The sequence below is a fragment of the Porites lutea genome, chromosome 8, assembly GCF_958299795.1.
Source record: "Porites lutea chromosome 8, jaPorLute2.1, whole genome shotgun sequence".
Lineage (NCBI taxonomy): Eukaryota > Metazoa > Cnidaria > Anthozoa > Scleractinia > Poritidae > Porites > Porites lutea.
In genome coordinates this window covers 26,955,928-27,074,424 of record NC_133208.1, presented here as the reverse complement: position 1 = coordinate 27,074,424, position 118,497 = coordinate 26,955,928, and the positions used below count along the sequence as shown (strand labels likewise).

The 118,497-nt window shown below is 38.7% G+C and overlaps 10 protein-coding genes and 1 long non-coding RNA gene across 15 annotated transcripts in view; 4 read left to right on the top strand and 7 right to left on the bottom strand.

The window, feature by feature from the left end:
- Window positions 1-3,958, top strand: part of LOC140946378 (uncharacterized) — a 9,191-nt gene extending 5,233 nt beyond the window's left edge. Inside the window, exons 4-7 of the mRNA XM_073395483.1 lie at window positions 1-262; window positions 1,058-1,307; window positions 1,741-2,530; window positions 2,888-3,958. The exon at window positions 1-262 is cut by the window's left edge and continues 475 nt beyond it. Coding sequence (XP_073251584.1) covers window positions 1-262; window positions 1,058-1,307; window positions 1,741-2,530; window positions 2,888-3,714 — 2,129 coding nt within the window. The 3' untranslated portion in view covers window positions 3,715-3,958. The remainder of the gene's footprint in view (window positions 263-1,057; window positions 1,308-1,740; window positions 2,531-2,887) is intronic.
- A 4,507-nt stretch (window positions 3,959-8,465) lies between these two features.
- Window positions 8,466-19,772, bottom strand: LOC140945453 (uncharacterized). Its single transcript, XM_073394477.1, has 7 exons — window positions 19,464-19,772; window positions 17,206-17,343; window positions 16,197-16,330; window positions 14,150-14,240; window positions 13,436-13,541; window positions 12,881-12,936; window positions 8,466-12,218 (listed from the first exon to the last, which is right to left on the bottom strand). Exons 1-7 carry the CDS (start codon window positions 19,645-19,647, stop codon window positions 8,515-8,517), a joined length of 4,413 nt encoding a protein of 1,470 aa, XP_073250578.1. The 5' UTR covers window positions 19,648-19,772; the 3' UTR covers window positions 8,466-8,514.
- Window positions 19,773-20,318: 546 nt separating this feature from the next.
- On the top strand, window positions 20,319-25,290 carry LOC140945452 (copper chaperone for superoxide dismutase-like). Its single transcript, XM_073394476.1, has 8 exons — window positions 20,319-20,391; window positions 21,121-21,252; window positions 21,948-22,027; window positions 22,230-22,336; window positions 22,877-22,937; window positions 23,527-23,604; window positions 24,827-24,930; window positions 25,158-25,290. Exons 1-8 carry the CDS (start codon window positions 20,319-20,321, stop codon window positions 25,288-25,290), a joined length of 768 nt encoding a protein of 255 aa, XP_073250577.1.
- A 4,038-nt stretch (window positions 25,291-29,328) lies between these two features.
- Window positions 29,329-30,483, bottom strand: LOC140945451 (trace amine-associated receptor 8a-like). The gene has a single exon (XM_073394475.1). The coding sequence runs from the start codon at window positions 30,481-30,483 to the stop codon at window positions 29,329-29,331; it is 1,155 nt and encodes a 384-aa protein (XP_073250576.1).
- Window positions 30,484-31,970: 1,487 nt separating this feature from the next.
- LOC140946494 (U11/U12 small nuclear ribonucleoprotein 25 kDa protein-like) lies at window positions 31,971-35,543 on the bottom strand. The gene is made up of 4 exons (XM_073395623.1): window positions 35,307-35,543; window positions 34,870-34,975; window positions 33,382-33,456; window positions 31,971-32,487 (listed from the first exon to the last, which is right to left on the bottom strand). Exons 1-4 carry the CDS (start codon window positions 35,530-35,532, stop codon window positions 32,430-32,432), a joined length of 465 nt encoding a protein of 154 aa, XP_073251724.1. The 5' UTR covers window positions 35,533-35,543; the 3' UTR covers window positions 31,971-32,429.
- Window positions 35,544-35,609: 66 nt separating this feature from the next.
- On the top strand, window positions 35,610-45,573 carry LOC140947124 (FK506-binding protein 2-like). Of its 2 annotated transcripts, none has more exons than XM_073396212.1 (6): window positions 35,610-35,795; window positions 38,255-38,317; window positions 39,152-39,245; window positions 40,529-40,562; window positions 40,963-41,033; window positions 45,256-45,573. In XM_073396212.1, exons 1-6 carry the CDS (start codon window positions 35,688-35,690, stop codon window positions 45,435-45,437), a joined length of 552 nt encoding a protein of 183 aa, XP_073252313.1. In that variant the 5' UTR covers window positions 35,610-35,687; the 3' UTR covers window positions 45,438-45,573. The 2 variants fall into 2 exon arrangements, with proteins under 2 accessions (XP_073252313.1, XP_073252312.1); XM_073396211.1 differs by lacking the exon at window positions 45,256-45,573 and adding an exon at window positions 42,032-43,032.
- Window positions 45,437-70,751, bottom strand: LOC140947118 (diacylglycerol kinase theta-like). Its single transcript, XM_073396201.1, has 27 exons — window positions 70,385-70,751; window positions 66,500-66,579; window positions 66,071-66,173; window positions 65,579-65,667; window positions 64,757-64,888; window positions 62,732-62,879; window positions 61,447-61,530; window positions 60,833-60,930; window positions 60,022-60,094; window positions 59,393-59,481; window positions 58,866-58,915; window positions 58,186-58,276; window positions 57,317-57,368; window positions 56,110-56,171; window positions 55,148-55,295; window positions 54,968-55,009; window positions 54,664-54,779; window positions 53,946-54,097; window positions 52,791-52,939; window positions 51,474-51,780; window positions 50,615-50,705; window positions 49,665-49,726; window positions 48,910-48,952; window positions 48,126-48,194; window positions 47,220-47,273; window positions 46,969-47,067; window positions 45,437-46,218 (listed from the first exon to the last, which is right to left on the bottom strand). Exons 1-27 carry the CDS (start codon window positions 70,572-70,574, stop codon window positions 46,108-46,110), a joined length of 2,784 nt encoding a protein of 927 aa, XP_073252302.1. The 5' UTR covers window positions 70,575-70,751; the 3' UTR covers window positions 45,437-46,107.
- A 7,797-nt stretch (window positions 70,752-78,548) lies between these two features.
- On the bottom strand, window positions 78,549-97,737 carry LOC140945868 (mRNA-capping enzyme-like). 4 transcript variants are annotated; one of them, XM_073394916.1, is made up of 18 exons: window positions 97,527-97,737; window positions 95,554-95,663; window positions 95,149-95,252; window positions 94,154-94,242; window positions 91,962-92,037; window positions 90,853-90,883; window positions 90,393-90,608; window positions 89,678-89,778; window positions 88,817-88,918; window positions 85,460-85,595; window positions 84,860-84,931; window positions 84,322-84,402; window positions 83,443-83,526; window positions 82,361-82,429; window positions 81,630-81,730; window positions 81,295-81,361; window positions 80,294-80,423; window positions 78,562-79,608 (listed from the first exon to the last, which is right to left on the bottom strand). In XM_073394916.1, the coding sequence occupies exons 1-18, from the start codon at window positions 97,579-97,581 to the stop codon at window positions 79,484-79,486; spliced, it is 1,749 nt and encodes a 582-aa protein (XP_073251017.1). In that variant the 5' UTR covers window positions 97,582-97,737; the 3' UTR covers window positions 78,562-79,483. The 4 variants fall into 4 exon arrangements, with proteins under 4 accessions (XP_073251018.1, XP_073251019.1, XP_073251017.1 ...); XM_073394917.1 differs by lacking the exon at window positions 83,443-83,526 and having other exon boundaries at window positions 78,549-79,608; XM_073394918.1 differs by lacking the exon at window positions 95,554-95,663 and having other exon boundaries at window positions 78,558-79,608; window positions 97,527-97,703.
- On the top strand, window positions 85,870-87,291 carry LOC140945870 (uncharacterized). Its single transcript, XR_012166767.1, has 2 exons — window positions 85,870-86,159; window positions 86,838-87,291. It is a non-coding gene; the product is annotated as an uncharacterized lncRNA (long non-coding RNA).
- A 1,344-nt stretch (window positions 97,738-99,081) lies between the features above and the next one.
- LOC140945869 (sodium/bile acid cotransporter 7-A-like) lies at window positions 99,082-101,601 on the bottom strand. Its single transcript, XM_073394923.1, has one exon. It carries the CDS (start codon window positions 101,538-101,540, stop codon window positions 100,521-100,523), a length of 1,020 nt encoding a protein of 339 aa, XP_073251024.1. The 5' UTR covers window positions 101,541-101,601; the 3' UTR covers window positions 99,082-100,520.
- Window positions 101,602-103,054: 1,453 nt separating this feature from the next.
- LOC140946163 (methylated-DNA--protein-cysteine methyltransferase-like) lies at window positions 103,055-103,854 on the bottom strand. Its single transcript, XM_073395245.1, has one exon. The coding sequence runs from the start codon at window positions 103,809-103,811 to the stop codon at window positions 103,272-103,274; it is 540 nt and encodes a 179-aa protein (XP_073251346.1). The 5' UTR covers window positions 103,812-103,854; the 3' UTR covers window positions 103,055-103,271.
- Window positions 103,855-118,497: the final 14,643 nt, after the last annotated feature.

Here is a 118,497-nt window from a genome sequence, read left to right as displayed (position 1 = left end):
AATGGGCGGATCTGCCTTACTGTCGCCCTCCAGTGTTTATTGTAGGAACACATGCAGATAAACCACATGAAGACATAACAAAGATGGAATTACAGATTCAAAGAGAAATATCAGGAATGAACTGCGAGCGTCACGTGATCCGTCCTTTCTTTTCAGTCGACAATACCCAAGGTTCATCTGATGAGGGAGTTGCTGCACTTCAGAAACGAATGATTGAGGTTTTAAAACAAGAACCATACATGGGAGAGGAGGTACCAATTCGGTAAGTCAGTCTCCAACGCTTAATTAATTAATGGTTCATTTATTTATGATTATTTAAAATAAATAGGTAACAAGTTATAATTCGCCAGAATTTCTGAATGTAGCGATTTGACTGACAACATTTACCCTTCCAGCAGCGGTTACTTTCCTGCATGGCTTTTGTCTTGTGCGGAGTCGTTTGTGTTGCTGTTATTCGCGTAGTTGGCTTGTTTACTTCCCCAGGAGAATTTGGAGGTGTCTAAGGCGCATGCTCAATGAAAACCACAGATGGCTCGCTGCAGAGGTTTCTCTCGAGGGCGTAGACAAGCCAACTATGCGAATGATAGCAACGCTAACGACACCTTTAAAAATCCCAGGTAGATGGTTAACATTTAGACGCTATATATCAGGATGGTGGCCAAATAAAAATTTGATTATCGATAATGGCGAAAACACAGACGGACGCATCCTCGGAGACCCAGGGGCGGTCAGTCGGGCCGGGAGAAAAGGCGTGACAAAAGTTTTCAAGTACAAGCGGAAAAGCCCGTGGGTACCGACTCTCACTGGACCATGAAAACTTTTGTCACGCCTTTTCTCCCGGCCCGACTGACCGCCCCTGGGTCTCCGAGGATGAGACGGACGCCGAAGAGAAAGATTTTCATTTCTGTCACAGAGCTGTTTCTTGGCATTAAAAACAGGTATTAACAATTTTTCATTTTCACAGCTTAGCCAGAAAGAACATTTTTTTCAATAGACCAAGTTCATCCTGTCAGGAAAATAAAAAGCAAGAAGAGAAGTTTTGATATTTATTTTTCAGGTGGTTCAACTTCGAAAAAGTTGTCCAAGCTCTGGTTTCTGAGAGAGTGTACTTTCTGAACCTCGATCAGCTTCGGACAATAATTGAGAAAGTGTGTTTCATCGAAGAAGAGAATGAGGCTGCCACAATGTTGAATTTCTATCATGATCTCGGCATGATTGTTAAACACCGCAACACAGTTGTACTGCGGGCTCAATGGCTTATTGACGTTTTCAAACAACTCATAACAGTTCGCTCTTTCAGTGACATGGTAAGAGACAAACACGTCAGTTTCATAATAACAGCTAAAGCTGCTTAAACCGTAAATTGCTTTGCGAGGCTTAGATCGCAATGAGCTTATTAGAGGTCTGATATTTGTTCCATACACCATATCTGATCTGAATCACTATCACTAACATGTTTCAAACCGAGGTTTGATGTTCGCAACCTTCAACCTTTAGTACATTGACACTATGACTCATTTTAATCTGATAGGTAAGATAAATTAGCACAATTATTCATTCTACAGCCCTGCCTGCCTCGATAATTTCAAAATTCAAAATTCCAATTCCAATTCGACCAGGAATCAGGTAGACGAAGAACCACTTGGTGGATGTGCTACCTGTTAATCGTTATTATTTTTTTTATTTATTTTTGTCTTTCTTTCTTTATTTAATTGCGAGTCTTCCATTTTGGTCTTCAAGGAGCCGAGAAATTCCAGGTTGTGGAAAGAAATGGAGACGACGGGTGTCCTTGACATGGAGCTGGTTGATCAAGTGTTCTCCAAGTGTTGCCAGCAGCAAGGCCTGATCAAGGAGGATCTCCTGAACATGATGGAGCAGTTCGGATTGATCGTCAAATTTGCCACCTCGCCAACAAATGAAATGTATTTTGTACCCTGTCAACTGAAGACGCCACCTGACGCCCTTTGTGAAATGGAGCCATCACCGTCAGATCCATGTCCATTGTACCTGCATTTTCTGGGGGGTTTTGTTCCTCACGGCTTCTTCTGGCAGCTTGTGTCACGATTCACCAGATGGTGCTCTAGAAATGGATTCGGGCAGCCACCGAGATTTTTCCATGCGGCAGCGCTTTTCTTCATTAAGAGTAAGTTCACTTATCACCTGGCTCTTCTGTGCAAGAAAAGATTCATCAAGATCGCCTTGAAACCAACACAGTCCGTCCGTGGACCATCATTTCCCGAAGCAAACGAAGTAGCAATTCTTGTGCGAACGTTTCTGGAGGGGACAATGCAAAACCTTAGACGTGAGCTCCCTTGGTTGAACAACCTGACGTGGGACCTTCGTGTTGCATGTCCTGGCTGTCAGCAAGTGGAAGACACTTGTTCTAGGCACGTTGACGACTCCTGTGATGACGAGAATTGTCTGTGTCTTCTTAGAATTCTTGAAGGAGGACAACTCAGCCACTGTCCAAAGAGATTTTGTGCTGAAGTACCAACGGTCACTGGAGTGGAGAAGTGGTTTGCAGTCAAAGGTGAGATCACGTGATGTCAAATGAGCGAGAAGGGGACACGCGCGTCCCCCCTCGCAAGCCCCGTTCTCTCTTGCGCCCATTTTACTTACAAGCGCCTGCTACGCGGACTACAGTTGAAAGAATAGGGCCAATCAGTCTCTAGTTCAGTAATGGAATCAAGAGTGGCAAAACTGTTCTCTATATTAGTCGCTTATAAAACGTTAAGATATAAAACAACCTGGTGTACTCAATATTCATTTTTTATTTTCATTATATCAACTTAAAAGTCTGTTGTACTAGATAGCCTGTGTACAGCTACCCCTTAACCTCAAGAAAAAATCGGCTTAACTAGACTTTTGTGTCGTTTTTTTTGCGCAGCATTGCGTCCAGGCTATCACCCTGGTACGGACGATGTTTACAACATGACAGGTCGCCCAAGAGGAATAACGCTGATCATTAATAACGCGTCTTTTACCCTTCATCCTAAACATGGACAACAGTCACCTCGTCACGGGTCCGAAGAAGATGTTCGTCAAGTTGAAGAGCTATTTATTGCCCTCGGTTTTGAGATACAAAGGAGACAGAACCTTTCAAGACTACAGCTCTTAGACGAACTTGATGATGTTGCCTGCCAGGATCACAGTGCTTATGATTGTTTTGTGTTGTGGCTCATGAGCCATGGCAGGAGTGGTGAGGTGTTCTGTTCTGACGGTAACACAATACCTATTCAGACTCTTCATGATATGTTCAGCAATAGCGATACGCTAAGCGGTAAGCCAAAGCTGTTTTTCATCCAGGCGTGCAGAGGTGACGGAGAAGACGAGGGGGTGTCTGTTTCCGCTGATACCGGTATTTCATCTTACGAACAGCTTAGTCCCAACCAAGTTGATTCACCCATTGATGCCGTGAAGAAACCTGCACCCAGAGTCCCCACACATGCAGATTTTCTGTACGCATTTTCTACAGTCGATGAGCATGTATCGTACAGACATGAGGCTCTAGGAAGCTACTATGTTCGCGGCCTAGTTGAGGCATTCCGTGAACGAGCGGTTTATGACCACCTTCTCGATATTTTAACAGTAGTCAACCAGAAAGTCAGTAACATGGAAGCTAACATGCCATCGGTGAGGAACAAGAATGAAATCAAAATCTTTAAACAAATGCCTGAAGTTAAACATACCCTGCGGAAAAAAGTTTGTTTTTAGGTCATTGATCATTATTCAGTGTTTAAGGCCAGAATATTTTCGGCTTTTTAACTTCAGGCCAGTTCAGTCGTAAAACGTGCAACCCGGAAGAAGGCTTGGAGAACAGCAGTCGTCAGTGCGTAATTTTTTCGCGGCAATTTAAATTGTTTTAAACCTAAGATTGACACTATGCGCTTTAAAAACTTTTTTATTAATCGTTTAGTTTTTAAATATGAATTAGCTATGTAATATTCTAGATATATATACCGGTATATATTTTTTAAGGTGTTTCGATACAGTTTTTCAAAGGCCATACCGATATTTTTCAATCGCCTTAAAAGTAGTTTTTTCCTTGTCCGATCGCTATAAAATTTTCACCAGTTATTGGCTATGGATTGAAATTTGTGAAAATGTAGTTTTAAGTAAAATCGATATTACTATGACAACAATAAACAAAAAACTTTGAAATTGATAAAAGCCGAATTTTGTGTGATCTAGACCTGCTACTGAAAATCCAACACTATAGGAACTTAAAGTTTGGTGTTTAGCAAACAATCTCCGTAAGAAGTAAAAAATTCTGTATGTTTGAATTCGAATAAAACTAAAATATATTTCAAACCTTAAATTTTCAATAGCCGTGATAGGTTATGTAATAAAAACGTTATAAATGACTCAAATTATTTTTACGTAGCGTACGAATGATGCTTAATATAAAGTTTTGATGCTAGGAAATTTTGGTGTACTCTCTTCACATAATCTTCATAATGTATATAAAAATGTCCGAAACTTTCATTAAGATTGATTCACTGTAACACCTTGAAATTTCAAGACAAACCTATCCGACGAACCGGTCAAAAATCTGCGCTCCAACATTCACGATTTTGACGTTATGGTAAGTTTTCCAAATTAATGCGGACAATACATATATCCATGACTAGTACATTTCAGTGTGAGTATTGCCAATATTTTACATTCAAAAGATGCGATAAATTCAAACTAAGATGTACTAGTCATGGAGGTATGTATAGTGCGCATTATTCTGGAAAAATTAGCATAACGTCAAAACAGTGAATGTTGTAACGCAGATTTTTGACCGGTTGGTAGGACAGGTTTGTCTTGAAATTTCAAGGTGTTGCAGTGAATCAATCTTAATGAGACTTTCGGACATCTTTATATACATTATGAAGATTATGTGAATAGATTTGAAAAAAATTCGTTCGAGTCGTTTCGGAGATATACAAGAAAGCGCTAAAAGTCCAAATTCTGAATGAAGTTGCACTTATACAGATGGTGAGAAAATGGGTTAGTTTTCAAGATCGCATGAACGAAAGTACACCAAAATTTCCTAGTATTAAAACATGATATTAAGCATCATTCGTACGCTACGTAAGAATAATTTGAGTCATTTATAACGTTTTTATTACATAACCTATCACGGCTATTGAAAATTTAAGGTTTGAAATATATTTTAGTTTTATTCGAATTCAAACATACAGAATTTTTTACTTCTTACGGAGATTGTTTGCTAAACACCAAACTTTAAGTTCCTAGAGTTGGACTTTCAGCAGCAGGTCTAGATCACACAAAATTCGGCTTTTATCAATTTCAAAGTTTTTTGTTTACTGTTGTCATAGTAATATCGATTTTACTTAAAACTACATTTTCACAAATTTCAATCCATAGCCAATTACTGGTGAAAATTTTATAGCGATCGGACAAGGTAAAAACTACTTTTAAGGCGATTGAAAAATATCGGTATGGCCTTTGAAAAACTGTATCGAAACACCTTAATTCTTACTTTTTAACTTTTTAAAATTTCTTACACTTACTTGTAACAAAAGATATGTATTTTTATCTCTTGATGAATAAAGACTTTATGATTATAGTGGTATATATAGTGGTGTCAGTTTATCGATTAGTTTAAATTTGAAACTCGCCCCAGTTCCCTTCGCAACTCCAAAATGGCAATGTTGTGGTTCAATTTTATCCTTGGATTAAATTTCAATTTCTTTTGTTTCAAACTCATTATCATATATTACCATTCCCCAAAACAAAAGGAAATAAAATTTAAACCAAGGATAAATTTGAACCACAAGATATGGTATAAGATCAAGTCTTCGTTTATGGCGAATGCTAGTTGCTTTGTTATAAACAAAACATAACTTCAGAGACGCCTGTAATAACGTAATTGATTTATTTTAAACATCAACCGTAATATAGCGATAACACAGACTTCTATCACACAGGCAAAGGAAATATTGATGTATCAACAAGGGTGGAAGAAAACAATGTAATATTTCATTTTCAAGAAAAACATTCCTAAATTAAATAATAAAAAAACGCAATACTAAAACAGTCTTTTTTTCTGTTTTCCAGTGCATTTGATTCTTACTTGATGGAAACCATGCTACAGAATAAACATTAACCATAAAAACCCAGTAATTGAGAATATCTAACAATGCAAATACTTCTATGGCTAATCGTAGCTCATGTAATGACTGTTTCGGTGGGGCTTAATGTGACAGGTTTAAACGAAAGCTACTATAGTGCTTTTCTGTAGTACTATACTGTTTATTATAATGTACAAGCTTAGTTCAACGATTTGACTTTTTGGGTATGTGCATGAAATCCTACAGTTTGACCATTTATCGGTGGATGCGATTATAAAGCGCGATTTCAAAGACTGCTTAATTTTTCACGATTTGATAAAAATATAATTTCTCATTTAACTGCCTCCCTATTCAAAAGCAACAATCACTTCCAAGTAGTTGCGCTCGCACAAAGGCGCAGATCAACAAAACAGAAACGCAACCAGTTTAAATGGTTAACTCAACTACACTAAACAGTTTGTCCTCCAATGAAAAGTAGGGACCTTAAGAAACCATGAAGGCGACGGGAACGAGGACGTCAAAAACAATAAGTTTGATACGCAATACAACAAGTCTGAAAGTGCACAACGCTTGTCTTTCAATTTCTGTCCCGACCTTATATAACTTCGACGTGAAATGAACAAAATTTAAGTTCCCTTGAAAACGTGAACAGCAAGGTGATAAATTGTAGTGTACCTTTCTGAGCTCGGACGCGTTTCTTTCTTTTCCGCCCACGTTTAATTTCTCAGCAACCGTAAACTACCGCTTATAAGCCCCCACAGCAATAGACCCCATCGGCTTAAGCCCTGTGGACACCTTATGAAGTTTACAGAACGTAGTATTCTTTATTGCTTCTACACTACACTTGGATGAAATTCCTAAGCTTCTCGACATTTCTGCTCAGGATATGTTCATGAAGGTGTAGGTCTCTTCAATTTGTGAGGAAAAAAAGTAGAGCGTGAGTAAGAATCGAACCCGGAGCGTAGTGTCTGCAATCCATCACCTATACCACTACGCCACTGAGGATTTGCAGGCGAGCATTGGTTTTATTTGAAGCTATATAGCAATAATCTTAACCTAAATAGAAGCTAACCGTTTGGAGTCAGTGCTAAACCCTAATCACTATCATCAGTGCTTGATCCTAATCAGTATTGTCGCTTAACCCTTATCACTATAGTCAGTGCTCGAAACCGAAGCGATAAGAAATACTAGGTTGTGTAAACTTCATAAGGTGTCCAAGAGGGTTGAGGCAGACTAATGCTCATCTACCTGTAAACGACAAAAAATACATCCGGTTGTAAGCCCCCTTCTAGCCTGTGCTGAAATGAATTCGATTTATAACGACGTTTTGAGGCTCGAGTAAAAGCGAGTAAATGTAAAAAGCACTTTGATCAACATTACTATGTAGATTGTTTTGAAACGCTTTTTTCAGTCGGGTTATTAGCTCCCCCCCCCCCCCCCCGTTTATAAGCCCTCCTAAAACCCCTCACGAAGTTGTATAAGCCCAGGCCTTATAAACGGAAGTTTACGGTATTAAAAGACTGAAAGATCTGGAATAATCGAGAAAAAGATTGACCGACGGCGAGTCAGTTCTTCAGTGACGTTTTCACTCGCGTCGCCGTTGTCACACTAGGGACTTTACGATCCGACGACGCGACGGCAACGAGAACGTCAAAAACATCAATAGGTTTAGCAGGCAAAACAACTTTGCACGTGCATCTCACTTTTCTGTACATTTCTTTGCCGTTTTTGCACGACTACGACGTGATATTACCTAATTTTACTTTTTAAGGAGGACGTAAACAAGCGACGACGAAACTTTACTCTCTTTCTAAAACTGAATATTGTTCTTAGAAATTCAACTCCGGGAGGGTTCGCCTACGTTTGAAAAAGTGAGTTGGAATAATCGCGACAAAGACCGAAAGAACGCACATTCATTTTTGAAGCGACGTTTTCGCTGCCGTCGCGTCGTCGGATCGTTAAGTCCCTATTGCAAGGTCCCTAACGTCACCCTGTAACAACCTGACTACTTTTACAACACAACGTAGGTACAAAAGTTGTTCTCGTAGACAATCCGCGACTGATATAATCTCCATTCGTTTCCTAAGGGTACAGTTTAAACCTTCAACTCTCACAGTCAGTTAAAGTGACATGAAAGGAAAATCTCACGTTTAAGTCTATGAGTGAAGTCCGATGAAAGCAACTGTGCGGTACTTTTCTGTGGCACCTCTTGTTTGCTGGCGCGGTAATTGAGTCTGTGGATGAAATCATAAAGTGTGACCACTCAAATGAAAGCAACTTAGCCGTACCTCACTGTGGTACTGTTTGCTAAGCTGTACAAGGCTGCCTATTCAATTGAACCCCAACAAAAGTACTTTCCATTAGTTACGTCGGTACTCTCAAAACATTGGCATTGAAAAGGCTAAGTAACTTTTTAGTACAAGACTTTCCTCTATCCTCTGTTGTTATTCGGGTCTATTTTAGCATCCGTTTCTGCTTTCACTGCACTTGGAGGATGTTTTGGTGGTCTGTTTTTCTCGCCGTATGGCCTCCTCCTTCTGTTATTAATTCTTTTCCTCGAGTTTCTCTTGTCATAGACCGGTGTTGACTCTGTGCCAAGAGTTCTTTCTTTTGTATGCCTTTGTGATCTGCCTTCTAACAGCCTACTAGCATCACGTTCATCCATTCTCAAAGATTCCGTCCTTTGGCCTCGGCTACACGAGGACTGGGTATTGTCATCAGCGGTAGCACGGGAATTACCATACGTCGATTCATGTTCAGCGGGTTCATTTGAGAACCTTACAGTTTTGGGACTGCGAGTTGTTTTAGTCTTTTTACCGTACGTTACAGCGGATTCACTTCTATTTTGATCAAGTGTTTTTGGTGGTAATGACTCTCTAACTGAAGCTGGATCAGAAACGAACGTGATATCACCTGAACCTCCACCAGCATTTTGGCCAGAAACTGGTTGGGAAATTGCAGGTTTGTTCCTCCTACTAAGGTTTCCTTTGATCCGCTGGGGCTTTGGAGATGGACATTTGGGTTTTACTGATTCACTACTAGGCCTATAATCACCGTTGTTTTGTGATTGATCTTGCAAAGTTCTTTGACACGCGGTCTTTTCTTCCAAGCCGCTTCCCACTTTCTGTACAAAAATGGTGTCGCTTACAAAATCTACACCACCAGTGTCCACGCAGCTCCCATCAGGTGAAAGCCGTTTTTCCATAGCCACTATACTCTCATCTCGGGACAAGATAGTGATCTGCTTATGGACAGAGTCCACTTTATCTTGAGGCAGAGGCTGGCTCGAATACTCCTTTGATTGTTTTGAATAACCCGAGTCTTTAGTATTGTCCACGTATTTATCATTATCGTTAGCCATCTCCTTGACACCTGAGTTCAAGACCTGAGCAACATCACAGCCTTCGTTTGCCACTAACAGTGAGTTCTCAAACTCAGGTTCCAATTGTCCAGAAAACGATTCTTCACGCAGGGTGGAGTAGTCGCACAATGGACGAAAGGAATCGCTCGCAGGTAAAGTGATTATTTCGAACGGACTACCGCTGGAGGTAGACAACGATAACTCAGAACCAGATTCGTCTTTCTCCTCACCCATTGTTGGGCTTGCAAACTCAGGGGTTGGGGACGCGTGGGCCAGAATATGTTGAGGTTGCGTACTTTCAGCGTCAAACAGCAAACTTGCCGATTCTTGAGCTTGCTGGCTGGGATTGCCGTAGAATGGAACAGGAGGGTACGTATAACCAGAGGGTCCTTGCAAAACCTGGTAAACCTGTGGTCGAAACTGCGATGGCTGCACAGCTGCTGAAGGAAATCCAGTAACCTGCTGGACTGCACCAGGCATCATCACTTGATTTCTGTACTGGTGGTATGGTGGCAGGAATATCTGTGACTGGGACTGCAAAACGTGGGGTGAAACCATTGGTCGAATCTGATTGGGGTAGCCAAATGATGGGAAATAAGGCTTGAAAAGAGGAAGGGCCTGTTGTGGTTGATAAAATGTTCCATACGGGTTAGCATAAGGTGGAAAAGATCCATGAGGATAATTCACACCTGCAGCATAAGGCATCGGATGTACTCCTTCATTCATGCTCTCGACCCACGCCGTTTGATGAGGATACTGTTGCACTGTGTCGGGTGTAAACCCTCGCTCCGCACCGAGTGGAGGTTGACGTGAAAATGTATCCACTGAAGACTCGTCACTTGTACTACTGGTATCTGATGAAAGTTCAGCCTGTAGATCACGACGATTTTCGTCTACTTCATCTGTATTAATGTCCTGACAAGCAAATCCTTCACTCATCACAAATCGTCCAGACGATACATGGTCTAAGGAATCGTCCGACAGAGAAGCAAGTGGCGTTTGTTCCAGCTCTTTGTACGGACCACTTTTGCAGCCATTCTCCCCAGTCACCGACTCTGGGTGATTTGCCTCAATCTCCACTTGGAGTGCTTGAACTTGGACAGTAGCAACGGTCACACTGAGATCATTCCTTTCAACTTGGTTTCTGGTTTCCTCTATGGCAAACACGGCCTCGTTACCATTTGAAGTGGTCTTATCAGTAATGTCGCTTTTGTCGTCGCCGCATACCCCGGCCTCTTCACTGGAGCCTTTAGAACAATTCCTTTCGCTTGATACTATTGTTTTAAATTCAGGTTCCATCTGGCTATGATTACCGTCACAGCCTGAAGCCAGTACAAGAGTCTCCTCACACTTAGAACTCTGATCTTGCTCCATATCAACCACTTCAGTATGCTGGGGAATACTGTCAAGATGGGCTGAGTCTTCATGGCGAGTTGAGAGAGTTCCGCGAGGTGATGGTGGAGAAGTTGAATTAGATTCACACAGAATCGTAGTTTCCATTTGTACAGGTTTCACAGCAACAGTTGACGGTCCTGAGCATACGGAGGATGCATCCCGGCTTCTAACATTGTCAGCAACACTAGTTTCTTCGAGCTCGCCTTGCCTATCCGAATTAGTGTCACGTAATTCATTTGTGAGAGAATCACAAACTTCAATGTCGTCAACCGGAACTAGAATAGCGATGTCGCCTACAAAAATACGGGTGAAATTTTGTCCGTCCCTTTTTTCGGAGCCATCATTGTCAAGGCTGGAGACGACTGTCGGATGTGACTCTTCATCCAACTTCACAGTTGAATCTTGATCTGAGGATGGACTCAGATCACAAGATGGGCCTTGGGATTTCTGTTTGATCTCGGCTACTGCTTCAAAATCATTTGAAGAAATGTCACTAACAATTGGTTTAGTCTTCTTATCACCTGGTGTTTCCTGAGGTCTACCTTTTGATTTTGTTTTCTTCCCCTTCATTAACTCCTTTGTGCTTTCCTTGGACAAGTCTACTGTCTCTCGCTTAGCCCTGGGGTCCCTTTTGTTACTTTTTACAGGTTTGTTTAATGTCCCACGCCTCTTTTCCCTCGACTTCGTCCTTGACTTTGGAGTAGATGACCTTGTTCTAACTTCAGCTTCTGCGACATTACTTTGAGGCTTCTTGCCAATGCTATCAGATTTTCGACACTCACTTGCTTCAGAAGGGGAATGTGTAACCTTGGAACCAGTATTTGCAGATGGCTTTTGCCGCCTTTCTTTCGGACTCAGTTCCTTCGTCGTTTTTGCAACTGAAGTGGATGAAAAATCTTCATCCATAAGGCTCAGAGGAGTGGAGGTAGTACATTTCAGAGTAAAGTTCTGACGCTTTGCAGTAGCTGCTGCTCTTTCCCAGTCTTCGCCACCCCCCGCAGCCTGGTCACACGATTTAGATTCAGGCCGACTTTCTTCAGTAGCCAACTTTACTTGCTGTACACATTCCGAGTTCTTTTGCTGCACGGAATGATCTCCACTACTTTGATCTTCTGTCGACTCGTCTGCAATAGTTTTCTCTTCATGCAGCTTTGAATATGGTTTAGCTCCCTGGTTGTGAAATCCTTTCCCGCTAAAGTGCAAGGCCATGACTTTAGCCACTTTGCGTTCAATTCCATAACTTTTCATAGTTTCAAAAAAATCTAAGAAGGAGCAGCACTCTTCAAAGATTGTTCTCAGAGAGTTATATGTAACCCCCTCTTTCAGCAACTTCTTGATCGCCATGTTCTTGCTACATGCATCCAGCTTACAAAAATTTTCTAAGGCAGAACAAAAGGGGCGAGAAGATTAAAAAGCGAAGTTATGAATATATGAAAATCATATATGTGAAATGCGGGGTGAAGAATTACATGAAAGTAGATCATCGCAGTTATAGAAGCAACTTTTGCAGTTGCGAAAAGAAAGCCTGAAAAAAAATTCAGGCTTGTACAGGATTCAAACCCTTGACCTCTGCGATACACAAACTGCGATACACCGGTGCGCTGCACCGGTATAGCAGAGGTCAAGGGTTCGAATCCCGTACAAGCCTTTCTTTTCGCAACTGCAAAAGGTTGCATCTATAACTGCGATGATCTACTTCCATATAAAGATTAAAAAGTGTTAAAAAATTATGAATAAAATGAAAAATCAATTGAAACTTATACAGTATTGTTACAACTGATAACATAAGGCAGCCCCACGAAGATCTGAGAACGAATGGTGTAATTGGTTAGCGAAAAAGTAAATAAATGACTCAGACAATGCCACTACCTCTGGGAGCAGTACCCACAAAGCAATTTGTTGTTGTGACGTGTCGCCTGAACTGCAAAGAGTGCTCTGCTGCCGCGATGTGTTGCTGCAACTTGTGAATCAGTGTGTTCCGACCGTTATGACAACAATTCATGCACAAAAATTTAAACACCTGATCTGCATGATCACTAACCTTCTAAAATTGCTTGCTGCTGTTTCAAGCCACTCTGCGAAATGTAATACTCTAATCTACAATTGAAAACAAAAGGGAAATCATGTACCTTAGTACATAGTGACATTTGATTTTCAAACAAACACAACAAGAAATCAATAATTTGTCTTTATACAAAAGTCGACATGAAAAATAGCACAGTGGCACCAGAATGTTCAATAGATTGTAACAAAATGGAGATTTTCCACCAAAGAAAACCTCCTTGTCTTGGTTTCTGTTACTTGTCAATAGTTTGACTCCTTGAAGTGCTTGACATTTATCCAACCTCCCCATGAGCAGACACCTGCAGCTGTAAGACTTGTCATGACGAGGATATGTACCCATACACACGGATGTACAGAAGATTATCTAAACTTCAAGATCAAAATAAAACCCTTGATGATCAGCTATTGGGTGGGTTCACCCTCTAGTCTAGGTTTCAGAATTTCGGTCATGGATAGCTCACTTGCTGAAGAATTTGAATCAAAAATATTTGAAGAAAAAAAATTTAAAAGGTCTTATCTAAATGGCACAAACCTGTCTTTTGTTGATGAGTACTTCATATTATGTAGCAGTTTCTTTAATGGTGTGTGGGTAAAAATATCCACCATTGCATCCACATCACCCATAGCTCTATGTCTGTCTACAATAGCAAAATACAATGGTTATATTAAAAACATGACAAAAGTTAAGATTAGGCTATTACCCACTTCCTAACAATATAATTGTGGGCGGCAAGAGATGACCGCAATCCTAATCTCCAGGTTGTTATTACGCATGCATCACATGTATGTAGACAGGATTCATTTGGGCTTCCACTAAGAATCAATGGAATGCAAAGAATGCAATTTGATCACACACACTTGGACCTTCTATCACTAGTAATCTGATCATGCGTGTTTTGACTATCCATCAGGTGAAACTTACGGAAAACACACAGCGTTGGAGCAAAAGCAAATTGACTTTGATCGTTGTTGCCTGCACTCTGTAACCTTTGGTTATTACTAGTATAGAATAATATTGTTGCTAGTGGTTGCATCACAATGATAGAGTCTCAACTTTCTTGGCAGTAAGCAAATAGGCCCTTTGCCTCCATTTTAATGTTTTTATGTAAGAATCTACTGACTGTACATGTATATGCTCAAATTAACATTTACATTGTATTTAATTTGTCTAGTCGAGAGGGGGATGCAATTATTCAACGAAAAAAAATCAACCATTAGGTAAAAAACACATTGTACGAGCTATTACCTTTGAAACGTTTTCCTGGAAAAAATTTTCTGAACAGTCCATCAAGTGAAAGTTTGGTGCGATTTAATAACTTTTCTCCACTCTCTTTCAACTACAAGTAAAGAAATCATAAAAGAATTAACTATTAGTCAGGTGCACCTTCATTAACTTTGATACAGATCTTGACTAATTGTTTCATTTTGCCTGTGCCATAAAATACTCCCATTGTACATATCTCCTGCTCATGCATGTCTCATCTAAGTATATAGATTTACTGTAGCCTGGCCTAAAAGTGAAACTCTCTTTAATATTTACAGTTTACTCAAGCAAAATATAAAATTGTGTAATGCTAAGTGACGAAAGCAATGGCAAAAAATATCATTAGGTCTAATTTGCAGAAAAAAACAACTTTGCATGTGGAAGCATTCTTTTTTGTACATTTGCCATTGTTTTGCATGACTACAAAGTGACACTTCCAGTTCCTAGTTACCCGTTTTATGGAGGAAATGTCATATGTGTACTGTTTGCTTTTTTTTTCACTGCCACTCATTTTCATCTAGGTAGCCACTAGCATTTCTCATCTTCTCACTGCCACTATAAAATTTCCATGTTTTTCTTCCAATGAAATTGGTCTCCTTTGTTTTTACATTGTATCTCACTGCTCTAGCTCTTTCGTGTTATTCACCACAGCATAGACATTAAAATTTAGTTGAAAGAAAGACCCGGCTTTATTGTTGTTTTTTTTCTCTCTAAAAGCCCAGGGTGGACATGTGATTTACTGCTGAAACGTGCGGGTGCTTGAAATGTGAAATTTCACCTCAGCTTACATGAAGGAGTGGATGTATGTAGGATTTTCTCAGAAACAAAATTTCTTGGATGTATAGCCAACCAAATTTTCTTACCCATGGTGCTTCATGCTTTGTGCGAGCTCCGCTAATATATAACAATTTGAGTGATCAACCCATTTCAGATCTCCTGCCCATACGTGTATATTATCTAGTTCATTAATAATTTTGTGTGATCCACAAGTGATGAAACAAAACAAAAATTCAAATCACTTAATATATATTCCACCCAGCAGCCCTTACCCTGGATTAAATTCTGGTATGCACAGCTGTTATGCCAAAGATATGGGACCTGACTTATCTCAAATAAATATAGCAGTCATATGGTTACCACAAAAACATTCTTTGGACAAATGTAAAACTTCCCTGACCAATTGAATAAACAATTGCACATATTAATCTGATAAAGGACTCAACGCTCCCCTCACAGCCATCCCCTCCAGCCATTTATTTATGCTTTCAGCAAGACTGTACAGAGCACATGAATTGATAGTTCCTTAACATAATGTGCAAAAAGGATTGATTTTCTTGAAAACCTAACAGCAGTGTGTTGTTCGATTTTGTGAACAATACTCTACTAGACATACAACATAATTCATGTCCGTAAAATGTACAAATGTACAGTTGGCTCCCCATAACTCAAACCCTTGCTAACTCGAACCATGCTTTTAGCACATGGCAAGTTGGAAAAAAATTTCACTTTTTTCTGACTTCTTTCAAAGTATTAAATTTTCCCTGACTTGGAGACTTTGGAGAAATTTTTTCTACCCTGAACATTTACTAACCCACGGCAAGCAGTAGAGAAGAACCAAACTCTGTGTCAGTAAAAAAGTGAACAAGGGGAGGTAAAGGAGGAAAGGAAAAATATTGATGTTACAACTGAGTGAAGATTTTGGAAGGTGTTCATGTGGCTTGCATTTGGTAGGACATACGTAGGCAGACCCAGGATAACACGATTTTCATGTAGAATAACAGGGAAAGAGAGGTCCATGAATCTCTATTGGAACAGTTGGGAGAAAACCCGTGACATAGCCATCATTTGTGAAAAGTCACCTTAAGGCCATGCTTGCCTAATGAGATGACAATGATGATGATAATAATGATAATGATGATGATGATGATGATAAGGAATGCTTATTTGAGGGTTAATCAAAAAACAAGGTATACAGATAAATGTTTGCAACAATACATGTAATGTATTACAATATTCCAAGTTTACCAACCTCACTGCAGAATAACAAGCTATCTGCAAAATGAACATTGTGCTTTGAGAGAATGGTGTGATGTATTCCAGATCTCTCCATGTTACTCAACAAAATTAAAAAGTCAAACTGATATCCATGGTGTGCACATAAGACTGCAAGAAAATAATTTTTTATGAATTAAGAAAAAAAATATGTAAATTGGAAGTATTACAATAGACTTCTTTAACTACATATACATACATATGCACCTGAATAAGACAAAATTTAAAAGAAACCCTTCTCTTGCGTTTGATGTTTGTAATATCACAAAAGCAGGGGGAGCTACATGTACATTGTAAGGGCTGACATTAAGAGCCGGGGTATCGATAGTCTATGTTGGAAAGCAAATGGAACACAATCTTTTTCAGGTTGTTCCTTTGGAAAATTCAAGGAGTAACTGGATGTTTGCATTAAGTTTGTATCGTTTGCTTGGCCAGGATGTTGCAAACGGATATTCATTTTCTGCTTGTTAAACGCCATCTTTAAAACTAGTTAAGGGGTTCATTTCTTGAAAGTCCTGATAGGGACCCAGAAAGCTGATGTTGTTTACAATCAAGATTGAGGTTTCAAAAGCTTGGCAATTATTATAAAAATTTATTATTATTTCATAAACTATCAGTTAACAAGACAAAATGGCCTGGTTTGTTAGATAGGACTGACACTGTTATTCTTTAGATTTTGATTTGAATATTTGATTTTTCATGGGCCCAAGAAATTATCACGACTGTTGAGAATGAGCCCCTGGATCTTGTGACCATTTTTTAATCAATGAAACGGATTTAATTTGAGAAGATTTTAAAAGATTAAATGCAATTTCAGGATTAGATGCCCTAACTTTTGTTTACCCTTTGCCCAAACCGAGAACCAACCAGTTTGCCCATATAAATGGTAAACAAGTAACAAGTACACAAAGAACCTCCTAAAGGAAATGAAAAGACTTTGTTGATAATACTACTGTATATCACAGTCCTGTAAACTGGCATCTTACCTGGTACAAATGACTTGCCATGTTTCTTTTTTGCTAGTTTAACCATAGCATCAATCCAAAAAAGAAATTCGTTCAGTACATCTTGGAAAAAGGGCTGGTCCTTGAGGTCTTCTTTTGAAATAGCACATTCTTTTGTTGCTGTAACATTTTTAAAAATAACAAAAGACAAGTTCTTTTAATCAGTGCATACTGTTGTGAAAACTATACGGTAATAATGTAATAACTAATGTAATAGTAATAACTATACAATAATAACTATTATTAGTAACAGTAATAACTATACAATAATAATTTCATAATGTTGTATCTGAAGAGCACTAAACCACTTGTGTCGTATGAAACTATACAGTAATAAAATACCTATTCACACCTTCACTTGAAAAGACATTGTTCTTCTGGTACATAACTAAATAAAATAACATTAACCCTTTCATTCGAAATAGTGACCAACATCAATTTTCTTCCAACAATATTCATAGATTGTCAAAAGATTAGGTTATGAGAATTAATAAAATAATCACTTAAGAGAAAATGCTTTGATCTTTTATCAAATTTTCTAAACTCATTCTTTAAGGAAATATATCAAGATCAGTTTGGAGAATTTGTATGTGGATATTGGGGCTTAAAGGGTTAAAGAGATTTAGAATCACATTTACAGCAAACAGTGAATGTCAATTTGTACCATGTGACCAACATTTTCCCTTTACTTGCTATTCATTGTTTATTTTATCCCCACAAAAAATAATAATTAGTAGTTTCATGTCAGGTTCATATTTAAAAAATTTTTTTGGCAGTATTTACCTGCTATTCTCTTAATGTTTAGAGTAAGAAAAATATAACTTCCTAGCTGCTCAATAATGCTACTAATTTCATATACCAGGCAACTTTAAATATTATTGAAAGCCCTGAATTCCTACTTAGTTTCTTTCAATACAGAGATGTTACTAGCAAAGAACACTTTTATCAATGCATGAAGCTTTTTATAGTTTTAATGTATTTATGGCAAACAGCTTAGCTAGAAATAGGAACTCAACTATGTTAATTACTTGGGACATTTCCAGAAAAACTCTTTCAGCAACCAACCTATGCTTGGAAATACAGTAATTCAACAACTTTACAATATTGATTTGCAAGCTTAAAAAGAGAATTTGCTGTGTATATTGTTAAGTTAGTAGCTGTTTAGTAGAATATTAAGTAACAACAGTAAAAGATGCTTCCAGAACTTTCTTCAAAGTAACTTTCTATAAAGGAATATAATCCCCAGGAATCAACCTATTATAAAAGCTAAATATATGTGCAGGAATTTTAAATTGCAAATATGTTTTCAGCTTCTTGGTTCAAAATGAAAGCTGCCAGAGGCTTTTTGTCGTTACAAGGCAACTTTCACCAAATTACATTGTACTAGTATAATTCAATTAAAATTTATGATTGGCCGGGCATTTGACAGAAACAAACGACATTAATTTTTAAAAGAAATTTCGTTAATGGCTTTCATTGAAAGGGCATACCTTTAGATATCCTTTATACTCCATTCCACATAATTTGAAACTATAAGTCTAAGTCTTAAACAGTAAACTTTCTCATGTTTAGTTTTGAGTCACTACATTGATTGCATAACTTTCCTCAGTTTTAATCGATTTTGGAAGTTTTTAGGTTCAAAATTATCAAACGTATTTACCATTCCTTAATAATAATAAAAAAAAACCTGTCAGCGTCCTTCTAAACGATGTGAATTCAGCAACATGAAATTCACTCAGCGTGAACAAAACAGAACGTTTATAATAATTTACATGCCGGAAATGCCAACAAACCGCATGCAAGCGCATAGCGTCGTCAAACGTTCAGAAGAATTTTACGCAGTTTGGACGTTTAATGACGTTCTTTCTGCTGAACGACTCAGAATTCAGGACAAGATGGTATTTAGGACTAGATAAAAAGGAAGGAACAATAATTTGGCTCTTCGTTGCACTGTCTTCGCATGACTTCCGTTTCTGTACCACTGCCACGCTATACACACAATAACGAGGCCGTGTATAACTGATTTTAAGCTTACCGCCAGTACACTTTCGGTTTTTCCGAACATTAGAGCTTTTCCAAGCTTAAATAAACCCTTAGACGCCATTATTGCAGTAAGCAGTAGAAGGACAAAGCTCTTCCTCTTAAGCAATTGCACAGTATTAAAAACAGCCAAAAACTTGCTGACAGCGTAGATTTTCAACACCGCACAGCGATGAATTTTATCACGGGAGTTCACTTACCGAAAGCGCACAAGGGTTGATTTGTGTTAATCAGAGTTTGAAATGAACCTTTCACTACATCAGGGTGGCATCTGGCAGCAATTTCAATGATATCTCCACGGTAGACATTTCCGTAAGCAGCTTCGCTATCGTAAAATATAACCAACGGATGGAGTTTCGCTCCTTCCTTCGTCATTTCGGCCATGTTCCTTTTTCCCGGGCTTTTGTATCTGCCCTCTTCTTCAACACGAGGCAGACAACAACTCGACCCAGTCTGCCAAGTTATCTGTATTCCAAGATGGCGTCTTCGAACCACCTCACTACGACAAAGGTATCTTTCGTGTTTTGTTACGTTTCTTGATAGCTAGAATTTCCACTTACTGGAGATTTTAAGCTGTTTTAAAGGGAAAAATAGCAATCCGTACGATTTTCTCAGAATCGATTAAAGGCGAGCCTCTTGACTTGAGGCGTTCCAATTTTACCCGTACTACATCAAAAAGTGCTTGAGAGGTCAACTTTGTTCCGGGGTTTGTTGTAGCTTGCCTTCGATTCCACATCACTTCCCTTCACATGCACGTACACGTATCAAGGATTGACAGAATTAGCTACTTATAAGGGTGTCTTCTTTACGGTCTGATCTCACAGGAAAGATTAGAGGAAATTATATCTAGTACCAGTGCTGTGGGGAAAATTACATTGTGTCTGAAAAGGGGGTGGGGGCGGGGACGGTAGTTTGAAACTTCTTTTCCCTGACAAGGGTTATTATTATTTCTTATTAAGAAAAAGATTTAGGGCTCCTAAGCTCTTATTTAATTTATTTTCAACTCAACAATGATAAACAGTTTACGAATGTTATTTCTTATTTGGTTATTGTAGATGGAGTTTGCTGCACAAATGACATGTCAAAAATGTGTGGATGCAATAAGCAATTCCCTTCATGGAAAAGAAGGTATCAGCGAGTCTTATAGTGATGCTATGGTGTGTTTTACAAGCTTTAATAATTGACGCTAGCCAAAAGGTCCATGTACCTGAAATGGATTGTTCAGCTGAAGCCAATAATTGGCTGCGTATGTGCTTTACCCATGGTAGCAAAATTTCTGGATCACAACAATATTGGAGCTTAAGCAACAACTGACCGTGACAGCAACAAGAAAGTGTAGATTTCACGTCCATCACACTGTTTTGTCCATTTCTTAACCATTGTTGCACGACTGCAACATGAGGCTTCTTTATTTTACGCGCCCATTTTTTGGAGTGTGTGAACTTAGCACAAAAATTTCCTTTTTCTTTTCTTAACTTAGATATGGTCTATTGGATTCAACCACAGAAAATTTTGCCAGTATTTCAATATTTGAAAAATTAAATGAAATATTTATTTAAATAAGATGTATGTTTTCGGTTTGTTGTTATCCAGAAATTTTGCTACTGTGGCAATGTGACATAACTACTTCCCCCTTCTATTGAACATTATGCATGCAGCACTATTATCACTAATATGAACAGGCACAAGTCAGGTGATTTTATTGTTAAGAAGAAATAACAAGCATTGCTATTAAAATAATATTGTTACATGACACTTAAAAAACGAAATTTGACATTTTTCTTGAACAAGTTCTAAGTTTTGGTACTTGCGCTAACCTTGTAAATTATATGTATCCCATTTCAATTTCTTAACAAGGTATTGAGTCATTTACAGTAAACTTGGACAAGGAGCAAGTCATCGTGGAGACAACATTATCGACAGGCCAAGTCCAACAACTGATTGAAAACTCTGGAAGAATGGCCATTTTGCGTGGACTTGGAACTGCAGGTACTGGATTGCAGTTAAGGCTTTACAATGTGACTATTATAACCGGGGCCACTAAGAGATAGTTGACCTATCAGATTACAGGAAAGTAATAGTACATTTCAAGAAAGTTGGTTGTGGGCCAATCAATAGCTCGTAAAAAAAAGACTAAGTTACTGGAAGCACAAAATTTTATCGATAGCAAATATTTTTCAAGAAAGCAAAGTGTTTCACTAGACAATGTTTTTCTGTTTGAAACTTTACATGTGTTTGACACAAGCTATTATTTTGTCATATACCAGCAATGCTTTTGCTATCATTGCCGCGCTTTGCCATGTAGCATCACAACCTCAAGTCAAAAATTTAACTAATGTTTACATTTAATGCCTGCATCATTCACTAATGGACCTCTCAGGAAACATGAGCTTTTTTCAGCAGGTTCAAAAGGCCATGTCTGTAGGTTGCTATTGTTTAATTTTGATCCAATTTGTCTATTTTGATTATGATTGACAACTAACATAATGTATTGTTTTGTCCTGTTATCCTATGCATGAACTTTGCCTAGGTGTCCCTGGTTATAGTAGTCACACTGTAAAACCTATCAGAAATGTATTTGTTATGAGGCATGTGAAAAAATTATGTGAACAGTGAAATTAAGATTTTTTCATGCTGTCAATCAAACAATATTTCAGTTGATCATTTCTCTTAATTTTCTTTAGGCTCACAAGTGACAAACTTAGGGGCGGCAGTGGCTGAGATGAGAAGTGGGAGGGTGATGGGTGTGGCCAGGTTTGTGCAGGTGATGCATAAAAAACACCTAAATAATGTTTACTTTGACTTCTTTTTTTGTTTGTTTTCTTGTGGTGTTATCAGCTGTTAATGGAATTATTTCTCAACAAAATTAATTTTCTGTTCAGTACTTATTAAGCAAACTCTAAGGGAATTCTGTCAATGTTTGGCTAATACAAGTTTCACTGTTTTTATCCAATCAATGTTTTCAGGTATCCGAAGATTTGTGTGTCATAGATGGGACAATTGATGGTCTTAGTCCTGGTCTTCATGGACTAAACATTCATGAGTTGGGTGATTTATCTCAGGGATGTTCAAGGTTAGAGTTCTATAGCCTGAAAAAAGAGCCAACTTTTCGCCACGCCACCACTGGTTTCTTCCAAAATGATGTCGGAGGAAGGAGCGTAGAAATTCAGTACTGATGACATATCACTACCCAGATTTGGGTAGTGCTTCTGATTGATTGAAGCAATTTCTTGCAGGGCACGACCAATCAGAAGCACATACAATATGCTTTAATGTGGTTTTCAAAAACGGAAATGATTTTCTGAGCAATATTATTGATAATAAACGGAGTGAAAAAAAAAAAACATTTCTGTTTCCTTTAACAGCCCCCAATATCCCTTCAGACCAATATTATGCCCACAAAATTCTTTAGTCTGTCTACCATTATAATTAGTATACTTGAATGTACTCCTATACAGTCACGTATGCAGATGGAAAAACTGCACACTATTAAACAAGCCAAGACATCGGTTGAAGACAAATGCTGTTACATGTAGGCCTAAAACACATGAAAGCCCATACTCCTTAATTTTTGGTCAATGTTAATTTATATATTGGTATTCATTATTCCTAGCACTGGTGATCACTACAATCCCTGGAGTTGTAGACATGGAGCACCAGAGGACAGTGAGAGAGTATGTTGATTTTCAAAAATATTTTTACAAGAGTTGATGACATACATACACCTGTACATGCTGCAACCCATTTCCTGATGGAACATTTGCATGTTTAGAAAGTGCTCAGATCCAATATTTTTGTGTGGAGCAATAACTATTTTTGATGCATATAGTCTGATAGATGTAAATATTCAATTTTATCAGGTTATTTAGCATTTCATAGCAAATTATTGTACATTGTTAGGTACCTTTTTTTGTCTGTCATTCTAAAAGTTTGTATAAGCTTGGAAGCTCCCAACCCCCCACCCCCCCCCCCCTCCCGCCAAAAAAAACATGTAACTGCATGTACGGTATCCAGGCTAATAAAAGTGCCTTGTAAAGTAATGCTACTGAGGTTTCACCTGAATGGACATTAGATTTTGTTAACACGGACTCCATAATTCTCAACTTTACTTCCTCTAGCTTTAGAAAAAGGTACATTTACGTACATGCCCTGGATGTGTGGGTGTGTTTTATCAGCTAGATGATTGTGAAAGAATGGTGGGAGGATGATAATTTTAGAACAATCAACTAACAATTGAAAATAAATGGTTGTTAAATTTTGCAGCATGTTGGTGACCTTGGTAACATCTTAGCAGACAAGAATGGCAGAGCATCTTTCCGTCTGGAGGACAGATATGTGAAGGTAGTATTGTTTGTGTGTATCAATGCAGTGTTAAATAAAGGGAAAGGCTGAGCATAATATAGGGCACTTTTAAGACTCAGTGGGGTGAGGTGGAAAATATTTCCTCTAACCTTGTGTTTCACTCAGCTAATTAATATGACTGGTCTTTTGAGGACTCGCTATTACAAGTGTACCTGCACATCTTAAACTCTTTTACGCCTAATAGAAATTTGCCACAGTGACTCAACACACTTCATGAAAGGAGATGAAACAGGACTTACATCCCAATTGATATCAACCCCTCCATTACCCACCCAGCTCATGAAAGGTTGTACCACACCACTGGGGTCTATGCCCCCTACTCTTTACGAACCAAACAGCAGTGTGGGTTCTTTTACATCCTACAAGAATCAGAGCAGTGAAAGAGCTGTGAGATGGGGCCTACAGTTTTTCGTCCTTATCTGAAAAGACTAGAATGTCTAACCATTTGTAGATGTCACAACAAAGGCAGCACACTCTCCTCAGTTATTTTAAGACCCGAGTGTTGGTCTGGCCTGGGTTTGAGCCCGCAACCTCCCACTCGGCAGATGGGCACTTATCCAATTGAGCTAAACTGGCTGCAGAAAAAAACTTACAAAAAATTTCAAACTTCCATCTTTGTAAAATCGTAAGAAATAAATAGTACCTGTTCAAAAGTTCTGCCAAAGAAGTGTATTTACATACATGTACTAACATACATGTAACAAGTGTTGTTCCATGGTTAGAGGAAAGGCATATCTCAGCGGGCTTGTGTTTCTCGCTAATTTATTGAGCGGAGACAAGGTGGCTGAGTGGTGAGAGCGCTGGACTTGCAATTCAGAGGCCCCAAGCTCAAGTCCCACTCTGACCGCTAGCTGGATTTGTTTGCGGTAGTCTCGAGTTCAAACCCTCAGCCATGCTTGTAAATAGCCAGCTGGTTTGCCTCCGGCCAGTTGGATTCCTAGCCCTGTTAAGTTCATTTTGAATTATTTGTTTCAGGCATTTGCAGGCATTTGTTTCAGGAATTATTATTGATTAATTTACACACCTCGTGGTGGTTGGTCTCCGTCTAGATACAGTTTTACCATGAGATGCACTCCAGAACATAATCATTAAAATTCAACTCCATTTTGGCCTTTAGAGAATCTATATTATTATTCCATGATCTTTTTTTACATTGTATGTGTATATTATAATTTTTCTTACATTTTATCATCCTTGCCAGGTGTGGGATGTGATTGGTCGTTCACTTGTTGTACACAGTGGCGAAGATGATTTAGGCTATGGCAGTCATGCCCTGTCAAGAGTGAATGGAAATTCAGGCCCAGGGTAAGAGTAAAGAAACTAGCTGTTACAATCTATACTCACATTTAAACACAAATTAAAGCACATTCTTGGTGACATTGTAGGGTGATGCTTTATGGCAAATACAAGGGACAAACTGGTTTTGACTAACAATAAGCATTTTATTTCCTTAAATAGAGGATTTCTGGGAAGAATTCTTGATCATGTACTCATGTATTTATTTGTATTTATATGTATTTATGTTTTTTCAGATTAACTTGTGGAATTATTGCCAGGTCAGCTGGGCTGTTCCAGAACTCTAAAAAGTTCTGTGCATGCGATGGAAAAATTATTTGGGAGGATAAGCCTCTATCAACCCCAACAAGTCCACCCTCGCAGTTATGACGGCATTTCTCTTTCATCGCAACTTCAGTGGATTAAGAAAAACAAGGATTAAAAATAGTTGACCATCATCTGAACCTGCAGCAGTCACATTGTTGAGGAGTACAAGCAGTTGTGCAGCATACAGGAAAATCCTTTGACTCTGTCTATTGACTTATTTTGGACAATAAAATAATTTCTGTAACATGCTTTCACTCCAAAAGTGGCTGCATTCAAAATTTCCAAATTTCATGTTGTATATGCTAAAAAAATAACAGCAACGTGAAAGAACTGCTAGAGCGGTTTCTTTTGAATGGTCACACTGCAGGATTTTGTCCACAGACTCAAAAGTTAGAACTGAATTACACAACTCCATTATCAGTCTGGAGGTGTCAGTCACTCTAAACAATCGTTGCAATTTTATAATGACAGGACACTGCCTCTAAGAGAAATGTTGAGCCCATGAAACTCAAAAACATAAAAACTATTGTGGAATATAACTTAACTGCACGTAATAAATAGGGTTCCCCAAGGAACTACGAAGTTCCCCAAAGAACTACAAACATTCTCCAAGGAACAACAGTGACAGGTTTAAAGTGACAATGGAGGTAATAATAATAATATTCCGGAAAAACAGCAGATGTTAACGTTGTCATAATGTTTATTTAACTATCTTTTAAAGGGCTTTAAATGGCTAAATATTTTATCCACTAAATTTAGATTACAATGGCAATACTGTAACAAATAGCCTGCTAGCAAGCTCTCCTATTTGGACCAGCGAAGCGAGCCCCGCGAGAACGCGCGAGCGAGGGGCGTACTCGCGCGGCTCGCTTCGCTCGCCCGAAAAGGAGAGCTTGCTCGCAGGCTATGTAACAAACGGAAATGACAGTTAAGTTACGTAATAGAAATGTCAGTATAATGAAAATAGTATTGTCGTCTATGTGGAGGTGTATTTAATCTGTGGTTATGGATACTAGGGTCTCCATAGGCTGCTATAAGCCTGTCAAGATTAACCCTTAAGGTCCCAAGAGTGACCAACATCAATTTTCTCCTAACATCATCAGCAGATCATCAAGAGTAAAGGTTATGAGAATTACTAAATTGATTACCGAAGGGAGAATGCTTTGATCGTCAACCAAATTCTCTCAAATATTCTTAAAAGAAATGTATGAAGATCAGTCTGGAGAATTTGTATGTGGATCTTGGGGCTTAAAAGGTTAACACTTCTAGGCCCAAAGGTAGCCTGTTCCAGGCTCCAAGATAGTAGTGCAGTGGAATTGTGGTCGTTTCGCCCGAAAGTCGATTCCCCCGACGGCGTTCGCCAGGACAGTAGTCGATTCGCCCGATGACATAAAACACTCTACAACATGCACGGTGAGCATACCTTTCGAGATGTTATTTTAGTTAGGTTTGCACATGTAGAGTCACTGTCTTTCCATGGTTTTTCCCTTTTTTCAGGTTTTAAGAACGACAAATAAGCTTCGGCAAATTGACTTAGTCTGGGCGAACTGCTATCGGGCGAACCGACTATCACGCGAAACGACCTGATACCGTGCAGTGCAGTCAGGCTGTGAAAAGTGGTGCGACAAACACACTGTCACAACATCCCTACTATCTGAGATACTGGCAGAAGTTTTACCCATTTTCTATGAGATAACCATGGAGATGTGAATTCATTTTAATGACATCGTCCAATAAATTATTTATTTACTTTAACCAATCAGTTCTTTGTTCCCTTTGATTTATACTCCTTCATGCGGCTGACTCTCTGACCCTCCCATTCCTGCAAAGCATCGTGTCTCATCAAATGACGCATTAGTTTTGAGATACCAATGTCGCAGTCTCCAAAAACTCTGGAGGCCAGCTGTTGACCTCTTGCATCCTTTGAAGTACACACTTTATCCACATCTGTCTTCTGCCTACAGAAAATTAATGATCCTGTTCAGGGTTTTTGGTAGCATTTGGAAGTACCGGATGCAGAGGTTTAGCTGATGGACTTGCACCATTTATGCCTCAGGCGGGAACGTTGAGTCCCAGAGGTACTAACTAAAGACTGGACTCTCTAAAATGCGATTTCCCGCATTCCCTGGACCAGAATTGGTTAAACAGGAGGGTCTTATAGATAGTATTTAAATGTCCAGTCAAGTTACACATTTGACTTGTCAGAAAAATCAGTTTACTGAAGTGCTATCAGTGAGAATCTTGGTGATGCTTCTGGGCTGCGCTCAACTTTTGGATCTAAGAGGACCACCTCTACAGCGCTTTTTGATTAATGAATGAAAAAAAAGAAATGATTTTCAATTTTCAAAATACCGTAAAATTCAGAAAATAAGCCCCCCAAACCAGTAACGCAAAAAACCCTCCGTTAAATCGCCCCTCCAAATATAAGCCCCCCGGGGGCTTGTACTTGGAAAATTGCCCCCAAATACAAAGTAAAACAAAGCAAAAACGGTAAATTTACTTCCACCTATAAGGCTAGCCCAATCGATTTTGAGACGAAAATTTCCCTCCATAGATAAGCCTCTCCGAATATAAGCCCCTCCAAAAATAAGCCCCTTAAAAAGGGCCTTTGAAAAATATAAGCCCCGGGGCTTATTTTCGGAATTTTACGGGAAAATATTTGTGTGTGAACTAATGGACATCACATGTCAAACAGCCGGACGTGGTTTCCGGGGCCCGGCCTGAAACAAAACCCCTGTATGTTAAATTTCCAACATACATAACTATGTCTGACTAATCAAAAAGGGCAAAATTGAGAACACTAATACAAGAGTCTTCGGTGCATACATTCTTCTCCATGAGGAACCTGCGTGAACCCCTTAAGAATTCTGCAAGGGAGGGCAGGGAGATCTGAGTGCCATTAACTTCTACGGGCCCGAAATCAAATATTCAGATCAAACTCTAAGGAACAAAAGAGCAGTTCCTAGCAAAGAAACCAGTACATTTTTTTGGTTTCTGTTAGTTTTACTATTGAAACCTCGAACTTGAGTGTAAATGACAATAGTTTTTTCGGTTGGGACTTTCGAGGAACGGGCCTGTAAGGCATTATAACGGCAATATGTCGGCAGATCAGCTTATTAATAAAAATTCATCTTGAAATTAGTATAAAATGTAAAAAAACGTCACTTTTAAGCATTTCGTACTAGCTTACACCCACAGACTGAAAGTTTCCCAGCTCACTTTTTTACATGGCTCGCTTCATAAATTCGTTCACGCATTAGAAAGTCAGACTCATTAAATGTAATGAAAAGGCATGTAATGTAATTAGTAATGTTTTTGAGTAAGCGACACAAGTATTAGGGGCTCTTTCTGACTGAACACTTACGGCCTGTTTACATGGAGGTGGGGATTCAGGTGAGGTATCATGTGGCGGGTCACCCCACCTATCATGTAAACGTCATCAAATTAAAATCAGAGATTATATGGACAGGCGGGTTACCTCACCTATCTGGGGTCCCCCACCTTTATGTAAACAGGCCCTTAGAATGAAACTGTTGCTGTTATTTAATTTCTCTGGGCATAAGCCTGCATTTTGTTGAGGGAGGTGGAGGTGTGCCGCCGAGGCATTTATTTTGGAATGCCTTCTGACCCTGTTTAAGACAAGAGACCTTGTTTTATGAGCCTGATTCTCTTCACTTTGCAGAGAGAATTAAATACTTGTTCAAAATTGGGCATGGAGTTAGAATTTTTTCCGAAACGTTGTTGGCATCACAAATGTACACCGCTTAAGTATTGACTATAACAAAAAACTCCTCACACTTTTTTTAAGGAATACCGCTCAAAAAACACCCTGTTATGTCCAAGACGCTAAATAATGAGGTATAATGAAAAGCATTCGCTGTTATTGTACCTCAATGTTTTCGAGAATACTTGGCGCAATCATGAATCACGTAGAATCGCAGTCCACCATGGTCAATTTCAAAACCACACCTTGTTCAGCCGCGAGGCAGTACCCCGCGGGTACCGAAGCCTCGTTTATCGGGGGTTGATAAAGCTTTTATTTCTGTACTCATCAGAAGATACAGTGTTCAATATTCAGGAACATTTTTAGTTTCCATTAGTTTATTTGTCTTCCTCAGCATTTTCAGGAATTGGGGAGAGGCGACTCTCAAACTTCAGTCTAGTTAATGCCATCATTGAAACAAACATCGCGGATCTGTGCTGATCTTCACTTGCGTGGTCTGTTAAGGGTGCTTCCTGATGCATGGAATTTCTATCGGGGATGCAGCGAGGGAATCTGAGATTGTTCATAGCAATAAATTCATCATTGTGATCCCCTTGAAATTTCCACAGCCCAGACCGCCTCAACAAGTTTTTCACACCGAGTCGAAACTCTCTTTTTCGTACGGAATAGATGATCGGGTTACACAGCGAACTGATTAAGAAAACAGATGACGAGACAAGTATTGCCTCGGCTGGAACTTTCGTCCCGAATTTCCAAAACAAGCGAAAAAGGCGGACAATATACATGGGAAAAAAGCAAAGCCAAAACGCAACGACGATGATGATGATATCGACAGCTGCTTTCCGCTCTCTTACCCTCTTCGGAATTTCTTGCTGTTCGGGGTTGGAACCAGCAATTCCTCCAAGCTGCCGGTGACCTAAAGCTTCTACTTGATTCCTGGCTGTCTTGTACACCAACCAGTTTAAAAGGGCGATTATTAGAAATGGCCCGACTAATAACACCGAGGGGAAAACAGCTGCTAACGTTTTCACTCCACTAGAAGCACTTTGTGCGACATGTCCGAGATCACAGAAGATCAGTTCTGGGTCGTACTTGTAACCTTCAAACTGAAACAACACTACAACGAAGGGCAGAATCGGAAAAACCCACAGGAGAAATATCAACAACACTTTCCATTTGGTAATTGTGCCATCGTAAGTCAAAGGTGATTTGACGATCGCGTCGTATCGCTCGTAAGATATCGCCACCAGATGAAGAACAGTGTTAAGGTAAAAATATCTCGCTAAAAATGCATTGAGCTGGCACATTGTATCGCCGTATAACCAATTCTCGTACGCAAAACTAGCAATGCGGAATGAGTTGATAAAGATTAAACACAGAAAGTCTGACAGGGCGAGACTGGCCAACAAAATACACCGCATGACGTGAAATCTCTCTTCAAAGGCGATAGTTATCATTACCAGTAAATTACCAGGAATACCAACTATAGCGATTATAGCGTTAACTGCTGCAATCATCTGGAGGAATACCATGATGGCGTTGAAACTCAGTGTTTACTGTTAAAACTTGCTTTCCGCTGCTTCTTTGCAACAACTTGAAAAAAACTTTGTGAACAACTGTCAAGAACATGTGGGCTGACTAATAGTTACAAATACTTCGAAGAGATTTTGGGAGGAAATTATCAACCTGGGATTACCAATCAAATACTTTTGCCATGCTAAACGTCAGAATTGGCTTTAGAAAACCGTGTTAAATACGGAACATTGTTTATTAGTAATTTCCATACTCTGGAGGGCTGAAAGAACTCCTCCGCATTGAAAAATGAGGAAAAATTAATCGTTGATGTACAATCAAGAACAGCATCACAGTTTATAAAAACATCATGCCTAGCCCAGTTTGCTTGCCAAATTGGACGCAAATTTATAGTTAGATTAAAGCAACACAGGAAACTTTAAAAGCGGTAAAAGCTTCAGTCTTTGTTGTTTTTTAGTTTCCAGCTGGTCCCAATTAAAAAATAAAATAAAATAAAAAAGAACGACCAAAAACCCATCTTACGGAAATTACCACATATTACCTCAACGAAACATTGTTCTGTCTCGTTTAAGGTTCTGATTCTTAACAAAGCAAAAGCATTTCATTGGTTATCCAAGGCTCATAATTTCCTCCTAAAATTTCTTCAAGGTATCTGTAACTATTAGCGCCCACACCTCCTTGTCAGCGAGGTCGTTTTTACGTATCTTTAGCAGCAACAACGAAGTTAGTAAGTTTCAGAGATCAAGGGCCATTATGATAATTCAAATCACTGCGGCAGATCATGCACTTTTTATGGCCAAAACATAGCTAAGTCTTTAATCCGAAAAAACCAAGAAAGGATCATTTTGTAGAAACCAGAGACTACCCTGACTCCAGAGGCCCGTTCTGGAAATACCTAGCCAGTTCACAGACCTTCTATTTTCTCTTAAAAGTCCGCCGAGCCCGCGTCAGTGAAAATAAAAACCGGGGAGAATTAAGGTGGCTCGACCCAGTATTTTTGTAGGTACACCTTCCATCTTCGAATCTCCTGACTTAAACAAATTTATCTTTATTGTAAAACCATTATAACACATGTATTACACATAGACTAAACATTATTAAGATATTATTTTTTGGGCGATCGGAAAAAATACCGTAAAATTCCGAAAATAAGCCCCCATAACCGGTAACGCAAAAAACCCACTGTTAAATCGCCTCTCCAAATATAAGCCCCCCGAAAGTGTTTACCTTACTTAACCAGCGATCAGGCGTTCTTTTTTCGGGGACTACGCCTCCAAAACCAAAAGGGAAGAAGGACCACCTGATCGCAGGTTATATCTTACTCTGCAGCTAAGCGTTTAGCGTAGAAAACGCTTTTGAGAACAGGAAGACGTCGCAAATATCCTGTACGTTGAGGTTTTCTTATACTTTAATGAAAGCAATAACCTTTTAAATATTGATGATAGAAAGGCTACGACATGATGAGAGATGCTTTTCATCTTTTTCTGCTGGGCTGGACCCGGATTTCTGTCAGGCAAAGTCTCAACCGCCATATAAAAACACGTTAAAAAAAACCCATACTACTGATCTGAAAGACTGGGGGATGTAGATATCTCATGAGTTGGTCAAGGAAAAGATGACGTGCCCCTGACAATCGCCTCTCCTTTCCTTTAGCGCCTTGCTCTCGCGAGAATTCTCGCAACTCCCACACATGAAGAGCTTGCTTGCAGGGCTAAGGAACAGACTGTTCGAGACCCTCAGGAATTTGGTAAAATATATTGTCTTGTTCCTGCCATCTGGCAAAACTGAAAACTGCTCCCAAACTTGAACACTGTAACACGGCTGAAATTATTAACTCCAGGTCCTCTTTTCCTCCATACATGAAGTGCATAATGGCCGGTTTTGAGGTTTTTTAATGCTGGCCAATAACCTTGCTTTATCACTGCTGTAATCAAGCGCCATGTCTTCATTTTCTTCTCAGTCTCTTCACAAATGTCACCTCATCCTTGTTTTGAATGCCATAACTGTGGAATAAACAGAATGGAAATTTCAGGACAAGTGGCCTATGTTTCTCAGACGTCCTTAACCTTATGATGCGATCAACGCGTTGGTGTAACCATTCAAATGAAACCGCTTTAATAAGCAGTACTTTCACATGGTACTTTTTTTTAGTGTCTAGTTCTAACTTTCCCATGGTGTTATCATTCAAATAAAACCTCTTTAGCAGTACTTTCACACGGTACTATTTATTTAGTATGTAGTTCTAACTTTGGAGTCTGTGGATGAAATCCTATGATGTGACCATTCAAATGAAACCTCTTTGCCAGTACATTACTTTCACAGGGTACTGTTTGTCACTCAGCATTTTACAAAAAGAAATTTGGAATGTTTCTCAGTGTTTGCTTTGGCACTTCTGGGAGTGAAAGGGTTAAAATGACCACTGAGATAGGGTACAAGATTTGAATTGGGTTGCAGCTAAATATGGCCAGGTATAGGTGAGGGGTTGCCCCCGGGGGGGTACTGCCATATATGGGCTATATAGGTATGTGCCGCTGTGAAGGGTATGGTTTTCAAGCAGTTTACTCTAGGATAGGGTATATAAATCAGAGCGTTTGGCTCTAGAATAGGGTATCATTTTTCAGGAAACTGATCAGTTGGTTGAAGATTTTATCTAGACTAGGTACACATCTACTCTAGGATAGGGGGATTTGGGGAGGTTACTTTAGTATAGGGTAGCAAAATTCAGCTGAACTAGCTCTGGTAAAGGTTAAGGGTTCCAGGCTCCCAGCGGCACATCCCCACCCAGAAATTCCTAAAGTGCACCCCCCGGGGGGGGTTGCGAGGGTTCCGGCAGCCAGCCCCCGGAGTACAAGAGGCAATTCCATCACATTTTGCTAATCCTGATGCACCCAACTTACTGGGAAAGAGGTTTGTGATCCTCCATTAACTTCTGGCCTTCAAATGACAGCCAGTATGTCTTCCATACATGCTTCCTGGTGAAAAATAAAAATATTAGCTCTTTAAGCTCTAACAGTGATCAACTTGCTTTTATCATTTCTTATTATCATAAACTTTTTACACCCTTACAGTATCAGACATCTAAATTATCCTCGAACTATCAGAGCTTGAACAGTCTTTACATGTGCCTAACAAAATATATATGGCTAAGACAGGCTAAAAAAAACAGTTTAATAATTATTGTTTAACAATTTTATTAGTCGTTTGAGGAGACATGAATATCGGCGAATAGTCACCGAGACAAAGTCTCGGTGACTATTCGCCAATATTCACGTCGCCTGAGGTGACTAATCGTGTTAGTATAATATTTACATTGATGATTATTCCAGAAAATAAAATTATTGATCAATTTCTGACTCTGAAACATCAACAAATTTGGCTGCCATTTTGAAAATTGCTAGCCTTCAATGTTATAATCACCGTGTGGTGATTATAGCGGTATGAAGCGAAGCTCCTAGCCAATCATAGAGCTCTATTTTCGATAATCATCAATGTAATTATACTAATAGTTTATAGCCAGTGAGGTTAAGTAGGATATTATGCTCTGTTATTTTAAAGATGTAAGGCGTTTGCATTTGTGAGGAATGGCCTTTCACATATCATTTTACAGGAGACATACTCTGTTTTGACCTATGATAATTTTTGAATTGGTTTAGCCAGATAAATTTCTTTGCTATTTCTATCCATTCGGAATTGCTTTATGTGTGCTGGTGGAGTTTTACTAGTAATGAATATTTTTTTAATTGTTGGTGGGAAAATGCAAACACGAATCTGCCACTTTTAATATGTAAACAGTCAATTAAAATGTCACAAACTTACTTGATTTCAAAACAACTTTCAAACAAATTTTACCTTATAGTAATTTCATTACAACATTTGCGTGCTTTTTGATGGACAATCAGTCTGCTGTCACTTGTCGCGATGTGTCACAAGAAGCATCTATCTTATTACATACGTTTTCACATATGATGCACAGCAAACATATAGCAATAGGAAACAAACGTATTGAAAAAACAAGGCACACCAAGTGAAACAAACTATGAGAAATAATTGTCCTTGTAGCACATGGCATTAACGTTTATCCTCTGGACCATAGGTACATGTCCATGCCCCTTTTTTGTACAGACTATTCATTGCCAGTAAGTTCATGTCCCCTCAGAGAACTATTTTTTTGTGATATTGAAATTACTTAATTTTGCCTGGCATTGGCCCGGAATTTAAATAGTTTCTCCTTTCATTGCACTGCACAGGCAAAAACACCGCAACATAATTAAACACTGCATTCTTTGGGGATATTACACAAAAATACATTTTAATCCCACTGTACAACAGTACAACCCAATAAATGAAACAGAACCCATTGACAACAACATCAATTTACAACATACCAAGAAACAATGTTGGGGCCTCCTTCTCTTGACAGTTTCAGTGAAATGTGTCTTTGGACTGCCTTCTTCAAGTCATGCACAGTTGCATTTTGGATGACAACAACAGCTGAAAACAACATGTAACACATCTGTTTCATTTCATCTGTTATGTTTGTTTTTACTTACTTCTCTTTTAGGGCTCGAAAAAAACTTCAATAATTCCAGATTGTTCTTTGGGCAAGCAGCTCTCAACTTTTGTTTACCTGGAGCTACAACTTGCTTGTCTTTTAAGTTAGGGCCTCTTCACATGAGCCCCGTTGAATGGGTTGGCCCGGTTACTGGGAGAAATTTTGCCTTGCATATTATAGACTTTTTTTTACATTCTTCGTTCTTCAGGGCTTTTTAAAGATACGCTAATAAATGGCATGGCATTCTAACATTAATCCTCTGATCCTTACGTAGAACAGTGCTCATCTCGTCATGTTGTCGAACATTCACTACAATGGCGCGGCCATGTTCGAGCGCAATCTGCGAGTTAACCTCTTCAAGTGTAGGCTGGCTAGGCAGTCCAACAAGAAGAGGATCACTCATTATCTCCGCCAGCTTTTCGCTAAAGAGAGACATCACCTCTGGATGTGAAAGACCGTCATTTTTCTGCTTTTCATCTGTTCCTTCGGACGCCATAATTTTCAACATTATTCAAACCCAGACTCTCCTCGGTTTTTAGGGTCCAGTAATTAGCGGTTTTCCAACGCCTGCTTTCATTTGCTGATCGCTCTCCGAGGAGATAAAGATTTTAGCGCATCAGGCATATCTTGTTAATTAGAAAAATAACTACAATGGAGAGGATCTCCGTGTTTTCGCTCTGTAGCATTTTCCTTTTGATTAGCTACTGTGGATGCCCCAGTGGAGCGAAGAAAAAGAAAGATTTGGAAACCATTGTAGAGGTATAATCCAGTAATTATCAGCGCCGCTATTTTATTTATAGACAAAAACTTTGGGTCTTTATTCTTTTCCACGTCGCGACCTTCTTTGAAAGGCAAAAAGATCCCAGAAAAAATGTCCTGAAAAAAAGTAATTTAAAGCATTTTAAAGATCACTAAGCACACTATCACTATAATCTAGCCTGTGTAAAGAAGTCTCCTGTTTGCTATATATATATAGTAACTTGTTCCACGCAGGTTTTTTTATACTTGTAAAGTTTCGCCTTTATTAGGGTTTCTCTGATTCGCAAAAGTCGTCCTTTTCCAATTCCGCATCAATAGGTTTTCGACTATAATTGCGTTTGTTTGAAAAACGTCTTAGGTCGAATTCTAAGTATCATAATTTTGTAGAAGTTGTTTTGAACTGTTGCAGCTGACTATATCGTTACTTCTAATAAAAACCAAAGTTATTAACTTCAGTTCGCATAAATTGCATGGAAGGAATCAAGATAATCAAAGCATCTTTGACATCTTTTCCACTCAAGCATAACATTGAATAGTCAAAGATAAAGTATTCATGAACCTACAGCTGTATTTACCTATTTTTTTCATAACTTAAAATGGAAGCTTTTAGCATATAGTACTTCAACACAAAAATGCTTATAAAAGCTGCAACCCAAAAAATTTTTTACCACGTGCATTTTTAAAATCTGACTATTCGGTGGTAATCAATAAATTTTATTTAAAACACATTTTTAGAGATTCTTAGCAGGTACTCTTGATTGATGCAGAAAACTCATTAATTTATTTATCTCTGTTATTATCTAAAGTTATAGCCCAGTTTAATTTATCTCAGCTGTAACATAAATTTTAAGAACGTATTAGCAAAATGACTGGCCATGAGAAGAGTTTGTCCAGAAATGAATGCCTGTATCTCTGAGTCTTTTATATTTTTGAATATTTTTTTTCGAGTTAATTCTACTGTGAAAGAGTAAATTCTGTAATAGTCCAGTTTCAAGTTTGTTATGACCACTGAATTAAAGAAGTGAGGACTCATTTTTTACAGGCTTAGCCTCCAACTGAAGTAATATATTCACAAATTCCGACAAGAAAAAGACCTGTTTATTACTGTCTATTGTGTATATTTAAATTTTAAACACTTACTTTCCGGAATTTCTGAATATTTTACTTTATGTCGATGCTAACCCTGTATGATTGTGTCATTAATGTTTGTATTCAGCCAAAATTTCCAATTCAAAACTGGACTGTTATTAAACAATGACACTTTTTCATTATTGAAGACTTTTTTTAAAAAAAGCTGGATCACTTGAGGTTTCTGGGAAACTGCCCACCTACCCCTCCCTTAAGTCAACATTAACACTTGCTTCTCACTTAGGACAAAATGTGGGGTTAGGGGAGGGGCCAGGACGGAAGTTTCCCAGAAACCTAAATAGATCCAAAAAGCTCTGCAACTAAGTACCAGATAATATTCTTGAACACATTTTTTAATAATACATGTAATTGTTTGCTGTCCCAAAAATATGATAGGATAAGTTTAATTTTCTTTAACTTCTGCATTAGTTACATATATGAATAAGTGACTTGAGCTCTGAGATAGAACTAATAAAAGAATCTATCAAGTTTTTGAGTCATTTTCCAGCTTTTGATGTTTGAGTAATATTAAGAGATCAGGACCATAAGAGAGAGATTTTTAAGAAAATATTTTTTAATAAAAATAATTTTTTTTATTAACCCATCCGCTCCTGGAGATTTTGCCGAAAAACGCGTTTTGAAGCTAGTCGAGTGGTTTTCTGGTCACTGTCGTGCTATAAAGAGCTAAAACTTACCACAAACTGGTTTACAGGTCAAACACTTCACGGCCTTCTGATCCAGATGCAACATATCAGCTTGCAAAGTTCGGGCATGCGCAGAAAGCAAAATTTCGACGTAGTTTTTGGGTTTAAAAGTGACACACTCTCCTCCCTTCTTTTTTTGTTTTTCTTGCCTCATTTTTTTTTCTCTTGCTGAGCATTTAGTAGGCTTGATTTTGGTGGGAAGAGTTTTTAGGAAAGCTTTTAGGATCTTACGATTAGGCGAAAGGAAAAGTAGGTGGGTAATGGAACAAGATTTTCATGGAGATTTTCAGGTCAATGTCACGTGGTTTTTTGCTTGTTTCTCCGGTGTCCTTGACTGAATTGTGCTCATTCTGGTATGGTTTGAAAGATCTCTTCACTCTGCACAAGTTAGTGAAGAAAGTTGTCCTTGACCGTTAAAACTGATCACGTCACAATGGCTAGAAAGGACCTGGATCGACACGGGCGGTTACGGGCGGTTCAGGGGCGAATGGGTTAAATCCTCACATCAATAAATGATATTATGATAAATAAATCCATCTTTCTACAAGAAATATTCGAGAAAGTTTTTTTTCAGTGGTTTATGATCTTACTTTTAAAAGAAAAATGATTTTTTGGTTTATTTCCTAGTACAAACCAGCTACTTGTCAGGATAAAGCTGACAATGGGGATATTGTCTCTGTTCACTATACTGTAAGTACACTGGGTAATAAGTAATTAATTGTTCTGACCTTAACTGTATGGTGACCCTGTCCGAGTAGTACTAAAACTGGGTTGAGCTGTGTAGTTCTCTTGGATTTCTTTGAGGTAGACTGTTAGTAATAAACCCTTTTTCAGTCATCTGAGTGGAAGACTTGGCTAGACCAGAGAGGGAATGACCCATGCAAGACCATAGAACCCAATGACCCAACTGGTGCCACCTTATCCCCAGGTTTTCCATCCTCTTTCAGTATCATTTTCATTTGTTTTTCTTAATGGCTGACATTTTGTGATGCTACCACTGGTTTGAATTCCTGACAGTGTGCCATTACCTTGATCTGGGTATAAGTACTTCTGATTGGTTGAAAATTTGCTCAACCAATCAGAAGAAGTCTACCCAAATCTAAGGAGTGATGCGTCATTAGTGTGGAATTTCTGAGCTTGTTCCCCAGTTATCTTTCTTGGCGGAAAGTTAGTGTTTGTGTTGCAAAATGTTGGCTGTTTCCCTAGGCTAGCTATACTGTCTTTCTTGCTTAACAAGACAGGGTTGTCATTAAGAACCGGGGGCCGGGGATTTTCCCCGGCTACTAAGAGAGTGGCCCCCGGCTACTTTTATTGGAAAATAGAAGAAAAATGAAACCAAAAGAAATCCCTAGCCGTTTGATTCGCCGCCTACTTGTTGTGTTTACCCGGCAACTTGAAATCTTAGTGACAACCCTGCAAGAACTGATTTAACTCTAGCTATTTTGGGATGATCCCCATTGACTCTTTGATGATGCAGTTCCAAAAACTTCAAATAGAATAATCATTCCTTTTTAAATTTTTGAGGGAACTTTGGAAAATGGACAAATGTTTGATTCATCTCGTGCACAAGGAAGACAGCCACTTGAATTTCAGCTTGGCAAAGGAAAAGTCATAAAAGGTTAATTCAATTCTAAGTATATTTTAGAAGTGAAACTCTTAATTCTATGGTGATACAATTCTTATTACACTTGTTCAACCTCCATTAGCCAACTATTAAGCGGCCACCCTCAGTCAGTTTTTTAGAAGCCTGTAGTAACCCAAGTCATGAATTGATTGCAATAGCAAAAAATTGTAAATGAAAGCTCTATTGAGCAGACGTGCCCATTAATTGACCATATATGTCCACATTTTGGACATCCCTTGGAGAGTTCTTACATTGATTTCACATCTATTACATGGCCTTTAATCACTTGATATACATGGTTTTTATGACCTTATTTTTATAAATTATATGATGAAGAAAAAAACAGTCCAAGATGGACGAACACTGATTGTAGACCAGTAATGCTGCTCCCATCACATATTTGTTTCAAAATATAGTGATGTTTCTGTTAAAGTTTTTACCATTTCTGATGAGCCTATATTGAACAGCCAACCACCAATAAGTGGCCTCTTGCCAAACCCTATTGGCAGCCAGTTAATGGAGGTTTAATTAACTGTAGTTAGTTGTCATTAATTCAAATAGACCATTCTTTAGTACAAATCTCTGTGTAGATTAGGTTAATATTCAAAATAGGCAGCAAGTCAGTAAGTGCAAAAGGAAAAGAATGACAATTTTAAGCTCTATTAGATGAGGATTTTACATGTAACTGAAGGAACCTCTTTAATTAAGCCTACGCCCATATTTAGTGGTCGTTTACTTCCTTCTTTTAGTTAGTACAAGAAGAGATTGAAACACTTTGAGAGCTATTTGTCATGCGCTCTATACATGTATTTCACTTTAATTGTCACCATCTTTATTTCCTTAATCAGGTCTTAGGTTTGTCTCAGAAATTTTATGGCGGACTCGTTTTCAGTGGTCAGTTGGCGATTACCCATTGGTGTTCTAGCTGTTACCCTGCGAGCAGAGGTTTTTCTCTTGCATGGTGTTTATAAGTGTTTACGAAGTCAATCGTTCACGTCACTTGTCAGTTGTGTTGTTGACTTGTTTTATATGCTTCAGGAGAAGGTTTTTCCTGGAGCATATAAATCAAACCAACTATGTGACCGACAAGTGATTCAAATGACTTCATAAATGCTAAATGCCATGCAAGAGAGAAACTTCTGCTCGCAGGCTAGTGTTCTGTCTTAAAGGGGGATGAAAAAAGATGCTCCATGTATCATCTAAAGTGCATTTATTGTTATAGCTAAAATTAACAAGGAAAATAATTGTTTTTCATTGTTTTCCTCTTTGTTTAACAGGATGGGAGATGGGAATAAAAGGAATGTGTATAGGGTAAGGTTTTTTTTCCTTTAAAAGCTCATGTCACTTTCACTAAAAAGCTCAGTTTTGAGGTTTTGTATTAGTACAACATTTTCTGCATGACTGAGTCTCCCTGTTTAATAGTCCAGTTTCAAATTAAAATAATTACTGCTGAATACAAACATTAACAACACATTCATACAGGGTTAGCCTCAACATAAAGTAAAATATTCAGAAATTCCTGCAAGTAAGTGTTTGAAATTGTGAAAATACACAATATACAGAGTAATAAACAGGTCTTCTTCTCATTGGAATTTGTGAATATATTTACTTCAGATGGAAGCTAAAGCTTGCAAAAAATGCGTCTTTACTTCTTTAATCAGCGATCAAAGTGAACTTGAAACTGGACTTTTCTACTTTTTTTCATTTCTAGTGAGAAAAGGAAGTTGATTATTCCACCTCACCTTGGTTATGGATCACGGGGAGTTGAGAATGTCATTCCACGTGAGTATAAAACAGCAATACCTTTATTCGTGATTGTTATTTTATCATACCATACTCCCACGTACTATGACATCATTTTTGTTTGATTTTATCCTTTTAAAGCCCCAAGCAAATGCATGCAACATTGTTGGATTGCACAGTGAGCATCCGTTTGCACACCCTGTTGCAGGTTGTTGCATGTTGTTGCGCAAAGTTTGAAACCAGTCAAACTTTTAAGCCAACAACTCCTCAACATTCGTATTTGTTCCGTGATCGCTGAAGCATAGTGCAACAATGTTCACTTGGATCCGTTTGCACAGCCTTTCCAACATTATTGTTGGCGACACGCACGCGCATTACACATGGTCTCCAAAGTCTTATGGGCTGTATCCTTCCCATGATGCACTGCAGCTCCCAACATTGTTGGGAGTTGTTGCATCCATTTGCACAATGTTGGGAGCTGTTGCGTCTGTTTGCACTTAGCTGAACACACAACACTAAGCAATACCTTTTTGGCCTTCTGTCCTGAGCACTCTAAGACCTCTAAGTGAGTCCTAAAGCTGCAATTTTTAACCCTTAGGCAAAACCTCAAGGATCCCCTTCACTTTCATGTCGGAAACCCACCCCAACCTCCCCACCCCCCTCCTCTAACCCAAGACTTTTAAACCCCAGATTTCTCCAGATGGAAGGAAGTAAAGAGAAGCAAAGCTCTGGCCCTGGTTAATCAAATATGCCGGAAAGCCCTATCCAATGAATAAACAGCATGCAAAGAAAGTAGTGTCCAATAAGCCCAGGGCTAGTGGATTTCGCTATCGGGCTGGTGAATTCTGTTTTTAACTTGCCCGACGGGCAAGTGATGTTTTTTGAGGAATTCAATTAACAGAAGAACTGTGAAATCAATTCTGCTAGTCAAAAAGTTTTTGGGGCTAGTTGAAATGATGTCTGGGCTAGTAAATGCTAGCTTCATAATCCGACTTTGTAACAAATTAAGTATGTGTAACTTTGTTTTGCTTTCACAGCAAATTCAGTGCTAATATTCACCACAGAATTGATGTCAATCAGAAGAAAATCTCCATTTGATCCTAGTGTACTGATCCAGATAGGTTTCTGGCCCGTGCTTGCAGTCTTGGTTATGTATTATCTTTATAGAAAGGCAAAAAGAGAATCCAGCTCTTCCAAGCATGAAGTAAAGTCGAACAAAAAGAATAAAAAGAAATAAACAGCTGCAAATTTCTATTTATAAGGTATATAGAGATCGTTCGAACTGAGGAAAAGCGCAACCTGAACAGCGATAATGATTTCTGTATCTCCTAGTACATTCGCTGTGGTTAACGGTCAAGTCGCCCGAAAGTCATCTCGCCCGAGGTTATGTCGCTTTAAATAAGAGTTATATCGCCCGAAATGTTGTATTGAGTCGCTAGAAATGCCTTGTTGTGTCACCCGAAATTTTATCATGTTTAACAACATCCTAACATCGTTTTCGCGTTTGTTTCGTTTCATCGAATCTGAAAGAACGAGGTATATTACTCATTTGTATCTCTTGTTTCGTCTCAGTATCGCTTAAAACTTTCCGCGACAAAACTCAGCATTTCGGACCATGCACTTACTAAAAATTTCCGGCGGCATAACTTCGGACCAGATGACTTCAGTTTCGGGCGACTTGTCACTGACCTCGGTACAGCCTTCAACTGACTCATTTCGGAGGAAGAAAGTAAACAGTTTTGAACTGTCTAAATACAGTAGTAAAGATTTAACAATTTTAAACTTTCATTCATGAAAAAGAAAATTATCTCTAGACAATGCGATGACTTTAATATGGAATCATCGTACAAAGCGTTCTATTTGGCTGTCAAAATATCAGGGGCACCCAACGAGAATGTAGTTCAAAACCACTTAAACATAGAATTGTTAAACGTATTTTAGTATTTAAACGGTAGATATAGGCATATTTTTATCCCCTAAAAATTTTTCATCTGTTCGGATTTCTTAGCTGAAAGTCTAGTGATCCAAAAATTATAGGGATCAAAACTTAACCTTTCGAAAATTTCAGCCAGAAAAAAGGCTCCCGAAAATTCTAGGTGACCTTTTTAGGGTAAAAATCCGTCAAAAATAGGCAGTTATACCATTTTTTAGATGTTCGAAAATCCTAGGAGAGGCAGGCAAGCAATAAATTTTGCAACAAATGTTCCGAAAATTCTAGATCTCAAATCGTCTTCCGAACAGATATTTTTCCGAAAATTGTCGTTGGGTGCCCCTGAAATATTATTCTGGGTAGGTTTAAATTAGACTCGTAGTAAATCGCTCAAGAAAATTACTCAACAAAAATACCTGCGTGCATGGACAGGCAGTACACTTGAAGAACTGCAGTATCAAAACCTTTGCATAGCGACACAGACCAGCTGACAGACTCTTACGAAGGATCACTGGCTTCAGGGAGTTCTAACCTTATCCCGCCAAGACAACACTGACACGCGATAGAAGCTGCCCCTGCGAACATTTTTGGGGCTGCCAGAAAAGTGTTAGGACGGGGTTAGGTCGCGTTCTCCTGCGGTCCAACGCAGTACAATGAAACCTCGATAATGCGTCCATTTACCAGAATCTTTAGCAACCACGGTGGCGATTGCAAAGAGACCGTCCAAATAGCCTAGACACCTTGTTAGCTTGTATGTTTTTGTTTTCTCAAAACAAGTCACGTGATTTGCTCTTTGGAGGGATTCATTGGTAAAGAAACCGGTCGTTTCGATACGAACTCAAGCAGTGAAACTGCACAAAAATTCATTCACCTCAAGTGTACTGTAGTTCGCGTGAACAAGAAAACATTTTGGGTGAATTTTGTTCGTTCTTTTAAGCCAAGGACGTGAAACTACTGAATAAACTTGTATCGAAACGACCGGCAACCATTTGCAACGTGCACGTATAGCTGTCGCATTTGCCTGTTGGAATTTTTTTCTTGTTTTTAAGCTAAAAAACAATAAGAGTTAACGCGACGGCCACACTAGCATGTTGCAAATGAATCCACCCTTTGTCTTTTCGTAAATACATGTGCTATGCTAAATATATATGCTAAATATGCGCGTGAAAAAGACGACATGTGAACAAAAAACAGATTTCTAGAGTAATATCACATGACCAGGGGGCAATTTAGGCTCCGTTTAAATGGAAAAAAAATTCTCGGGAAGAAGGATCACCCTCTTAGCCGAGTCAATTTCAGTGACTGAGCATTTATATGTGAAAAATTTTTTATCCCTTTGCCCGAGATAACAGCGCTAAAACAGCGCAAGCGTATGCTCTGATTGAAGAGGTTAATCACCACGTTTACGTCAAACGGCAAACGCGAATTTGTACCACGTGACCAAGTTTCCTCTTTACTTGCCGTTTACTGTTCATTATTTCTACACAAATTAGTAGTTTCACGCAATTTTTTAGCGATAAGAATTGTTTTGAGCTGTTCTTATCGGCTCATTTTCCATTTTAAGAAATTCTCAACTTGAATCTGGCGTTTGCCGTTTGACCAAGCTGGCCCGGCCAGGAGTGTGACCCGTCTAGCCGGCCCAACTATTTTTGTCATTAAAACGGTTCGCCGCGGGTTATAAGAAACGTATGAAAAGTTGGCTCGGGTTGGTCGGTGATCTTTCCACCTGGGACAACTACTCCCCGTAAATACAGGGCCTTAGGCATTAAACTGGATTTGCGAATAGCCATCGCATTATCCCGATGATTTTTGTACTGTTTTCAAGCCTAAAAGCAATAAATTAATTCCAGTAGGCTAATGTGATGCCTACACGTGTATGCTGATAATAAATCCACCCTTCATTAAACTTTTAGTAGTGTAATATACAAGTGAAGCCATACAAAAAAGCATAACGTTACATATTGACCTTCGCTCGCTATTCGTTTCCGTGACTTGCCAAACTTGCAGCAGGAGAGAGCCTAAGCACTAGAGTGTTTTCAACACTCCAATCTAGTGATCCAAGGGTACATGAATTGTTGAACAAGGTTAAAAACAGCTTCTTTTTAGATTTCTTTCTCAAAAACAAATTTATTTACATTATTTGGTTATTATGATTTAAAGCCTCTGTATGCACAATTTAACACATACTTGTGTTCTTTAGTGTTTTATAGTACGTACACTGTGTATGTAACGAAGTACGTTCATTAAAAATATCGCATTATAATTCCTAAACGCTTGCAACAATTTTCGTGATATGCATATTGTTAAAGTTTTGGCCACTTTCGTTCCCAGGCCCTCTCTTGTTCCAGAGGAAGAAAAGAAAACTGGGGACATGTGGAATCTATCTTAGTGACGGTGTCCATTTGCAATATGACCATTTTAGTGAAGGAGTATTCGTGTCGGTAATGAGATATCCAACCTTAGTGAAGGTGCCCATTTTCTACAGAGGTGTTCATTTATCTCTGTTAAGATGAAAATAATTGTGTAAAGGTATCCATCTCGTTTCAAAGGTGTGCATCGTATTAAAGAAATGTCTGTCACCATCCTACTGTAGACAGTAATGAGATGTTCAACTAAGTAAAGGTGTCCATTCTGTATAGAGGTGTCCATTTTATGAAGGTGCCCATTTTCTTAAGAGGTGTCTATCTGTGGTATAGAGGTGTCCATTTTATCAAAGTTAAGACGTAGATTATAGGTAGAATGTGTCCATCTATTTCAAAACGTGTGCATTGTATTGAAGAGATCTCCGTAACTATTTTACTGAGGGGGAGTCCATGTTATTAGAAAGCCGTCCACATCCATCAGTTAGGAGGTGTCCACTAAAGCAAAGAGGGGGAAATCCTTTCTCATGACAGAAGATTCGGTTTCCACTGCTCTGCTTGAACCAGTTCTCCTTTAATAAAGATCCATTGACTTCTGGACCAAACGCGGGAAGCAGCTGGTAACCAAGCTCATTCTAACAGGGTTTCTCGCAAAAAGATGTAAAGTCAATGCATGCGTCTGAAGAAGCAATACGCAGTTCTGGTGAAAGATTTTCTAACTTTCGTATCGATCTAAACGGTACAAGTGAAGCCTTTATAAATTATAAGTCATTGCTTCTGCAATAACAATGTATGTCTGATGAGGAAAGCCTCTAAAGTTTGCTCAGTCATCGTAAAAAATTGTTCTTGCGCAAGCAGACGACGAGCGTCTGGGTGAGCTGAGTGGCTTTCTTGGATGTTTCACTTTCACTTTTTTCTTTGTTAACATCACGGCCTGCAAGAAAACACACCAGTCAGTACCACCTTTTTTAATTTATGACCAGTATTGAATTTCTCTACTCAACTGCCGAATAAAACATAGTGGTAAAAAGAAAAAAGTGGTGATCACCATCAATAAAACGCTCTGACGTTTTAATTCTTTCTCCTTAGTAGTATCAAAAATTAGTGCGGAGAATATGTATATTGGTATCAGGAATTTACAGAGTTAAGTCAGAGTATCACAAGCGATTCTTCTAGGCTCGATTACCAGCCGCTGTATGGGAAATTAGCACGCGCTCCTCCCCCGAGAAAAAGGCGGAAATCAAGCCTACGATTCTTCTGAATGCAAGACAAGAAGTAAATAAAAACCCGATCAAGTGAAGTCTGGCAAAAATTAAAATTACCATGGGATGATGCTTGAGTGGAACATAAAACGAAAAGTGGTCCTTGGGTCCCGGAGTGGGGGGGGGGGGGGGGTATACGGATATGTACCACCTAAGGGGTCATGTTTTGGGGACCGCTGTCCTGAAGCAGTTTTCTGGACGAAGGAGTAGAATATTCACAACATCACCAGTGATTTACATTTATTTGAATAGAAAACTTTTCCTTCGTTCAACGTGGTAAGCTCATAAAGTTTTGAGCAGGTGATTTAACGCACGCGAGGTTGGCTCAGCGATTTTTCAAAACAGTCAATTATTTTGAATACAAACTCCTTTTACGGGACTAGCCAGTGAAACACCTCCCCTCTCTGGTTAGGTATTTTTACCTGTGTGAGTATGGGTCTGACGATAACATGACCGGCACCCTGCATCCACGGTTCACCATCAACCTGTACGGGCATCTCAGATTTCAATTTGACGTTAATCTACAGTGAGAGCAATGTGCATGTAAAGTCAACAAAAGTTACATTGCTCTGGCTAACATAAATGTATTTATGTACTTATACAGTAATCTCCAATTATGAACATCAAACTAACATAACAGAAATATAACATTAGGAATTGCTTATTTCATTACCTGGGCTCCCTGTGCCAGTCGTATCCCTGTTCTTATTCCACTTTGAATCTGACCCTATATAAAAGAGATTTGTTGCATAAGCGAGTTTTGAGCTGTTGCCCATTTAAAGTTTTCCAGACCTTACTCAGACGCCTTTTATAAGAAGACACTTGACTAAAGCAGCCATTTGTGGTAAAAATGACAAGGAGATGGTAGAGAAAGAGCCACATCAGCGGTTTTCCCTAAAACCTGAAAATTACAACCCTCGCTAAATAAAGCCCTTACAACACATTCGGATGGCATTGTGCATAGTGCAGTGCGCCTATCTGAAAATGTTCTCGCCATAAACTGATAAAGAATAGACCCGTTCACGGTTTTTTCAAGTTTTGATAAAGACCAGTTAGGGAATATTAATTGACACTGATAGAAAGAGCGCCTTAAAATGCGGAAACTTACCAAGTTTAAAGGTGATACTTAAAAAGCGAGCGAAGATGTTGCTCCAAAATGCCGCGAAATTTAACGAACTTTGTATTTTGGGGCGCAAGAAGTTGAAAAGAGCGTAAAAGGAAAAACGAGCGGAGAGTGAGGAGAGAACAACTTTTTCGCGCTCGCCTTTTGTCTGACTTGTCTCTTCTAACTGAGAGCCTAGGACGGGCTGGCTCGACCAATACTTTTTGTCATGACGGTTGCCAAAACCGAGTACAACGAAAATAATAACCTAAACGCTTTAAAGTATAAGAGGAACAAACAGAATCTACTGGAAAGGTTTGAAACCGTTCAATAAACGTACCCCCTTATCCTGCTCGTTTGTTTAATAGCTACCCTGGCTCGTTTTATTTCTAGCCCACTATCTTCTTCTCTTAATCAAATGTTGACCAGATTTAACCAATAAGTGAAGGAGAAAATAATATAAAACATTTTTTTTACCAAATGCATGACTCCTTGAAGACCAACGACCTCAACGATACCATCGCAGTGACATGCTGGTGCATAGCCCTGTCAGAAAAATATTAACCGCACAAACAGATCAGGAGTAAAGTTATAACGATGTTTTGTGCGATACACGATCAGCGCTTTTATAAAAGCTTGGACTCTCCACAAGTCGAACATACACGTGCTCTCAGGCACGAAAAATGAACTGTTTTCAAAGGGAACTCTGGAAAAGTTGCCACATATTTTGTGATAAATCAACTAAAAGATATTAAGGCCGCCATATTTAAGGGTATGATATGAAAAAGTGAGCGGGTTGTGTGGCCTCAATAGTTTAAATCTCACGCAAGTGTTCACTAGACTATAATAGAAAGGAAGGCTGAACTTTTTTTGGGTTGTTATTCCCGCTAGAACAAAAAACCAACAAAACTCAGGCTATGTTTACAATATACCGATTAGCTATATATCCAGCTTACTATCCGAGATGAGGTTCTCCACATAAGAGATCTGCGCAACGCAGATTCGCTCCGTTACAGAAATTGCGCTGATATCACCTTTCTTATTTGTGAACAGAATCCCTATCCGGTATGATTCTCGTGTCGGCGCAAAAGCTATCTGGTACAGTGTCAACATAAAGCCTGGTAGTAGATCAAGACGACGTACTCCTTAAAAGCACGTTAAAAAAAGGAAGCTTGCAAAGTATAAATCGAAAGGTATGTCACTTCAGGTTTTCCTGGAACACTGGGGACGGGGGATACATAAGTCAAGGTAAATTACTCACATCATCTCTGTCAGGTCCCCACGCATCGGTACCTGCACCCCAGCTGTAAGAAATAAATGAATATACAGTAAATCCTCTATTAAGCTCCCCACCCCCTCCCCGGTCCCATTTATAACGAGCCCTTCCTTTTCAGGGGAAGAAAGTTAATATGCCCCCGCCCTCTTCGGATTCCGAAATTCGGAAGATTTTCACTTGTGGAATCAGAAATCTTTGGCTTTTGAATCCGAAATACAGTTCAAGGAATCTGGAATCCCACTTACGATTGGAATGTAATAAGTTCTAATGAAAAATACTGGAAACCAGTACCTGGAATCCGGAACCCAAGAAAGTCTCGGATACCCTTACATGAAGCAATCTGGAAAGTACTGCTCAGTAGCTTTCATTAGCCTGAGTTTCAGGCCTTCCTATGGCCTTCACCTCTCTCCCTTTTTCGCTTCCATCTTTCCCCTTTTCCCCAGAAACGCCTGATACTCAGGCTAAGCTTTCATTTGAACGTCCACCATTACGGATTTCATTCACAAACTCAAACGTTCATAGCCACCTTGCAGCATAACGACCAGTACTACAGGAAAATTTTAATGAATGTCACGTAAATAATCTTAATTTAGTATTTTGCCCTCAATTTCTAGAGCTGAATGATACGACATTCAACGTTCCTAGTAAAAAAAGGTTTCGCACAACAACAAACAAACGCAGTTACTAAAAACCACAATTAAGAGAATGTTCCACTTTCACTAAATTACAGCCGTACATACCTGCCAATGTTAAGAATTACTATGCCCTCTAGTGCTGGTAAATCAAGCTTTTTACCATCAACCTAAAAGGAAGATGTAATCACGTCCGTTCAGGATGACGTCATTGATTACATTTTTGCTCATTACCATACAAGTTAACCCATAAAAGATGTCGCCATATGTACAAATTAAACTCAAAAGTTGAAAGAGCTAATCAATTTGAGAAGTTGGTGCAATTTTTAGCTCTTTGCAATCATTAACAAAGGAAATATAGATCAAAAACTGCTAAATTGCTGGGTGGCAAAAACAGTTAATGAGCCCATACATTCTTTGTAACGTTCGCGTTTTTCAAAGAGAATTTCTACCAAACTATTCGGTAAATCGGCCTGAAATTTTCAGAGATAACTGAAATTGTTTAACTTATGCTCTTTGAACATTCAGAGATGTTATTTTATTAGCTTCATCAGATAATGATAAACATATGTTAATGAGACAAAAAGTGTAAGCAAGGATTCACGTATAGCTGACACACAGGCTACTTGTGGGTGGGAGGGGTGGGTGGGAGCGGGGTATCTTCAGTGATAAAAAGAGAGAAGGGTGCTGAAAAAGTAAAGCATGTACCCTGAAAATCTGGCAGTTGTAATTTGCCAGAAAGAAACAATAAATTGAGATTATGAACCACAACTCTGATAATTTAACACATGCACACTCCTCAACCGCCTGCATTATGCTCAAATGGTAATAAAAAAGTGCTTTGGGTAGTTTAGCTTCTTCGTTTTTTTGACCAGATAATGACCAGAAAATGACTTGACTAGCTTAACGATCACAGGAATTAATGATAAGGACAGCTATGTTGCATTTTCACGTTATTTTCACTTTCACTAACTCTTCTGTGAATAAGTGGTATAAAAATATTGGATTTAAGATATTAAAACTGCTACTATAAGCGTTATTAATTCGAAAAAATTCACCTCAATTTCAACTTCATTTACAAATGTCCTTGAATAACCTTTCACCATTTTCTTCAGTCCTGCTCTAAAGTAAACACCTTTGTTATGAAGCCTGAGTTGTAAGCAAAAGAAAGAAAATCAAATTCAAGTATTAACTAAAACTAAACAGGTTTGTGGTTAATTCCTTCTTAAACGTATACTCAAAGATCTTTAAGGTATTTGGAGCCGAAAATACAGACGTCCGAATCTCAAACCCCAAGCCTAAATCACGCTTTATACATCCAAAGTAGGTGCTTCTCAGTTCATTCGTGTCAAGCTTAACTATGAAGAAAGTATCCCTGGGGAAAGATAACCACCAGGCAGCCGTTCAATTAGTCTGCTACACAGCCGTTTTTAGTGTCGTCACGCAACGCTCCTCCCCACTGGGAGGAGCGTTGCGTGACGACACTAAAAACGGCTGTGTAGCAGACTACCGTTCAATTAGCCGCCTACGAATTGCTTATACCAGGCCAGATGAAATCTTTGTGAACAGCCCTGCACCTAGGAACAATAAACATGGACTTCATATGGTGTTCGTTTAATAAGGTTTTACCTCCTTCCCCTCCCCTCCCCTCCGCTCCGCTCCCCTCCCTTCCCCACTCCAATGTATATTTGCTACTTTGAGGTTGCACGTGACATAAAGTCGGCGTTTTGTTAAGTTGCACTATGGAATTGTTTTGTGAACACTATCGCTTCTTTCATTGGCTAATACGAAGTTGCAAAGGATCCTGGGTCAAAATTTCTTCCCAAAAAAAACAGTCTCATAGTGCAGTTCGACACAACCCCGACCCAGTCCCCAGGCTAACCGTTAAAATGGCCAAAGGGATCATAATCAACTTACCTACTATGGAATTTATCTGGTGCTTCTTCTCTCTGAAGGTGAAAATCCAAACAAAGTTCTGCACCAATTCCAATGCCAAAATAATTGTTCATGGTAAAAATACTAGGATCGTCATCTTTACAACCAATAGAGCCTATAGCACTGTCATTTGATAGCGTATCTGGAATAGCCTCGGCTACATCAAACATCACACACCATCTATCCAAACGATTTTCCTGTGCTTGGTCCACGGCCATAAGAAGTGACACTGGACTCTCACTGCCAGAATACCCTCCACCCCAATGAAGAACACGAGAGAGATCGTTACCTATTTTATAATTTAACAGGTAGATCATAGTTTAGCTAATATTTAGTTAACCCTTTAAGCCCCAGCATCAACATGCATCTTCTCCCCACTTTTATTCATACATTCCTTATGGTACTGCTTGAGATTTGTTCGAACATCACAGCATTTCATCTTTGCTGATTATTTCATTAATTATCATGACCTGTCTGTTTGATCAGGCAGTGTTATTGTTGGGAGAAATTAGATGTAGGTCACTATTGGGGCTTACAGGGTTAACAGAGATTTCCTTATCTAAAAGGGACTGTGTCAAGGCTGTTTAGAAGATTTTGTTACGTTAACTAAACGTAAACTTCATGATAAAAAAAATATCTCAGGCGTTAGGGCTCAAAGTCACATAAAAGGAGATAAACCTTAAAAACTGAGAGGTTGAACAGTTTTCTAAAACCCAAACTGCAGTCCGTTTAATCCAGTTCAATTTTGTCCAGCCGTACCTTCCTTTGTACTTGCCGTGTTGCTTAAATGTATTAATCAGTCATTTGTTATATTTCACTCAGTTTGATGGCCATTTTTAGATGTCTGAATTTGTTTTGCATCACTACCCTCTGTGATTGGCTGGTGCTTCTCGTGCCACTATCTCAACCAATCAGAACTAAAATCAAATCCTGTAAAGAATTGATCGTGCACGTCAGCTGCTACTGTATTTGGCCGGACAGTGCTTTAAGAACCTCGTTTGAAAACCGAGCTAGTAGTTCTCTTGCAGTGTTACATATTTCAGCCCCTGTAGAAGTGTATCGGGAGGAGGAATCGGCCTGAGTGATAACACAGTGCATTCCAATACAGCGATTCCAGAATTCATAATCTGCTTTGTGACTTCCATTGTTTTTCTCTAATTGTTACCTTGTGCGGACAAGAAAGGTTCTAAAATAGAAGCAGACTTTTCGCGGCCCAGAGAATAACTCAGGGTCTCATGGGCGGAAGAACGTCATCTTGATACGGCAAGCTATGTTGTGTGAACGCGACTTCGGACTCACCTGTTCCAAGTGGAAGAATCGCTGAGGCTGGCATCTTACACTTCAGCTCTTGAAGAACATCATCTAAACACGATAAAACCCATCCAACCGTTCCATCGCCACCGCATATTAAAATACGGAAATCTGGAATGGACCTAAAAGCATAGAACCTTAAGGGAAAAGGACACAAAATAGTTTTAGCTATTTATTAGAGAGAGTACGAACGGCTGTCATTTTGCCCTGGAAGTTTTTTCCCTTAATTCAGACTAGCCTGATTTTTGGAGCGGGCGAACGTTCAGATCTTGCCGCGTCTAGTCGCCATCTATGCTCTTGAATGCAGAGGGGGAGTGGGGAGAGTAGAAAATGCGACAAAGCCCACCCTGCAAGGGATGTCAGACACAGGTAAAGTGATAATTTCTCCGGGTTTGTAGGGAAGAGAGACTAGTAAGAGCCTAATAGAGTGTGTCTTTGCTAGTCCTTACGAAAATTCTGCATTGGCTGTAGGTTGTTTGTTTGGGTTACTTGCGTGCATTGGGACTGCTTTGGTACAAATCATGGCGATCAACTCATGTCTATTAAAATACAGGGTTCATACAGAAAATTGCAACCATTATTCAAGGACCACATTAGATTTTCAGGGACCACTTACTAGGGATATAATTTCCGGATGGTACAAAAATGCACATTCCCAGTCCATTCTAATAAGACTTTAAGGCTTTAACTGTTTGCTTCACCAACTTCTTTACATTTTTCAGTTCACTTGTCTTAAATTGATAGTTAATTATTGCATAAAACATTGAGCACTTTATGTAAATAACCTTTAAATTCTCTGAGCTATGATTTATATTCTGTCTAGTGTCTTGGACAACCAAAAAGCATCGAAAAACTCTTTCCAGGCTACTACATTCAAAGTCGAAGAAAATTCAAGGACTTTTCAAGGACTTGCACAGAACTTTAAGGACTTTTCAAGGAAAAATGGAATTCAAGGACTTTTCAAGGACTTCCCCTAAAATTCAAGGACTTTTCAAGACTGTGCGAACCCTGAAGTAAAAACGTCAGTTGTCTCTGTGAAGCAGCACGCGCGAGGGTGATGAGGAAAGGCTAAGGAGATTTTCATCCTTTCCACCATCCCCAGCTTCCTACTCAACAGAGATGACAATACGTCGCATCACTTACCCTGGTAATGGTCCTCCTTCTGATAGACTGTAGACTTGATACGGGTTAAGTAACCGTTGAAAAGCTGCTAGCATATCGGCCCCCTGTCCACCACCACTTTTTGTATTGACTAGTACTAACAGGGGCTGGCTATCAAGGGGGAACATTTCAGGCTGCAAGAAGAAAGAGAAAATTGATATTCACTTGCGAGTAACTTTGTTCACTCACACTCAACAATCAGCTGAACAATAGGAGCATTTCCCACCGAAATCCAAAACTTTTGACGAGCCATTCCCATGCTTAGTCCGCAAACATCTAGTCTATACTATGAAAACTGCCTACCACGTTGGCCGAGAGAAAAAAAATCTGCATGATGTGAGCTGTATTCTACCCAAGATCATAAACTTGGAGTAATCACTGATAAAAGTGTATTCGACATTACGCTCTTCCTATAAATACATTAGAAACTCTCGGGAAAGATAAAGTCGTTTCTGACAAGGAGAAGGTGAGAGATGGGGAAGGGTACAGGGTGGTAAATCACTGTTCACTGAATCTTAATTTTTCCTAGATCTGACGCACAGTAAACCAGGTAAAAGTAAGCAGATGAAGACCGCGTTCTCGTGAATCTAACTTCATTTTTAAATGATTCATTAAAATTAAAGCACGTAGAATTAACCTCAGATTGTATAAAATACTACTAAACATTAATAAACAAAGCAGCATTGGAATTGCTACTTACATGAATGTTTGGCAGGACTTTTATAAACAGTTCCTTACTATCCACCGTAGAGTTTGTTAATTTATGTACAGCATCTGCTGCTACATCAGCCGCGGGAAAAGATACAAATAACATGCCTATAAAGTAAAGAAAAACTTCATTGCGTTAAACAATGACTGGTGGATAGCTTCAGAATTAGTTCGTATGTCCTGAATGTAACGGGCTGTCCGCTTAATATTATAGATCTGCTTAATGCAGTTTTCAATGCATTTCAATTTCAATATGTTTTCTTTGCATCATGATAGAAAATGGCAGTAGGACTCACCATAACTTGCAAACACACTTTTCATTTTACAATACTGTACCGCTGCAAAAAATATAAAGATGATAACTTATAACACTCAGAGTGAAAGGATAACGGATCAAGACGGAAATTTAAAGATGAAAAGACAAGAATTTGGCTATCTGAGTCTCGCTACACTTACTTTAAATAGCGGACACTTACTTTCGCCCAATATATCACTTAAAAGGTCTTGATATTTGGTGGACTCTAATCCAGTAGGAAGACCTCCAACGCAAATACAAACATTTCCCAGGGGTTCCAGGTTTTGACGTAAATAAAATCTCGTCAGTTTCATTTTTCTTATAGATTTCTGTGCAGTGAGAAGAGATAAAGACTATATTACTATCAAATGAACATTTCAAGCGAACGAGTAAGGCGCCGGTTAAACCAGATGGCAAAATTCAGCAGGCCAAAAAAAATACTGTGGAATCCCGATTTTTTTAGCCACTCTTACTGGGAGAAGCTGAGGTTTGAAAAATCGGGGGTATAATTACAGTGTTTGACTGGTAAAGGGAAGTTATTTTTAGCTAGAATTATCCGGAATTTTGAAAAACCGACGGCTCGAGAAATAGGGATAGAGTGCGCTTGAATTTCTAAGCTTTTGCGAGACGCGGAATTTACGTGGCGGCCAAGAGAGCTGTCGTGAGGGTTAAAAAAATGACCTGTTTTGGGGGATTTTGCTATCGGAACAGTTGTATTAAAAAAAGTATTACTTTTATGTTTATGAGTTCCCCGAGAATGAATTCACGCTTTAGTAGGAAAACTCCATAACAACTGTTTCTGTTGGTTTCCGGCCGCCATGTTAGTGCCTATTCGGATGGGCATCCAACATGGCGTCTCCAAACAAAGCTCCATAAATTTGGGCAAATGAATTATCCGAATATCTTGCTTCTGAAAAATTGCACTACCCTGAATCTTGGTGAGGGACTTTGCATATTTACCTCCTTTCATTTCCCAGATTTTGGACTTAAACTGTCGAACGGTTTTGATTCTTATAGTTGATGGCGTTCAGTGAAAACCAGCAATAAGGGTACTTCACTCACAGACAAAAACATACTAAGCCATATTTAACTGCTAAACCACCGAGACTAAGGTCCACGACAGGAAGATAGAAATAAACATACCTTTCTTATATCCACCAGAGTTTTCCACGGACAGTCATTGTGGTCCATTCTTCGTTCTTGAACTTAAAAAGATAAAGAAAGAGACAACGTCATCCTCCCCAATGTTAGGGGCCTTAAGATCCGAGGCCGGCGACAGCAGCAAAAACGGGCCACGTCTCTTAAAAAGTAATTTTGCGTTCTTTCAATCTTCATCACGATTACTCCAACTCATTCAGTGTCAAATGTGGTGCATTTGCAAGTTGGTATTTCTAAATTTTTTCCAAAACCTGAACGTTTAATTTCTTAACTTCTTACAATGTTAGTCCCTTAGCGTGTTATTTTATGTTGAATAGAAGCTTTTTACATGATCAGGCCATAGCAAAAAATCTCTTAAAACGATAAAATACTCAAGGTTAAGACCATAACGAGATAACTGTAATCCCTAGCTGTTTTTGTTTTCGGTGTGTCTTCTCTGACAGAAGACTGACCTATGAAAATTATTTGGCGTTTTTCATTTATTTTCATTTAGTTTATTTCTTTATTTTTAACCGTTGAAAAGTCAGAATTTTAAGCCTACCAACGCTTGTATCTATCGTGGGTTTAGCTTGATTATTTGTAAAAGGTTTCACAACTGCAACAGCAAGAAAACGAATTTGTTATCAAACTTAGTGTTTAAAGACTAAAACTTTTATTAAAACGATTAAGAGCTTCTTCCTTACAGGAGTTAACTAGAACAAAATTATACATTAAATATTTTGAAATGTTGTTTGAGAATAACAAAACAAGTTGTAGCCAGAGCGAGAAAGATGATATACCCAGGCCCCTTGTACGTGTTTTTTTGTTTGGTTTTCCGTTAAAAATAAAGCAAAACGTCACGCTGGATAGGCACGTGGCAGTTGTATAGTAGCCCGGAAGCAGGGGAGTTGAGAGGATTCGCGCGAGAGCTGCACGCAAAAAGAGACGCGACTGCGTCCTCCAAACATCGCGGCTCCGCCGCTCGCTCGCGCGTTCTCTCGCAGCTCACTTCACTCGCCATAACAACCTCGTTCCCAGGTTCTCTCTCCTACTCGTCGAGTAGTGACGGGTAGGAGAGAACCCTGGAAACGAGGTTGTCGCCAAAAATGGAGAGCTTGCTTGCGGGCTAGTTGCATCCCCGGGGGTTGTATCGCGGCATGATAGAAAGCTGGTAATTTTACACTAGAAGGACAAAAAGACGAGCCTCTATTACCTCCATAATTCAAGTGAACTTCTGTCAGAGAAAAATCGTCCGGATTTGCGTCCTAATGAAAAATAAGAACAGTCATTTAGTCTCACCAGAAACTCATAAGGGGTTGAAAAGTGTAACTCGTAAGCAGCGCGAATTCACTTTTAAGTGACGAGTAAAATAACGTCACGTCGTTTACGAGGTTTGATTGGTCAGTTATCGGTCAGTTATCGGATTGGTCTTTTCTGCTCGTTCCAAATATGGCACTTGCAAAAATGAATATTCAAGAGCATCATACGGAGTTACACGCTTCAACCCCTTGTGAGTTTCTGGTCACACATGTCCAATACACACGAACTGAGTCCAGTTGTGTCTTGAAATGGAATTCGACCCGTCTAACGGAAATCCTATCGAGATACGTTAAACGGATGTGAACTCGATTACCAGAAGTCTGGTCGTAATAGCACAACCCTCCATTTAAAGGAACCCAAAATAATTGGGTACACTGCATGTCATATTGATAACCTGTTCCATTCATTCTACTGCAACTTGGGTGAAGAATGTCTGTTGTTATACCAGGGAGCTCGTTATATAGGGATTGTTACGGGTGCCTCATCCTAAGAGACTGTGCGACACCAAAAACAAAACAACATTCGCAACCCGGGAACACCAATCCAAAGCAAACAATGAGATCGACTGGGAGAGGGTCAAGATCCTTGACCAGGAGACGGTGGACATCATAACAAAATCCAAGGAGGCCATACATATCAGACGCCAGCATCCAATCCTAAATAGAGCTGGGGGTTATGAACTTCCCGCGATTTTCAATCATCTGTTGTCACGTGACTAATTCACGTGTAACAAGACCGAGCGTTCATTGCTAAACTTCATACCTTAAGTCCGAATTTCTCCAAAGCAATTTGAATAACATCAGTTACTCTTGTGATAGCAGTGACAGGGATCGTCTTAAACATGGCAGATACACTGTAAAAACAACATCAAACCGCGGTAAAAATGACGGAAGGCAAAAGCAAAACTGACCCTCCCTCTGACCTTACCTAGTCGCTATACGACGTCTAACCACGACTTCTCGGTCAATGCATTTCGGCGACGAATCTGAGACAAACGGCCCAGCAAACTCGCTCGGACCGAGCGACCCGAAATCCATAGGCCGCGCAGAATAATGAAGCCCAGGGACAAGGCAACCTCTGACCCAGACACCTCTCACTATGCCCAAAGAACAGCGGGTAAAATGACTGGCGCTTTGCTTGTTTCCAGTCATCCGCCACGTCTTGTGTGCGCGCGCGCGAGTCTCGAAGCGCTTACCGAAGAGATTGTGCCAGTCAACAAATCGTCCACAACTTTCGTGTTTCTTTTACACGAAAAGACGTGACAAGAAAAAAAACGTGATGTGTTGAAAAAAACGTTTCATAGACGTGACAAGAAAAAAAACTCCGCTTAAGTGGAACCAGGTAAAAATCTCCGGAAATCGCTTAGTTGCTATTAAAAGCAAGGTTGAACGTTAGAAATCGTCCTGTCATCACATTTTAGTTTGAGATTTCACCAAACTCACTTTATCATTCCAGGATAAACTCTTATGTACCCTTTTCTTCTATCAGCACTCTGAAAAAGAATTACACATAATTATTTTTTATCGATCCTAGGGGGTAGAGTATAGCCCAAGTTCGATAATCATAATTCTAAAAAGAATGGGAGGCTTTGGGGAAAAAATTTCAAATTTTTCAAGACTCCATTGTCTTGCAACTCACAGAAGAGATTGAGCACAAAGAAAACCAAATCAGATATAGAAATATGGCCAAAAACCATCGGAGTCATGTTAGAAAATTTTGTGGGCTATTCAACAGTTCAATAGGCCATTTCTGAGTTGCCCAAGTTTTTATTTTCATGCAAATAAGGCTCATTTTCAAAAAAAGTCTTGCGCTTACCGTAGCCTCGTTTTGGAAGAGAGAGCTTTTAGAACTCAAAAATGGCATATTTTTAATCAGTTCGAAAGCACAAAACATAACGTCATGTACAAGTCGAGGAATAATTGAAAACAGAGCCACAGAAAGAATTAGAATAAAAAATATCAAAATATACCTTCATTCTGAGAAAGATGAGTGGTTTTGGAGAATTATTTTCTGTGAACTGGTGAGGCTTCTCGTCAGGGTCTAGTGCTCGTTCATTCTCTTTTAGTGAAAAACAAACATAAAAAAATGATTAAAATGGCGTCAATAGATCAACTGGACAAACCCCACATCACCAGCACCCTCAAAAAGGTGTGGCCCTATTTTACTGCACGTGGCGAAGCGTAGCCAAACTGATATATTTTTGCGTTCTTTGATTCTTAATGGCCTGCGCCACAGACGAAGCTAAATTCTGGTTAAGCCCGTCTGCGAAACAGAACCAAAATCCTTGTTCTAGACCTCACCTACTTGGTTTTCCTTTGTCCTTAACAATCATTATTTCCACTTTATTCTGTAACGCACAAGCAGGAGTTAAACGAGTTCGTGGTTCTTAGGTGTTTTGTATAAAACAAATTTAACATAAATAACTTTTTCAAAAGGGCAAAACAGAAGGGTAAAGGGTTTGAAGCTGGGGTCAGATCCTGGCCAGTCGAAGTAAAATCCCCGCAGGATCCTTTTCACTAACAAATCTGGATCGGAATCCACGCCATATTAAACTGTTACTAGAAGAAGAATAGTTAAATTAAAGCATGTTATCAATACCTTGATCCAGGGCCCTTGCAAGGTAGTAATTTTTAGGGTCGTCTGTGATATGAAACTTTTTTAATGCTTCTTCCTGAAAGTTTCGTCAAGAAAAAAAATTATTACTGAATGCTGTAAAACACAGCAATGTGTGAAATACACGTCTTCAACAAAATCCTGCGTGGAAGGCACTTCAGTGAAGAGAAAGGAAAAGACGAGGCTATTAAAGACAACTTTGACTTTATTCTTCGATTAATAAATTCAATGAGTGATATAACTAATAATTACACCTCGTTATATCCAAAATACGCATGCCAGAGATTTTTGTTTGCTAAATCATGTGAAAATTAAGAGTGAAACTACAACAACGCAGAGCGCATCTTTTTTTAAAAAAACATGAATACAGTTTAATCTAGATATTCAAGAAAGGACCCCGGGAGCCATGGTACATTTCAAATACGCAGACACGTATTAGCGTACGTTAGTTATAACTAATATACATTAAAGCGGCGTCGACACCATGTGTGGGTTGATTTTGTTGTTGGTTCTCTCCTTTGTTCCGAGAGGTTTTTCTCCGGCTAATCCGCTTTTCCCCTTTCCTCAAAAACCAACATTTCCAAATTCCAATTCGATCCGTAAAGCACACGTGAGCACGGACACGTTTGAACGTGTGTTTAAGATTCCTGGGTGGTTCGTTGGTAAACAAATGACAATTTATACTACAATATTACTTTTGAGACAGTGGATGAATTCCTATGGTATGACCATTCAAATGAAAGCTACTGAGGACTATTTTCCTGTGGTGCTGTTATTTAATCTTTGCAATACTTACAAGAACATTGCTAGCCTGGGCAGTTCTTGGAATTTCGATGTTTTTGCAAAGTCTTGGATCTGCTACTTCACCATCATAAATCTTCAAAATAGTTTTATCTGTAAAAAGAGCATCAACCATAGAATCACTCGGTTGTGATGCAAAAGTCCTTGACCTTTTGTCTTATACTCACACTATTGAACACAATTCCGATCTCCAATATCTACATTTTGTACTGCAAAGTACTTTCAAAGTTAAAGATGGCAAATACAGAGTATCTCAGTATGAGAAATTTAACTGAAAACCTAGCCAAATTTATAGTCCAGGAATAATTACCTGGAGGCTGAGTTATCACAATTTTCACAAATGCACTGTCATGGAAGTTTTCCTTGAGCATAAAGTTAAGGAGGGTAATTTTGTTTTGCATAGGTAAACCAAAGACCTAGTACCCAGTCCCTGGGTACCAGAGGTTTTCACGCTCGTTTGCAGCTGGATGTTTCAGTGTTGGAGGCCGAGAGATCTTCAGCCAAAGGCCGAAGTCACAATCAGCGAAGAGGAAACCCTGCTCATGAACAGTCACCCAGGGAACCCATAGTAGAAACCTAGCTATCTTGAAATTATGGATTATTATCTACCAGAGTCACAGTTTAAGTTGCTGGTATTGTCTGTGTTCTGCATGGGATCATCAGGAACTATGCCATCATCTTCATCTGAATTTCCTGCCAAAATAATTAAACAACAAATTTCCAACATGTTACATGTAAAACTGACAAATTTGTAGGTAATGCATATATGCCAACTCTCCCGGATTATCCAGGAGTCTCCTGGATACAGCACCCATCTCCCACTCTCCCATACGGGTCACCAAATCTCCCGGAATAAATCGACTGGTGAGTATTTCTGTGCTTTACTTTGGACTTTAGCCTACTTTTTTTTTTCTGGGGAATTTTTGCAAGTATTTAGCACAAAGGCTATTTCGTCATTACAATGATGAATGCAAATTTTGATGGTATGTACCTCATGTAAGAGTTCATATAATGTTCTAAACCATTTCCCTGACAGTTGAGTCAATTTGTGGGGTGGGGTGGGGGTGGGGTTTGTGGACATTTGGGGAGGGGGTTAGTGCAAGAGATAGAGTCTCCAGATTTTAGATCTCCAGAGGTTGGTATCTCTGGTAATGTATAACTGTTAGTACTTTTTGCAACGTACAAATTATGATGATCTGTACCCATCATTCACAAGCAAAGTGATGGATTTAATTAATCAATCAATTTACATTACTGTCAAGCTACATTGTATGTCATGCATTGGTCTCAGGTCATAAAGGCCACTTTTACTTCCCCTACATTGGCATAATAATTCTTGATGGTAAAGGCTGTCTTTGCATAATTTACAATTTGTCAAAGGTGCTAGGAACATTGTTTCAAGTCAAAGGCAAAGCAAAGTTCTTCATTGTTAGACTGCAAAACAGTCGGCTTTTTTCTCAAAATCAGGGTAACAATGTTTGTTGAAAGTATTACATCTTTGACATGCAAAAAATAATAATTGACTTGCACTTTTGATTAACTGTACCATTTTTCCTGCTTTTTACGGTGTCAGTGTTACAATTTGTCACACAAATCGAAGGTGGCCAAAGTCAACTTTTCATTCCATATTAGTCCAATCTTTTCACCAAAAAATACTGATTTAGATACAAATCAAACAAAAATGAATCTTTTCTTTTTTACTTTCTTTATATCATGTACACTGTAGGTTTCAATTTAAGGATAGAGTTATCGAAGTGATTTAAAGAATTTCATAGTAGAACAGTTGATCTATCACATGCAGGTTCTACTTTGTACCTTCAATACCTTTTAATTAGTTCATAAATTTAAATATAATATATCATTGTGTTGTAAGTAAACAAAAAATGTAAACAACCTAATGTAGCAGTTCTACTTCGTTTCTGAGAACAGGAACTCCACAAAGTTAAATTTGGCATTGATACAGCATACGGAGGCAGCACAAGCTTGTGAAGATAACCAAATCCACATTCTTTAGGCAACATTAAATGACATGAGCTGTGAGCCTGTGTGAATATTAAACAGAAAAACATTAAAACTTATAGCTAGCCAGGGACTATATAAAACTACCCAAGATAGTTAAGTATCTTAACGAAATTCTTCAATTACTCTCAAGTGGCACCATTCCAAGGACCTATCACAGTGATGCCAACTCTCCCGCTTTTGGCGGGAGACTTACGCATTTTTGCCTCATCTCCCGCTCTCCCGCCTTGGTTCATAAATCTCCCGCTTTTTACGTCCACTATAATTATTGAATACTTAGTAAAAAATAAAACAGACATAGTTTGAGATTTAGCCCATTTTTAGCTCAAAACTTGAATTTTTCCTATTCGCAGTACGGTTTTTGGGGCATTTTTGCACGTCTTTAGTCATTGACAAAGATTTCGAATTTTGATAGTATGTACATCATGTAAGACGTCATATAATGTCCTAAGTCATTCCCATTGGGGGATGGGTCAAGTTTTTGGCAGGGGGTCGTTGAAATTCCGGGGGGGGGGGGGGGAGAAAAAAAGACAGTTTCCCGATTTTAGGTCTCCAGAGGTTGGCATCTCTGTTATCACCAGTAACAAAAGAAAGAGTAACGGCATCCCAAGAAAGTCCTTCACTTACACTATTTCCCAGTTGCCGACAACAACAGACCCGAGGCAGGGTTGTCACTAAGAGTCAAGTTGCCACGTAAATACAAAAAGTAGGCGAGGAATCAAACATCTAGGGATTTCTTTTGGTTCTATTTTTCTTCTATTTTCCAAATGAAAGTAGGCGGCAGCCACACTCAAAGTAGCCGGGGAAAATCCCCAGCCCCCGGCAGCCCTGACCTGGGACCACCGACTGCATTTTAATGAATCTCCATCCTATTCCCAGAGTAGTAATTAGAAGTGGAGCCATAGTGCTCAGGCACAAAGCACAGGTCACAAGAGCAAGTTAGAGTACAGGCCCCGGTTGTTCAAAAATCTATCTGGCCCAGGTTGCTCGAAGCATGGTTAGTGCTAACCAGCATTAAATACCATGGAAACCTATACATTTTGATACCTCTTAACCAACGGTTAGCGCTAACCAGGCTTCGAGCAACCGGCCCCTGGTGGATAAATCACTATCCACCAGATAGATATTAGGGAAACTAATTGCACTATCCTCTGGATAGAGATTTATCCGGTGGACAGCATTATCCTGCTTTCAAACAACTGGGGCCATGTCACCATGCTTCAGTAAATAAACAACAGTACAAGAGTTTTCTAGCCCTAATCACAATATAGAAAAGTGTTTATCTAGTCAGTTATTTAACAATAGAGCAGTAACCTCCACTTGTGACCTGTGACTTGTGTTTTAATGTACCTGCCAAATAGAGCCACTACCAGTGAACTTTCAAGTAATTTCAATACACTTAAATTCACTCTTAGATTCAAGGCTTGGGCAAATAAAACAGAAGATATCACCGTGAGGTTCAGGGATAAAATAATAAGAGCTGGCCCTTTCTTTGTTTTATTCCCACAAAACCAAGTATAAATTTATTATCCCCGAGACACTGGTCTCTTAAAACAATGCACTCCATTCAAATAACGCCTCTCCTTCACTACATCTTAAGAAAACATTTCAAAACAAGGGTACCATACGCTGGTGAAGCACATGCTACCACATCCGACAGATATGGGTGTTAATTGGTTCTCTCACTTGCTCCAACAGGTTTGTCACCTGGTTCTCCGTTTTTCTACTCTTGTTGAAAACTAAAACTTCCAAATTCCAATCTCAAACACAGGGTCATGTTTCAGCGAGTTCTTAAGAACTTTTAAGTGCTCCGCAGGTTTCACAATTTTACACAACAACTGTCATTAACATGACACCTGTCCCTTTCTCAAGAATAGTACCCAGGAAAGCAAAGACCCACCGACTGTCCACACCAGCTGCATTTCATACTTGCTGGACATTCAATGCTTCCACAAGTTCTTTTACAGTATGCACACTTTGCACTTGGAGATAGGTTTCCTTCTCGCCAGTGGTGAGATTGCTGAATTAACTTCTGTTGGAGTAAAGTAAAACAATAAGGGTGACACTAACCGATTCTTAACATTTTTATAATAGCAGTGAAAAACATTTTGGCAACTAAAATTGCCATGAAAGTCGCCAATTTGATGACCTGTGTTCAGCGATCACGTGCCAAGCTATTCCCAAGAAATTCCCGAAATTTTGTGAGATGCATTTTTCTAGTAGTAAGAGTTTATGGTCTTTTAAAGTTAAAGAGAGATAGAAATTTGCATTAAATATCATTTATGCTCTATTTTCTCAATAATTTTCTTATTTTCAGCTTGGTTTGTCTGGTTATTTTACACCTTGCGATGTCCCGTGCGCCTTCAAATTCGATTGCAATAGTTGGGCAGCCATTTTGATTCTTTCAAACGCTCATGTAGTGTTGCTCAAAGTGTCCCTTTTTTCTGGTGACCATTTTATAAGTTTAGGTCACCACAAGGTGACTTTGAAAAAATTAAGTAAAGCTTGGAGCACTGTAACAGGGGGGTAGCTCCTCAAAAATGAGAAAAACGCCTGATTACTGTAGGTTATGTTCCCCACAACATTAAAAAAGGTCTTCAGATTTTGCACCTGCACTTAACAATGTTTACTTAAGTGCAACACACATCCTTGAAATATGCATAGGAAAATACCATTAAAAGAAGAAAACATCACAGTGTATCACAACGTTTTAGCAAATTACCTTGGGAACGTGTGGAGAATACGAAGCACATTTCTTGCAGTCACTGACACTAAACTCCTTACAGTCTTCATGAGTAAAATAATCACAAACTAAAAAAATTCAGGATATTTTTAGTAAGTAATCTAGATCTCCAGCTTGAAAATTATCACTTATTATTTTGTACAATTTAATTACTATCCATGGTCAGGGCTGTCAGGGGTAAGATATACAATACAACTGTATATAACCAGTGATGATACTGTCTGATATAATAATATTAAGGGTGAAAATCTTTATGTTATGCTTGCTTCTTTACTTCATGAGATCTTTGCTGGTAATGCAGAGAGCAAGTGAAAATGCATAGAGGTTTTAAACATCCTTGCCACATGAATTGGCCATCAAAAAGATATGTCGAGATCATTTTTTATTTACATTCTGCAGGCACTGTGCGTAAGTAGAACAAGGTTACCTGTTTAAGGGGTTGTTTGTGCTTAAATTAATATCTTGACTAACCTTGACATCTAAATGCTGCATGTTCTTCAAGTCTTTTCCTACAAACGCAGCAGAATCGCCTTCGATAAAATGAAGGCCCACTCCAACTGTGTGCTACGGGTTCCTGTGGAATAAGTAACTATTAGTTGAGATTCTATGTCCTAAAGGGCCTTTCACTGAGGGATTTCCCTCCCCTCCCCACCATTGAACGGTGTGCTGCTATTCGAGCTACTGTGCCTGTAAGAAACTACTGCAGACTCCTCAACTTTGAATGTAGGGGAGAGGGAACTGGTGTGGATTGTTTTGTTCTCCAAAGTTTACCCCCTTTGAGGACAGTGTGTCAACAAATTTGTCTCCCATTGTAGGTATATATCTATCACTTTTAATAAAACTATCTCTCCTGAAATCGCATCACACCTCAACAAAAATAAAAAAAGTATCTTCACTAACCTTAACCAAAGATGTTGCAATGGAAATGCAAGGAGTTACAACAAGCTGCATGCAACGCTCATGACTCACAAAATTGCAAACTAAAAAAAGATCAAATAAGGAGATTTAAATTCTTAAGGATGCCAAGGATGGTTAGTACATGTATCAGAGGCTGTTTTTACACTAGAGCCATTACTCTTCCCAGTTGGCTCTAGTTGTTGTTCAGTTGGGTATAAATGTACCCCAGACAGATGTTGTATGTCTGTTTTATTTGCAGCTTTTGACATTAAAGTCTTCTTCTTCACGTCAACTGAATTTCAAAACCAATGCTCCAGTCTTTTTATTTAAGACCATATCTGGGCATTGAAACTGTTTACTGTCGTCTGTTGCAACACATGGCAAAGATGGACATGGATTAAAACTTTAAAAAGTTGGGCCAACCTTTTCAAGTTCTAAAGAGCCTGCAAAAATCACCAAAACATTTTATTATGGTTAATGCTCCCCAATGAAATTTGTTTCATAATCATCTTCACAACTCCACAGGAACATTAATTTCTATACATGTAAGTAAAGGCATAATGATTCCAGCACAGAATTGAACTAAAACAGCAAAAGCCTTGTGTCATAGCCCCTTTAAGGTCTCTAGCATAAAAACAGTGTATAACAGTGTGAACCTTAATGCTAACAGGCATCTTGTACAGATAGTATAGATTTATTATTATTATTTATGTAATTTTTATTTATTTTTAGAAAAACTTTTAAAGACATACCTATTAGTAAGGCGTTTTATTCTTTGAGTTAGGTTTTTTGATATTATATAACACATGATGTAATTCTTATTTATCATTTAGTTATTTTATTCTGTGTATTGTTGTATTAAATGAGCAGTTGATCATCTCGTCATGAAAACTGCGCAATAAAAATTCTTAATTATTATTATTATTATTATAGATTCACCTCTTCCCAAAGTCTTGTAAGTATTTTGTTTTGGGCCCAAACAAAGATAATGTTTTCAACTCTATTTTCTCAAAAACAGTCACAGGCAGTCTCAAAAGATTACTGCTGTATATGGCATACAGTGTTCTCACCAGGCCGCAGCCTTGCAGGATTCCTGCAACAAAACTGAAATGGCGCATTAAAACCAAGAAGATGCACCCATTAGGGTGCAGGGGCAACCTACGAGTCAAACGGACTTAAGTAGTTTTAATGGTCAACCTAACACTAAAGCATTCTGTTTGTTTGAATAAATAAATAACATGATATCAAATGAGTCAAAGTCTTTAATTTTGTTGCCTTTACTTTCATTGGTCCCACGCACGTCCCACTACATCGTAAACTCCTCCTCCGAATCGTAAACACCTCTTCCACCATATTGGATCAGGTAGGTACTTCATGTAACAGACAATTTGGAGTGTGGGCTCAGGTTCTTCGTACCGCGTGTTTTTTGTTGACGCGAGTAACTTTGTCCCCCTAATGTTCTTACAGGGCCCCTATTTCTCAGAAGAGGGGGCCCTGGGACTCCCCAAGGCAAAATCCTGGTGAGAACACTGGGCATATATAGATATGTGCCACTGTAAAGGGTATGGTTTTCAAGTACCCCTAGTCTGAGATAGGGTATAAAAATCAGAGAGCTTGGGTTTAGAATAAGGAATCTTTTTCCAGGAAACTGATCAATAATATTATTGGGTGACACCAATTTTAGCCTACATTTGGGAAATCAGGAATAGACACTTGTAAAAATGAAATCAGCAAATCCTACCCCGCAAATCAGTTTAATAGCAAAGAGAGCACCAACCTCAGTAATTTCTAAAAAATAGCAACACTAGGATAGGGAGAAATTTTGTGTGTTTTGTCTAGTTTTGTGTAGCAAAATTCAGCCCAACTAAGTATGGTATAGGTTTTAAGGGTTACCAGGTCCCTGCATTTCATCCAACCCTAGAAGTTAAAGTTTTTGCTTTGTTGCCATATGGCAACCAACTCTTTTGGTTTAGGGAGATCATTTTACAAATCAAGTCGCCAGCTCCAAAATTTTAGGCGCCATGGCAACCAAAATGGTCGCAACTTGGAGGATTGTCATCCCTGCCCAGACATTCCTAAAGTACCCCCCACCCTCCTCAGGGTCTCAAGAATGTTGATTTTAAGGACAAGCAAACAAATCACAAAAGCACAGACTAATCACTGTTGCTATTTGCCCTTTACTTTCCTTACCAGGCCTGATTGACTCTTTCCTTGTACAGTAGAACCTCAATATAACAAAGGGTGGAGGGACCAACAAAATTTGTTCACGTTGCCGAGGTTTCCTTATATCAAGGTTCTTTTTCATAAATTTTATTATTACTGGGGTAAAGAAAATTGTTCGCTATAGCGAGGACCTTGTTATATAGAGGTTCATTTAATATATCCAGGTCCCACTGTAACACGAAAAATCATTCAAGAAAGATTTCTGGTGTTCACAATTTTGATTTAAACATTAAGAACATTAATGACACACACCTATCCCCAGTTGACATTGGTACTCTCAGGGTTAGGGTAGTGCAGTAGCTCCCAAAATATCATTCAGGGCAGTCAGACATTATTCATTCTTTTATGGCAAGGACATTATTGATTCCAAAGATTCAGTAACCCTCTCTTTTCAAACATCTTGATGAAAAATTAGCATCTGTTACAGAAGGAGTCAAACTATAATTTTAGGCCATTTTTCAATTTTTTCAAACAAAGGGAAACAGATTCTCCACAGACTCAATTAAAAAATATAGCATCTTGTTTTCTGTCAGTAGTATATTCCTGTCAACTGTACACTAAGTAGGTAAGGCCAAGTTCAATTGTCAAACTTTTTGTGTACCGAACCTAATCCCTTCAATTAAGAACATGAAGAGATCTACGTTTGAATCAATTAAGTCTGACATGTCTTATTTGGGTCGACCCATGAATTAAGATTGAGTGGCCCACCTGGGAATTACAACTGTGGAGCAAATTTGTTTCAAACATCAAACTTCTCAAATGCCAAACCTACTACATAAATTACTATAATTAACCTTAATTTGGACAAAATAATAAAAATGATTATATTCTACCATTTGCATCTAATGTTTTAAAATTTGAAATAAAATGTTCAAAGAAACCTACAAACCCGTCATATTAAAATGAATCGGAAGGCTTCAAAATTTATGACGTAAGTAAAAAATTAAGGTTATATTTCATTTTGAATTTTCAATTGACAAGGAAAAAAATAAGATAACCTAAGGTAGCCTACAAAAAAGAGCCAAATTTATCAAAACAACTTTTTTATCTACATAAGACATAACCAAAGCTGTTAATATTTTAATGTCTGCATGAGAGCTTCACTTTATAAATAGGAATGAAACCAGTAGGCTACATGTATATCATAGCAGATGTTTTAGCGCAAACATTCAGAACATTGCGCATATCAGCATAAAACAATAATTCTTAATATCCGTGGGAAGTCTGAATTATTTTTGCATCTGCAAAACCATAACTTAAATCTCTTTGAACTTAATGAGGAGCCACTTAACTTCGAACAGACAAGTCGAACGGAAAATCGAACAGATACCATCAGATTGTCCACAAGTCACGAAACTTTTAAGAAGCACTGACAAACGAGAAAATAAATTTTTAGCGTACATTAACTGTAAGGCTTTAAAATAAGCAGATAAATTAAGCCAAGTGCCAAACCCATAGGCGATGTATGTTTGTGGCTAGGTCATCAAAATTATAAACTCGCCGTTTTTAAGAAAGAATAATCGAAGACGTCGTGCTTTTATTTTCGGCAGAGCACAAAATCGACATTTCCCATGAACTGTTTTTACTTATAAACCCAAAGACCGCAAACTTAAGAATTCATCCACGAGTTGATCTAAGACGTAAAACATTGTAGGGCTGTTTTACCTTCACATATAAGTCCTTGATTTGTCAAACCCCAGAGTAGATCAGTACAGTGGTGACAGTAGGTTGGACGAGTGAAGCTTTTCCTTCCAAATCGATGTCCGCTTTGCCCGTGTGCCGCAAAAGCTTCGTCCAGTTTTGAATCGGAGAGACATCGGGGCATACTATCCGCGTTTGCCTGCAAATGAGACATTTTACATAACGGTTTAATTCGCCGCTTCCATGTTTTAACGTGTTGTGTTGACAACAGCTGTAAAGTTATGAAGGTCTTCTTCGGTCATCATAAACAACTGTCAGAGTCTAGTCAGAGTGTTGAAGGAAACTGGTGTCGAAGCCTCGCGTGGGGACTGAAAACTAAGTCAGCAGCTTCGGAAAACTTCGGGCGATCTTCGGACCTCTCTCCTGGGTCTCCTAACTTTCGGTGTGTTTTTAGCGGATGCAAGAACAGCTCTCTTGATCTGACACCGGAAAATGATACAAGCTGCTGTGGCTAACCCAAGCGAAAAACATGTGAAAAATGTGAGATAAAAATCTCGAAAACAACAGCCAAGACAAAACAATAGATATTGAGCTTTTGGAACGATCAAGGAAAGAAACCGATGAACAGAAATACAGTAAGGAAAACTCAACGGCAATTTCTTTCAAATGCTTCGAAACCTGGGCTAATTATTTGTTCAGTCATCCTAGGCTTTTCGAGTTTACTAGGAGTTTTTTCGCATTTTTTTCCCGAAACTCCAAGATAATCGCTTGTCACACGTTTTCGTAGAGGTGATGACGTAGCACGGAAAACGTGAGATTTTCTGATACAAAGTACTACTTTCCGTCATCATTTTTGAGACCAAAAACTTAAGGAGTCCTTATCTATGAATAATGCCCAAAATGGGGAGAAAAACGTGAACATCCAAACTTCCAAGAACCGTAGGGTGATTAATAGGAAAACCCTGGAATTCTTAGGTCGCTCAAGTTCCAATTGCCAGCCTGTATGCCAGAACTGGCCGGCCGGACCATTGCCGGACGGCAATCGGCTTTTTTTCAAGGGTTTTTGCTGAAAAACCATCTCCTTCCTGCACACTAATTAGGATTTGACTGATCTGGCTGGATTAATAGTGAAATTCAAATTACGACGGGAAGAGTTTGGCCGGCCAGTTCTGCCAAATGAAAAGCGCCCTTAGATTAATGGTAACGGTCATGTAGAAGTTCAGTCGTCCTTTCTCGAGTTATAGATTACTAATTTCGAGACAATATTTACTTCTTTGAACGGACGTTCTTACAAAAAACAATCGCTTGTTGGATTCCTAGAAAAACAGACAAAAAGGTCTGCTAAAATACTAATAAATAATTTTGCTTCAAGTAAAATCAGAACGTATGAAATTCTATGTTAAAGAAAGAGATCGATATTTTTTTATCGCTTAACATACCATTACCAAAGAAGCCGGCTAAAAAAATATTCGCATTAATTTCAAATATATGAAACTGGTATAAGCAGAGTATATTTATCCACAACTTAAATAAGCTCCAGATACTAAAATGGGCGTATTATAGGATCTGATCACAGAAATCGTTATCTTTTAAATGGGATTTCAGTAGGAACTTTCGCGGAGCAATTTAAATTATTATTATTAATATTATTATTATTGTTATTATTATTATTATTATTATTATTATTATTATTATTATTATTATTATCATTATATTATCTTTGAGCGCTGAATCCAAGCACATCAATGCAGCAGATTTCACTTTACGCGGTTTGATTCAGTATATTTTTTTGTTGTTGTGCAAACGTTCCCGACCTGCGTCATTCAGTTTGAATAGTCGTCATTACTAATTATAACAACGACGACAACAACCTTTATTAATAAGCAGAGGATGTAACAGAAGCACTGCCCGCGGCTAGCAAGGCTATTCAAGGCGGGACAGTGCGTGCAAAATAAGAAACTAAGATTAAGGCTAGCTAAGGAAAGTTTACAGTTGACAAGTAAAAGAAATAAAAATCGATGGTTGAGGACTAGATATCAAGATAGAGCCGAAGAAAGAATCAACAAATGAATAACAACTTGTATTAAAAAGTAGAAATTAAACGAGACGCAATTTTGTAAGTAAGACAATCGTTTTACTGATTTTTAAAGAAACAGCATCAACATGATGTTTCCAGGCAAGGTTTTTATCAATCAAAATGCCAACATATTTAATATAATCCTTAGATTCAAGAGTAGTATATTCATTTTTCTCGTCGTCAAATAAACATATTTTAGGTTTATAATTAAGCCTTTCTGTTTAGGATGAAAGATTACAAAGTTGGATTTACTAATGTTAAGAGTTAGCTTACATGTTGACCAGTCGTAGAGTCAGTTGCACAATTCTGCATTGACTACAGTACTGTTTCAAGAACTCCAATTTTTTTGTACCAGTTGCACACAAAAGTAGCCGACTTTAAAAAAACAAGACCAAACAATGATGACTTTGTCGAAAATTTATACCAAAGTCAATTTCTTGCGAACGTGTTAAGGTATTTTTTAAGTTAATCTTCGTCCGCACGCGGCCATGGAACTTGCTCCTAGTGTTTACAGCTACTTCGAGAAAGGTTGTCGGAAAAAATGTGCACGCGACAATCCCGAAAGGTAATATGGGATATAATCAATACACTGTTCTTGACGACTGTAGCTGTCGAACCAACTTTTGTTGCTTTCCTTTAGCACTTTCAAACATATTTCCACGGCCTTTCGTACCAATTCTTTCAAATTTCTTTGAAGAACAGAGAACTTAAAACCACCCACAATGCCTTTCGGGATTGTCGCGTGCGCTTTCGAAAACCTCTCTCGAAATAGCTGTATACGAGAGCATTGCTTAGGCCCAGTTCAAGCGTCGTATTTCACATAATTTCAAATTTTATACTACTACATGAGAAATTTCTGCAGTTTGATTGGCTTAGAGCAGTGGTATTTCAGTTTAATAGGCCATTTGCACGATGACGTTATTTTACGACCAGAATCCTTTTCCTTTTTCCTTTCATATTTTAATTTGGTAATCCCAGTGAGGTTACGATAACAAAAGCCCTAATTTGCACAAGAAAGCAAAGCCCTGAAGGATTATTTGAAATACCTACATGTGAAAATTACAAACCTTTTGTGGGTGATAGTGATTCAGTACTATATAAAACAAATAATCATAACTATAACAAAATTGTCAAATCTGATTGGCTATCAACTGCCCTGATTTCAGACTTAATTGGACAGTTTAATAGGACAGTACGCGTCATGCCTAAGTAATTGCACAGTACGCGCCATCACGCGCGCGCTTAAATGGCTTTTTTTTTTCATTGCTAGCAGAAAAATCTTAGAATTTCTTGTGTTTTGATTTAAAAAGAGCCCTATATATCACAAATTTTGTTAAAGTTATGATTAATTGGTAACAGAACTTCGTGTCGTCCAATTCGGTCTGTAATCATACTCGTGATTAAACAAATCGGACTCCCGCTACGCGGTCGTCCGATTTTGTTAATCACTCGTATGATTACAGACCAAATTGGACTCCACTGAGTCCGGTTACCATTACTAATAGCATGATTTGTACGTGATATTTGGCATTATTACCACCTGTGATATTTCAAAATTGTCTCAAATTTCACTCACTTAACGGCTCGTGAAATTACGTAAAACAATTTTCAAATATCACTTGTGGCCCTTTATGCCAAATATCACTACAAATCATGCTATTACCTATACAAATACTGAAGTGTTATAAATCATCTTGTAATTTAGCTATAAATATATTACTGAACTTTTGCGGAGGCTTTTTCAACTTGGCGCGCAATTTTTTACCGCACGAAGTCTAACAGATTCAAAAGCTGAAGAAAGTTTTATGTTATGTGTTTTTCGTTGTTGTTGTTGTTTTGTTTTTTAATAAGCCTTTTTACCGATACGGCCGCCATATTGAATTAATTTGATTTAAGGAGTATTATGGGATGCCCAGGGGGGCACGAGCACGATCCGTTAAACTCGCTTAATATTAGAAATATGGTCTTTGTATAGGTAATAACATGATTAGTTGTGATATTTGGCATAATTATAAATAGCACGAGTGATATTTCGAAATTGTTATACGTAATTTCACGAGCCGTTAGGCGAGTGAAATTTGAGACAATTTTGAAATATCACTAGTGGTATTTATGCCAAATATCACGTACTCTGAGCCAATCAAATTGCGGAAATTTTTCATGTAGTAGTTTAACACTGTATATTTCTCGGGGAAAAAGGCGGTCATCATTACATCCAAACACTGCAGGAGGATCTTTTTTCGCCCCGAAAGGCGCACGTTAATACTAAGCGAATATATCAGAATGTGCTTATGCCCCCTGGGCATCCCACAATACTCCTTAAATCTTACTAATTCAATATGGCCGCCGTATCGGTAACTGAAAAGTCCAATGCTTAATACTCTTCTTGGGCAGGCGTCATCACCATTTCTGTCGTGTAAAAGTGAAAAAAAAAACCAAACAAACAAACAAACAGACAAACAATTTTTAACATATAAACAACAGACCGACGTACGGATTCGTTATTCCCCATCCCAAGACAAATTTTGCTTGAAGGTGAAAGCGGTTTTGGAATTTAGCGTGACACTTAAACGAAGACTGTTTCCAGACGTGATTCGTGAACTATGCTGTTTTGCGTAAACTAATTTTTTTGTAATTTGGCGAGCCGATTTTATTCTCGGCCAATTTCTTTAGGCAGAGATTGGCTCGATAATTAAGTCGTAGCCTGTAAATTGGCCATTTTAGGAGTAGACAAATTTTACTGTGTAAACCTGCAATGCAGCATTCAGGTCGTTTAAATACAGAAGTATCGCCCATACTCTAACATTTGAGCTCATTTGATAGAGATTTCAAGAAAAATGAGTTAGCTTTAGAGCGTTAACAGGTTAGCCGATAGGAAAGATTATTCCGGGAATTCAATTTTTCAATTTCATGCGAAATGTGTTTAGAAAAAATTCGTAACGCGTAAAAAGTCTCGATATTTTTACTTGAAAGTATTTTGCAAAAGAGAATTTGGGCCTTCATCTATCGCAGAGCACAATTTTGAGATTATTTTTGTGATACCTTTTAAAAAGCCAGACTCAGTTAAACTCAGAATACAAAAAAACAATTAGAAATTAAACTTCGGTAGTGATATACCGGTATGCCCGAAATAATCTACACAATAATTATATACCTAAAATTCCGCCGAAACTGTACTTCCTCTGTATACCCAAGCCTAAAGGAAACGCAGTGTACAGTTTAACCAAGGTCATTTGTTTTTGTACTTTATATCCGGGCCATTTGCAAAAATTTCTGTATACCGTATACCTATAAAAACACTGGCCCATCCTGACTGCTCGATTGATCAAGTTGGCAGACATTAAAATATACACTGAGTTCGTACCTGCTGTGATAAGTCGGATAAAGGACTGGATGAACGTGGGCTGAAAGTCGAGGAACACAGACACCTATTCTGAAGTGAATCTTATCTTAGTAAACTGAGCAATAACTACAATACTGTGATACCAAAACAAGGACGAGAACAATAATACTGCATTATGACTCTTACGTTACATGCTTCATGACTAACGTAATTTAAAAGTGGAAGCCAATCTATGAATGACGTCAGTTGTGCTGCGAAAACAACTAGTTCACTTAACAGTAAAGGAAATTTGGATCGGCATTTTAACTTCCGAATGCCCCTTGCTTAATTATCTTCTACAAATAGGGAAAATATATTTTTGGAGTTCCAAGTATGAATGAAGTACTTCCGAACATAGACAGTTTTACAGTTAGAGTAAACAGTAAGTAAGAAATAGAAAAATATATTTGCACTAAGAATAAGAGTTTACAAAAACTAACGGACAAGTGGACTTTGTAATCTAGTTTATTTTCTTCTTTTACAAAATTGAGTAAAGAGCGTATTCACATGACGTCACGGCGGCCATTTTGGTGTTCCAAAACAATGAAACGGTGGCCATATTGGTGTTCCAAATAAATCCTGTGAGAGTTGGACTCTTTTCTTACTTAGAAAACTTTCTTTTGTTCCAATAAATTTGCATAGATGCTGGCCACGTGAGTGAATACGCTCGATACCATGCAGTGGACTTTGAAAGTAATTTATAAACGGGTTCGATAAAATATGGTTTCAAGAATCTATTTATTTATTTATTATGTAAGTCTAAGATTCAATACTGAATGTAAAGGACTATCCTAAAAAATTATAATAATAATAAACAAATACACAAAATGTGAACGAATAAACGGCTCATCCTCGGTGTGAGAACTTGTTAAACTCACTAGTGACGTAAACCAAAGAAAACAAAGAAGTCAAAAACAATAAAACCTAGACAAACAAAAGGTACAAAACAAAGAAAAAGTTCACAAGTTCTTACACCGAGGTAAACCCGAATAAACCTTATAAATAGCTTCCTTAAAAGAACTCAAGTGATTTTGCCAATGCTACTTGTCTTAGTAATCTATTCTAGGCTTTGATAGATTGTGCTAGAATAATTTTTGGCATAATTTGTCATCATGCATGAGCATAATTATCACTTATTTTTTGAGAGAAAAGTACTACTCGCATAATTGGCACTTTTGGCAAGTTTTGCAGCACAAAGTTTTCATCATGCAACCAATTTTTTTACCCTGAGATCAGTGTTACAGTCAAATTTAAGTACAAAAATTTTTTTTTTTCTTCATGGGACCGAAGTGACCCAGGACCCTTTCCACCCATGCGCATAACTAGCTCGGTTACCTAAGATGGAGCCCACCTTCTGGTTGTTAATTTTTTGAGTGTTTAAAGTTGTCAGGCCATGAATTATGCACTCTTGAAGTTTCTAGATGTCAGTAGGGTAAATGTGTTTACCATGTACTTGTTTGTTGCATAGTCATTGACATATTTTTACCAAATTTAAAGTAAAGGTACTGAGAAGCATAATTTCTGCCTTGCTTTAATTAAATAAGCATAATTTACAAAAATTCGCATAATTATTAGCATATTTTAGGAATACACCAGCACTGTCAGTAGCATATTATGGTACTTTTACGAGTACAATCAGTATCAAAGCCTTATCTGTTCCATTCCTGCATGGATCTTGGAAACAATGAAAACTTATAAAGTTATTCAACTAATGAACTAATTAACAATATGCATGTTACAAAGCTTCAATAGCAGGTTAGACTCAGTCTCCAGCCTTAGGTGTTTCGATACGCCCGCGGGTATTCCCCAACCGTCGGGTAAGCAGTGAAAAAGCGATCGAAAAAAAAAGAAAAAGTGGGAAGGGAGCAGCGGAGAGCCTGCAAGCATCTTCTTACACACGTCAATCCGCCCACTACCTTTCCCCAGAAAACCGTTTCTCGTGTCAAAATGACAAATGTAAAAACATCAGAATGTACCGTGTAGAAGAGTTTCACACACTCGCTATGTTTTTCTTTGTCTCTGCGTGCGCGAAGCCAAGCGATTAGGGACTTTAAAATTGAACGACGCGACGGTAACGAGAACGTTACTCAAAAGTGAATTCGCGTTCTTTCAGTCTTTATCACGATTATTCCCAACCACTTGCTTTGTTAAATGTAGGCCAACCCTCCTGATTTGAATTCCAAGGGACCATATCAAAGTCCAGAAAGAGAAATAAAATTTCGTCATTGCTTGTTTACGTTCTCCATAAAACGCGAAATTATAGACATTTTCACGTCGTAGTAGTGCCAAAACGGCAAAGAAATGTACAAAAAAGTGCGATGTACGCGCGAAGTTATTGTTTTGCTTATGAAACCTTTTCTTACTTCTCGTTGCCGTCGCTTCGTTGGATCTTAAAGTCCCTATTGACACGGTTGACATAAACTGCAAAAATTGACCAGTCATAGGGTACACCGGAATGAGGTATTGAAAACAGTGCTTACGGGCTCCACTTATCCGTCTCTCCCCAGCTCCCTTTGCGGTTTTCGCGCGACTTTTCTCGAAGCGCTTTCCCTACAAGATAGGAGCCTGCAACAGGCTAATTGCTGCTTTGAGTACCAATAACTTTATTAACCTGATTGCACTGAGTCGTGTATTCTAATTATGCGTCTACAGTTAGTAGGCACCTTGTATGAAGATAATGATGACGACGATAACAGCAAAATAGTAAGTTTTGTGAGGAATTTATGGCCTGTGCCAAAGTCAGGATGATGACGATGATGATGATGATGTTGATGACTGCTAAACGCGGGTAAATTGCGGTACAAATTTTTCTGAAGAAGTCCACAAGTTTGAAATAAAAAGGTTACGCAGCCAGCTTTTAGAGTTGCGCTGCTTTCAATATTTAATAAACGATTATTAAATATGTACAGTAAATCTGATTATAAACCTAGTACATTTTAGCAAAACTAGTCGGAATCTAAAGACCTCCTTTCCAGAATCTCGGAAAACTGCACGATTTCGCGACCCCTTCGTTTGACACCGGTTTTTACATAAGATAACGTATCTTTCGCTGAACCACCGGGATGCATCCTCTAAATGTTTGAAAATGTGAAGCACCATAATCTTTGGCTTCTTACAATGCCACCATGTAACGGTGCAGTTCTGACCTGACCTTCACTGGGGCCATCATCGTTTTTGGTATCCAGTGGGCTGTATTCAGTTTTGCTAGAAGAAATCGTCAGATGAACTTCGAGAACGGACTAGTCTAACTTCGTTCCATTCCAAAGAAGATAAATTATCGGTAACTAGTCGTTTCCCTCCTTATCAGCTGAGAAAAACAAATCGTTGCGTCCCAGGAAGGCGAGAAACCCGTCAGTCAGACTTCTCCAACCTTCACCTACGTAAAATTGCTGGTTACCCAGATAAGGTCTTATCTTCTAGCATAAGTTTCCAATACATTTTGCAAATACAGTGTGTAACTTGCTTTCGGGCTACTGAGCTTGCTGTTGTTAAATATTCTTTATGTACAAGGTGTTACTCGAAGACGCTGCTCTGGGGTCCCTGTTACCCTTTGACTGATATTATTCAATGTGATCTAGGAGCCTTTCTCTTGACACGGGCTGCTAAATATTTTCCAAAACACCTAAAAGAGTACGAAATCCCCACTGTTCTTTAATAAGTTTATTTACACAGTGTTGCTCGAGGACGATGCTCTAGGGTCCCTGTGGCGGTTTGGCTGATAGCGGTACTTTTCAATGACTTGTAGGAGCCACTCTCTTGTCACGGGCTGCTGAATACTTTTACAAACACCTAGAAGAGAAAGAAATCCCCGCCATTCCGGGGTAGGTATTCAACAGAGCATTCGGCGTCCTTACGTAGTTGATATATGATGTAAACGGAAATTTACATTCAAACCTTGGAGGAATTCTTGACAAATGGTAAATAACAGGTGAAAATAAAATAATGGCCAAATTATTCGACTCATTATTTACATATCGATAAAAAGGAAAGCTGTCTTCGTTTAAGTTTGGCACTGAGGGTGCTAATTTCTATTTTTTTCGCAAAGGTTCTTGGGACGTTTTGGATGACTTCCTCTTTCCAGCCCCTTACACGAAAACGTAACCCAAACGGCCCGGACTAAATAGTCACTCTATGAATCACAGGAGAATGGGTTCAAGATTTCCACGCAAAGATTCCAGGGAACATTTGAGTGAACAGAATAAGAAGTGATTGGTTACCAGTTGCTTTTGGATACCACCAACCAATCAAAACTAATGCTTGCTCACCCAAACAATTCCAGAAATAGCTGCCATGAAAGCTTGTTCTCATTCTCCCCATACATTATGGAAGTGGCGATTTTTCTTCCATGTTATAGCCAGTAGTCTTTGCTGCTGTTGTTTTTATGTGTATTGCTGTCTACCTAATTAGCTTTAGTCTCTGTAGGGATCCTAGCAAAGGGTTGGTTCTGCGAAAATTTTCAACATAACAGACGTACTCATCGCTGTGTTGTAGCCGTTAGGAAAGCTTTTGTCTTCTCTCACTCTGAGGAATTTCCACTGTTTCGAAGTAGCATCCCAGGTACATTCAACAATTTTTTTGTTTAAGCTCTTCAGTTCCTTTGTTACCTTCAATAAAAACTTCAGCAAGTTATTACGTTTTAACCATGCATAGAATGTAATTAAAGTAGTCATTCCAGTATTCAAATTTACACAGAAAATAAAGTAAAAGGAAGGGTCTCTTTAAATATAAAGACAAGAAGAGCTCTTTTGCTCTTAACTATTGAACCTGTGGAAGAAATCTACTGGTGTGACCATTCAAACTTCCGAGTCTGTGGATGAAATCCTAAAGTGTTACAACTCAAATGAAAGCTACTGAGCAGTGCTTTCTTGTGGTGCTGTTAATTATGCCGTATAATGTGGTACTAACTTTTGAGACGGTGTGATCATTCAAATGAAAGATACTGTGCAGTAATTTCCAGTGGTACTGATTATTATGCTTTACAAGGTAGTTCTAATTTTCGACTCTGTAGATAAAATCCCATAGTGAGCTGTTCAAATGAGACCACTTCGGCTATACTTTTGCGTGTCACGTTTGCTTTTCTGTATTGCACGAACAGACCTTTTCATGGTGGTGTTCAACTTTTGACATGGACAAGTTACGGAAAATCCGTCGACACCAATGGAAAGAGCACCTAAATATTAGTAAAATTGCCAAGTTTGAAAGTGATTTGTTGAAAACTAACGGAAATATAGTTCCTCAAAGTCGCGAAATTTTGGTGCAAATTTGCCACCCAACATACAAACGTCTGTAAATTTGCGCAACTTTGCAGAGCTCTATCTTCGCTCGCTTGAGATGTATCACTTTCAAATTTGGTAAGTTTACTAATTTTATGGCGCTCTTTCCTGTGGTGTCGACAGATTTTCCCTAACTATTCCATGTCAAAAGTTGAAAAAACCGTGGAGGGGTCTACTGCAAAAATCTCGAAGTGAAACAAACCTTGATGGAAGCAAAAGGTCTGTCATATCCACCAACCATGAGTGTGCCAACCAATTCGGGGATACAACTGGAATAAAAAAGGAGATATTAAGTCACAATTACACTACCAGGGTCAGAACTGATTGGCGGATCTATTTTCTGATCACATGACTGAATTAAGCAATAACCTGCAAGGAAGCTGTCCCAGGGCTCCCCCAGGGTCGAAGAACAGCGCTAGATATATACCTCGACGCTTCGCGCCTCGTAATTTCCCACCACTGCTCACCTCCCTTTCGGCGGATAGTTTATAATGTGTTGATTTAAAACATTTTTGTGACCAGGTAGTTGTCCCTTACCCTTCCTGCTTGATTTTTCCTATGTTCAATATAAAGTCCACGGAGTTAAGCGTATGTGGTTTCCATTTCAACACTTCCTGACTCTGCCCAGGACCATATGGCTAGAATGAATAAAACCAGAGTTAACAGCTCAGAATCTTATTTCCTTACTAAGTTAATGGCTGACAGTTAACTAGAATAACTTTCTCCCGGAATATCATGCCATGGATTGTGAACAACAAAACGGATCTTTTGCCCTCTGTTTTACGAATTTTTTTTCAAAAATACAAACCTCAGATAAATGTACCGCTAAAGTTGCCCAAAGTGCACTTCAGCAACAACGACGATATCGGGCGACTTCGGAACAAGCCTATCCCGGTCAACAAACCTGAGTGAGTGACTCATTTGCATATCTCAACCTACAGCGATAACTTCGTCAACTACACTTCGGGTATTCACGAGTTAAAAAGAACTGTTCGAGTACCTTGCCATAACAATTACCTGTGGAGATCGTCTTGAGTCGAAATACACCAGCAGACCCTCAGGTTCAGTAAATAAATTGTTTTGTCAGTTTCTTGTTAATGAAACAATTAACAGCAATTAACCAATAGACTACGAGCAACCCCTCTTTTTTCTAAGCGAAACGCGCAAGACAAGAAAATTATGACCACGCGCGTGCACTCCCCTCACTAAATCTGAAGAAAAAGAGAGAACGCTCGCAGTCTAATTAACTGAGGCGTAATTGTTTGTACCTCTTCCGCTGGATTAAATATTAGGCCATCGTTTTCGTGGCTGAGTTTTGGGCTCCAGGCGTCTAAAATCTGTAAAAAAAGAAAGATAAATTTAAGTAAAAGTAACAGACTAGATGGAGGTTGATGCGGATTAAAACGATACCTACGACGAAGATGACGATGTTCACGTGATACCGGGTGGTTAGAGCGCTGGACTGGCCAATCTCGTTCCCAGAGCTTCGATCCTTTTGGTCAAGTCCCGCCCTGACCGCTAGCGTGGTAAATAGCCAGCTGGTATGCCTCTGGCCAGTTGGGATTCTTAACCCTGTTATGTTTGATTATATTTGAATTATTTAAGTGTTTCAGGCATTTGCTCGGCCCAACTAGTATTAGTGCTATAAATACTTCCGAAGGTAAATAACGGAATTATTATTTTACTTTATTTTTTTGTCGTGACGACGATGGTCAGATACTGGTGACGACGATGGTCAGATACTGGTGACGACGATGGTCAGATACTGGTGACGACGATTTTGACGATGACGTCGACGAAGATAATAATGACGATGATGCAAACCTGATAATGTGAATTCAGTAGTAACAGATTTTTCTTCCACAACTCACAACGGAAAACGACACAAGATCCAAAGAGGGGCCGGGCTTAACAATTGCTATTTCACGCATTTCCTATAAATTTTAGCTCTCAAAAAACAGCCATTTGACATTCACACTGTCCAATCTTTTAAGTATGCAAAATCGGGATAATTTTTTAATGGCCGACGAATCACGCGACCGCCGAATGCGCGAGCCGCTAGGGGGTTCTGAGGGTATTCTCTGCCAGAAAATTTTGAAATCCTGATGTTCTGAAACGTCATTTCTGGTGTTCTGAGAGGATGATTCCTCATGTGTAAAATGTATACTCTGTTATGTGTTAATTTCTTGTATCATAAGAATTCCTTTAAAAATATAAGAACATGTCAAAATCAGGATGTTTCCTTTCCCGATCGCATATGGGTAGGGATTCCGGATTTTTAAGCAAAATGGGGAGAATCCCGACAAGATAGGGATGGTTGGATAGTCTGGACGTTCAATTCTGTCCTTACCCATTCGGCCTTCTCCACATGAAAAAACTTTTTCGCTCTTATGCTAAAAGGCTCCTTTGACTTGTCAAAGAGTCCTTGCTGTGCCTAAATTGGAAAAAAGTTACATCATTCTCATGTGGGAGTCAAAAGAGGCGATAAGAGCTCATTTCCGAGTTACCTCCTTGATCAGAGCGTAGCTTGATACACAACTAATCATGTACAAAATGAGCTTTCAAAATTTGCGTATGAGCGAAAACATACATTAGGGAGCTTTAGCATCGACGACGGCAACGGTAGCGAAAACGTCACTTTTAAAATGAATTCCCGTTTTTCAAACACTGTTGCGTTTATTCCAATTTGCTGAAAATTGCAAATGTAGGCGAATTTCCCTGGGGTTGATTTCTTGAGGACCGCACTCAAGTTTAGAGAGAGAAAAAGAGATTCGTCGTCGCTTGTTTACGTCCGCCATAAAACTTGCAATTAGGCATTTTCACTTCGTAGTCGTGCAAAGACGGTAAAGAAATGTACAAAAAAGCGTGATGCACGTGCAAAGTTGTTGTTTGCGTAATAAACTTATTGCTTTTTTGACGTCCTCGTTGCCGTGGCCGTCGTCGTTGCTAAAGCTCGTCACGTGGTTTCTCAGGGAGCAAGCAAAGGATAAAAGCTGCCACTGCAAGAAATCACGGGCGAGTTTGTTTGTTCTAGACAACAGAAAATGAAGAACTTTTTACCTTGGTACTTTCATGCTAAATACATAGACAATTTTTAAAAAGAACAGAGCAGTTTTTTACGAAGCCACTTGAGAGAGGATAAAGCCTCTTGTCTGTTACTAGTACCTATGTTTTGTTGAGGGTTTCAAATCTTCCTTGAAAAACGCCCGACATAAAAAAACACACTTACCCCTATACTTCGAGCCATCTCGATCTCTTTTTCAATACACACCATTCGTATATCATGATTCTGCTTGCCAACCTCTTGGCCCTGTGTTACAAAAGTAAAAACATACTGCTCTTTCAGCACAGTAAATCCTCTATTAAGCCCCGGGTAGGCTTGTCTCTTTCAAGCACGTTTGACAGTGGGGCTTTATGGAGGATTTACGGTACTTTAAGTCGTGTATGGAAAAGGTTGTGTTTTTATTGCCAGTGGGTGCACACTCTAACAAAGTAACAAAAATCATCAACTCTGAATTCAGCAAACTTGTTGCAGTTCACTGAGATTTTAAGTCAGTGAATTGCAAGCTACAGAAACTTCAGCAATACTTTCACACGGTACTATTTATTTAGCATGTAGTTCTAACTTTTGAGTCTGTGGATGCAATCCTATGGTGTTACCATTCAAGTGAAACCTCTTCAGCAGTACTTTCCAACGGCACTATTTGTTCAGTCTTTACATCACAAAGTGAAATTAACTGTAAATTAAGAAAAACAATGACACCCACTTGAAATTGGATGATGTCATAAGCAAGGTAACGGGGGTGGATCTTTTCATTTTCTTTGTCAAGAACCATTTCCTGGGAAATCAAATATTAAAAAAGATTTAGTAACAAATCAGTCGACACAAAGCAAAAGCTCCCCATAAGTATTCCGGGATTTGCTCCGTCAGAAACATTCACTGCACATTCAAGGAAAGAATGTACCTTATTCACTCATATGATTTGTTATGTGATCAGATGTTGACTCAGGAGATTTGAACCTTTCTCTTGTTGGAAACAAAGAGTGCATGGCAGTAAAATAAATTCTAATTTAGAGGTAGATTGATGCCTTGAGTATAAGTACATAATCTTAATTTGTGCAACAAAACAATCCAAACGAATAAGGTCTATTACACTTTTTTTAGCAATTTTGTCATCAACCCGCCTCCAACACCGTCCCTGCCCAAATCGTGTACCTTATTTTCCCAATATAGCAAGTAATGTTACGTTTAGAAAATGAGCAACATTATTTTATTTTAAGACACAAGGTGTAGTTCATGGTCTGAACAGCTCAATATTAAATCTGTCCATTCTGATTTTTTTTTTCAACAGACAGGAGGGACTTACCCCATCTAGCAAAGTGTCAAAGACGTGTTCTCTTGGGAATTTGCGCTGTGGGAAATGAAACTGTGGTGCAGCAAAAACGTTGTTGTCTCTGTCGATAAGGTATATTTCTTTCTCTTTTAAAATAAGCATCATGTATCTAGAAAAAAAAAGGAGGTCAACAGAAATGAATTGCTGTGAGCATGGGAGCATAATGTTAAAAAAGGTAGCCTGTAAACAAGCTCTGTTGGAAATTGTGAGAGTCATAAGTCACCTACGGGCAACCTGCTAAAGACTAGGGTGGGGATCTTCCAGCATGTGTTCACACATGACCATTTCGCCCCTCACAATTTTTTTGTGTAATTTTACTCACACACTCACAAAAATTCAACGTTCCTTAAAGGATGTGAAACAATAACAAACCACAAACCATGGATAATAGAAAGACTGGATAGGAAACTTATGTCACGTGGGCTGATTTCTTATCGCCGATTGGTTGGTTCGTGCTCCAAGATGGCGTTGGATGGTTCCATCATAGTGGAGATTTGTGACGAAACGATGGCGAAAATGTGGCGCAAACCAGTCGAAATGTAGGGTTTCTATGCCTGCATGTCGTTCTTTTTCGGATTTTTTAGTGGTACTTTAATTTTTGATGGGTGTTTTTTCCTTCGTTTGTTGTCTTACGGCGATAGCGATCCTTCAAAGCCACACTTGAACCTTCAAGGTAAGCACTTCTTGTTGTTGTTTTGTGTTATTTGTCCTTGTCTTTGAGAAAACTGCGTCCCAAAGGTTGAACTTACCAGAGCCATATTTAGTACACTTGGCGACTGTTTTGGGACGCCTTTGTTATGAAGATTTCCTCTTGTTTCTATTCTTAACTACGATTGACAGATGTTTTAAGGATGGAATTGTGGCATAGGCATAGTTACAGACTGAATACTGTTATTTTTCAGCCATAAATTTCATTTGAAAATGGCTGAAACGCACTACGTTCGGAGCTGGCGCCTAGCAAGTGTACGCACACGGTGTGTAAAGTTCCAATCGACTGACAAGTTTGTGTTGAGAACTGTTTCGCTCAAGTAATATCCCAGATTAACCCTGCTCATTGTTCGTATTAAAAAAGCAGTATGTTAATTTCGCTCATCTTTTAATGTTGAAATAAAACTACTCTATTACATATCCAGTGAATACAATCGCCTCACCGCTCTCCTCGCAGCCTGTATTCGAAGGCACTGAAGAGACTCGAAAAAATTTTATACTTTTCCCTTACATAAACTATAAATAATTTTTGCATCAATGGGAAAACACCTACTGACATTTCTGTCTTCCGTTTAGGCTCCTAATTGTTGTTGTTATTTTTTAAACAGTGTTTTAGATTTCCTTTTGTTTTTCTTTCTTGTAGGATTTGCTGAACACACATAGTCAATAAAGACAGTAAAATTGTGGTCAAGTACTCTTCTGAGAGGGCACAAATCAATCAATCTTTCTGTATTAAACAGCAACAAAGTTGCTTTTGTCATGCATGAGAGCCAGAAGGTGGCATCTAAATTATTTATGATCAGAAACTTTATTTATCACTTCTGAAGTGTATTTGTTACTCTCTTGTGAGTGGGACAAATTAACTGTGTTTGAGGGTCAATGCTTGTATTAGCTACATAGTCATGTGTTTAAGTTGGTTAGTGTTTTTCCCTGAAACGGTCTATATCTGAATCACATTGTTTTTCAAACCAAAGATGGACTTGATTAGCACTATTATTGTATTCGGTTTTTTAGAGATCCAAAGCAACAATGTATCTGTAGATGCTAAACCTTACCAAGGTATATTCTAAATCAAATTAATAAAACATATACCTGTACTTGTTTGGGGTATGCATTTTGTTTTCAACAATATGATAATGTGACCAGACAGTCATATTTTTTCAATCCCTCATCCACTTACCTCAGACTAAACAAAAACCACATAACCCCTGATGTTACTGTTTGTTTTCTTTTTTTTTTTTCATATATATAAGAAGCTTCTATTTTTCTTTGGGAACAGTGTTTATGTTTATTTCAGAGGTGATGTACAGTATTCCCTATCCATATCATTAACACTACACAAAAACTTAAACTTTGTTTCATCCTAAAAAAGGTCAGTATTTCAGAGATAATACATTTCTAGGTTTTATTAAACCTTATGGAAGACAAGTGTTTCCCAATGAAAAAGAAGTGAAGGTTCTACTATTAACCGGGAGAGTTTGCTTCCCAGTTTGTATTCTAGTAGTTAACAGTTAACCGTTTTACATAACATTTTTAAAAGCGTTGCAGTTCGCTTTTTCAAAGACCTGACTGAAAAGTACCTTGGGTCACTGTACATTTATACCTGAAAATGACAAAACAACTTGCTTCACAATGAAAATTGATTTGAAAAAGTTTAGAAACGGCGTTTCCACGGTGGTCCGCAAGCCAATTTCCTTTCTCTGCTGTGAGCTTTTCCCCGCTTTTTTATATTTCTCAAATACGACTTCTTGTCACTGGTTGTCCGTAAATAAAATTGAAGGGAAAATTAAACTCTTGTTTGAGCTGGGTACTTTTACCGCTAATAAAATCATTTTGTCAAGGGTTGTTAACTTATAAAATTTGACACTCGCTGAGCTTGTTGATAAAAGCAGAAAATAAATTGTGAAAACCGTGATAAAAAGGGTTAAAATTATTTCCGGTTTTCATATGGTTTGAAGAAAATTAGGCTGTCCCTTTTTTATAGGTGTTTTTTAGCTGCATACATGTAAGTTTTCGCATACTTTTTATGTAGTTAGGCTTCCCGTTTGGTGCATATTAAAACTTATCGGGCGCTGGAGTCATTCGTCGCTTTCACAAGTTTCGTAATCATTTACTCTGTCTTTTGCCTCTACCAGTTTTGTACCCTCTAACTGTCTTCTCCAAGAGGAAGTCCTCTTCATCCTTTACTTCAAAACATGGCCAATATGTATAGTCGAAGACAGAGATAGTGAAATATGCGAGGAAACATAAGACGCGCAAAACGTCGAAAGAGGTTGAATGGCTCTCGATAATGTGACGTCACATTTTTCCACTATGTTGGAACCGATCGCGTTAGCCAGTTTCCTATCCAGTCTTTCTATTATCCATGCACAAACCAATCAAAGTCCCCTTCCATTTGAAACTAAAATTTGAAAATTTAGCAACAAAATGCATATTTTCCAGACATGCACACATAGTCTGTTCTCCATACATTACTATGGCAGTGACGAGGGGAAATAAAACAGTGTGTCTTTGATGATCATTTTTACAATTAGGAATTCTCAGGTTATAAGTTTGATTAACAAGTAGTATGATTATAAGGGGAAATTAAGCACCAGTCACATAAAAGAGCTTGAAACCCACCTCACTCCATCTGCTTTCCAACTAACTCTGTAAGGTTTCTCATGGAGTAGTTTAATGTTCTGTACATCCATTGACACAGGCTGGCTTCCAGGGAACCCACCACTATTAGAGAAATGAGCAATTATTATGGCAACCACGGTTACCATAAAATTAGGTTACAGGCCTACCAGCTCAATATAGCTGGTTGTAAGGAGAAATCACAGATTTATAAGAGTCCATTTTGACATTGCACATCTTTATTCTAGGTCAGATTTTATGCAAAAAAAGGAAAAAGTAAATTTCAGGTTAACAATTTCCAAAGTTAGAAAATAAACAAATACAACTGGTAACCATAATTTTTACAGACGAACCTGACTTGAAAATACTCACTTTTGTGTAGAAATAAAAAAAAATGATGAGTAAAGGTAAAGCTTAAAAAGAGGGGTACAAATTGGCGTTTGCATTTGCCATAAAAAGAATTAAAATCTCTCTATGACCAACTAATTTACTAAGTATCATTTTTCCATAAAGACAAATAAATGTGCAGATGACAGCCGTGAAGTACAGGCACCAATGCCAAGAGGAAGGAAAGTGCTTTTTTAATGCTTAAGCATACATAAAAGATGTCTGAAACATAATCCTCAAAATTTCTGGTCACAGATGCCCTTGAAGGTTCTTCCACAGCAGCTGACTGTTCAGTCTTCATGTAGCCTGTGAAGCAAACGTTTCTTGTTTTTTCTCCTAGCTCTATAGTCAGCGTCACTAGCTTGCTTCTAGATTGATATTCACAAAATAATTCTTTTCCCACGTGAAAAAATGTTTGGTGTGATTATCATATCATTCAAAAGCTTTGCCTGAAATTTAAAATAAGCAAATACATACCCTTCCCAGCCGCACATCTTCTGGCAGAGTTCCTGGATTTCTTCTCTTCTAGGTGACTTTACAACCCCTATTCCATCTATCTCATCCATAAACTTTGCTTCCTATTCACCAGAAAAAAAATTGGAATAATGAATAATAGCTGTCTAGAGAGTACATGTTTACAATTTTTCTTACATCTGTTGTGCACTTGCGATTTAATCGGCTTACTATATTATATAAGCATGAAATGAAACCTGTTCTGTCAAAGAAATTAATTAAGTGTGACTTCTTGCATGGAGAAAAGATTTTGGATGCACAAGGTGATATCTATCTAAAGTATCTCATGCATTAAAATATGCCTCACCTTCATGTCATATAGCACATCAATGACTAGCATTGAAGAGAAAATGAAGCATGACTTCTGGTTAAATAATTTTTTTTGAAACAACAGGTCACGCTTATTTTCTTGATGTAACAGGTCACACTTCACCTTCAAGGTTGGAACACACTATGTGACAAGTTGCAGCAACAAGTCATGGCGACAGATCACTCCGTGTGTACAGGTGGGACGACTAGTTGCAGCAACATGTGAACAATACACGAAAAAACACAACATGACTGCATGGTGTTGCAGTTTCTATGGAAACTGTAAACACAATATTGTTAAATGACTTGAGGCATTATAGAAATCTTGGCATATCAGAGAACACCCCTTTGACTTGTACACCCTCTTCACCTTTAACCTGGGATCTCTTCGTATTCGTTTCCTACTCCCATCTGGGCGGCTGCCATCCTCTGTCATCTCTCCATTCTGTTCTTCATTATCACTGCCTTCTTCTTCCTCTATGCACCAATCAGGCAGTTCAGGAGGTGCGATGGTCTCTGCTGGGTCACCATAGCGACTGACAAGCTCTTTCAGGTAATCAGCTTTGTAAATACCTGATGGACGGCACTAAAGAAACATAGAGTAGGCTTAGCATCATTGTGCGATAACAACAAAATTTTAGTTCTCACATCAAAGTATTGCATAGACCTGGCAAATGGTAGATAAAGAGCCACTGTTTGTGTGTGTGCTTATAATTTATTCATTGTTATTATCATGATTAAGTTACTAAGTGACATGTTAAGAAGATATTACAGACATACTCTGATATTGATTACTCTGGCTCAATGGGTTATAAGAATTAAACACAAACCTGTGCAAAGCACTGAACTGCTGCATCAACACTGTGAAGAAAAAAAAACAAAGCTTTATACATAAAATGCCTAACAATACACATTCTTTAGTGTGAGCTGCACCTTTTCTAATCCTCTACAGTGGAACGTTGATTTAACAAAGTGCCAGTGGACTGGAGCATTTCAGGACCTGAAAAATTACTGTAATTATACTATTATATGAGAAATTTCTGCAATTTGATTGGCTTAGAGCAGTGGTATTTCAGCTTAATTTGAAACACCTACACGTGAAAATTACAAACCTTTTGCAGGTGTTAGTATAACAAATAATACCATGCGTGATATTTCAAAATTGTCTCAAATTTCACTTGCCTAACGGCTCGTGAAATTTTGTATGTGGTATTTATGCCAAATATCACTACAAATCATGCTATTACCTACACTAACATTAAAGTACTGAGCCATACATAGCTACAGCTGTACAGCACTAGAAAACTCAAGAACAGGCAAACAAAACTGCTTAAAAGCATTTATCTTTTATCGCATGCTGACATTTTTTCTTTGTTATATCAAGGTATGTTTTACATTTGCATATGGATTGTGTTTGTTAAGACGAGGATTTTGCTAAATCAAGGTTCTGTTCCATACATTTTACTGTAATTTTGGCCAGACTGAATCTAAAATCATTCATTATACTGAGGACTTTGTTATATAAATGTTTGTTAAATCGAGGTTCTGCTGTACTTTCTTTGGTCTCTATAGCCTGTAGCTCTAGTTCTTATTAATTAGACTTAGGGGTTTGGTTAATTATCCCTTTCACTATTGTTTTGTAAAACGAGTGTAAACGTAACAAACTTCTGGTTAAGTCTGTCTGCAAAACATTGCCAGAAAGAAGGATATCAGTGCTGCTTCACAGACATTACTAACTGGGGTTTAGTTATGTCTGCGATGCAGGCAATACATGTAGCACTTTGCTAAAATACCAAAAAAAATTACTGTGTCCTTATTCAGGTTTATTTTGAAGTAGAAACATGGTAATCATCCCTGGCAAAACCATTAACAAGTTTGGCCTCACTAAAATTAAAGTAAATTCATTGATCTGCCCCTGTTAAACCAAAAAATCACTAACCTCCAGTCATCTTTCTCCACAAGATAAGCTATGATAAGGAAACCAGTCCTGTTGAATCCATGAGTGCAGTGGACACCTGATGTAAAAAGGATATAATTTATTTTTATCTCAGTGGGTATGCACTTTGGGATTTGTTAATTTTTCGGACCACATTCTGAAGGGATACATGTATAATAGCAAAATCAGAAATGCCAACTTTCCACGCTTGCAGCCAATGGCTGAATTGCAGAGGAACCAGAGAGCTGAGATCAGACATAAGGATGTAAAGGCGCACTATGCAGCTGCTTCAGTCCATGTTTGATCTCACCTCATCCACCCAGGCCAACGATGGCATAAGTCAGAGAGACAATGCCACTGGGGCCTACATCCCCTACCCTTTTCATTTTTATGCACACAGTGTCACAGGTTCTTTAACATCACCTTCCAGCTGATGTGCAAGGATGAAGGAGACAATAAGGCCAATGGCTTATTGTTACCGCCCAATGACACAATCATCTGAACTGGGAAAGGGTTTAAATCACAGTTGGCATGATCTCACCAGTGTTTTAAAGACCTTGGTTAGTGGTCTGGCTGGTGTTTGAACTCACAGCCTCCCACACAGCAGACAAGCACTCTTCCAACTGGGTTTACTGGGCAGTAGATGCTGCACTGCCAAGCCAGTTGAATTTCAATAAAATTACAGTGGTTGGGATAATTTAAGCCTCTCAGGTCACATTCTAAACATCTGAGTGGTGATGATGACAGTGATGATGACTGTGTAGCTCACAGCTACATTCCATTTACAGGGCGACCACATGAACCGAGGTCACCCAGACAAAAAAGGAAACAAATCTTGAAATTAGCCAATCACAAGTCAAGATCTAAACAATAAAATTGTGCATAATTTTGTACTCAGAGCAAGTTCAAAATACCTTGCGAACCATTTTTCTAAAGGATATACCATAACATATATGTTACAGGTCAAAATTAAATTTAGGTTAAATTTTTTAAGCAAAGTTGATTCTCAATTTCCTTTGTCTCCTAGCCCTAATTTATGAATAATTAGAGCTAAGAGACAAAGGAAATTGAGCGTCAACCTAGGTTAAAAAATTTAACCTGAATTTTAATTTTGACCTGTAACATATACGTAAGGAATCACGATGGCAGAATCAAAACCAGCAGTAAAGAAATTTTGAACAATCTGAACTAAAGACGATGGCTGCTCACCAGAGATGGTTTTTATTATTTAAAGGAATTTTGGGTTTTTCTGTTCCGTCAATCATCTAAGCAGACCCCCTAGGAAACCCATGTTTACTTCAGTGAACAAGTTAAAAAGGTCATGGTTTGTGATTGGTGGATTTCGATCCATTTTGTTTTTCTGCATTTCACTAGCGTCATTGCTTGTGATCACCAGTTTGGGCAATCACTGACTTGTTTGCTTTGAAGATTTTTTCTGATCTTTCTTATTCATGTCCCCCTTCGCCTCCACAAAAATTCCACTAACCATGGCGATTTTCTTCACTATTCTTGAGCAGTCTACATTCATTCTCAGTTTTCTGTTGTGGGCCAAGCTTGGTGAGTGCATATTGCAATTTGCATTACATGTAACCAGCCCCATATCTTTGTTGCAACCGCCCTCAAATCGCCGACACTGCCATTCACTCACTGAGCGCTGTTTGCCATGAAATGAGCGGCCATTGCCTTTAGTTTGGATTGTTCAAAATTTCTTTGCTGCTGACTTTGATTCCAGCAAACCCAGACGTTGCCAAAACATTTTCAGCTTGATTTACACAAATGTCACAATTCCTTTTTTATACATCCCTTAGAAAAATGGTTTGCAATGTATTTTGAACTGACTCTGAGTACAATCTTGTGCAATTTCATTGTTTAGATCTTGACTTGTGATTGGCTAATTCAAAATTTCTCTCAAATTTTTGTCTGAATGGCCTCAGTTCATGTATAGTTGCACTGTAAACCCTCAGGGACAAGAACCTTGGTTATTGTAAGCCTGAATAACAATCAGGCATTTTTCAAAGATTTTTAATTTGGATACTTGTGACAGTGAATTGATTTACAGTTACATGTGTATCATAGCCCTGTCATGTGGTATCTCTGTGAAGGTGGTATACCTGTGACTGTGGTACTCTTGTGGCAGTAGCACCCCTTTGGTTATGGACTCTACTCTTACTAAAACTATCCACATGATCACATACCTATAAGTCCTCCTGGATTTTGGTTGAAATATCTATCACACATGCTGATGAAAAGAGCCACCTGATCTCTTGTTGGAGTTTCTCCATGTCTGCAGTAAAGACCACAGAGAAGTAACAGCCATTAATATAAAGTACATCAAAGTAAAAAAGTAATTGGCCGTGAACAGTGACCTGACCTCAACATAAACTTTCTAACTGTTGGCTCTTGAGTGGATGTTTGACAAAGCCAAAGTCTAAACAATATTCAGTCTAGTTTTATTGGTACTTTTCGTGCTGGGGTCAAGAGGGCATAATTATACAGGCAGCTCAAACTGGAAGAAGATTTTTTACTTCAAATAACCAAAGACAATTAATCCTGAGGTTCACTGATTGTCTAAAACTGTGGTCTAAGTTACACATTGTTTAAATAACCATGGCCAAATACCTGTTTAAATAAAATGGCCAAATATCTATTTCATTCTTACATTTTATGGAAAAAACACATTCTCCTCATATTTTGAGTCATCAAATCCACATGCATAATACTTTGGAGTACAATGTGAGGAAATTAATTCTTGCCTTGCTCCTTTACCACTTTTGTAGTCATACAACTGAAAGTTTGCCTGTGGCATATGACTGAATTAATAATTATAAATAATTTTGAATAAAATCTGGCCATTATCTTTCATTTTGCTACAGATAAATAGTTTCCCCAGATATTAAAGGTTTTAGTAATAAGGATAGGACAGGAAAACTTTACGTACATACATCTACAAATATCTTATTTTCTATTCACCTATGCAGTAAATTTTGCAGAATACAGAACATCATATTTTGGTCACAAGTCATTTTCATGACGCTGGGATCACATTTGGGAGTAAGAACACAGAAAAAAGAGCCATCTTTTGTTTAATGTGTTGTGAAATCGATAATTCTATATTTTCAGCTTCTTGTGGATGCATGTGAGCCGTAAACTGCTAGAGAAATGACAAACACGGTGCTAATATTTTACCAACCCCTTGCAATTCATCTTGACATGATTGATTCCTGCCCTTTCCACCTCTGTTTTATCGTAGAAGCGTGTCGTATTTGTCAAGTCAATAATCAATCCTAACTTTACCTAAAAGAAAATAAAAAAATCATTCTGTTAGTCATCATCAATTTTGTTTTTTTTTTCTTTGCAGAAATGAGCAAAAATTCTGCTCATAAGGTGTCTCCTCACTGGTCACAGAAAACAATAACACAACATAGTTCATCGTTATTTTGGAATCCATTGATTTACGGTTAGAGTGGCAAAACTTGGCTTTTAGCGTTAGGAGAGCTGCCATGTGACCCCAAATTAAAGCCTTCTAAGCCCTTATAGCCTTAGTTTTTAAAAGTATGGTTAAAAATTGGTAAAAAAAAAATTGATCCACTCTCACCTTTAATGAATCAAGGTATGCGAACAACATTGGCAGCTGAAATCGATTTGCCTCAGGAATGTTGGCATCATAACGAGGTCCCAGTGGTGTTTTGAAGGCAAGAAATTTGTCTGAACAAAAAAAATCAGAAATCCATCTGTTTATTATATCACATATAAAGGGGGAAGCATTCTCTTATGTATAATTCAGGCAATAATTGCCATCAAAGAAACCTGGATTAGACTCGATTGGCTAACCCTTTAAACCCTAAGATCAAAATTTGAATTTTCAATTGTCGCCCCTATTCATTTCCTACAGAAGTAGTGGGGAGAACTTGATAAAATATCAAGCAAATTCATCTTGGGTGATCATGTCCGTAATTCTCATGACCACTCTGTTTTACAAAGCATTGATGGTACAAGGAGAAATTTGATGCTGATCACTCTTAGGGCTTAAAGGATTAAACCCCTGTACAGTGTTATTCACTAAATGACAAAAGGTTAGGGATAGGGTTATTCAGGTTGATCCAATGCCGTCCAATTCAGGTTTTGTCAATGGTTTATCATGCAGCCACTTCAATACACGCTGTATATCATAAGAAACCCTGAGACCCAAGAGCTAAATATTAAAAATACTAGATGAATTTTTAAATCATCAATAGTTTGTAATAAATTTAATAATTTTAATTCAAATCAGAACAGAGTCCACTAATCCTCTCTTCTTTAATTTTTCTCTTTTTATGACACATTTTAGCACTCTTTGCTGTCATCTGGCCTTCTGTTGTCTGCCTTATCACAAACATCAGAAATACAACCAGCATCCAACTTATTTCAAGCATCTTTTCTGCCTAGGGTTGTCAGTAAACTCATTTTTCATTTTGAGCACAACTATTGTTTACTTTATCAACTGAAAATAAAAAATTGTTTGAAGTATGGGTTATGCTGTGTCAAACGTTTTAGAACATTTTTTGGGCCTTTGATATATAGCATCAATATGTCTGTAGTCCAATGTTAACAACGGTGTTGAGAAGGTTTAAGTCTGTCTTAAAAATCTTCTGTAACATGAATGAATTACTAAGTACTACAATAAGCCGAAAAAAAGTGCCGTTTTGAGTTAAATGTGCTCCCCGCAAACCAGACAGGACTTAACTACAGCTGGCAGCCTATACTTTCCTGAAAAAGGTGATCCAAGGAAATAAGGGGTACTTTTTTTCTTCGGCAAATTTGTGGCCAAATTACTGAAAACCATAGAGAAAAAGATGAAAAAACAAACCAAAAGTGCGAGCAGAGTTGTGGGCAAGTTTGATTCCTGTGAACCTCAAGCAATAGGCTTGGCGAAACACGCGATGATTTTTTTGCTTGAGAATCACGTGACGAATCTCGCACATGTACAATAGAGAATTGAATGGTTGTTCGCAGAGGCTACTTTTCGCATGCCAGCTCATACCACAAAAAAGTAGCCTCTGCTTCCAGGGTAGCTTAATAGATGATTTACGGTATAAGACAGACATAAAAAAGGATGTAAAGAATAAAATTTAGAGAACAAGTAAAGGCATATTTTTTAGTGGCTTGGCAGCTTAGTGGCTCTTCAGTCAAGGTTATATGGTTTAGTGGCTCGACCGCTCGGTATATACCTCGAAAATTTACCCTGTATTCTGTAGTTAAGCCCAGTGATGTAAGTAAATGTAACATAGCCTAGCCTTGGCTTAATATTAAGTTCAACCATTAAAACATTATAATTAAAAAAATTAAGCTAAATACGTTTTAAGCTGATGTTTTAAAACTGACTTCCGTGGCATTATTTAAAACTTGGATAAAAGTCAAAATCGTTGTTCGTAAAGTTGAATGATAAATGAATGAGTAAATGAGTTTTTATTTGTATGATGAACCTCTTCAATTCTACTTGCATTAAACAATATGCTGAGTCTTAAAGACCTACAATCTGTACAGCAGTGGATGCTTTTTTGGGGTCGAGGTTGCATGAACACAGCTTACCGGCGATTATCTTGCTTTTTCTGGGACAATTAAGCCAGCGAGGTGGTACAGACATCTTAGACAAGATTTTTTTCTCATCTACGGTAGTTGCAGCAGAGTTTTCTTGAAATCAACGGGGGAAAAGCCCATTTTTTCTATGAAACGTTATCGGCTTCCGTCTTCCTGCATTCGGCAGCCATGTTTATTACCTCGTTCTGATGCAGAGCGACCCCTCACCGTTCCCCCCGCCGAGGCTGAATACCATATAGTCGCCTACCACATAAACCCTTCTTCAGCCACCGCGAATACTACAGCTACTACATTATACACTGTAGCTACTATGGCTATTAATATAATGCTATACTCTGGTATTCAGAGGATTTGTGTACTTACTAGAGCTATGGGGTCATGTATGATATGGCTTCAGCCATGAAGTACATATCTGGTCAGTTCCTGGTTATTCAGTCAGTCAAATCTCTATCTAGTGGTATTTCCCTAAAAAGATACTCATTTGCTGTATCTTTGCAAACAACAACCAAGGAAAAAATGACTGAAATATGGGCGGCTGCTATTTCACTCTACTAATCAGCCTCATAGTGACGTTCTTTAAGGGCTGTCATCACATGTACCTTCCAGTCGCAGATTCAGACCTTCAGATTTCTCCTGGTCCTCAGATAAGAGTCAGAAATCTCCCAGATAATCGCCAAAGTTTGCCAATTCTTGTAGAATGGACTTCCCGACAATGAAATTTTTTTCGAATACTTTGCGTTGTTTCAGCTATTTACTGTTAACATCGAACATTTCCTCACAAACTCCGGTATGCCATTGTAATATAAGGAATACTGTGATTGGTGGGAAGTAAACCAATTAGGTCAAATGTTACAATTCCCACAACATCTTTTTTGTGCATTTTTTTTCACAAATGACGTCATGTGCCCTGTGCATTATGACGTCATTTATAATCCCTTCCCCATCAATTCTCAATATTTGCAGTGGTGGGGGGCTGACAGCCCTGTACACTTGACCTGTTTTTGACTGTTGTAAAACTATTATGGTGTCTCAGAACAGATGAAACATGATGGTTTAAAAACCCCGGGCCCACCCACGGTACATGTAGTTATTATAGTTTGAACTCATCTGGGTACATAATAATGATTCCACTTTTTAACACCCCATTCTTTGGTTTGGCACAGAGTACATTTTTAACCCAGAAGTTTCCAGTGGTGTGCATTGTTTAAGTGGGTGGAACATGGTCACCTGTATTCTCTTTATGATTTTGCATTTCACTCCACCCTCAACATGATTTAGATATCCACCAAACTATTAGCTAAAACACTCGCTGACCAATGATGAAGGATTTTCTAGTGGAATAAAAAAGGCTGCTTTATCCTTTGATAAAGATATAAATAAAGAATGTGTAACTGAACTGATAAAATAATAATGACTGCCACTCACTGATACATAATTTATTTTCCACTTGCCCATTTTTGAATTTGCAAACTATTAGAACCTTTTAAGTTAGGAATTTATTACTGGCAATGATTTTGTTTTCCATCATCAATAACCAAAAAACATCTCTGAAGGACCCTGGTTTATTAACAAGTAAACATTTTACATATTAGTGTGAGCATGAGACACATATAGGTATTAAGTTTTACTAAAATGCTAGGAGCTTCCATCCATAGATAAAAAGCTATCAAAAATTATAAGGCAAAAATCTGAGCATAGAGTTTACCAAACTTCAGATTGAAAAAAAGGGAATTGTTATTGATTTAATTACTAATTTAAAGACTACATTTGTATCTTTTTCTAAGATGTTTTACAACCTGTTTTAAACTATTAGAATTTGAATAAGTAAGGTTTTGAAAAGATGAAGTGATCTTAAGATCAATTTGGTTTTTTTTGGTCTGCACCAATGGCACATGGCACAGAGTCCTGCGATATAATATTTCAAAGAGAAAAATAACCTTAAATAATATCTCTATGGAATGCCTCAAAAGTCAATAAATCTCTACACCTTCGAGGTCTTTAAAGTAAGAGCCACACCTTGGACATAAATCAAGTGCCCCAAGGGAAATAAGCTGTACAACTGTGGTTACTTCTGAATATTTTCAATAACTGAAAAATAAACTATTTTGATACACCCTGATTTACTAGGCACTTTTATGGCTCAATTTTATTATTTATTAATTTTAATTTTGTTTTCCCTTGTTTTAGACTCGTTATTGTTATTTACCATATCCCAAAACAGAGGAATCTAAATTAAAACTAAAGATAAAATTAGGCCACAGAGCATACACTTTGTAAATAACCTTAAATTAAAAAGTTCAAGTATATATTTTGTATGACTGCAAGCTGCATATCCACCACCACACATAGCACACCTAAAAGATGTATAAAATAATATTAAATGCATATAATATGTAGACCTGTTTATCACTCTCAGAGCTTGAAGATGGAAGTGGTACACAAACTAGGAATGACTGCATATCCAGGTTTCCACCTTTTTCAGGTATTAACTGCTTGAAAGTCACAGCATACTCTGTGTAGTATTTAGGAGGTATTCACATGATACTGGAATGACTTTCATTCTGGAACGAGTTCATTACATCTCCATTTATTTCTCTTCTTGTTTACATGATACCGAAACAACATTTTGTTCTGGTACAAGTCATTCCGGAATGAGTTCATTCTGGTTCTCACTCTGAATGAAATTCTTGTCCTTGTAAAAAAATTAAATTCGGGTATCATGTAAACTGAAAATGAACTTTGTTCCGGATTGAAAATTGAAAATTGTTTAGTCTGGAGTGAGTGGTGTATGTGTATCTGATCTGGAGCAAAAACCACACGTGCAATAATTTTTTTTTGATGCCTTTACTTGAGCTGTTTGATTTTATCATGTGAAAGCAGTTATGAACTTCACTCTGAAACGAAACTCATTCCAGAATGAAAGTCATTCCGGTACCATGTAAACAGCCTCTCAGTCTTGAGAAGTCCTGCTTTGAGTAGTAATGACTATATAGCTGCATTGACAGCTGCCTTTTCTTTCTGCTGTGCACTTAACATCCAGCCTTTCACCACAGGAACCAACAGGCCACCCAGCAAAATTTGCACAGGGTGATAAATCAGCAGAGGAATTGAGATCAATGAAAGGTACTTGTAGCCCGCAAAAACAATTTTTAGCATAGGAATGCCTAAAGTCAAAGATTTGTGTGTCGAAGCAAACATGATAGCAACTGTGTCCGCTGGGGTGAATGTTGATTCTTTCATGGTTGCCAAGGAAAACGTGAGGGCCAATAAACAACATTGTAATAAGACAATAATGACAATAACGGATAATAAATCTGTTGAATCAATGTCTCCAGTTTTCTGAGAAAATGTATCACAAAATGCTGTGTAGATTATCAACAGTAAAACACAGCTACTGATAGTTCCAAATGGAGGCTTGGTCTCTTCCATCCAGTCCTTTATGTACCTTCTTAAAAACTGCCCCACTAACAGAGGACATACCACGGTCATGGATAACTGGGCTACGATCAAAAGAAATGGAACTCCAGAAGAGGATCCTAGGAACACGAGCAGTAGAAAAGGGGTGACGAATATTCCGAGGAAACTTCCGAACGCGGAGTTGAAGATCGCTGCTGCCTCATTTCCACCAACAGCCTTTGTAAGTATCACGGCTGATGAGACTGGGGGAGGCATACATCCCACCACCAATAGTCCTTTCAATAGCCATTCATTCAAGCTCGTAAACTGCAAGATTCTCACTATTAGTGACATCAAACCAGGGACAAAGGCCAGCGTAAAACTCTGAACAAATACATGCAATCGCACATTGCTAAGGGCACTTTTTAACTCTTCTGTCTTCAATGACAAACCACTGTTCAAAAAGATAGTTGACACAGCCACGTACTTGACAGTAATTTCGGGCTTTAAAATCCCACCTTTAGCGCCAATGAACGGTGCAATTTTAGCTAAGCTAATCACCACAACGATCCCGATTAAAAACCAGTTCTTTTGCAGCCTAGCGAGCATATTTACTGTGATATTGCGGCTCACAACAATGTTCTACCGGCATCCGCCATTTTGAACAAATTTATGCAATGCCACGGACAATGCCACGTGCAACAGATACGTCATACATACTCGGAGGTGGCGAACATTGGGAATGCGGTCGGGTGGCAACAGAGAAGCGACTGCACTATTTTTTCTTTCCTTTTACAGACACATAGGCTGTGTACAGACATACATAGGCTGAATATATTCTCTCTTCAGGCTGCATAAGCATGTGACGCTAGTGCTGGGAATAACAAAAATAAAAATGACAGAAATCGGAGGGTTTGGTTTTAATATTCAGTCTCTGGTTCAAAGTCCAGTCAGTGTGAAAAGCAATCTCAACCCATTAAGCCCTTATATCCATACAAAAATTCTCCCAACTGATCTCCATACATTTCCTTGAAAAGGTAGTTGAGAGAATTTGATAAAAGATCAAAGCATTTTCCCTTTGGTGATCATGATTATTTTATAATTCTCACAACCTTTTCTCTTGATGATGTTTTGATATTGCTAGGAGAAATAATTATTGTTGTTAGTCACTTCTGGGACTTAAGGTTAATATACAGTGCTTGCTTTTGCAGCACAACATCACAAAGTTTATTTTGATCATTTGTATTGTACTTGAGCAATGTTTGCGCCATAAGTATCATAGACAATTTATGCTTACTGCAGGAGTATAAATGGAACACAATCAAAACACGATTTCTGCGATTAATCATCAAAGTGCCATATAGATCAAATTTCATGACCACTCTTGAATTTTTCATCAGTTGCTGAAAAAAAAAGCCGTTCTGGGGGACATGTAGTCTGCTACACAGCTGTTTTTAGTGTCATCAGGCAACACTCCTCCCACTGGCATTGCGTGACGACACTAAAAGCGGCTGTGTAGCAGACTAGGGGACATGCTGCAGTGTTCATTGCCGTTGTAGAGAGGTGGCCATTTTAGAGACGTTTAAACAAGAAGCAATGTATGGACTGTCTGCTGAGACAAAGAAACGTGGCCGTTGTGGATATGACATGTCCCTATCAGTATTTCACCATTGTATTTGCACTTGTCTTCCTCACTGTTGCAGTTTCAATAAATAATCTCAGTGTCATCTGTCCGCATTCACCTGTCTTATGTTGTTGCTTCAAATTCATGTTCCTTGTCAGGGTTACCCTTATAGGGCCTCATAGCCATGGTCAAAAGAAAGGGGACTGTTTCTGAACGCCTGGAACCTTGCCCTCACTATGCCCCTCTTGCTTGGTCTGCTTGAAGCTTTCATGTAATATATCAAGCTTGAGACGCAGTGTTTCATCACCAGATGAAACACCGAGAAGAGAGTTGAAAATACGAAGTGCAGCGGAGTATTTTTGACAAACTTTGAGGTGTTTCATCTGTTGATGAAACACTGTGTTGAATGCTTGATGTTACTTCTCAAACAAAATGATTTTAGAGGGAGAAATTAAGGATGCAAAAATGAGCAGTTTCTCATCTGATTTCAAAACACTCATTAACATTAATTTCCTTTGTATTTTCTTTATGAATCATTAATGAGCTTGAGAAGGTTGTGTGACGCAATCAATTTATGAGATAACAGCATACAGCATATAGCTTATAGGATGTATACAATAGCTAATAATTGAGTGTACATGTAGCGCTCCTAGTTCAACAAAACTGAACAATGGAAAACTTGATTTAAACCATGCTTTAACCACAAACAAATGTCATCAGTTTCCTTTAATAATAGCATTTTCATGCTGTAGGAGCCATTTTTTGGTAGCAACTCCATTGTACGAGCTGTAATTTCCAAGATCTCCTCCACTCTTCACAACCCTGTGGCACGGTATGATAATAGGGATTGGGTTTGTCTTCATGGCCATTCCGACTGCTCTAGCTCCCTTGGGATTTCCCGCCATATTGGCTAGTTCTCCGTACGTCACCGTGTCCCCAGCTTTCACGTGATCTTTAAGAATCTGCCACACTTTACGGCAAAATGGCTTGTTTTCGTAGCCTCGTGTATTGAGCGCTGGTAGTTTAACTTCCCCCAGAGAAGAAGAATTAGAAAAGTAGGCATCTAACCAAGCGATACAGTTCTCGATGTGTTGAGAGCTCGGCGAACCAGCATGCTCGCCTTTCATACTACCTTTTGGCGCGTTTTTCGTAGGAGCTGAAGTCGTTCCTAGAGGCTTGATGCTCGTTACGCCATCGTTATCAGCAGTGACCTCGTAAAGTCCAACCGGAGATTCGAAATATCCAACTTGCGTCATTTTGGAAGACACTAGCTTGGAGGTCTAACACATGCATGCGTGATCGTAATAACGCAAAGGGCACGCATGAGCGCGTTACCGAAAAACGTCACGCAAACATAGGCACGGACTGCGTCATCAGGACAGAGAGTGCCGAATAAACCAGCGCTGCGGCACTTTTTACTCCTTTTTCCTTCGTTTTTCTAAGGTACGGTATTAAAGACCAGTAACAAAAACGTGCACCTTGTTTTGCAACTTTGCTGCAAAACGAGACTCGTTGAACAAGATGCTGCTAGAATATTTGCATCGCATGCCATCAATCGCTGGAAAAACTAGATAGACATACGATCCACGGCGGACTCAAAATCCCTCACAATGATCACATTCTGGTTTAAAAGACAAATGGAGGAAAAAACAAATGAGGGGATATATTTTTGCATTAATTTCATAGTTTTCATAACATGTTTCGCACAAGAACTAAAAATCGCTAACAGTAATCGCTTTTGTGCCTTACTCTCCCAACTGAGGGTGCGACCCTGACGGACTAGGACTGAGCGAAGTACTAATTGACTGATAAATTGAAGGACCAACCACCTACTCAAGTTGCTAAGCGAGGGATCAACTGTCCAGAAGTGATAACAGACAATCTGATAGCCTGTATACAGACCCCCCCCCCCCCCCCATAACCTGAGAGCTCCCCAGAAATCTTAGAACTAAAAGTCTTAACTCGTTCACGAACAAAAACGGAAGAGTAGATGTGTCCGGATTTATGAGCTGATGCATATATACTCCCTCTATATTTTAATCATCTAGTTTTTGTTATGAATACTTCCAGATAAAAAGAAGTTATTTCAGATTTAAGTTACGAACTTAAACGATTTTAAGGCTACGCCTACGCTATACCCGATTTTTCTTGCAGCGGCATGAAAACCATATCGGATAGGCCTTCTGTTGACGCATGAAAACGGTGATTTCGGCGCGGTTTTGTGACGTAGCGAAGCAGCGTCCCGCCGATCTTGAAAGTGGGTGGTTACATATCAACCTCGTTCCCAGGATTCTCCCTCTTGCCTTCTCGAAGCAAGAAAGAGAACCCTGGGAACGAGGTTGGTTACACTGATATCGGAAAGGTTTCTGTGCCACAGTTTGGTGCAGTGTAATCACGTGTTCATACTATACTGGATAGCTTTTCATGTCAACATGAAAAACTCGCCGTTATAGTGTCGACATGGCCATGAAAATATTTTACCAGTCTCGCATATTACATGTAGCTGTAAAGCTGAATACCTTGACACTTGAATAAAGTTATTATTATCATTTACACTATTCTTATTGTTTTAATATAATTTATTATTATTAATATTATTACAGAAAGGCTATTATTACTTATCAAAAATAAAGCTATTTATCTAACTTGTGTTCAGGCTAATTTTTTTTGTTTCGCTATAAATGTTAAGTAGACTTAGTAAAAGACCACATAACACGAACAGAGAGTGGATGAAACGTTAGACTCTTTGCAATTCCAGGTCAAGGTAATTAAGGGCATGCACCGTTGCAAACTGTCTCCTTTAAATTTTCAACATCTGGCTGCAGTACTTTTAAAATGCAAAGAAAATAGTAAAATAGCTCTTTTACTGGCAACAAAACTCTTGTGCTAAATCTTTACGTTCTATGTCAGACAATGCTTTGTGCAAAACACGGTAAGTTGCAGCTGAGGCGTCCCTTCCTTTCCAAGCCAGCAGCAATTTGTAAGCTTTTTCAGAAAGTGCATCATTGTTTTTGTCGTGTTCTGTTATCTGTGCTTCATGGAACTTTAGCCGACGACCAAGCTTTTTCCACTTGTCACTGATTTTTTCTGACAGGCTTTCCAGTTCATCTGGTGTTGGACTGCCATCTTTGATTTTTCTGTGAAAAGAAAAATGATCGAGATACTGAGCGATCTCCCCATCTTCACCATCTTCAGACCGACGGAATAAGGCATGCACACGTAACATCAGCGGTCTCCCGGTTTATAGCGCGTGCCAAACGGATTTAAATACAGTACAATGCTTCCTAAAAAGATGCTTTAAGAGGCATTACTCTTTAAAACCGTTATAATATCCACGAGCCAAGTCTTGGAAAAATGTGATAGGAAACTCTTCAAGAAAATTAGCAGCGACAGTTCTCACCCGTTGTACCCTATTTTGCCCCAAACCAAAGCGTCCTCCTTAGATTAAGACGAAGTACTAGTCAGTTACCTAAGATAAACACTGAACGTTTCAAAAGTAGTTTTTTTAATAGCCTTAGTTTCAGATACGTTTCAGCACTATGAGAAATTCTTACTATACGCGCCTTAATTACTCTTTTTAAAAAACCATATAAACTCTTAAAAATATGTTTCATTTTTTTTGTTAAACTGTAAAATTCATCATGCATCTACTACTTGGAAGGAACTAATTCGAAAATCACCATGTTTGCCCATTTTCAGGAATATCACAGAAATCATGAAAAAAATTAAGAGTTTATACGGTTTTGGGGGACGCTGGCACAAAATTACAGACGTTTGTATGGATCTTTAACCCGGCATGTTTCAAGAGTCATAACTTGATCCCTGTTCCACCTTAGAGCACCAAACTTGGTGAAATAACCAATCTCAACATGACCTTTTATATGGTGGTGTCAGATTATCATTAGTTTAAATTTGAAACTCGTCCCAGTTCCCTACGCAACTCCGAAATGGCCGATTCCAGGACGAGAACGACTACGAGTACGAGATTAGCCTGAATTTCATCCGATTACTTCGAGTCGTTATTACTCCCTAAGTAACGTCTGAATCGACCGGCCGTTAATGCCGTCAAATGTTACTGAGGGAGTAGTAACGACTCGAAGTAATCGGATAAAATTCAAGTCAGTACGAGATTTAATTTAAAGTTTTTTTGCGTATTGTCAAAAAATAGACACCCCGGAATTCTTCATTGTACTTTTTTTCATCAGAAAAATTAGCACTTTTATCGTTATTGAAGGAGGAAAACACCTCTCCCGATTGCAAAATGCTAAAATTTCTAACATTTGATAACTTGTTCCCGCCACTACGACACTCACTAAAACTCGTAGTAAAATGACGACGGCCACCACGTATTCCCTCCCAAACGACGCTGGTTTACGCGCGAACACTATAGATGGTTTTCACTGTGACGTCATCAAATTGTAAAGTCAAAATAGCGAGGTTTTACGAATTCTTATTTACACTAGGTTGAAGATAAACAAAAAGTAAATCTTTGTACAAGTTTCCATTTCCGTAGCATGTTTCATGTCGAAAATACAGCAATTTGAACTTCCGAGTTTTCACAGTGCGTGTCACCAAAATGCGAATGCCGTCTCGTTCAAAAAAAGTCTCTCCTCTTGATTTTCAGCAGTATAACCACTTCAAGTATTAGAAGATATGTTTATGCGTACGTATGCTAGATCTCGAGTGAAAAGAAAGAGCTTTTATAGAAAAAGTGAACTCCAGATGTTTTTATTGATTTCCGGCGGCCATAGTGGTGCACCAAAACGGTGCACCAATATGGCGTCTCCATACAAAGCTCTACAAAGGTGCCTGAAACGTTTCGGCAAATAACTCAGAAACTGTGGGCCACAAAGACCTGCGACTTGTTTATATATTAGTCTTTTATAGCATGTCATATTCTTGGTTTCTTCCACTGGACGGTTTCCAATTTAATTTTTTGTTGCGTGACAGTGAAAACGATCTATACTGACAAAATCTCGTACTCGTAGTCGTTCTCGTCTCAGAATCTAAAGCTCTCTAATAAGAGATCTGGGAACGAGATTATAATTTATGCCTGACGATTTTTCCTCACGAACGCGAATCATCTCCCGTGGAGACCGTAGGGAGTTTTTTTCGTGTAGCAAGATGGGAAGTGTACTGTTAGAAGACACAGATAGAAAGGGAAAGTTCAAAAGAATACTCAGTTTTCTTTTTGTGGAAAAAGAAAAGCTTTCAGCAAGGAAAATTGACTTCAATGACTTCGACCAAGTTTTCTACAAGGCAGAGCGCTTATCCTGTTTTGAAATTCAACCAAGACAGCGAAGTTTGTAAAGAATTTTCAGGAAAGCTTTTTAGATAATGGCAAAAGAAATTATGCTTTCAAAAGGGAATTTTTGTATTTATAAATGTTCATAGAAGAATTCTTTCCCTCGAAATCAGTCTGCAGGATATATTTTTTTTTCTGAAAGAACCAATACCCCCCCCCCCCCCCCAAAAAAAAAGTCAAATTGTCGGCCCCTTATGAGCTAGCACCATAATATGGCTGGTAGTAATTGATGCACTTTAAGACTCTTTCACGGTTGGTGGACTTCGATGTCTCAACTGGACAGACTTTACAGACCGTCTAAACCGAAAATTGACTGGAAAGCTTCTAAAGACCCTCTTGAGAGCAGCGAGTAAATTTGAGATATCCCTTCCATTAAAGCTTACAATTTCTGATACTGCCGGAGTCACACAAAATAAAAGTGAGCTTTTGAATACCGCATTCCTATGTATTTGACATTATCCCGGCTGGTAGCTGCCTTAGAGATGTCCTTGTACAACGTTTTAGACTTGAATGATGTCAGTTTGGCGGCTTCAGTGCGCAAAAAGCGCGATGGAATTATTCAGTACAAATTGCGACAGCACAGTTTATTACTGAGCGCGATAGATAGTTCTAAATAATTGCGAGAGCCTTTGTATAACAACACGACACGACACGATTTATTACAAAATGCGACAGGTATTACACGGTGCGTTGAAACCCAAACGGCCAAACGACCACAATACATCGATTCCATATTTTGTGATTATCTCATAATCAGTCACAATTCCACGGAACTCCCTTGAAAAGTACTTATTTTCAACTAACGCTTCTAGTTTTACCACAGGTAGCCCAAGCTCGAAATATGATCATCGGCGTGGGAGACAGTCTCTTGCTCCCGTTGACATCATACCCGAGAAAGAAAACAACGGGAGCAAGAGACTGTCTTCCACCCCGAGTTTGAGTAATTTGAGTCTCAGGCCGTGTCGCTATCTTTGTGTTAAAGAAAGAATTGTGGGTAGGAAAAAAATAGGAAGTCGGGGGGGGGGGGAGTAAGATATTAATTCTGTCTACACCTACTTCTACACAAATCCCTAACCACAAAGCAAGCAAAAAAAGACTACATAAGCAAACAACACAGTAAACAAGCTATTAGACAGGGAAAGTTGAGAAAAATTACAAAATGTTTGCTAACCCGGTTTTCATAACTCCAGGTAAACATATATACCTTAAGTAGTCTTAGCTTTTTACAATATTTATTTCGCTCAATTTTATAAGTGATTATAAATAATTTTGTAAATACTTTTTTATCATTTCAGATATCCTGAGGTGATGTAATAAAGTTATCAAATCTTATCTATTCGCTAACGTTGCCGTCATCGGAGGTTCCACTGAATTTTTATTCAAACGGTACTTACCTTGTAATGACACTTCTGCTTTCGCCAACATAAGTATTGTCTTCAACTTCAGTTTCATCTTCAGGCTCTACTACAACCTCTTTTTTAGCGACTTTCACAGGTGACACTGTCTCAACCACTTCTTCCTCTTTGCCAGCTTTCGAAAGCATTCCAGTTTCAGCAGTTTGTTCGAACAAAGGCTTTTTCCTTTTTCCTTCCGGAACATAAGACGCAATGATAAGATAAATTAGGATAAACTTGAATATGTCTCTCTGTCTACGTATACAGCATACCAGAAAGCTTCAGTTTTTATGCCGACACAAAAAACTGTTCTGTTTTATTAAAATCGGAATTCAACATCAATGGAACAAATAGCCTGCGTGCCGATACACGTGTCCTATTTTCTCTGTTGCACGCGGAAAAGTAAAATAAATGCAGCGTTCACACTTGGTGCCAAAGTACGGTACTCGCTGGGCACTAATGTGAACAAACTCTTTTTTAAAGCATACCCACGCTAGAATTCGGGTACGGTTTCGATGCCCGGGTACAAGGCACAAAAGTGGGCACCGGGCCCCTGTGTGCATACGGCTTTATAATCATTGCAAAGCTCATGTTTTATTTTTAAAATTACGCCTGACAGGGGGGAAATGGAGTAACTATGTACACGGGTACTCACGGTGTGAACTAGACACCACTTTGGGCCGGTACGAAGGCAGTGATTCCTGGTCAATGTGGACAACCCCTGAGAAATGAAACAGAACGTTCGCATATCACGTAAAAGGCTACAAATTTTGCTTGATCGGATTACTTTGGGTTTTTCGCTGTCGATACCTTTTAAAGGTTTTAAATGCTATGGGGAGGGGGGGGGGGGGGGCTCCCGATTTCAAGTGACGGGGTTGATTGAAGGATTTTTGGGGGGTTGAAATTTTCGATTCCGGGATTTTTTTGGTTCGTATTTCATTTACGTGGGGATTTTTTGCATTTTCAAAACAATCTGAAGTTATTGATGAAACAGAAGAAGTTCTCGGGTGTCTCTTTTTTTTTTGGGGGGGGGGGGTTGATTTTTGTCCCCATTCGATCATTCTGTCACTTGAAATCTGGAGGAAACCCCCCCCCCCCCCCCCCCCGTGCCTGAGAACTGGGTGCCAAAAAAAGAGCTGCTACGTTTCCAATAACTCAACTTGGATTTGCTCATGTGAGGCAGTAAACCTAACTAAGTCAGCTACAGTGGTAATCAGACAGTTGTACGTTACGTCAGCCCAAAATTAGAAGCGGCTTTCATATCATGTGAAGAATTATGCAAATCTCGAAGGCTATTATCGACATAAAATCCGCCTCGATCTGCAAAATTCTTGACATCAAATTCCACCTCATTCAATAATCACTACCTTTTGGGTTCCGTCGCGTTTGGTAATAACCTGATCGATGTTCCTATATATAGAACTCCCTGACATCGTTATACATAAAAGTTGAAAAAAAAAATCTTTGAAAAGCTTCGAAGAATGAAATTTCTTAGGATAGAAATTTCTTACGATTGCGTTGTCATTGAAGGATATCGATCTAGGACTAAAAGGTCCTATGCAGGGAAATCCAAAGAGTGTGACAACAATTATCTCCAACTATTTGCGTCCACTCTGAATCAAGACTGCGAGTAATTCCTCGCGCTTATTTTCCTCAGGCAAAATGGAGACTATCGATAGTCTACTCAAAACCTTTGAGTGCGACAATGGGCCCTTTGCAAAATACAGTCAAATAATACAAAAAACACCTTGCTGGATGGCAAACGACGCAGTAGGATCCTTGAAAAGAAAGGATACTTGCTTTTTAAATCATGTAACCTGTTTGTTTTTCTTGACCCTCTGCGTCGTTTGCCATCCAGTTAGGTGTTTTTTGTACCATGTAATCTGCAAAGGGCCAATTGTGTACGCGAACAAAATGCATGCTGAAGTGAATCAATGATTGAGTGATGACTTTGTCAGTATTTTAAGAGGTGAGATTCATTAGAAGTGGCGCAGGCCACTGAACTGAAGCTTAATTTGTGGAACTATGTATTGGTGTAAGGTGAGGTGTAAAAACAAGTGAAATATTCCAGTAACGGGTAACTTGTTGTAGTACTCACCTGTCTCATTATAGTGGTGCCAGTCTTGAAAAACAAGGGGATCACTGAGGATATGAGCAGTAAGCGAGGCTGCCATTAAACTCGCGAACGATTTCCAACGATCAGTACCGGATTTTCTGCAATCCGCGTAGTCTGAAATTCCTTTAATAATAATCCAAGGAACGTCCAATGCGTGGGCTGCTGCATAAAGACCTATAACGGAATAAAGTCAATGACGTCGGTGAATAAATTACCAAGAGCAGAGCCAGGCAGGTCAACGTTCTAAGCGGCCGGTTGCTGAAAAATTCGACTCCACAGACGTGAAAGGAAGGATGGAGAATGCAATCCCTTAAGCTACGCTAAAACAGGCAACAAAAAGGTGGAACTTGTTTCGCAACGCTGCTGCTAAACGACTTGAAAAGCGATATTGTGCGTTTTACCACCCACAACAAATCAGGTTTTTTTGTTGCAGATAGAAGAGAGCAGATAGGTTTTATTCGTGGGTGGCAAAGCGTACAACACTGCTTTTTAACACGTTTAGCAGCAGCGGTTTTAAAACAAGTTGCACGTTTTTACTGCCCTTTTTACCGCAGTTTAATTAACAATTACTCCTCGAGCCCGAATGGGCTGTGAGTCAATAGCCCATGAGGCCGAACTAGTGCGGCCCATGGGCTATTGACTCAGAGGCCATGAGGACGAGAGGAATAACTGTTTTAGTAAAATCCAACTTTAGCTGGTCAAAAATATGGAGACAAAACAACTTAAGCTATTTATAAAGCTAGACTTTAATCCTTTTTTGCCGCCAAAAAGCCGGCGTTTTTCGCTACTAGTGGGCTATAACATATAGCCTAGTAGTAGCTCAACCAATCAGAACGCAGCATTAATAATAGACCACTAGTTGGATATTACTAATACCCATTATCTGAAGCATTGTCTCTCTGTGAAAGAGGTCACCAGGCTAAGTATCTGGGGAAGAAGATGAAACAACCGGCTAACAGGACCCTAGGTTTCCTTATAAGAAGTGAAAGAGAGTGATAAACAAAAAGTAAAATGTCTTTTTAAGGACACTCCCTTTCGTTACGGGTTTACGTTCATTTCTCTAATAAAGAAGGGACTGTTATTTCTATAGAATGCGGGATGGACTAAGCCAGCTATTAAGGTTTAGAAGTCGCAGAACAATGGTAGAATCTTATTTCAGTAATATGAGGGAGACCCTAGTATTAGTCCGGCTTGAAATACGCCTCGCAAACTCCCGCTATTCAGGCTATATAGTGTTTTGCCGACTCACCTAAACCTGCGGTCAATAGGCCAGGGTTATTAGCTATACGCTAAACAAGATAGTAGGTAAAACAGTTTTGTTTTCTGGATCATAGAATTAAGGGTATGAACCCAATAACAAAAGACGCGCGTCTTGAAGTCACTAACAGCTGACCTTTAGCGACTCCGGAGACTCTGATTTTGGATTCATAAATAAACACAGATTTACGTTTATAGTCTCTTTTTACGTAAACAACGATTTTAAGACATCCATATATTATCTCTCGCCGCACGCAAGGAAATCCTGGAAAATTCTGCTTATGGAATCCGGAATCCCACTGACGATTGGAATCTAGAATCCAAGTTCGACTGACAACATCAGTAGTTTGACATCAGTAGTTTGCTACTGGTGAAGAGTTACGACACGTAGATATATTTTTTTGGAAATACCATAATTTGCAGTCTATCCACTCTGAATTGCAAAGACTGGAAACCAGTACCTGGAATCTGGAATCCACGGCGTGGAATCCAGAATCCTAGACTGTCTTGGATTCCCCTTACATGGGGTGATATCTCGCTTTTCCAGTTAATTATTTAAGGTGTCATCATTAGTAGAAATAAGATTCGTAAAAGAAATCTTTACTCCACTTCCTGCAAAATTGCTTAAAACTGTCATAATTAGTGTGCATAACAGGCGTTAATTAGCCGAGCATAAGAAGGGAGACAATCAGTTCCGTGGTTGTCCCTTTCGTTTCGCGCTCGGCTAAGGAACGCCCGTTACGCAGGCTATCACCATCATCATCGTCATTATATGCTTACCTTGCCCTTCCAGTTCCATAGCAATTGCCTGTGGAAAGCGCTTGATGAGTGTCTCGCGGCATTCGTTGTTATCAATCACCCCTGGAACACTCAGAAAATCGCCACGGTGTATTTTCACCTCAAGTGCCTTGGGATCTTTTAAAGGTGCTTTCCAACCATCTCCAGCGTTAGGGATCAGCCTCAAAGGAAGGGATTTCAGCGGAACTTTGTCGCCGACTTCATCACTGGATGGAACACAGGTTATTAACATCTCTGAAATAGCCACGTCTCCAAGTTTGACTTCACTGGATTTTAAGCTGTGGCAAATACCCACTAGAAACACGGCTTTGGGCCTCAAGACTCTGACAGCCGCCGATACAGAGACTGCAGAGCCTCCTACAGTGATCGAACCCTTGTGGCACTTCATTACAGATATTTTGACCTTCATCCCAACTCTTTCCAGTTTCCCGAAGTATACGTAACCAAGGTCTTTGCAGTAACTTCTACAAAAACTGGAATTCAGACACGAAAGGCAGGCTAGAAATTCACATTCCTCTACCGTTAGTAACAAAATGTCAGTTGGAAGGCGGCCGTCGTCCCACGATACCCCTGTTTCAGGAAGATCCTTAGTCTTGAGCAGAGATAAAGTTACCTCTGGTGGGTTACTTGCAGGATCTGTGAGAAAAATAACGCTAATCAACTTGTGGAGTTATTATTAAAAATAGTAATAATAACAAGATAAAACCAAACAATCAAGAAAAAAAATAACTTTATGGGCATATACGTAAGAGCTAATTATTGTTGATATATCATTACAGAAAACAACTACTTCGTTTTTTTTAAAAGTTCTCTCTCCATGGATAATGCATGCTCTCTCTAAATTATCAAAATCAATCAATAGCTTTAAAAAAACTTTGTCTACATTTCCGTGTTACCATCGACTTCTTTTTAAGTAAGAGGTCTCTGACTGATCAAGACATGTGACTATACTGCAATGATCAAGGCGTCGTATCTATATAATTGCAGTACATCCAGTGGATGTTTTTGTTAGCCGCTTTTTACCAAGCCACATCAAGTCTCATATTTAAATAATGAGGCCACTGAGATGAGATGCTTTCGGAAACTGCTTGGCATCTCATACAGAGATCACATCACTAACGATGCAACCAGAGACACAATCAGGCAAGCCATTGGGCCCTATGATGATATCTTAACCACCGTAAGGAAACGCAAGTTAAAGTGGTTTGGGCATGTATCAAGATCATCAGGGCTTGCCAAGACGATTTTACAAGGAACAGTGCAAGGAGGGAGAAGAAGGGGCCGACAAAAGAAGCGTTGGGAAAACAACATCGCTGAATGGACAGGGTTGAAGTTTTGCCATGCCGTAAGAGAAGCTGAAAAATAAAATGGAGGGAGAGGGTTGCAACGTCTGTGGCGCCCCAACGGTCATTGACTACGGGATAGGTGCAGGTGCAGGTGCAGGTGCAAATAGGTTTTTTAAAATATACCTTAATTATAACGGCAGGTACTAAATTAGACGAATGTCGCAAGTTGGATAAAATTCGCTAAATTATCATCAATGTAATGGGTAAAATTTTTGCATTCATTAATATTGGCCCCTGCCCTGCTGCCCTTCACCCCAATGAATCGCTCTTTACGGCCGGTGTCTAATACCACTAAGGGCCTGCTTACATGGAGGTGGGGGACCCCAGTAGGTGAGGTAACCCGCCTGTCAATATAATCAATCATTTTTATTTTATCACGTTTACATGATACGTGGGGTGACCCGCCACCTGATACCTCTCCTAGCTGGGGTCCCCACCTCCATGTAAATAGGCCCTAACATAGTTGTTCAGCTATTTCACGATTTTATGTTGGTGTGAAACAATCGAGAAATAGTAATAAAGGAACAGGGTGGAAATATAGCGTTTTCACTCACGTGGTCTGCATCTATGCAAATTTATTGGAAAAAAGGAAGCGTTTACATAAGAAAAGAGTTTAACTCTCACAGAATTGGTTTGGAACACCAACATGTCCGCCGTTTCATTGTTTTGGAACATCAATATGACCTCCGTGACGTCACGTGAAAACGCTCTATAGGGTTGGTGAGGACGAGTTCGTTCTTGCTAATAGGCTCAGTAGAATGCCAGCAAGTTGGAGCAAAGAATTTTTTGCACCTGTCCAAAAATTGATGAAGATAAAAATCTTTGGAAAATCTTTCTAAAAACGATGATACGATTAGTAATGGTAACAGGACTGAGTGGAGTCCAATTCGGTCTGTAATCATACGAGTGATTAACAAAATTGGACGACCGCGTAGCGGGAGTCCGATTTGTTTAATCACGAGTATGATTACAGACTGAATTGGACGACACGAAGTTCTGTTACTCATTAATCATAACTTTAACAAAATTTGTGATACTTTAGGCTATTTTTTAAACCAAAACACAAGAAATTCGAAAGGTTGTTTTGCTAGCACAGAAAAAAAAGCCATTTAAGCGCGCGCGTGATGGCGCGTACTGTCCAGTTACTTAGGCATGACGCGTACTGTCCTATTAAACTGTCCAATTAAGGCTGAAATCAGGGCAGTTGAGAGCCAATCAGATTTGACAATTTTGTTATAGTTATGATTATAGCCGAAATAACATGAAAAATCCCAAAGGTAGGCCAGAAATTTCAACTGTCCAGCCTGGAAAAAACACCCAAACTTAACTTGCTGAGGCAAGATTAGAAATCTTAAATTACGGTTAAATAGGACAACCTAACCTCTTTTATGTGAAATAAGACTAACATAGTGCAGCTCGTTCACGTGACCCAGCACAAGTCGGTTGCCACCAGTAACATCATACTCTGGGCAAATCATTACGTCATCGTGATGCGGCAGACTGCTGATCACGTGGATGCACGTTGTAAAACGGTTTGCCGCAGCGTGAAGAATCACGTGATCACCCCATGTACCATCTGCCATCATGTCTGTGAGGTAGGTATTCCAAGATGAATATCCATCAACAAAGTCGAGGAGCTTTGTCCCATCCGACTTTAAGCAAAAAAAATACAGTGTATGAACTAGAATAAACCCAGCGGTTTTGTTAATAATATTTTATTACTTTCTCCACTCCAAAATTCAATGGTTAACTTTTCAAACTGACTTTGACTTCCAGACTCGTTGAATAATCGCCGATATTAAACTCTGTCTTTTTTTCAAGGGGTGACGAAAACTTTTGGGTCGGGAGCCTTGAGAGACAGTTGAGTAGTTTAGTAGCCACCGCTTGCTTCAATTTTGGAACAAGAATCTCATAAAAAAGAGGGCGCGAATACATAAACGCGATGACGTCATGACAAGCATCTCATTAAGATTACGTCATGGTTGGAAGAAAAAAACTATAACAGTGAGAGGGAAGATTGAGTAAACAAATTTATCAATCCCACTCTATTTTGTGTAGGATGGCCCTTATTTCCTTCGTCGACAAGACTCAAGCAATGGAGTCTTTTCTTATTTTAGTCAACCAATCAAAACCTACGACATATGATGGCAGATTCATTTAAATTGTCTCGATAATATACTAGGCGACCTAAGTTTTTAAACATTGCATTACTTTTTTAAAAATTAGTATTACCGTGTTACTCACTTTGAAATCTTGAGAGATGCCTATTCATGACGTAATCGGCGCTAATGGTTTCTTGCCCTCTTTAGAGCGAATTTCTGTCCAAAAAAGGGAGTAACTGATCCTTGCTAGTACCACAATACGTTGCAGTAGTAGTAATAACCTTTTCTGTCAAATACGGTAGGTAAAATGGTAAAGGGTTGGACCTCGGAGCGGAGCCTTCCCGTATAAAACCTAGGTGAGTACCCCAACCCCTGGGGGTTATGCAGCCTTAAATAACTAGAATCAAGAAGACTAAAAAAACACTATAAGTTACTAATACAAATAAACTAACCAGTGTAGGGTTGTCCCTCAGATATTGTACAATGGTTCCCCTTAACTGTGTGTGGGAGAGTTTAATTCCTTTTACGTGGTCAAGCTGCTCTGAAAGTGCAAAAAACATGCAGTTTCCCTTTCCTTGATTGTCAGAAATAACCAGGCCATTTTCAAGCGCCATCCTCTTCAAATTCTCCGACAACTCAGTTTTGCCGGTCTCTTCCCATGCCTCCTGTCGCATATGTCGAAGATCACTGAACGTGAGCTTCTCTGGTAGTTCTGTTATTAAGAGACGGATAACTTAATCAGTATTATTTCCTTTGATTACGTCTGAAGTTTTCAGGCTGATTAAAAAAGCGATAGATGCTAACTGAAGCCCAGTTTGATATAGTCTGTTCTAGGCTCCTAGTTAGTGGGGAGTACGAGTGAACAGAAAAGCGATGCAATAGAAAAAGGTGGCCATGCATAAGCTTCTTGTTTTGCTTGTTCGCATTTATAACTGAGAGCCTGGAACAATATGCCTGGTTCTTGTAACACCGCTTCGTTCCAATGCACAAAAAAGTCTGTCAACGTACATGAGGGTTTATTTATAGTTTTTAACCATGGTTTACCGCTTAGTCCAAAATTCGTAATTAATTTCCTTTTTTGTCGTTTAATTGTTTTAACGTAAGAGTGGATTCTTTTACAACATACGCCTATTAACCCATTGGAATTGTTTACTGTCTTTTCTTAACTTCAAAATAACAAAAAAACGAATCCCCCTAACTTTGAAAGTGTATGGGAAAGTATGCGGAGAACCTGAAGGTATATATGTAGAACAAAACAGCTGCCATTCAGCCTCCCCCTCGGAAGATTATATGCAGAAAAATTACGACAATTTTAGGTATCACGGTCTATCAAAATCCTGAACTATAAATTTTCTGAAGGCTTCGTATTGGCTAATTATAACAACGTCTTCTTAACAGTATAGAAGAACAACAACAACAATCTATGGAAAAATTAGCGACGGCAGTGTACACACTCGGCTGAGGGGCGGAGACCCAACGACCTTGTTTCAAAATACGTCAGAAGTGTGTTGAATGGTTTTCTCTATGCTTAAGGTGACTCGACCCAGTTTTTTTGGGGGGGTACCATCCTCCTACAGACTAGAAACAATAGACAACTCCCAAAGCACAAACTCAGCCAAAACGC

What these genes read in the sequence shown, in the direction of transcription:
- LOC140945453 (XM_073394477.1), bottom strand. Translation starts at nt 19,647, where the DNA reads ATGGCCGAAATGACGAAGGAAGGAGCGAAACTCCATCCGTTGGTTATA. An exon ending in TCAACCCTTGTGCGCTTTCG is followed by an intron (nt 17,344 to 19,463) that starts GTAAGTGAACTC and finishes AAAATGTTACAG; the next exon opens with CAACAAAAGAATGTGCTATT. An exon ending in TCCAGGAAAACGTTTCAAAG is followed by an intron (nt 13,542 to 14,149) that starts GTAATAGCTCGT and finishes TTGCTATTGTAG; the next exon opens with ACAGACATAGAGCTATGGGT.
- LOC140945452 (XM_073394476.1), top strand. Translation starts at nt 20,319, where the DNA reads ATGGAGTTTGCTGCACAAATGACATGTCAAAAATGTGTGGATGCAATA. An exon ending in GCGTGGACTTGGAACTGCAG is followed by an intron (nt 21,253 to 21,947) that starts GTACTGGATTGC and finishes AATTTTCTTTAG; the next exon opens with GCTCACAAGTGACAAACTTA. An exon ending in GTGTGGCCAGGTTTGTGCAG is followed by an intron (nt 22,028 to 22,229) that starts GTGATGCATAAA and finishes CAATGTTTTCAG; the next exon opens with GTATCCGAAGATTTGTGTGT.
- LOC140945451 (XM_073394475.1), bottom strand. Translation starts at nt 30,483, where the DNA reads ATGGTATTCCTCCAGATGATTGCAGCAGTTAACGCTATAATCGCTATA.
- LOC140946494 (XM_073395623.1), bottom strand. Translation starts at nt 35,532, where the DNA reads ATGGCGTCCGAAGGAACAGATGAAAAGCAGAAAAATGACGGTCTTTCA. An exon ending in GGCCCCAACATTGTTTCTTG is followed by an intron (nt 33,457 to 34,869) that starts GTATGTTGTAAA and finishes ATTTTTCACCAG; the next exon opens with GAAGCATGTATGGAAGACAT. An exon ending in GATCACAAACCTCTTTCCCA is followed by an intron (nt 32,488 to 33,381) that starts GTAAGTTGGGTG and finishes TTTATTCCACAG; the next exon opens with TTATGGCATTCAAAACAAGG.
- LOC140947124 (XM_073396211.1), top strand. Translation starts at nt 35,688, where the DNA reads ATGGAGAGGATCTCCGTGTTTTCGCTCTGTAGCATTTTCCTTTTGATT. An exon ending in TTGTCTCTGTTCACTATACT is followed by an intron (nt 38,318 to 39,151) that starts GTAAGTACACTG and finishes TAAATTTTTGAG; the next exon opens with GGAACTTTGGAAAATGGACA. An exon ending in CAAAGGAAAAGTCATAAAAG is followed by an intron (nt 39,246 to 40,528) that starts GTTAATTCAATT and finishes TTTGTTTAACAG; the next exon opens with GATGGGAGATGGGAATAAAA.
- LOC140947118 (XM_073396201.1), bottom strand. Translation starts at nt 70,574, where the DNA reads ATGTCTCATTTGCAGGCAAACGCGGATAGTATGCCCCGATGTCTCTCC. An exon ending in CCCAGGCTAGCAATGTTCTT is followed by an intron (nt 60,095 to 60,832) that starts GTAAGTATTGCA and finishes CGAAACTTTCAG; the next exon opens with GAAGAAGCATTAAAAAAGTT. An exon ending in GTTTATCCTGGAATGATAAA is followed by an intron (nt 58,277 to 58,865) that starts GTGAGTTTGGTG and finishes TTGTTTTTACAG; the next exon opens with TGTATCTGCCATGTTTAAGA.
- LOC140945868 (XM_073394916.1), bottom strand. Translation starts at nt 97,581, where the DNA reads ATGTCTGTACCACCTCGCTGGCTTAATTGTCCCAGAAAAAGCAAGATA. An exon ending in AAATCCAGGAGGACTTATAG is followed by an intron (nt 92,038 to 94,153) that starts GTATGTGATCAT and finishes TTTTTACATCAG; the next exon opens with GTGTCCACTGCACTCATGGA. An exon ending in GGAAAAATCAAGCAGGAAGG is followed by an intron (nt 81,362 to 81,629) that starts GTAAGGGACAAC and finishes TTTTTATTCCAG; the next exon opens with TTGTATCCCCGAATTGGTTG.
- LOC140945869 (XM_073394923.1), bottom strand. Translation starts at nt 101,540, where the DNA reads ATGCTCGCTAGGCTGCAAAAGAACTGGTTTTTAATCGGGATCGTTGTG.
- LOC140946163 (XM_073395245.1), bottom strand. Translation starts at nt 103,811, where the DNA reads ATGACGCAAGTTGGATATTTCGAATCTCCGGTTGGACTTTACGAGGTC.